This window comes from Ruditapes philippinarum, unplaced genomic scaffold (assembly GCF_026571515.1).
Source record: "Ruditapes philippinarum isolate M1 unplaced genomic scaffold, ASM2657151v2 ctg1106_1_1_1_1, whole genome shotgun sequence".
NCBI classification, from domain to species: domain Eukaryota; kingdom Metazoa; phylum Mollusca; class Bivalvia; order Venerida; family Veneridae; genus Ruditapes; species Ruditapes philippinarum.
In genome coordinates this window covers 121,068-246,980 of record NW_026855119.1, presented here as the reverse complement: position 1 = coordinate 246,980, position 125,913 = coordinate 121,068, and the positions used below count along the sequence as shown (strand labels likewise).

Below are 125,913 nucleotides of genomic sequence, written 5' to 3'. Positions count from 1 at the left end.
ATAATGGGGAAATTTTTGACATTTTTAGAAATTAAACAAAGGATATTAGATAATTATTATCAAGCTTGGTATGCAAACATAAACAATTCACAAACGTTTACTTACTTACTGTAGGTTTAAACAATCTTTTAACTTTGAAACATATTTAAATTCAATATAAGTGAAAGGAAATTTCGGATTGCCTTAAGTAGATTTAGATTATCTTCGCATAATTTAGAAATAGAAAAGAGGTAGATATCTTAATATGGAACGAACTAATAGAATTGTGTAAATTTTGCAACCAAGATAATATAATTGAAGATGAGTATCATTTTCTTCTTGTCTGCCCAATATATCGAGAAATAAGGAAAAAATACTTCAAACCATATTTTTGTAGGTGGCCAACTCTTAATAAATTCGATAGACTGATGTCCACAGATAATGAAAGACAATTGTTAAACTTATCAAAATATTTTTTTTTTCAAATAAATTAAGGAATAGTTTAGAAATTTGATAATTATTATATTGGAATCGATTTAAATTTACCTATGTCAAACTAGTTTATTTATTGTGTAAGCTTCTCTATGCAGAAAATATTTGATTGCTAATGATTTCTCGTGTCATTTGTCACCTTATGTCAAATGTATATTATGGCTAAAAGCATTGTAATGCTTAATTGCTAAATAAATGTTGTTGTTGTTGTTTTTGTTGTAATTCATTTAAGTTGTATTTTTTCAAAAATCGATCAATGTAGTTTCGTGTAGGATTGATTTAGGCTTCCAATGATCTAAGCTGTTACAAACACAAAATTATATTAAGCCCGGGAGAACTTTTTTCCCTGACGAAGCGAACGACGATTTGTTAAATATCAAACTTCCAACCATGGAAACGCTCTACACTTCGGATTTCTTGAAAAGGTGTTTTAGAAAAATGTCAACCCGTAACAAGAGCTAGTCCTTCGTGCAAAATAAACTACTCTTGGTGGATTTCTTAAATTTGTATATAGATTTTTTTCGAAAGTAGTGGAGCCAAAGGCCAAAAGATGGAGCGAAAGGTCTGTTGTTGGGCGCAAGACGATATTAAGTTGGCACAAAGAGCGTAGTCTACGAATTTCTATAAATAAAATCTTTCAAAGCTAAAATAGACGTACTAAAATGTGAAGCCGGTGAATTATGATAATATATTAGTCTATTTCTACTATAACTAGGTCTATCAATTATTGATAATTTTAGTCCCTACACCGACTGAGCACTGCCTTTTTTACGTTCGTTTTGTTCATATTCTCTGTGAATAAAGAATCAACATTTTACATATATTTTTTAACTTAATTATTTCTTAAACCAAGATTTGTACTGCACTTTGAGAGGAAAATAATAAACTATATAAAATAATAAACTCTATTATAAAATAATAAACAATGCTAAATAAGGGAGGACATAACTGAAACACGTGTTATATCCATAGAACGACTGACACTTTGTCAACCATTTTTATAGAGATTCCCCACCTTACAAATTCATAAAAACGTGGCTTATTTGTGTTTGCTCTGAACATGTACGTCAGAGCTATTAATTACAGAAAGTCATTGTAATATGAACTCGATAGTGGTGATCCATTTAATTTGCCCCGTGCATTGCATAATTTTGTCTCTGTTCTGCACATTGAATATCTAACTTTTCGAAAAACATAACATTTTGGCAGGAACAATAGCGTAACACGTACCTGCTCGTAAACATTTGTTGGCAATAGAACTGAAAATATTCGATTTTGTCGAATTTGCACGGACACCCGTTTTTAAATGTACATAACCGTGTCAAAAATCAGTATTGACCTCGAATGAGTGGCACCCTGTATTACGCCATGCATATGATTCAATGATCGTGTCTACCTAAATACATGTAATGGAATCTATACGGCAGCAACAGGTGACACCTTCGCGATTACATTTATTACGCTATAGTCGTTGAAAGGATATCACGCTTTTAAAAGATATATATATATATATATATATATATATATATATATATATATATATATATATATATATATATATATATATATATAATATATATATATATATATATATATATATATCGGTCTCAACACTTGATTATGTCTTTATGTCTATTTTAACTCCCATAGCTTTTAATGCATAACAATTCATAGACTACGCTCCTCATAATACGTCAAATCAATATTGGCTTGCGCTCAACATCGAAACCTTTTGCTCCATCTCTTGTCCTTTTGGCTCCACTACTTTCGAAAAATATCGATTACAATTTAAGAAATCCTTCAGGAGTAATCTATATTGCACGAAGGACAAGTTCTTATTACGGGTTGATATTTTTCTAATACACCTTTTCAAGAAATCCCAAGGGTACGGCATTTCAATGGTTGAGAAGTTCAATATTCTACAAATCGTAGTTCGCTTCGTCAGGGAGAAAAGTTCTCCCGGGCTTAATATAATTTTGTTTTTGTAGCAGTTTAAATCATTGGAAGCCTAAATCAATCCTACACGGAACTACATTTTCCGTTTTTTTTTTTCGAAACTTAAAAGAATAACAAGACAAAAACATAAACAATACTTACAATGAGCCGTTTAAGACGGCATTCCGCTCTATCTCGGAAATGCCTTTCGCTCGTTTTACCGTAAACCGCAATTTTGAAGTGGAGCGACAGTTTGCCGGGCGTGCAAATGTAATCCGATTTTTTTGTGTGCAAAAATCACTTTTTAAATAAAATACTTGAATTTTTTAACTTAATATTTCAAACACGTAGAAACGTAGCAAATATATGTCAACATTAATCATTAAGCTATATTTATATAGGTATATATCTAAGGTTTTGAGTAGAAAAATATTGACTCCATTTAAAATTTCAAACTAAAGCATTTATAGTTTAAACATTTTCTTTTAAATTTGAAACGAATACACCCTCTCTATATATAACCCCTTCGTGGAAAAAGTACTTCCTGGTCTAGTCACATGTTACGTTCAAAAACTATTTTGGCTATTGTGTCATCGGTCGACCACAAACCCTCCTTTTTATATATATTTTCTATTACTTTAAAAACAGTTTCGATTTCTTTAGGAAAAAACGGACCTTTAAGAAAATGTGGAATTATATCTTTTATTCAAATATTTTTTTGTTGAAATATTTCATAAAAAAGATAAAAGGAATTTTATATCATATGAAATCGAGGTTAATTAGCATTCTGATAATAGTCAGAACAGGCCCGGTAATAATGCATTTTTAGTGTTCAGTTTACCTGATTTTATCCTTGATTTGACTGTGATGCAAAACAGATAATTTTTTATTCACATAAATATATTTTAAATAGTTATTTTTTCAAAATCTTTAATGAAAGTGAAATAACACTCACTTTATCCGGTTCCTCGTAACAAATGTTAATATTTTTTAATGCAAGTCACACTTATTGTCACTTCACAAATCAATAAACATTGATGAGAACGGAATATATAAAAGTTACTTAAATTACGATTTTCATAATTGTACGTGATTAAATATGTCATGGTTCTAAAACGTCCCGGTTGAATGATATTTATACAATATCTACACACCGTATTACCGGCGACAGTGATGGCAGATCACTGCAGTGATGGCAGATATCTGAAAATTACCGATCGATACAGGTATGTTATAAATTTGGTTGGTTTAATTATATTACACAAATACGGCTCATTTCATTGCTATAAAACTATTGTCCATTGAATGGAGATACTGTAAGGTAATTTTGGACTCGTTTTTTTCCTGTTTTCAGACTATTTTGAGCAGGTTAAAAAGTGAAAGCCTTAGAAAAATCCGTGAAAATGTCTGTTTTCTGTTAAAAATATCTCAAGTTTAAGTAAATGGCAGGATTTCCTGTTATCAATATAGACGTTCATATCCATTGGGGGTCACGCAAGCCAAATATCTACCCCGTGAGTCTTTTCTTGAAAGTTTTACAGACGCTCAATCTTGTCCGGTCGAAGAAAAAATGCTGCCGTTGTAGGCAGATACATATTATAAATGCTGCCGTCGATGGCAAGAAATACCATGAAAGTGGCTAACATTCTGACAGAAAATCAAGTTCAATCTTTTTATCAATTCCTCTTTTCTCTTTGCGTCCTTTTAGTCAGAATTGAGACGTTAAAACTATCATTTCTAATATTTCTCAAGATAGAAAAGTTATTAACCCATTACCCCCATGAGCATCTTGTGAAAAAATGGCTGTTTTCATTGAAAGGTCTCCCGTTACAAGTTCAAGTTGCTATAAAACTATAAAAACTGCTTCAATACTAATCAAACTTGGCACAAATGTTGACTGGACCTTTGTAACAACATGTTCAGTCTGAAATTTCCTGTTACCATAGCAACTAGGGGACATCTCAAAATTGCCAAAAATCACTATTTTGCGTTGATTTTTTCAATCAAAATTGATTTCAAAGTGCTGCCACTCCTCAATGGATTGAGATAAAGTCAAAGGCTTTTCAAGCATTGGTTACACGTTACCTTATGATCGACCTGGGGCCATTTTTAGCCTCCCACAAGTCCAAAGTTTTCTTGGCGATGAAGGGGGAACTCAGCCCCCTTCAAACCCCCCAAACAGAAGGGGGCACATCCCCCTTCTGGCAACCCCCTGATGTATCTTTTGGATGGGGGTGGGGGGCCGCGCCGAAAAAGTGGTCAATTTTTAAAACAATATTTATCAAACAAAAACAAGTGTTTGGGGGCCTAAATAAGGCATTTTTTTCACCATTTGAGAAAGCAAAAAAGGAGGGGGGGTGAAAAAGGCGTAGAAAGGCGTATATATCTGGTAATGGGTTAACAGAAAAATGATGAAAAAAAAAAACGAAATTACCCAAAAACGCGTTTTTTTCCCATGTTAAAAATGGCCTCACATATAATTTTGAAGAAAAATTGCTGTTTTGTAGATTTTTTGGATTTTTTTCATTAATGCGGTATGTGCATCGAAAAAAAAAGCTTATTAGCAACATGCAGTTACAATACAAAAAGTTATGATTTAGTACACACAAAATTTCACCTATAAATAGAGAAAATGAACATGAAAAAACTTCATTTTTCTATATTTCATGGCATGTGTGCTTGATCTGTTGTGTCTGTCAGTTACATGCATACAATACTATATGTATCTAAGTTTAGCAGGGCACTCCCTTTTAAGAACATAACGCCAATTGCATATTACAGCAAGTAACTTCTGTAAGTGGATATTCATTTGCTAGCATATGACATTATTTTCTCGAGGTAATAATGTTCATCGCTTTATGACAAATAAAGGCTGAAATTTACTTAATCGGCGCAGATTATAAATTATTAAATATTGATGTAATAAAGGGGAGACTATTAACCTCGCAACTGGCATCAGTGTATCATAAAACAATGTATGTTAATGTAAAAATGGAAAGATAATATTATTGACAGTTCAAATATTTTCCTATATTATCAAGTTCTTGAAAAAACACGACAACGTGGATTCATTTCTTTAAATTTTCATGTTTGTAAAGCGTTTGTAGTTTGCCTTTGAATTACATTTACTATGCTAAATTATTAACAACAGTTCTAACATCACGTGCTCCCATTTAACTATATATTTTTTCATTCATTTTAGTTGTAACCATGACAACTTATAAATGGATGAACCTTTCGATGATTCATATCACAAGATGAAAAAAAATCCTGTATTTATAGGAAAAAACTAGAATTTTTTTTATTTGTTATATTCTTTTTCTCTTTTTGACCTTTCAAATTCATATGAAACAGATCAAGCACACATGCGTGAATATAGAATAAATGAAGTTTTTCATGTTCATTTCTCTATTTATAGTGAAATTTTGTCGTACTAAATCATCACTTTTTGTATTGTAACTGCATGTTGATAAAAAGCTTTTTTCGATGCAAACACACCGCATTAATAAACTTTTCTATCTTGGAGAAAATATTAGAAATGATAGTTTAACGTCTCAATTCCGACTAAAGGACGCAAAGAAAAAGAGGAATTGATAAAGATTGAACTTGATTTTCTGTCAGAAAATGTTAGCCACTTTCGTGGTATTTCTGCCATCGACGGCAGCATTTTTTATAATATGTATCTGCCTACAACGGCAGCATTTTTTTTTCTTCGACCGGACAAGATTGAGCGTCTGTAAACTTTCAAGAAAAGACTCACGGGGTAAATATTTGGCTTGGTGACCCTAATGGATGAACGTCTATATTGATAACAGGAAATCCTGCCATTTACTTAAACTTGAGAATATTTTTTTAACAGAAAACAGACATTTTCACGGATTTTTTCCAAGGCTTTCACTTTTAACCTGCTCAAAATAGTCTGAAAACAGGAAAAAAACGAGTCCAAAATTACCTTACAGTATCTCCATTCAATGGACAATAGTTTTATAGCAATGATATGGGCCGTATTTGTGTAATATAATTAAACCAACCAAATTTATAACCTACCTGTACCGATCGGTAATTTTCAGATATCTGCCATCACTGCAGTGATCTGCCATCACTGCCGCCGGTAATACGGTGTGATCTAGCTGGAAACAAACAACCACGGTCGCGTGTCAATCTGTTTGACACTTACCGCCTGGCCACTCCAAAGGAAGTGTACAATCCACATTGTGTAATATTATGTATTACAGGGGTTATAAAATTTAATCTTTAACACCCTGCTGTTTAAATTTAAATTACGGATGAAAAGTCGTCTAATGATACCTTAAAGAGACGTCTTTTGTATGCGCCTTTTGACCATTGGATTATTAGTCCTGCATATTTATTATATCCGTTATAAATATCAATTGACGTTTTAAATACTTACCGCTTTAAGTCATCCCAAAATTACTGTTTTTTGGTTAATATAACATGGAATCACGACAATTAAAGCCTTAAAGTATCAAACACTGTTGTCAATTTTATTGCGTTTTTGCCCTACGCAGAATGCGCATGCGCGAAATGCAACATTGGTTGCTATGGAAGAATCGTATTGTAAGAAGGTCTATAAGGAATTATCGCTTATAAGGAACTCATTTCTTATTCCCAATTTAGTTAAAAGTACAAAAATAACACTTTTATAACGAACTCCAAAATATCGGCTATCCGTAAATAGATCCTGCAGTTTCAACTTTCGTTGTAATTGACACGCCAAATGTACCGTTTATTTTTTATGTACTTCAATACATCTATGAAAATGAATAAAATAATTATGATAATTTATGATCGGTTTTCAACAAAATCACGCATGCTTGCAAGCATAATCCATTGAAAACTACAAAGTTCTCTTGATTAAAATGAAAACAAATCTATATCTTTCATAAGTAAAAGTCACCCTTAAAATATAATAGAAGACATTCAATATAAAAGGAAGGAAAAATCGAAAATCGTATTTATTCTTAAATATGGAAAAAAAACGAAAAAGACTGAGTTTAGAAACAAAATATGATATTTTATGAGAAATTGAGAAAGGGAATAAAACTAAAACTGAAATAGCAAAGGATTTTCAAATTCCAAAAAGTACACTCTCGGATGTTATGTCTAAAAAAGAAATAAATGACTATTTTTTTTAAACAAATGCTCTTAAAAATGGCGGACGATGGTAAACAATTAGTTCGTTATATGTAAATCTGTTCGCTATAAAAACTCCTGATACAAGGAACTAATTCGCTATATGCTTACAAGGAACTCCGGATATAAGGAACAGATTTTGAATGTCCCAATGAGTTCGTTATAAGCGGAGTTTACTGTAAGTGTATATACACATGTATATTAACTTTACTATATTACTATACTATATGATCCTAATTTCAAAGCTTTACTTAAAAGCAAGAATGATATCAAAGTTCAATTTTCATCTAAAACTGTGTACAAGGTCTAAATTTCATAGCTGTAAATCAAAGGACAAAAACGTAAGTCACTTGGTCTAAATCTAGGTCAGTTGATATCAAAATTCAATTTTACATCTAACTGTGCGCATTGTCCAAATGTCATGGCTGTTCATCAAACTTGTCACAAGTTCATTTATTGTTTTCATTGTCACATAATTTCAAATATCCCACCAGATTAAGTTATATCCATTAAAACTGTCAGGCATCCGTAGCTATACAGTGTGGTAATATGGCAAAAGGCATGTATATCTACATATCGTTTTAGATATCTGCTTGTGACTTTTAATCACTGTAATAATTTGCGCATATGAAGAAGGGCTGGCGTTGAAGTTTTCTCACTAAAACATTATGAAGCATGTCACAACTAGAAATGTATATTATATTTCTCCTGTTCTCCTTGTTCAAGCTTTGTAACAAATAATTCGATTAAACGTCATTTGTATCATAGTTTGGGGACCTTTCTGTTGAAAATGTGTCAGAGTTAAATCGTATACATATACATGCACAGTGCGTTATTTGGAGTGCATGTATTAGTTACCCGCACTCCAGAGCATGCCTATTGATAGGCTCATTTTTGCTTGGGTTTATGTATTGTGACGGCAGAGAAAGGGAAAGCGACAGAAATATCATATTCAGATGCTGGTTCATTGGTTACTTTTTCCCGGGGTTTCATATTGTTACCCCTCGTACAAATCAGATAGCCTCGTGTTTCGATGCTCTTTCTAAATATTACTTAAGTTTCCCTTTTTAATACTTTATTTACCTTTTATTCATTGCACTAACTTTTCGTCGGAATAAAATCTACTTTTGGTTTCATATATATTTGAAAACAAAATCGCCAGCGCTCCAAACATTTATCAGATCTATTCGCATATATCGTGTTTTATTCAATTCTAAACTGCTTAGTTTTTAAGTTAATATAACACCTCAGAATTATTATTATTCAAATTTGGGTTTGATATAAAAATTCATTTACTTACCAAAGAGACAACTGTAACACTATCACCTGTTTTACCTGAATTTCCTGTTCAATAGGCACATTCGTGTTAAACAAATCGGTACCAGACGAAATTCTATTTATTTTGGTGCATAATCACATGTTAAATAAAGTACATTGCATTTGAATTTTTTAACTTAAATATTCAAAGACCTATGTAATGGCGTGCTTACATTTGTAGACAAGGTATGTATGTAATTATATAGTTCTTTATTGTAACAGTGTCGACTCCATTTAAGACTTCAAACTTTAAATGTTTAAGTTGAAACGAATATACCCTCTCTCTTTACATCTATGTGGAAAAATTACTTCCTGACAAAGTTTGCGAAATTTTCAGGTGCTGATCCTGCACTTTAATTGGCAACAACTTTCACAATTCTAGAAGAAACATCACAGATTTTAATTAAAAATACTTGAAGATTGTCGAGATGTAAAGATCTAATATAAATTACGTTTGTAAACTCTTGTGGCTATTTTTCTTTGATCGGTCACAAAACACTCCTTTTTATCAATTTTTTATTTATACTTTTACTTTTTCTTTGGACAAAAAAAATGTTGGGTCTTAATTTGATTTATGGAAGAGGAATTTATTTGCGAATTATTGCCTTTTGGCTTTGGGAATAGATGTTTTATGATTTTTGCGAAAGAAAAACACACCGTGAAGTACATGTAGGCCCGGTCCTAAAACTTACGGTTCTGTTTTATAGAGAATACCATGCTAGTATCTGATATATCTAAATCTCTCAGACAAGGCTTGCCGAGCCTGATAAATCTATAATATCAGACACTTGTTCACACTGGCCATAGTTTTCGCAGAAGCGGTGGTTTCATCGCAGCGGCGGTGGAGTATTCGTCGCAGAAGAGGTGGATAAAACATGCCCGTTTGCTGTTGTCGGAAAGTATATGACCGATTTTTGTTTTATGTTTTAATGTTTTACTGGAAGCACTCAGTGAGACTGGAGCCCACATATGTATTCTTTCAACCCATTACACAGACACGGTGCAATTCATTGCCGTTTATGCAAAAAACTTCTGTACAGTTTGATGAGGGGACGCCACTTTTGCCTAATTTTGGTTAAAACACATACAAATGTGTGCAAAACCCCATAATACAACGGCATAACATCGAATGAATGATACTTTCACAAATTAACCATAATTTGGAAAATTGGGAAATTATTATTGCCTGTTTATAAAATAAATGACAAAAAATGTTTTCGTATTAGAAGGCGGTGGATTCGATTGCAACGCAGCGCAGTGCATGCCCGAGGTCAGCTTTCATTTTCCTACCGTTGAAAATTACTTCAGCCATAATTATCATAGAATAATCCACGTTCAACCTTGGACTTAAAAAGACCGTAAGTTCCAGGTTCAACATTTTTTTGTCATACAGACATATAAGAGATACTCGTGATATTTTTCGGGAAAAAATGGTTTCAAATATGGTATATGTTTAAAGAATTTTAAAGTATGAAATGAAATAAAAAAAATGTAATAGAAATATTTTATGGAATTAAGTCTTTCTTTGAAAATGTACACAAATATAGTGAAGAACATAACAAGCGGGGAAAAAGATTTTTCAGACTTACATTTAAGTTATATGACCTTGAAATAACCACAATTAAGGAAAAAATCAAATTCACATACAGGAAATGAGATCGGTGACCCCTAAGTTTGTTTTCGCTCTAAAGGTTTATTTTATCATATTCTAGCATCATGTTAATTTAAAAAATATAATTGTATTGAACCTCCTTAATTTTGCGCGTATGTGTTTATAATTGTGTACGTTTGTTAAGTCACTTTTCATTGGATAATCGTGACGTTTATATACGAGTACATACATGGCTGCCGTCGAGTTATGAAATTATCTTGATGTATTATGAGTTCGTTATAAATAAATCCAACAGGTTATATGGTCGTATATAAACGTTTTTCGCAATATTAATAGCTATCAAAATTCTTTATAATACTTGTACATGTGTGTAATAATTTGCACTGTGTGCGTGTAATAGGTTTAAAGAGTACATATGTGGGCTCCAGTCTCACTGAGTGTTTCAAGTAAAACATTAAAACATAAAGCAAAATTCAGTCATATACTTACCGACAACAGCAAACGGCGATATTTCATCCACCGCTTCTGCGACGAATACTCCACCGCCGCTGCGATGGATCCATCGCTTCTGCGAAAGCTATGGCCAGTGTGTTGTTTGGTATTTTATTTATTATGTTTTCAATTTCGGTGTGCGTTTTTTTTTTCTTAGTCAAGATGACAAAAACCTCTCGAGTTCGTGTAAGAGAGACTTATTCGCAAAACATATTCCTTTCAAAGTTTATCAGTTTCATATTTTCAAACTAGTGAAAGGTAAAAAATATTCCATTCTCTTCATTTTATTTTAATATGTAATGATAAAGCTGAGGGTGACTGATAAAGCTGCATTTATCAAGTATGCACTTTTTCAACGGAAATGAATGTAATGGCAACAACTTATATGACAACAACCCTTATTTTTCACATTTAGCCACTGTTTCTTAAACAAACAAAAACAAACAAAAGAAACAGACACTTGCACAAACGGAATGATGTCGTTATTTAATGTATTTGGGATAATACTACAATATAAGTTTCACTACAAGATGGTAAACCGTATTTTACATTAGATATTTATTCATTCTTTGCGCGTGCAAAATGTATCAGTATTTTTAAAATGAACTTGGGAAAGATGATGCGTATAAAGTATGTATTGTGTATGGAAGTCAAATAATCTCGTTGTTTTCAATTTGCATCAATTATTTCAAATTCAACGTTTTATTCGTCAGGTTTTAAGCATATCACACATTCTTAATCTTTAAATATAACATTATAAATTACATGTTTGCACATTTTATAGAAAAGAAAAATATACATATCATAGGTATGATACTAATGTCATCACACTTTTTGTTGAGTTTTCCTTTATAAAATAATATATGATGTTTGTTTGTTTGTTTGTTTTGGGTTTTACGTCACATCGACATATTATAGGTCATATCGCGACGTTCCAGCTTTACTGGTGGAGGAAGACCTCAGGTGCCCTTCCGTGCATTATTTCAGGCACGAACGGGCACCTGAGTAGAACCACCGACGTTCCGTAAGCTAACTGGATAGCTTCCTCACATGAAAGAATCCAAAGTCCCTGTCGGGATTCGAACCCACAGCGGTGAGGGGTTAGTGGTTTGAAGTCAACGACCTTAACCACTCGGCCACGGACGCCCCTAATATATGATGTACACAATTACAAACGCTAAGAGACTTGGATAAGCAATTATATGTTGGGCAATTTGATAATCCTTCAATTAAATTGATTTACATAATTGATTACTAAATTCAGCCAAAGCACATAATATAAAGGGGAAATTTTTCAAATTGTAATATCATCTTTATTTTTTATATTTACCGCTGCACTTTATTTGTAAATAGTTATTAAATAATACTATGACAATTCTACACGTTTGTCTGCAAACAAATTGTAGTTAATTGATATTGTTTGAAAAAGAAGGTATGACTTCATACCACATAGTTAATTATAGACTCAGATATGTACATGTCTGATCAGGGTTTTTCAAATAGACCTAGAATTCTATGTCTAGCTGATACAATTTTGCATAGTTACCAAGTCTCTCAAACACTTAACCATGCATACATGTATTTCTTCCATCTTTATTTTTCCCCTAAAATCATTTCAAGATTTCAAGACTTTCGATTTTATTCAATACTGGCATGGTTTATAAGGACATGACTTGTGACATAAAATACAAAATTGTAAACATGTAAAAAACGGAACACAGAAAAATATACATAAAACAGGAGAATGGGTGACTGTAAAATAAAATAAAGATATGACTATATAGATTCTTAATAATAACCGAAATTTATGCTTCATTAACAAAATTTTCTAGGAGACTAATGATACAATATTATAATATACTTATTATTTGCATGTTGTAATTTTATTTCTTAACAAAACGGAGCCAGGGTTTTTTAACATGTGATTTGTTTTTACTATTCATAAGATCTTCGAATTTAAATGCATTAGGATACCTATAGGATATGGTTTAATAAATTTACGTCTACTATCAACAAAATATGAACAATAAAAAAGAGTCAGTGAAATTCGTCACAGAGTTGGTTTGACTCACATGAAGTATATACGTAAATTTCTCTCTATATTTATAGGAATCTACCTTTCTCAATTGGCATTTTATGATTCATACATCTAAATTTTAACAAAGCTGAAGACAGTTGCCAAGGAAGTATGGTAACATAATCTTCGAATACAAACTCTGATCTATATAAACGGTATTTTAAACATTTTCTTAAAGATTGGACATCACTGTTCCAAATTTGGATGAACTGATTTCGAAGTTAGGACTTAACAAGATTTTTGAAGTTAAGCGGACTTGGAGGTATAAAATGACTTAACTAATAATTTGATAAACCAAGTTCGTCTGTCGTATTCTTGACACGGTAATTTAGTTCCATAGCTAACATATTTATATAAAACATTACTTCTTGATATTAAAATTTCTTTATGGTATTTAAATATCCTTTTGGTTGCTCAAATTGAATAGGTCAACCAGTCTAGTCGTACGGTTTATTCGGAATGTGTCAGTGTTTTCCGTTCAGAATGACCTCCACAGAACTTTTATGAAAAACACATTTTATCCGACACTTTCCACATCTATTTGTACATATGAAACATTTTGACGTAGAAGAAACTTTATCGCCATGTTGAAAATTTTGTCTGGATGTTTCGGGTAAACAGCGTGATAAATTTCGTCATCTTTCACATAATTTGAGGGGACCCAGCACAGTGTTGGGATATTGTAAAAGAAGTTATTCTAGAAAAAAATATATGCTGTAGACTCGGCAAATCGGCCGCTTGCCACTAGTCCAGTATAAGTCAAAACTGCAAAGTCATTTTTACGTGAATCATATAAAGCTATACATGTACAACAAATTGCAGCTAAATGACATCACTAGACATTGTCAATAACATTAATTTCCCCACTTTAACCGTTTTTGATAAACAAATCGATATTTCGGATAGAATATCGTATTTTTGCTAGGTCGGACACGACCATGTAACCTGTTCCCACGGGATTTTCTTCATGTAACAACGAAATTCCAAACCCGCGATAAATCGATAAAACAAATTCAAAGAAACAACTTCCCACCATAAATGGATTTTTAAAATGTTTCATTACATCTGTAAACAACTAATTTCTGAATGTGAAAATGAAAGTTGAAATCAGCATCCATTGGCTATCAGGTGACTGATTTGAAACGGATTATTTCATTTGTTGATTAAAATACGAAGCTGACTTGTTAATCAAACGGCGTCTTACAACCGGAGCCGAGAATGTATCATGGCTTCAAAGAAATATTTTATTTTTTGCTATAATTGATTGGTTTTTGAACAATCTCCAGCAGTAAGTTGTTTCTTTGGTTTTGTTTTATCAATTTATTGTGGGTTGGTACAATGACATGGTTTGAAATTGCATTTTTACACATGTAATGATGTATAGAAAATTGAGTGGGTACAGGTAACACGGTCGTGTCCAACCTAGCAAAAATATGACATTCTATCAGAATTTCAGTTTGTTGTTCAAAAATGGTTTAAGTGGGGACAATAGATGAATAATGTTATTGTCAGTGTCTAGTGATGTCATTTAGCTGCAATTTGATGTATAGCTTTATATGAGAGGTAAAAATGACTTTCCAATTTTGACTTATACTGAACTAGTAGCATTCAGCCAATTGGGCGAGTTCAACCCCTTGTCTATATATTGTATATACAGTATATTTTTTTTTTTTCTAGAATTATTGTATTACACTATCTGTGCTGGGTCCCTGTGGTTAAATCCATATAATTATATATATTTGTCAATGCCAACACATACAGTACACTTATATAAATCAATAATACTTAATATACGCTGTATTGAAGGAAAATCATATTATTTGCAGAAATGAGTAAAATGTTGCTCTGTTTTACATAAAAATCTACATATTAATTAAATATATTTTGCACGAAAACGTTGTTTTGGTGTATGACTAAAATATGTCAATTTTGACCAATGTTAACACGGGTCAAATGGAAATATGCCATTACAGTGAAATAAATGATGAAGCAAAATAAGCTATGTTGTCTGTGTACACCCTCTAAATAATTTTTCCATTCCCAACATTTTCACTTTTTCTTATCTTTTTTATTTATTGATACTGTAAAGGTTCTAACTTCTTAAATCAGGATCACTGTCTATCATCTTTAAACAACAAAATATGAAAACAAACATCCAAATTATGATACTTTTACTCTAAGAACCAAGTTCCAACTAATTATGCAAAGCGCCACACATATTTGAATGATACAAAGCAGAGAGCCACTAGTAAATTTGATGAAAGATTTTGTGAATGGAGTAAAAACGTCAATATTTTTAGCTCGACTTTTCTATGAAAAGGGGAGCTATCCTACTCGCCCCGGCGTCGGCGTTAGCGTCGGCGTTGGCGTCACACCTTGGTTAAGTTTTTCGTACCACCCCACTTTATTTCAGAAGTATTACAAGTATGGCTTTGAAACTTACCATACTTGTTCACCATCATAACCTCCATCTACAGACAAGAGTACATAACTCTGTCAAGGTTTTTGACAGAATTATGGCCCTTTTTTGACTTAGAAAGTGTATTGAGCTTGGTTAAGTTTTTTGTACCACCTCACTTTATTTCAAAACCATTGGAGGTATTGCTTTGAAACTGACCATACTTGTTTACCATCACGACCTTCATCAACAGACAAGAGGACATAACTCTGTCAAGGTTTTTGACAGAATTATGCCCCTTTTTGACTTAGAAAATACATTGAATATGGGTAAAATCCACTTATTGCCTTAACCCTTTGAGATATTGCTTTGAAACTTTTAATGCTATTTCACATCATTACCCCCATCTGTACGCAAGAGAAGGTAACTCTGTCAAGGATTTGTTTTAAAAATTAAGGCCTTTTATCGACTTAGAATCTTGGTTAAGTTTTTAGTACCAGTCCACTTTTTGACTGAACTGTTTGAGATATTAATTGAAAGTTGGAATACTTGTTTACAATCATGATTCCCAAACATGTCCAGGAGAAGGTAATTCTGTCAAAGATTTTATTTGAATTATGGCCCTTAACTGTCAATGTTTTGTATTATAGGCAAGCACTAAAAAACTTAAAAAATCTAAAAAAATTCATTCCTATCCACTTGTTCACTTTACCATAAATTATGTCATATAAACATTGCTGTAATATTCAAGGGTATCAAACAACTAGTTCACTTTAAAAATACAGAGATTCTTGTATTGCCTTTTACTGCAAAAACTTTTTTTATTGGCAAGCAATAAAAAAGTCGAGCGCGCTGTCTTACGGACAGCTCTTGTTATGTTTATTCTGAATATTGGCATATTGTGTTGTTTGTATGCAAGAATTAGATGAAACATAAAACTGAGAATGGTCATAAAAAAAATATGTACAGAGTTAATTAATAAAAGGATTGAGTGAAAATGTTGGGAATGGAATGGAATACAATATTATTATGAGTATTGTCATTTCAGGTTTAGTGTGGAATGTTTTCCAGGGATTATTTCTATCCTGTGATTATTTTAGACGTTGAAATATGAATTGTTTTGAAAACAGCTTATACTTTGCTTATTGATTATGATATGTTAGATAAGAACTGACAAATTATATGCAATTTATTTGGATTTTAATTCACCGCCTCCGTGGTCGAGGGGTTAGAGTCGATGACTTCTAATCCAGTTACTTCTCTAGCGTGGGTTCGATCCCCGGGAGATGCTTTGGTAGTTTAGCGCGGAGGAAGGTAGTCTAGTACTGGTGTAACTCTCCAGGAATGATGGTTAGGAAACTACCCACCTAAATGACTGAAATACTGTTTGAAAAAGGCTTAAAATGAAACAAACAAAATTGGATTTTAAAGGGTTTACCATTTGGAAATTGGAGCTCCATACCTCAAGTGTCTGTGGTGAAAACTGCCCATGGCATGAACAGATAAATAAACATATCATAATGTTCACATTCTCAATTATTAAATAACAGTGTTTTTATTCAGTATTAATTTGAAACAATGAAAGGAAGAAGTATTTGCATACTAATAAATTTCAATACTTCATTACAGGAATATCTCTGTTATTTGATGAATAATTAACAGAAAGTATACTAGAAAACATTCCATGATCTTATCATATTTAACTGCTATTTACCTTTATTGGTTAAATCTGGGACACTATGTAATGGGACAAGCATCTGAAGATAAGCCCCATGTATATTTTTTATACCCCCACAAACGAAGTTTAGGGGGGGTATATAGGAGTCAGCTTGTCGGTCGGTCGGTCCGTCCGTCGGTCGGTCCACCTTCATGGTTTCCGGACGATAACTTGAGCTAGGAATGAGATATTCCAATCAAACTTGGTGTACAGCAAGCTTGTATGAATACCTGGGTTGGTATTGCATATGGACCCCCTGGGGTCAAAGACTAGGTCACCGTTACTAAAAATAGAAAAATGGTTTCCGGACGATAACTTGAGCTAGGAATGAGATATTCCAATCAAACTTGGTGTACAGCAAGCTTGTATGAATACCTGGGTTTGTATTGCATATGGACCCCCTGGGGTCAAAGACTAGGTCACCGTTACTAAAAATAGAAAAATGGTTTCCGGACGATAACTTTAGCTAGGAATGAGATATTCCAATCAAACTTGGTGTACAGCAAGCTTGTATGAATACCTGGGTTGGTATTGCATATGGACCCCCTGGGGTCAAAGACTAGGTCACCGTTACTAAAAATAGAAAAATGGTTTCCGGACAATAACTTTAGCTAGGAATGAGATATTCCAATCAAACTTGGTGTACAGCAAGCTTGTATGAATACCTGGGTTGGTATTGCATATGGACCCCCTGGGGTCAAAGACTAGGTCACCGTTACTAAAAATAGAAAAATTGTTTCCGGACGATAATTGAGCTAGGAATGAGATAAAACAAGCTTTCTTGAAGACCTGGTTGATGTTGCAATTCTTTTTACTCATTTTAATCTTCATAAATTATAGTTCAACTTCAAACTATTGTTCACACCACTTATTTTTCAAACGTAATGGTTGCTTGTGGGGGTATTTATCACCTTCAGTGATAGCTCTAGTTTTGTCTAGTCAGGCACACCCACTACTATTTTGTCTTGTTGATTGTTCCATAATAAATGGTGAAAATTAGAGAAACATGAGCAAACTGGCATAAGGATATATCAGTCCTTTAATATGTTAACCATGATGTTAAGAAAAATTATAAATGCAACTTTCTGTTATCTGTGAAAAAATCCAGGCAGGCAAACAGCCATTTTGTCTTGTGAATCATTGTGATGCTAAAGTTTGAATGTGCGATGTTCATGTGCATGATTTCCTTTTACATTTCAGACCAAATTGCCAGTATTGCGTTAGAAGATTAGGAAATGCTGTACAACAAGGAGAGGGTGCAAAAACAATTACACTATGTAGAAGGAATTTAACTAACTCATCTAATGCCAAAGGTGGCAAGAAAAATATTTTAGTATTGCAACATACTATTAGAGCGCAAGGATGTTTGAAAAATCTTCATGTCGGCACTCAAAAAGTAGAACGACCACTGTTGAGGGTAATCCTCGGTCCACAGATTGTCTTGTGTACCCAACAAGTTCGGCACATGGGCGGCTTTTCGAGATTCATGGGAAGCCTTGGTCGATTCCTGCGTGTCAGATATTTAATCTTTACGGGTGCAATAGGTGGTGGATTGGCAGTCAATCAGGTTAGTGAAAATAGAATAGGGAATATTTTCAGTTTTGATAAAATTCTGTTTGAATATACAATGTACCTTTACCATCATAACCATGTGTGACCTTTTGCTCTATTCAGTGTTTGTATTTACATTGTTTATTGTGCACTTAACCTCACCAAAATTAATAATGAAACAAAAAAAGATGTTAAGAAGCAAATATGTGAGCAAACATGAGGTTTAATAATGTATCATAAGGCTAGATTCATACATTAAGAGTTTACTTTCAGCTGCTGAATTTATTTTTGAAACAGATAGTAATCATTTATGAACATCAAAATGATAATCTTGAAATAATTGATGTGATTGGATGATAGAAATGTACATCCTAGCCAAGCTTTATAAACTCAGCTGAAGATAAGGGTGGCTAAGGCTTTGCAATATCAGTTTTCAACATTTATAGAGTTAAATAAATATTTGTCTATTTTTAGACATATGAGTCGTGGAAAGAACGTATACCAGATATAAAGTGGTTGAAGGATTATCTTCCTGAAGCTGATACTTTGGATAAAATGGCTGTGCCATTCACACAAGTGAGAGCTTTCGTCAACAGAATGCACCTGCCTGAAAAGGTATGTTATTCTTGTAGCGTAATTTCTGGGTGATTATCGATCTCGAACATTTAGTCTAATGCTCATTTGTGTCTAACTGCTGATTGAAAAATATGGGTGATTACTAATTAGTAGTCAGTCACCTGGGTAGAAGTTCCTAATTATTGGTCATTTATCCAGGAATGCTGGTTAAGGTGGAAGAACCACTGAGATGACCAAAAATGTTAAAATTGACATTAAAACGGAACAAACAAAGGAATATTCTTGTATATAGATGGTATATGAGGACCGAGGTTGTTTTTATCATATGTATAATGATCAGAAAAGCTGGAAATGTGTTTTCAGGTTTGTTAAATGTTCTCAATTTTCATATGGTCAACACATTAGAATTTCCAATATAAGAGGCATGGGTTGTTGCTAAAAATAACTTTTAAGTTATAATGTCACTGGTAAGTTTTGTATATTTTTATTTGTCTGGGAGAAAAAGTGTAGCTACATAAATCTCTGCTTCATCTTCAAGCAAAAGCTTGAATGAAGCCCATTATTAAAACATTTCAAAAGGCATCAAGATGAAATTTCGATTACTTGCGTAACATGACAAAGTGCAGTTTTTAGACAAGGGGCATAATTCTGAAAGCAATATTTTTTGAGTTATGCCCTGTTTTATCTTAGAATTTTTAACGGACCAGCTTAACACTGAATGCGGTGCTCTTGCTCTTGTAGGGATGGCTGAAAGAGAGGTTTCCAAAGATGAGAGGCATGTCTGATTGGGTGTCACAGAACTCTGATGGTATGATTCTTGTTTTACTGAGATATTAGAAATAACTGTCTTTTACACAACAAATTATTTCACTATCATTTTGAGAGGTTTAATTCCTCCTTTTTTATGAATCAAAATAGTACATATTTTACATATCACATTTTTGAAAAATGTATGTTTTAGTTATTTATAATACTGGAAATGACCTCATTTCTTTTCTATCAGTAATTTGATGTATGTTTATTGATAAATATTTGATTTATAAGCAATAGAAATAGTAAAACTTGACCTCAGAAATAGGAAGACTCAAATTTGATGTCACAATAGAAGTGCATTTATTACAATGTAGTAAAATTTGACACATTAATAGAATGGAATAAAATATTGAGCGTTTAATTTTGGTACTGTTTTGTATTTTGAACAATTGAATGTTTGCCATAGGTTTTTCATTAATTGTCATGTAAAAGCAGTATGCTAAATGAATCACTGAATTTGAAATTTCTTAAAAACAAAAACTAGCAGTTTTTTTAATGACAATATATATTAATATTGTGACCACCTATAAAGTGTGTAGAATTTAAAAGGTGAGATATAGATCTACTTTGTGTAAAGTCATAACATGTTCATTTTATGTCTGCAAAGAGACTGTGTAGCAATCAATATTTTCTTATATCAAATTTGAGCTTAGTGTATCTTTAATATTTTGTCTTTTTGAGAAATACACAAACATTGCCAATTCATAAAGTCAAGATTCACTTGAGGTCATGAAAAAATTTAAAATTCTATCTTTAATTCAGATTTCTTGTTACTTAAGCAGTGAAATTTAAGGCTTCTTTTTAGGTACTTCCTGCAGATTACAAGTGCCTTATGTTAGTTTAAATTACTTCTTATGTATACCTGAAAGTATTTTATCAATTTTGAAAATTTTGTAAATGTGGTATTCATATTAATATAAATTTAAGGACGTGTTGCTTTAATGTTTAGTGGTTTCATTATTGTCATCATATTGTGTATCTTTCTTTCTCTTATCTTTTATCATCGTGATTTAGTTATGGTCTCGAGTGTCAATGGTGCAAGGGTCCTTTCAAACCTAACATGTTTTTAGCATATAATGTGCACACATCAATATAATTTTATATATTTATATTAGTTTATACTAATGTATTTTAGTTTAATCATGTAGAAAGCGCTAAAAACTTACTGAAACACTTGTGAATCTGGGGTTAGTATCTCGAAGCTATCGTTATATTTGCGTTTACGAACGTGCTAACGATTGACGGAGGGTTGGTTAACGAGAGACTAGCGCGGGTATCTCGAAAGCAATAGTTAAGCAATCGTTCGTTGCTTACTCGTTAGTTATTAACGATTGAGTTATTTAATCATTTGAATACATGTACCGCGAAAATTGTGTACAGCTCTTGTTTATATTCACCGAATCATTATTTTGCGTAGACAAGGTGAATTGGAGCATAATTGTACCCGTATTTTACAAACATAAATTTTGTTTACAAATTTACGTGTAAATAAGTTTTATTCCAAACGATAACATAAAGAAGACACACGTATAACCAAAGAGAAAAACGTACAGCAGATTTATTCAGGACAGGAGAAATACAAATCGACCTTAATATCTACAACACAATGTTCATACCTCAGACTCTGCTGATGTCAGTTCAGTATTCCACATTCTTTCCACCTCCAAGTGGTCTATTGCATGATCGTTATTGTGTCTTCCGTACGTTCCTCTGCGTTTTCTCTTTCTATTTTCCGACATTTTTAAAAGGAACTGAACATTGGTCACGTGACTGAACATGCAGGCTCTGTATTGGTAACTTTTAAATTCTGACCAATCGCATGTTAGATGAAACCCTTTGTTTGCCTTTTCTGATAAGCCCAAGCCACGCTATCCCAGAACTCTGATTTTTTTCAGGAGAAGGTCTTTGTTACGTTTAAAGTGAACACAAATATTTAAATTTAATTAAAATGTATGTGTGCGTTTATTGCCCGGACGACCAAACCCTTTCTGTTCTCGGTCGGAACAGTAAGAGACTAGAACTCAAGGGTGAGCTGAAGGAGAAAGAAGAAGTGAAAATGACATGGGGAAAGAACGAATACGGAGGATTCATTGTTAAATATGGCGGTATGTTCTCAGCTTCTGTGTTCTCAATTTTAAAATATTGTATACAAGTTTCAAATACAAAATATCTTTTATCAAAGCTTTGTTTTAAATACTGCTCATTTTCTTTTGAATATTAATACGATATGCTAAACCACACACAATCACACGACACATGCAGGATCCGGTCTGTCGTCTAGCAATATAGACTTGTCTTGCGATGAACATCCCGATTGCCTTGATAATGTCAATTGTGATAGTGGTAAACCTACGAAAACGGTTCCTTTAAAAAAGAGAACAGTCATTGGAACTGCCCCTGTTGAAAGATCCAATGAAACAGGGGTGATTCAATTGAGGGGGGGGGGGGTCGGGAACTTAAAATAGAAACTGCAATACTAGAAACAGAGGGAAAACGTCTGTATATAGATTAGCAGAGACTGCAGATTTAGCAGCAACGGCTGCAAGTGTAGTCAGACATTTTAAACATTTTACATACTTAAAGCCAATATTTTGGCGGAGCTTCTTCTCAATACCAGTCAAAAAATCTGGGGACAGATAACCATCCCTCATTCTTCAGGCTATATCAACATGTTGTTTTAGGGTGTAAGCATACTGTCAATATTCAAATTTGAAAATGTTGCTTTCATTGTTGCTTTCCGTTTCAGTGAAATATGGACTATATTTTCACGAAACATAATAAAATTTTACCCTTTAGACAATCATAATTATGTACAGCAACTCTTTCTAAAATTCCACTTGCTACACAGCAGCAAAGACGTCATGCGCCTAACAATGACGCCATGAGCAGAACAATGACTTCATAATCATAAATATATATTAAATATGTAAAGTCGAGTTTCATTGGATAATCATGACGTTTATATTATTAGTTAAGGTAATATTGCCCTATATAAACGACTGTTTGGAAATATATACCAGAGCCGCTAGGCGATGGTAATATTGCCTACAACCGTTTGTATATGATCATTTAACATGTCATTTATAACGAATTATAAAACCACAAACTTCCCTTTTTTGAGAAAAAAAGTGAGATTTCTTAGAAAATTACCAGAAACAGTGTATATAAAACTATAAAACTGTCACGATTATCCAATGAAAAGTGACGTGACAAACGTGCAGTATTATAAAATCTTTTATAATACTGCACGTTTGTTACTGCAAGTTTGTAACGTCAATTTTCATTGGATAATTGTGGTGTTTATATAGTTTATATACACTGCTGCTGTCAATTTATCAAGAAATCTCTCTTTTTCTGCAGTATTGTAAATTCGTTATAAAGATTTTTAACAGGATATATGGCCGATATAATTTTGTTTGCAATATAACTCTCACCTGGCGGCTCGGGTTATCGTTTATATACGGCCATATAACCTGTCAAAAATCTGTATAACTAAATAATATTATATACGTACATGACTGCTGTTAATTAATATGGATAAATTTTCATTTTGTCTTAAACAAAAGATGTTTGCTGAATTATTAATTAAAAGATAACGAGTTAAATTATAACAGCTGGTGTTCGCGAGTGAAATACATGATAATCTGAAAAGATAAACAAACAACATTTCTATATATTACATGACTTTTTGTGGTACCGATTTTGCAGCTGACGTAATGCACTTTTCTTCATGATGCCATTAATTTTACAATTTACTTTTCGAAATATAATTCTGTAACAAGTTAGAATTTTGTTGAATTTTCAGCATGATGTATGCATAATATTTATTTATATTTTCTTGTGCAAAATTACTCATTACAGAGTTTATTCCTTTCGCTGTTTAAGTTATGATATGCTTTTTTTTCATCCGCATTCAAATATAAGTCTTTAATTAAACTGTAAATAAGCTTTACATATGTTTGATATGTGAGAAAAAGTTTGTTTGTTTGGATTCTTACGGCACGTCAACACATAACTGGCCATATCGTGCCGAATGCTGTAATAGGCTTAAAATGTTATGTAAAACTTTGTAAATGACAATAAAAATGAGTCAATTAGATCCAAGAATACAAGTTTATCTCTTTCAAATAATAAATGATGTTTTTTTTATGGAATTGTATTAAAGAGTTCTTTGAGTGAATTTACACAATAAAATTTATTACGGGCCTGTGAAAATTCATGAGAAAAAGAAATACAATACTATATTGATGTCGGTTCATCATTTTTTATCAATAAAATGATATAATTCTCATTTTTATGTACTTTAAAATCGCACCTTTCTTAATTTTGTGTCAAAGTGATAGTAACGAGAGCCTTAAGACACCCTCTAGGCATCCGTTAATAATTGGGCATGTTAACGATTATTCGTTAATTACGAGAACGTCGAGATAGCGGTGAAAACCTTAACGAGAGGTATACGATAGTCGTTATGCTAACGATAGCTTCGAGATACTAACCCCTGTTCTTGGAACCAGTCAGTTCAAAGCAATGAGTGTAAATTTTCTTGCTCACAGAAACAATGGCTTGCCCCTGACAGGGTTTGAACTCATGCAGTCAGCAATCCTTAGTTTACTAGTCTGACTCCTCAGCCACACTGTCATTCTTATAATTATGTAGATTAGCGAGGGCATGTTATTGTTTTATTGAGTGTGACTATTTGAGGACAACTTGATTTGTTTGTGGTGTTTTTTTTTTGTGTTTTTTTTTTTTTTTTTTTCACTCTATGAGATAAAGCCTTCACACTTCAGTGATTTTCCTGCTTATATAACAGACTCCGATAAAGGGTCTCTTCCCAATTGAAATTTTCTTTAAAATCATGCAGTTTTCCCAAAAATCTGAACTTAAACCTGCTTTTATACTTCCCAAATTAGCAATTTTAGCGACAATTTTTCCCAAAATCAAGTGGCTAAGGCTTCTTCCCAACTGAGTGAGAAAAATCACTGCACTTGGTTACAATATACTTCTTGACAAGAACTGTTATTTTAGTTAATTCAGTTTTGATGTTTAGGGTATCTTTTGTGAACAAAAGTCTTAGTTTAGTAGCAATGCTTCATTATATACATGTATATCATACTAATAAAAAATCTCTCATTTTTTAGAGTAATGTTTTTAATGGTATTTGAAGTACACTCTGTTCCAGGAGTATCAATTGGCTCTTTTATACTTGCATGTTTAAAGCAATTGACAAAGACCATTTCAGTTTAAAAGTATACTTGGATAAAATATTTCAAGGATGATATTATTCAGTTTATACCATATTTATTTTAGTTTGATTGTGTTGGAAACTATAATCTTATTGCAAGTCCTATGAAAGTCCTAAATTCATTCCTTGAACCAACTAGTACTAAGCAATTAATATAAGTTTCTTGCTCGTCAAAACAACCGTTTGATTATGACAAGGTTTCAACTCACATGGGCAGCATTGCCGCAGCCATCTTTTAGATTACTAGTCCGAGGCATTTAAGCGAATGAGTATGACATGTCCCGTACAAATGCTAATGCAGCTAAAATGCATTTAAGCTCATTGATTTAATTATTAATTGATTGTGATGATCTCATGTTTTGGACTGAGGGATCATGAGAGACCTAACTTGGTTTACAGCCATGTATTCTATTATGACACCACACCAGAAATTTTTTGTCCAAATAGTTGAAGCCAGTGTTATTAAAATAATCTCACTGCTTCATACCAATGGGCACTATAGATTGATCAAGTTTGAATAAAAACTGTTCACCAGTATGTTAAGATTCGTTCATCACAATTTATTCTGACATGTTGCTATGCTTGTATTCCCAGGTAGAGAGTCAATTCCTCATGTGTTAGGCTATCATATACCAGGTTTGTACTTCACAACTTCTCCTCTTTACCAATTTTGATAGCAACAGGACAACTTCTTTCAAACAGTTTGTCTAAGTGTAACATTTTCTGCTCCTGTTAGATAGTACAAATGTAAAGTGTTTTTGATAAGAAAAAGAAATGTACCTGGCACATAGATCATTAAAGAGTTTTTATTAAGCAACTTCAGGCTTTTCCATGATTTATGAGATTTTGATACCTGGATATATTTATTCCCATGTCAGAATTGCTCAAATTTACCACTTTGTTGTTCTTTTTGAATAATTCTTATTTATAAGTTGCAAAGAAAGTTCTGTTATATATGAAGTGGTATATTGTATTGACTGAAATTGCACTCATGGAATTATGCCTATGAATTAAAACACAAGAGTTATTGCCCTTTGAATTATACATGAACCATCAAAAGATTTAGTACCTGAACACCAAGGTCTGTTTCATTTTAAGTTCACTGATATTAAAGTGTTCTGTTTTATCTTATTATTGTTAACAGACTTATACATTGCTGATTATGACTAAAAGTAACATTAATTTTGATGGTTTAAGTGATGCTCGGGACCAAAACCATTTTTTCTTCTGCTATATTTTATCATAATCTTAACCTCATATCATGCTTTGAATTAAAAAGAAAAGAAAAAAAAGTTAATACATGGATTTGATTTTTATCTTATATAAGTAAGAAACATATAGTTAAGGTATCATACAGTAAATTGGAAGAACATTGATTTTGTATGAAAATATCATTTTTATTTACCGCAAATAAGTTTTAATTACATGTAAAGGATAAGAGATAATGTAAGAAAAAAATTATATTTATTTAATGTACAAAAAACAAGTATGTTCATTTTACAGTATTTTCTCTTTAAAGGCACATGATGTCTCAGAAACAAAAAAATATGTAATTCTTTCGAAAGGGAAAATGTGAAATTTATAATGTTTAAATAATCATTTCAGAGCATGTTAGATGCTTTTCACCTGAAAAAAGTAACGCTGAATTTGTAATTATTTGTCATTAAACTTGCGAAGTGTAAAAAAAGTAGTATTTTGACTCTCATACACAATACTTAATCACTATAACTGTGCTTATTGCCAAAAGGCAACAGAAGCCAAAGGTGATTTAGGTAACTTGCCAATTAGTAACTTTTTGGAAACTATAACATAGGACCAAAAATAAAAAAGCTTTTGGGAAAATAAAATGATAACATTTCTGTTGCCTAATGGACCTTTGAAAATATTTTAGTAGAAGAGTTGCCTCTACGGAGTAGTGGCGACATATAGGAATCACTTCTCCGTCATCTGTCCGTCCATATGTCTGTCCAAAATTTGTCCGGACTACTCCTCATAAAGTACTGGTGCAATTTCATCCAAACTTGACAGGAATGATCAGTACCAAGTGTAGTTGTGCATATTGTCAGCATTTTCCGGTTCAATGATTTTTATGCTCCCCGAAAAATTTCGGGGGAGCATATAGTCGGCGCCTTGTCCGTCCGTCCATCTGTCTGTCCGTTTACTTGTCTGGAGCATAACTTGAAAACCCTTGGAGATAATTTGTTTAAACTTCATACAGTGGTAGAGGGCATTGAGGGGGAGTGCAGTGTCAAAGAACCATTACTCTATTTTGCCCAATTTTTGAATTATCTCCCCTTATAGAAAAATCTTGTCCGGGCATAACTCGAAAACTATAATAGATATCAACATGAAACTTTGTAGGTGAAAAGATCTCAATGGGTAGATGTGCAGTGCATAAGACCAATAACTCTTTTTGTCCTAATTTTGGAGTTATTGCCCTTTGTTAATTTCAACACTTTGAACTCTGTCCGGAACATAACTCTAAAACTATAAGAGATATCAAGATGAAACATTGTAGATAGATCTGATAGATCTCATTGAGTAGAAGTGCAGTGCAAAAGAACCATAGCTCTGTAAAGCCTCATGTTTGAATTATCTCCCCTTATAGAAAAATCTTGTCCCGGGCATAACTCTAAAACTATAAGAGATATCAACATGAAACTTTGTAGGTGAATAGATCTCAATGGGTAGATGTGCAGTGCATAAGATCAATAACTCTTTTTGTCCTAATTTTGGAGTTATTGCCCTTTGTTAATTTTAACACTGAACTTTGTCAGGAACATAACTCTAAAATTATAAGAGATATCAAGATGAAACATTGTAGGTAGATAGATCTCATTGAGTAGAAGTGCAGTGCAAAAAAAACATAACTCTGTTAAGCCTCATTTTTGAATTATCTCCCCTTTTAGAAAAATCTTGTACTGGACATAGCTGTAAAACTATAAGAGATATCAACATGAAACTTTGTAGGTAGATGTATCTCAATGGGTAGATGTGCAGTGCATGAGAATCATAACTCTGCCTTGCCATTTGTGTATTTTTCCTTTTTGAATTTGTCCGGAACATAACTTAGAAACCATAAGAGATATCAACAAGAAACTTTGTAAGTTGATAGATAACAGTGATTAGAAGTGCAGTGGAAAGAACAGTTACTCTGCCTTTCCTAATTTTGGAATTATTGCACTTTGAACTTTTTCCAAGGACATAACTCTGAAACTACAAGAGGTGTACTTTCCTGTGTCCAAAACCGATTCGGGGAGCATCACCCGGCTCAAACCGGGCTCTTGTTGTCAGAGTTATGGCCCTTTAATAGTTTTTATTTTTAAAGTTTGTCCGGACTACTTCTCGTATACCACTAATGCAATTTCAATGAAACTTTACAGGATTGATATATAGCTCAAGTCCTTGCGCATATTGCAGGGGTTTTCTGGTTGAATGATTTTTGGCCGAGTTATGGCCCTTTGATTAAAAGGTGTTTTTTTCTGTTTGTTGCAAGATACATAAAAGCTTGTCCGGACTACTCCTCATAAACTACTGGTGCAATTTTATCCAAACTTTACAGAAATGATCAGTACCAAGTCTAGTTGTGCACTGTCCGTCTGTCTATTCGTCTGTCACAAAACTTGTCCCAACATGAAATTGGCCATCATGAGGCAACACATGTGATCACTGATTGCTCTTGTTTGGATTAAGAAACATGTTTATAATAATGTTCTTTTTTAAAGTAATATACGGTTTTATTATAAAACATTTTAAAATTTCTTGTAAATAAACTAAATTTTATAACAAATAACAGTTAGGTTCTCTGTCTTATTAAAAATTGCATAGGACTTGTAAAATTGGTAATTTGAAACTGTTAAATAACTTCATTTACACTATAACATAATTTTATAAATTTCAGATTCTGAAATGACCAAGTCTGCATTGCCGAAAATTGGTATCAGTCCATTTTCAAAGGGTGAAGGAAGGACTGGTTCACCAGTAAGTTGAATTGTAATTCTACATTTACTTTGTTAGAGCCTCTTGCAAAAAGTACATTGCATTTCTATCTTTTGGAAGGATTTCTCGTGCTAAGTAAGTATTTCCGTTCATAAAAGGTGTCTGTGGCCGAGAAATTTTAGCGTTAAAGAGTCTGTATGCCTGAGTACTTTCATTACTGAAGGACGTGATTGGCCAAGTACAGTGTATTTTGTATCATCGAAAGGTCTGTTAGGCCAAATATTGTCCAAATTGAAGGATCTCTATGGTGAAATAATTCATGGAAGAACTTTGAGATAACTTACCTACAAAATGAAAGTCGTAGTCAATCATTGTCAGACATATTGTCAGAATTTCAAAAAAAAAAAGACTTTTACTTTTAATAACTAAAGGTATGATAATTTTATGATTATTTAGATACTTATAAATACTTTGTGTTTTCCAAGACTTTGGTTTCAGGTTGCTGGGTTAAGGTCATTAATACTTAAGAAACCCTTGTTGAATGGGTATTCTATTACATTTGTCAACTCAACATGCAGGAGTAACTGTAAATATTATGAATAGTTTTGTCTCTGAATAATGTATCTTGATAAACTAAGAATAGGGGGTCATTGTTATAAATGTAAGAATGTTTTATGTATAAGGATTGAGTGTGATAAAATACACTTGGTTTACTTTCAGGTGGAAGATAGGGCTAGACAAGACACCATGAATGATGAAATTTTGAAAATGCAGGTACGAACGATTTAAGATTTTCATAAATATATTATATAACTCATAATGACCTTGGTGACCCATAACTTATTTTCTCTTAAAAAATTTCTGTTATTATACTTTAATATCAAGCAAAGTTTAAAGAAATTTTTATTATATAGTTTCCTTTTCGCCAATATGTCTATATATGTAACTTAAGCAACGCCTTTAAACTTTTTTTTAATTTTACATAGTAATTATTATATTAAGGACATGATTTAAGCACAGATAATGAAATTTGTTTAGCATATTTCCGCACTTAAAACCTTGACACCTCTAAATGACATTTTGATTGTTTAAACATTGGGTTTGTTTTTGAAAAGCTGTATAGCTTAGATTTTAAAGTGAAGAAAGTTGTATATCTACTGCAAAAATTACAATTCTGATTTTGAAAAATAATACTTCCAAAATGCTTAATGAAATAAATATGGTAGTAAATGGACTTAAAACTGAATGGTGCCTGGTATCAGTCATTGCTAAAGAACCCAACAATTTCTTTTATGCACAACTCATCTTGCATTTCTAAATGGATTTCAACCAAAATTTATCTGAACTAATGCTCTGGCACATATTTCACGATTTTGTTATTTCATCATATGTGGCAGAATTATGGTCCTTTGTTCATTCATGTATGTAAAATTGGCAGAAAAATCTGGTTACATGACATTCCCCAGTCATTTGTTTTATTTTTAGGCCATTTTTTTTTATATTTTGGTTTACTGATTTTTTCCAAAAATAGGTAGGGTCGGAGGAGGGGAAAAAAAAAAAAAAAAAAAGGAAAAGAGAAAAGTTTTCATAATTATCTTCATGTCTGGAAGGTGACATACTTTGTAAGAATCCCTTCTCTTATGATTAGTCCATCCCGATTCTGATAAATGTGATGCGTACATAGTACTTACTAGAGAAATTAAATGACCGACTGTCTAAATTCCACAGTGCTTATAAATACACAAAACATCGTTCACATACAGGTGTGAAAACAAAATAGCATCCACAAATTGATAAAATATCATGTTGCTATTATTTAATCTACACACGAGATGACCTCGCCTACCCATCAAAAGAGTCGGTGTAAATCTTTGATGTTCACACACATGTAGTACCAGTCATTTAATCGGAATCATCAAAGGTGCCGAAACTCAACTGACTCGCACTCATTTATTTATATAACAGAAGTTTAAAAACCTGTCAAGAAAAGATTACACTTGTTAAATTATTGCCCAAGTTGAAAAAATATTTCTATCGAAATATTAGCGGGTCAATTACCGACATGTAAATTATTAATCGTAAGTGCATTTTTTTATTTTGTTTGAAAGGAAAATATCTAGTCTCTTTTTAAAGACTAATGTTTTTGTTAAATCTGTAAATAGTGATATTGTCACTGTAATTATTTCTTTTTAGATTTAATTTAATCTGATTCTCATTGAATAAGATTTCTCTCGCTGTATCCATATCAAAGTGATAACATGCGTATTTTGGCTTTTTTTTTTTCTTCTTTTTTTTGGTAGTTGTTTTCTTTGACATTTCTACACAATTGGACCTTCAAAACATATGATTTTGTATATACATACATGAAATATATTTTAAATATATAGATATTAGCCTAATTAATTTGGCGAGAATGGTTTAACCCATTTTGCAGACATTTTTTTTCATGCAAAATACATCGCCGTCAAAAATAATCTCGACATTTCTTTGACAAGTCTAATAAGTAATAAATCTCCCATAGAACATTTAGATCTAAATTTAATTAGCGCATATTTCGAGTACTTTTTTTTAGGGGCAGATTTTTTTTTTTTTTTTTCATTTTCCCAAAAAAAGGATGCGGCAGGTCAGTAAACCGAAATATCAAAAAATAATGGCCTTAATGAAGAATGTTTTTATCACAGACAAAATACCAGAAAGAAGTTGATAGATTAGAAAAGGAAAACCGAGACTTGAGAAAGCAGCTGAACCTGATGGAGCAAAAGACCGGCAAGAAACGTAAAATGAATGTTAGTAATAGTTTTTAAGATAATAACAATTTGAAATAAAATCAAGATTTCTATTTCCTTGGATTGTTTGTAACATATTTCTAAACCTTTAACTTTGGTAAATTTGTATAATGGATTTGCCCTGCTTGGAATTTGGATCTGCCCATTGTTAATGTGCAGGGGCGTAACTGAGCGATTTTGATATGTACTCCTTAACTAGGGGGGTTCGGGGGCATGCACCCCCGAGAAAATTTTTGAAAAAGGAAGCGATATCTTGGCATTTCGTGACTATCTAGAGGCTATATTTACAACATATTGGTGATGATTTCAAGCTCTTTTTATTAGCTCGACTATTCGATAAGAATAAGTAGAGCTATTGCAGTCACCCGAGCGTCGGCGTCGGCGTAACCACTTATGTTAAAGTTTTTGTAATAGTTCAAATATTTTCAAAGTCCATTGACATATGGCTTTGAAACTTTGCACACTTGTTCACCATCATGACCCCAACCTGTAGACAGGAGGAGGTAACTCTATCAAGCATTTTGACAGAATTATGCCCCTTTTTCGACTTTGAATTTACATTAAAGTTTTTGTAATAGTTCAAATATTTTCAAAGTCCATTGACAAATGGCTTTGAAACTTTGCACACTTGTTCACCATCATGACCCCAACCTGTAGACAGGAGGAGGTAACTCTATCAAGCATTTTGACAGAATTATGCCCCTTTTTCGACTTAGAATTTACGTTAAAGTTTTTGTAATAGTTCAAATATTTTCAAAGTCCATTGACATATGGCTTTGAAACTTTGCACACTTGTTCAACATCATGACCCCAACCTGTAGACAGCAGGAGGTAACTCTATTAAGCATTTTGACAGAATTATGCCCCTTTTTCGACTTAGAATTTACGTTAAAGTTTTTGTAATAGTTCAAATATTTTCAAAGTCCATTGACATATGGCTTTGAAACTTTGCACACTTGTTCAACATCATGACCCCAACCTGTAAACAGGAGGAGGTAACTCTATCAAGCATTTTGACAGAATTATGCCCCTTTTTCGACTTAGAATTTACGTTAAAGTTTTTGTAATAATTCAAATATTTTCAAAGTCCATTGACATATGGCTTTGAAACTTTGCACACTTGTTCACCATCATGACCCCAACCTGTAAACAGGAGGAGGTAACTGTATCAGGCATTTTTTTTACTATCAAGCACTAAGAATAGTCGAGCATGCTGTCCTACCGACAGCTCTTGTTAATTTTACGTACGTTATATATCTCCTTTTTTTTATTTATATTTGATTTTTTTTGCATAACATACTTGTTATTTTGCGTCCTTCAAACTGATGTTTAGCAACAAATCTCCCGTATTCAGTAAATTATTTAAATTTACAAAAAAAACACAAAAAAACAACGCCAGACGTCTGTTTCGTTGGTATGCAAACTTGTCTACTCGGCATTTACTACCCTATCTTTATAAATGTTTATGAGACTTAGACCAGACATACGCTCTGTCTCCAACGTACAAACGTTTTAGTTCAGTAGTTGTCGAGAACTGGCATGACCACTTAAAAGGGTCAAACAGTGCTTCACGTTTGGGTACAGAGCCTTGCATCCTTTAGAAAAGCCGGGGCCGTTGGACGGCAATTGTCAAGTTTATACGTTAGTCCACCACATACGCAACAGTTTACACTGATATTCTCGGACAAAATGGGTTTATTCACATTTAAGCTTGTGTTTAAAATGCGAGATACAATGCCCCCTATGCTCTCTCAGGAAAGACCGCCATTTTGCACCTTCATAAATAGCAACTGTTGTAACAATATATTACTTACGACTGATAATAGTGCGAAAATTGTGACTAAATTCAGTGAATGTTTTGGCCTGTTAAATAATTCATTACATTATAATATATAAAAAAATACCGCGTTAAATTACATGCAAAGATATTTTAAAATCTCCTTTCAGAAACGTTAGTAAATTAATTAAAAATCTTTGCATATAACATAGATTATGTGGAGTTACATTTAGAACTCACGTGAATACTTTAAAGGATTCGTTTAAGATATTTTGTGAAAATAAAATAAATTCATTAACAGATATACGACTGAAATAATTACGCATGGAGTGTGTTTGATGACTCAATGATTAATTTTGCTGACCACAAGGAATACTTATTTCAATAACTTATACAAGACTCTGGCGATTCTTTTAAATAAATGCATACAGTTGAGATGGAATTGCACACTCTGTCTTTTTCTGCCTTTTCAGCACGGCCAAGTACTTCTCTGCAGCAATCCATAATTTTAAAAGATATTAATTAGATCTAATACATGTGTAGATCTACTGTAAATGTTTTTGAATTTTTATATAATGATAAAAAATATAGTAGATCTAGGCCTATATGAATATTTGTTGCCCCGACCACACTACCATCCCTCTGTTTTTATTACTTTTTCAGAACTTTTAGTGCATGTGATTTTTCAGAATACAGAATTGATTTGTACGCACGGGCGTACAGGAGTACGCCTAGTTACGCCCCTGATGTGGGGTGGTTTTGATATAACTATGAAAAATAAAACAGTCTATATCATACTCTGGTAAGACTGCATGAATGTGAATGCTTTTGGTTTAAACATATTTATTTAAGCTTGATTCCAAAACAAGTTCTTGCAACTTATATAAATCACTTTTGAGTCCGCTTCCTAAAACCGACCAGTACTGATGTCATATGAAGAAACATGGTCGTGACCCAAATGGGGCTCAAACCCATGATCCCAGGGTTGAGAGGCAGACACCTTAACCATTAAGCCACCACTCCCGTTGAATGCTTTTGTAACTTTATTTTGGGAGCCAAGGCAAATTATTATTGTCACCAGCAAAATTTAGAGTTGAATAAAGCCTTTATACCCATATCATGCTAAAGTTCTTAAATAGACTCATCCATCTTTCAATATTTACTAAATCATTCATCGCTTTAAGGGGAAATTTCAATTTATGTCTGAATGGCTAACAGTGCAGAGCATGATCAGATGGTACAGATATGCTGGCTGATCTTGGTCTCCACTGGTCACATGGGTAGATTCAGCTGCCGCTAGCAGGATAAGAGTTCATACACATGATTGTAGATGAAAAGTATGAAATTCTAATTCTGTGCTTTTGCACTATTAAATCTTCATGATTACAAAAAGTAAAAAATCTTGCATATTTTGTCATGAAGCCTCATAATTAGTGGCACTTAATACTTTAATGAAAGATTTTAAAGTTGATCATTGTGATAGAAATTAAAAGGTTATATTCAAGTTTAAGTATGAGTTTTTATATTGTATATAATTTTTGCTTTCTTTTTGCTATAGAAATCCTTGATTGACATGTACTCGGAGATACTAGATGTTCTCACAGATTTTGACTCCAGTTACAACACGCAGGATCATTTACCAAGGGTAAATATATTATTATACATGTATGTTATGTTCAAATCGGTTATTCTGCATTTGGTTATGTATATTTTGTATAAAGAAACCATTGCTTCTTTAGTGCTATCCAGTGTTAGTGCCAAGTTGTAAAATAACTTTATTTGAGAAAAAAATCAAACCCAACAAAATCAAAAATTAAATCTGAATTTTGAATATTGATTGACCCGAGTTTGGGGAAAATAAGGTTTAACAAATAGGAATGGATCTAGTTACCAGACCATTCATAAGGAGAAAAAACTACATACTGATATGGTTAAACGCAACCTATTTTAAGCAATTTGTCAACCAAAACTAGATCAAGAAATTCAGAAGATGCTGTCAATTCCTTGAAGATATAAAATAAATACTTGCTATATATATAAGCTATAAATAAATTGTGTGACTGATGGAATACATGGAAGAAGCACAAATAAACATATACTTTTATGCAAAAATAGGGCTAATGCACCTTTTTTGTGCATTAACATTTGCAGAAGCCCTTGAACCTATTAAATCCCTCACCCTTCGGGCTTAAGCTTTAAATACATCCTCATACTTCTGCAGATGTTAATGGACAAAAAAAGTTGCTTTAACCCTATAATGTTTAAATAATAATTTTCCTTTTTTTTCTAAAAGATATATAATAATTTTCTTTTTTTCTAAAAGATATACAACATTTATTTATTTTCACCAGGTAGTTGTAGTTGGTGACCAGAGTGCTGGTAAAACAAGTGTTTTGGAAATGATTGCCAGGGCTAGGATATTCCCAAGGTATGTGATAAATTAATGTTAATAATGCTATATCTTGGTATTCATCTCATTAATTGAATTTTTTCCCCTAACAATTGCAGGTTGTAATTCCTTTAAAAAAGCCAATCTGTCAGATTATAGCTTTAATTTCCATCCATTTAAATCATTATATATTTAAGTACAATTTCCATTGGCAGTTTGTGCCAACAGTACCTGTTATATACCATTGATTTGAGAGGCATTTTTCTGTCAGTGATTTGTAAATACCATCAATTTAAAAGCTGTTTGATCTTGTATTTAAACAAAGGCACAATTTCTCTGTGACAATTGATCTCAGACATTGAGAGTCATGGTCATTTGTCTCACACTACTGATTCAGCTGGTCAGGTGGATCAGCCCCAGAGATATTAACAAAAAATGTGTTAAAAATCGATTTAGAAACCAACAGCTTAAAAGATCTATAGAAATTTGTATAATGAGACCACAATTATACCAAGACTTTGTGTCTTTTTGTTTTGTTTCTTTAAATTCTTACACTCAATATATTGTATTGGTTCAATTATGACAGGGGTTCTGGTGAGATGATGACAAGGTCACCAGTCAAGGTCACGCTGAGTGAAGGTCCATATCATGTGGCACAGTTTAAGGACAGTACCAGAGAATTTGACCTGACAAAGGAAGAAGATGTAAGATAATAGTCGCATAAATTGATCTTAGAGTTATGTTTCTCACTACTAATTAATCAGTTATAAAACTCTAGTTTTCCTGGAATGAGTAAATCTGAAGAAACAGTTTTTCATGATGTTTTGAATATTTATTGAAATTGTTTGCTACAAAAGAAAATGTTTACACTCCATTGTTATATTAATTTCCATTTAAACAAAAAAATATTTTAACAATGAAAATTTTGTCACACTTTACAGACAGAAGCATTAAGGAAGGAAGTCGAGCATAGGATGAAAAAGAGTGTTAAAGGTGGACAGACTGTCAGTACTGAGGTATGTGATTTGTTTAAAATTTACTGAATAATATCTTAAGTGTATAAAATTTTAGAACAACTATTATAGTGTCGCCTTCTTCAGAGTAACAGATTGGTACTTCAAGTGCTTGTGCATATTTAACAGGTTTTCCAGTAAAATGATTGTTGGCTTAGTTATGATCTTTGAATATAAATCGTGTTTTGGGCATGTTAATGATTTTTGTGTCTCCTGCTACACAGTAGCTGCAACATGCAATTGCCTATTATCAGACAACACATGTGATGGTACAAAATATTTCAGGATTGGATTAAGACATTTCATCTGTAGTTTCTTATTTAAATTCATCTCTTCTTTCAATGACCTCTTCTGAAAGTTGACAAGGCTGTCAGTTTGTTCTGTTGATCTTACACATTTTAAGTTTTTTAGCTCACCTGTCACAAAGTGACAGGGTGAGCTTTTGTGATCGCTTTTCGTCCGGCGTCCGTAAACTTTTACTTTAAATGACATCTCCTCATAAACCACTAAGACAATTTCATCCAAACTTCACAGGAATGTTCCTTTGGTGGTCACCTTTGAAAATTGTTCAAAGAATTTAATTCCATGCAGAACTCTGGTTGCCATGGCAACCAAAAGAAAAAACTTTAAATATCTTCTAGAAAACCCAAAGAGCTTAGATATTTGGCATGAAACATCTTCTAGTGAGTGTCTACCAAGTTTGTTCAAATAAACGCCATGGGGTCAAAATTGCCCCCCCCCCCCTGGGGGTCATTGATTTTCCCTATATGCATATAGTAAAAACTTTAAAAAATCTTCTTTTAAAGAACCCAAAGAGCTAGAGCTAAGATATTTAGCATGAAACATGTTCTAATGGGTGTCTACCAAGTTTGTTCAAATAAAAGCCCTGGGGTCAAAATTGGCCCCGCCCCAGGGGGACATTGATTTTCCCTATATGCATATAGTAAAAACTTAAAAATCTTCTTTTAAAGAACCCAAAGAGCTAGAGCTAAGATATTCAGCATGAAACATGTTCTAATGGATTTCTTCCAAGTTTGTTCAAAATTGGCCCCGCCCCGGGGGTCATTTATTTTCCTTATATGTGTATAGCAAAAACTTTAAAAAATCTTTTTTGAAAAAAACCAAATAGCTAGAGTTTAGATACTAAGCATGAAACATCTTCTAGTGAGTGTCTTCCAAGTTTGTTCAAATAAAAGCCCTGGGTCAAAATTGGCCCCGCCCCGGGGGTCATTCATTTTCCTTATATGTGTATATCAAAAACTTAAAAAATCTTCTTTGAAAAAAAACTCAAATAGCTGGAGTTTAGATATTAAGCACGAAGCATCTTCTAGTGAGTGTCTACAAAGTTTTTTCAAATAAAAGCCCTGGGGTCAAAATTTGCCGGCCCCGGGGGACATTGATTTTCCTTATATGTGTATAGCAAAAACTTAAAAATCTTCTTTGATAAAACCCGAATAGCTAGAGTTTGGATATTAAGCATGAGACAATTTATAGTAAGTGTCTACAGAGATTGTTCAAATAAAAGCCCTGGGGTCAAAACTGGTCCTGCCCCAGGTGTGTCATTGTTTTAAACTATATGTGTAAAGAAAAAACTTGAAAAAATCTTCTTTTAAAAAACCCAAGGAGCTAGACCTTAGATGTTTAGCATGAAACATCTTCTAATGGGTGTCTACCAAGTTTGTTCAAATAAAAGCCCTGGGGTTTAAAATTGCCCAGTTCCGGGGGCCTACATACAGGTGAGCGACTTCAGGGCCATCATGGCCCTCTTGTTTCTTTTTTCAGTAAATACCTTCTTTTCCCCGTTAAGCATTGCAAGTGATGGTATTATTATATCACTTTATATAGCACAATTTAGTTGCATCTTGATTTAAACTCCCATTAAAAAAATAACCTTTATTTATTCCAATGGATGTTTCAGTGTATATCAATGTCTGTGAAAGGGCCTGGTATTCAAAGAATGGTACTGGTTGATTTACCTGGAATTATTTCAGTAAGTTTATCATTTATTGTTTATATTTGTAACAGAATATCTTACATAATAATTTTAGAGTCAGGATGTCTAATTCCTCGTTAAAATATATCATCAGTGAGATATAACTTAAATAAAAATATATCAGTGAGATATATGATATTAAAATATATCAGTGAGATATAACTTATATTAGAATAGATTAGGAGTTGTAACTAATATTAAACTAATTATATCAGTGAGATGTATTATATTGAAATATAATAATGAGATATAACTAATATTCAAATATATTAACCGCCTACGTGGTTGAGGAGTTAGAGTCATTGACTTCTAATCCAGTTACCTTTCTGGCGTGGGTCCGATCCCCGGGAGATGCTTTGGTAGTTTAGCACGGAGGAAGGTAGTCTAGTACTGGTGTAACTCTCCAGGAACGATGGTTATGAAATTACCCGCCAATATGACAAAAATACTGTTGGGAAAAGGCGTAAAATGAAACAAACAAACAAATATATCGGTGGGATATAACTAATATTAAAATATATCAGTGAGAAATAACTTATGTTAAAATAAATCAATTAGATATAACTAATATCACACTATTTGAAACTACATTAGTTATCTTTGTAATTTTTTGGACCCATTCTGTATTTTCAAAGTTATAACACAGTGCGCAAAAATTGATATTTATTATCATCTTATTTTATTATTTCAGACTGAAACAACAGTTATGGCCCCTGATACGAAAGAAGGTATCAAAAGGCTTGTGAAAAGTTACATGGAAAATCCGAATGCAATTATACTGTGTATACAAGGTAGGTAGTTTGTTCAATTCTGCTTCTTTTAAACAGTAAAATTATTGTCAAACTGTTGAGTTTTTGTTTGAAAGGGTGCATAATGTAAGAGATGAAAAACTACCTAAAAGACGAGACAAGTAAGTTATGTTAGACACAAATGTGGTGCATTACAGGTCTTAGTTACCAGTTATAAAAGAACAAGTTATGGCTATGTTGCTTTGAGAGAGAGGCATCATATATTGAATTGCCCAAGCAATTGGTAAAATGTGGGGTTGTAACTTGTGGAAATTAGGTAAAATGAAAATAAACATTTGCTTTTATTCTGCTAATAGTAAACTTAAAAGAGTTGGTTCCCTGTATACAATGTCATAAGTAAAGTTTATATTGTATTGTTTTATATAACAGATGGTTCCCTGGATGCAGAGAGAAGCAATGTAACAGATGTAGTTAGTCAGATAGACCCGAGTGGTAAACGAACAATCTTTGTCCTCACCAAGGTGGATCTAGCCGAGAGTAATCTGTATAATCCTAACAGAGTATGTATATATCTTTCATTAAAGTTAAAGCAGACATCGAAAAATATTTTCAGAGTCACTTGTCCTACAGGACAAGTAGCTTCTAAATCGAATGTGCAGGCAACATGTTTCTACTCTTCCTACATCAATTTCACTTAAATTTTACTTGTAATCACTAGCGGACAAGTGAAATTATCAATCTCTGACTAAAATGTTTTCTGAGTTTTAGCTTGACTATTTGAAGAATAGGGAGATCTTTTGTACTCACCTGTGCTTAGGGTGTCACACTTTGGTCAAGTTTTTTGTGTGCTGGTTGGTATTTCCAAAACTACTGAATCGAAGGGGTTGAAACTTCATACATTTATTTGAGAGCATGATAGGTGGTCATCTTTCAAAGCCCATAACTCTAACATGGATTTTGACTGAATTATGGCACTTGAACGCAGAATATTCTACATTTTCCAGGCTCAAATTTCTGGGGACACCATTCTTCAAAAATCTTTAATATGTGCTTGTTTTTAGCCTTCCTAGCAAAGTGGCTACATTGCTGAAGAGGTTATTGGTTATTTAATTTACTTCAAGAAAGTGGTCTTTTGCTGTTATAAGTTGCGAGGGAGCTGAATTTTTCAAAAACAGAAACCTAACAATTTAATTAACTGATGGAGATATTTCTGCTCATTGTTTTCTTGTGTGTGACATAAATCTTGGAGTCTTAAGAGCATGTGGTAGATCATTTAACCAGTAATGCTAAGAAAATTACCTTATAACCTTTGTCAATGAAAGCATACTATAGTTTGTGAAATATTACTGAAGAAAAGATTATCATATTATTGTGTGATTGTAATTTGAATAATCTGTATTCATGTTTAAGTTATGACATTAAAGCAAATTGTAATTTGTTTCAGATAAAATCAATATTAGATGGCGAATTGTTTCCAATGAAAGCACTAGGCTATTTTGCTGTTGTGACTGGCAAAGGTATGTAAGTCTAATCTCAGATCACACTAATCTAACTTACTGCCAATGCCTGTACTTTGGTTGTAGAAGAATTTAGACAATATTTAAAGATATGGTAAGATTCTGTTTTTAATTTAAAAACAAAAACAAAAAACAGTTCACACAATTTCTTTGCAATTTAAGAAATGTTATTTGTAATAATAACACAGATTTGCTTCTTGAATGCATTGTGAACTTTAAGAAATATTAAAATGACTCTACTGAGTTTGTTTTTAAAAAATGTTGAAATGATTATGATGTGTCAAAAATAAGGTGATAGGGGTTGCGGCACTGTGGCTTTAGATGGTACTAATTCCATGATTATAACCATTTGCAACAAAATTGTTAGAGGTTATAATGGTTTGAGACTGTCAGTACATCTGTACACACAATGGTTTCTGTTTTTCTTCACCTAAACTACTCTGCCAGTTAAAAAAATAAAACAACAAAAAAAACAACATGTCGAGTTATTGTCTTGACAATAGAAATTTATGCATGAAAAAAAAAACAACTTGACATGTGTTATTGTTATGACATGTGTATGAAGATAGAATTTTATGTATGATAGAAGTAAATTACAGATAAACGTCAGTTATGTTTTAATTATTTCAGGTAACTCTAATGACAGTATTGACACAATCAGAAAATATGAGAGTGAATTTTTCCAGAAATCAAGGCTACTGCAGTAAGTTAACACCTTGCTTTTCTTTTGCATATTACATGAGTAAATATTTTAATAAACATAGATGGACATACATTGAATGGAAATTTCTAATTTCTTATTTAATATGGCATTATAAACATGAAAAGTCAGTGTTAGTGTTTTTATACACACATGAACTTTAGATCGGCATTGTTGCTATATCTATGCAAATGACTGAATTAATAAAAATGTTGATTATTTATCGTGTTTTGACCAGCTTTAAAGGGATATTGAGGCAAAATAATGACTAAAATATTAAAATGATCTGATGTACTTAAATCACGCTAAAATGACATTTCTTGAAGTTTCAGCATGAATTTTTGTTTAAATTCTAAATATTTTGGGTTTGAAGCGTAATTATATCTTTATATGTTTAACAAAATCTAGACCCGAATAGAATCGCCAAATAGTTTTAAAACAAGTCACATGACTTGAACAAACCCTTGAAGTTACAATAACAGATATTATGGATATTGTATGATTGAAACAAGTCTAAGTCATTCATTTGATATGTTCTTTAACGTTTCCAGAGTTCACTTTGACAAATATTGTGAAATCCTAGTGCTCTAACCTGACCCACGCGGGTCAAGTTAGGAAACTACCATTTTATTCTTTATACGGAGAAAAGTTTTGTTCCTTTGCCTGTCTAATATATTCATTTTCAGGGCATTTACAGAATGATGATGACTGAAACAATCAAAACTAAGAAATGAAAATTTTGCCTGTGTCTCCCTTTAAAGTAAAGCCAAAAGTAGCAATATTTTCTGTAAATATAATTACATACATGAAATAATTCTGGATGAGTCCTGAATTCAGGGTTTTCAAACTAACAAAGCTCATTATCTACTAAAATTTCTATATACAGAATTTCCGGGTGATTCTTTTTTCAGATTTCTTAATTTCTAACCATGAATGTTATTTTTACATTACAGGGATGGGGCGTTGAAAGTGACACAGACAAATACCAATAATCTTAGTATGGCTGTGTCAGAACTGTTCTGGAAAATGGTGAAAGACAACATAGAACAACAAGCAGATGCATTTAAAGGTACGTTATATAAGAAGTGTCGTCATTTTGACCTCCATGGTCGAATGATTTTAATCATTGTTTTCTAATCATCTGCCTCTGACTGTGCTGTAGGTTTGAATCCTGCAATGAACTTTACTTTTGTCATGTAAGGAAGTTTTACAGATAGTTTATGGAAGGTGGTGGTTTCTAGTGTGGTGCTAACTCATGGCTGAAATATTGCTCAGATGGGCACCTGAGGTCTTCCTTCATCTGTCAAGCTGGAAAGTTGCTACATGACCTTTATTGTTTTGTTCAACAAAAGACAGAAAAAAAGTAAATGTGCTTTAAAAAAAGATGCATTATGTCAAAAGTTGTAGAGGGATTTTGGTCATCCGTGTTATCAGCACAAACAGGCTTTAACTTCAGAAATGTTCTAATGGGGTTTTCTTACCTACCTTTAATATTGAACCTAATGTTAAAAGTGCAAGGATTCAAATGTAAAAAATTCAAAATTAAACAGCCACCAGTTGTACAGATTATGGCCAGACTGCTAGGATACCTTTATGCTGGTAGCATAAGCCTGTTTTATATGCACTGGAAATAAAAAGGTGAACACTTTTAACCTGCTGAATTTGTGATATAAATTTGTCACGTTTTCCATTTCTTGGACCTGTTCCATTATCAGTTTAAGAGACATGAAAAGGAAACTAGTCAGCCAACAGTTTAAAGCCTAGTTCAGACAGGTTAATAATATGGAAAGGAAAATCATCGATGTGATATTTATTTAAAATGTTTTCTGTGAAACATGTAGCCCATGTAGGTATAAATATGAAGTAAACTACTTTGAAATAAAATGAAATCTTTTTGAAAGGAAGATTTGTCCTGATTTTTAGTACAGAAAAAGTATTCATAAATTATTTGACAGATATATTTCTTTTTAACTGAAATTGTTTTTGTTTTTCAGCTACAAGATATAACCTGGAAACAGAATGGAAAAACAATTTTCCAAGATTGAGAGAGTTGGACAGAGTAAGTGTACCAATTAGCCTTATTAGAAAATTATATTGATCTATTAGTATTGCATGCTTTTAAATAAATGTTATAAATTTTTTAAGAACATGTTTTCTGCTGTGTCCTTATTAAATGTTTATTTAGAAGAAAAAAACACTATTGAAGGTATGTTTAAGTACATACAGCTATTTACATGTCATTTCAGGATGAGTTATTTGAGAAGGCTAAAGGAGAGATATTGGATGAAGTTATTAGTTTAGGGGCTGTAGCTCCCAAGGCATGGTTAGTGATTTTGTTTCTAGTTTATAAATCATTTAGGGGGCATATGTGGCAAAGTGGTTAAGGTCGTTTACTTCAATTGACTTGCACCTCACCGCTGTGGTTTCAGATCCCCAAAAGGACTTTAGATTTGTTTCATGTAAGGAAGCTATTCAGCTAGCTTAGGAAATATTGGTGGTTCTACTCCTTTTTGTGCCTGAAATAATGCAGGAAAGGGCTCATAAGGTCTTTCTCTGCCAGTAAAAAAGCTGGAAAGGCGCTTCATGACCTATACTGAATTGGTGCAACATTAAAACCAACCAAAATAATATATACCACTATGATTATTTTTAACCAGGTTTTCAATTTTGAAAATCCTGGTTATTAGATTGGGGTATGGCGGGCGGATGGGCGGGCGGGCGTCAAACGAAATTGTGTCCGCTCTGTAACTCTTCAACCCTTTGAAGAATTTTGATGAAACTTCAGACAAATGTTTACCACATCAAGATGACGTGCAGAACGCATGTTCCGCATGGCTGGCTCCAAGGTCAAGGTCACAGTGACATTAACATTGAAAATCCTGTCCGCTCTGTAACTCTTCAACCCTTTGAAGAATTTTGATGAAACTTCAGACAAATGTTTACCACATCAAGATGACGTGCAGAACGCATGTTCCGCATGGCTGGCTCCAAGGTCAAGGTCACAGTGACATTAACATTGAAAATCCTGTTTACATGATTTTAACTTGATTTGGCAGTCAAAGGTCATATCATCTTTAGAGGTAATTTAAAAAAGATATGATATATTATTTCATGTCTACTTTGTAACTTGTTTTTCATTATACAGAATTATCAATATAATTATAGTGAACAAATTCTTCTGTGCTGAACTCGTCCTACATTTCTCAACGGATTTTGTTCAAACTTTCACAGAAGCTTTGTCATCAAGCACCCTGGCACATATTGTCGGGGTTTTGTGATTGGATAGTTTTTGACCTAATTATGGCCCTTTGTTTTTTTCCTTATACATAATATTATAGTGAACACTTCTTCAGTGGCAATTCCTCCTACATTATTCATGTTTTACATTGCACATAGTTACATTGTTTGTTGCTTGTATTTGTATTTCAAATACAACATATTTATCTACAATGGTGATAATTGAAAACCTGGTTTCATGGCATTGCCATGTTTCTTGTTAAGGTGTTTGAAGTGATGGTTGTTATAGTCTTACTGCTTACTGTTTTATTGCTAAATAAGAAACTTCTTTATAGTGAGTGTTTCCAGCCGACTTGTGTTGGAACACAAATAAAAGCAAAGATGCAAACTTTTAAACAAGCAGGAAATTTAATAAATGGGTAAAAAGCAGTAAAAGAGTTTTAGAAACATTCTGCTATTTTAGACCAAAGCATAGAAAAACTGAAGTTCCAAATCTTCACTCACCTTGCGACATTTCTCCTTGTGCATCTCATAATATAGCAATGTTTTTTTTCTTCAGGGAGATGATGTTTCGTAAGAAATTATGGGAGAGAACGGCCACACATGTGTTTGAAAATATTTATTTACCAGCTGCACAAGCTGGAACTGTAGGGTAAGATAATCTATATACAGATTTATTGATAACATTGATACTTTGTCATAAATTTGTTATTATACTTTTAAGAGCATAATTCTGTATCTTTCACTTCATTGCAAATGTATTGCCTTTTACATACTTGGTTTGTTGCATACATGTATATGTAGCTTAGAAAGTGAATTTGAAACTCGTCAAAGCATTATATTATATCTTTAACACAAAAAAACATGTAGTAGAGATAACCAGAGATTAAAGATGTTATTGATTATATCCAGCTTGCTTCTGTTTGGGTAAATTTGACTTCAAGATATGATTTCTATGCTTTGATTTGTACAAGAAACATCACCTTGTGTTACATTTAAAATCAGGAATTGAAGTTTGGATTATCCCCTACATTTGATAAGTTGCTAGTGTGAAGTTTCTGTAGATGAAAAAAGCTCCCATATTTCTCACTGCCCCCTTGGCTTATATGTTCCAGTAAGGAATTAGGAGCTTAACATTACTTACATGTACTTAAACGGTGACTTATAGATGCTATTATATGACTTGATGACTTAAAGGTTTATGATTTATACTATTTTCAGAGAATTTAATACAATGGTAGATATAAAACTGTCAGAATGGGCTTATCATGCTTTACCTAAAAGAAGTGTAGAGGTTAGTTTTTATCTCTTACCACACTTATTTATCTTACATCCACTTGTCCATCTTTCAATATGGCAAAACCATTCGTTTGATTATGTGTTGGAAATATGATACCTTAGAATTTTGTGTGAAAAAAATGATTTGTCAATCAAGGTATGCAGGCCATTTCTTCCTCACTTCAACTTTTTGGGAATGATGTATAATGTTTCAAGGAAACAATATGGACCATGATCAAGCGGCACTGGGCGCCTTGGTAAAACATGTTTCTGCCAGCAGTCTGAAGAGTTGTTTTCTGTTACATTATAAATCCATTTGACAAAAATAAAAGATAAATTTTAAAATATGCTTAGTTTATAAATGATGAATGTTCAAGTTTGTTGAAAATTGATTCATTACACACACATAGTGTATCTTCAGTTCCAATTTATCCATTACCAACCTGTCAAATGGTATGTTATATTATAATGGATGAATTGTTCACAATAACGAATTGTTATTAGGTTGGCTGGGATGTGTTACATCAAGAGTTTGCACTTCTGGCAGAGAAGGACAAGAAGAAGAACCCTACTGAGCATGATGAAGTGTTTAACCGACTTAAACTTGCTGTGATAGAAGCTAGTAAATCTACGCATAACTGGGAGAACAAGGCTGAAGAAAGTCTGGTAGATGGATACTTTGATATATAAACCTTGACTTGCCGGAATTGAATGTGTTTCACTTTTGCCACATTCAGTATAGAGCCAGGCCATTATGTGCAGTCTGGCCAGGTTCTATACTGTTGGTAGCTGGCTTTTATGCATTTAAGTCAATTGGTCTAAAATGGAAGGTCTGAAATACACTTAATAAATGCATTGATATTTTTATTTAATATCAAACTTAGCAACAAAACAGAAAATGTTGACATATGGATGTTGTTGGTAAGTGTGAGAGACATATATTTATACAGTAGATGATCAAATGCTCTAGAACAAAAAATCATCATATAAATGTTCATACTAAATACCTTATTTATTTTTAGCTCGACTTTTTTTTTTTTTTGAAAAAAAAAGTAGAGGTATTGTTATAGTCAGGTCGGCGTTGCCGTCCGCAAACTTGTACCTGGATCATAACTTTTTTATTTCTTGGTGTATTGTCTTCATACTTGGCCACAACAACCCTTGGGACAAGACCTTTCAGTAGACCACACTAACCTTGACCTTCATCCATAAATGACCTTGACCTTCAAGGTTAAAAGTCCAATTTTTGCTTGTTCATTCTGTTATTGGCTGTAACTTTGTTATTTTTGAATGGATTGTCTTCAAACTTGAACATAATAATCTTCAAGGATATCCCTTAAAAATAACCTGCCAGACCTTGACCTTCACTCATAAATGACCTTGACTTTGAAGGTCAAATTATTAAAATTTTCATTTTTTTGGCTATTATTGGCTGTCACTTTGTTATTTTTGAATGGATTGTCATCAAACTTGAACATAATTATCTTCAGGGATATCCCTTAAAAATAACTAGACAGACCTTGACCTTCACTCATAAATGACCTTGACTTTGAAGGTCAAATTATTGAAATTTTCATTTTTTTGGCTATTATTGGCTGTAACTTTGTTATTTTTGAATGGATTGTCTTGAAACTTGAACATAATAATCTTCAAAGATAACTGTTAAAAATATACCGAAAGACCTTGACCTTCACTCATTAATGACATTGTCTTTGAAGGTCAAATTATTGAAATTTTCATTGTTTTGGCGGTAACTGACTGTAACTTTGCTATTATTGAAGGGATCAACTTCATATTATAACAGAACATTCTTAAGGACCAGACTTCGTTGTTTATCAAACCTAAATTTGTTTGGGCTCTTTAATGACCTTGACCTTGAAGGTTAAATTACTGAATTTTCTCAGATTTGTGCATTAAATGACCATAATTATATATTTATTGGTGTGTGTGTGTGTGTGTGTGTGTGTATATATATTTACAACAACAACAACAAGAATTGCATCATTGTTTCTATTTATAGAATTGCGTCATTGTTTCTATTTTTAGAAATTGCGTCATTGTTTCTATTTTTAGAAATTGCGTCATAGTTGCTATTTTTAGAAATTGCGTCATTGTTGCTATTTTTAGAAATTGCGTCATTGTTTCTATTTTTAGAAATTGCGTCATAGTTTCTATTTTTAGTAATTGCGTCATTGTTGCTTTTTTTTTAGAAATTGCGTCATAGTTTCTATTTTTAGAAATTGCGTCATTGTTTCTATTTTTAGAAATTACGTCATAGTTGCTATTTTTAGAAATTGCGTCATTGTTGCTATTTTTAAAAATTGCGTCATTGTTTCTATTTTTAGAAATTTACGTCATAGTTACTATTTTTAGAAATTGCGTCATTGTTGCTATTTTTAAAAATTGCGTCATTGTTTCTATTTTTAGAAATTGCGTCATTGTTGCTATTTTTAAAAATGCGTCATTGTTTCTATTTTTTAGAAATTTCATGTCATTGTTGCTATTTTTAGAAATTGCGTCATTGTTTCCATTTTTTAGAAATTGCGTCATTGTTGCTATTTTTAGAAATTGCGTCATTGTTTCTATTTTTAGAAATTCCGTCATTGTTGCTATTTTTAGAAATTCCGTCATAGTTGCTATTTTTAGAAATTGCGTCATAGTTGCTATTTTTAGAAATTGCGTCATAGTTTCTATTTTTAGAAATTGCGTCATTGTTTCTATTTTTAGAAATTGCGTCATTGTTGCTATTTTTAGAAATTGCGTCATTGTTTCTATTTTTAGAAATTGCGTCATTGTTGCTATTTATAGAAATTGCGTCATTGTTGCTATTTTTAGAAATTGCGTCATTGTTTCTATTTTTAGAAATTGCGTCATTGTTGCTATTTTTAGAAATTGCGTCATTGTTTCTATTTTTAGAAATTGCGTCATTGTTGCTATTTTTAGAAATTGCGTCATTGTTGCTATTTTTAGAAATTGCGTCATTGTTTCTATTTTTAGAAATTGCGTCATTGTGTTGCTATTTTTAGAAATTGCGTCATTGTTTCTATTTTTAGAAATTGCGTAATGTTTCTATTCATATATATATACAAAATATATAAACAAAACTAATGTGACAAGACAGACCAACTAAATTTATAAAAAGGAAACGTTAAGATATGTTCAAACCTTTCTATGTTTGCGTTTAGAAAAAGTAAAAAGTCGAGCGTTGCCCCCGCCCGGCGGTGGCTCTTGTTATGCATTTAGCATATCAACAGCTTTGTGCGAAAGGGTTGTAACTCCTTCTTTATCTTATATGAGTTAAAACCCTTTCGCACCAATCCCTCGATATAGTGTTACCCTGTTCCGTCATTCTGTCATTCCGTCATCATCAGTTTCTGTTCATTATCTTAGTAACGGTTGCACACATTCGACTCAAATTTGACATATGGATATGTCATGAGAAAATACAGGTCAAGTTCGAATTTGGTCATGGTTCGACGACTTTTGGCAGAGTTATGCCCCTTTTACTTTGAAAATAAAATAATTAAAATAATATGAAATTTCAGTTTCCGCTCATTGTCTCCCCAACGGTATTACACATTCAACTCCAACTGGACATATGGATATGTTATGAGAAAATACAGATTATGTTTGAATTTGGTCATGGTTCAATGATTTTTGGCAGAGTTATGCCCCTTTTACTTTGAAAATAATATGAAATTTTCAGTTTTGCTCATTATCTCCCCAACGGTATTACACATTCAACTCAAACTTGACATATGGATACATCAAAGGAATGCGCATGTCAAGATCGAATTTGGTCATGGTTTAATGATTTTTGGCAGAGTTATGCCCCTTTCACTTTTAAAATAATATGAAATTTTCAGTTACTGTTCATTGTCTCCCCAACAGTATTAGAAATTCAACTCAAATTTGACATATGGATACGTCAAAGGAATGCGCAGGTCAAGTTCGAATTTGGTCATGGTTCGATAATTTTTGGCAGAGTTATGTCCCTTTCACTTAGAAAATAAATATGAAATTTTTAATTTCTGTTCATTATCTCCTCTAGGATATTACACATTCAACTCAAATTTGACATATAGATACATCTTAGGAATAAGCAGTTTGAATTTGGTCATGTTTCAATGATTTTAGACAAAGTTATCTTTCTTGAATGTTGAAAAAATTTTGTATTCTCAGTTTCAGCACTCATACTTTTGTGGAAATGTATGCAGCCATTATTTTGGTTAACACTGAATAGTTTCAGTTAACATTGAATAGTTTTAAGGGCTTTGAACTTAAAATGAAAAAAATAATTTGTGCAAACAAATTTGGAACTATATATTATAACATCTGAAATTTTAGCTGCATGTGGGGGCATCTGTGGCATGACGACACATTTCTAGTTCAAGAAATATTTGACAAGAATATACAAATGATAAAAAAACTGTTTGTATCAAATTGTGTAATACTTATGGAATATGTGTAAATTTTTAGACCAATCCACTTCAGGAATTGTTATGTCTACACCATAATAAGAACTTTATTGCAAGAGTGAGGCAAAAGTCCTTCTCAAGGTGCCTAAATTATCATTGAATATAACCAATTACTTTAATTCACCTTGTCTGAGAAGGTTTTGAATAAGTTTCTAGTATTTTACAGAATTTAATGTTTGAAAAAAAAACGTTGTTTGGCCCTTCAATTTTCTACACACTTTGATTGTAAAACCCTGTACTATATTGCAGAGAGTGATGCAGCGTAACACACTAGAAGACAGGTCAGTACAGGATAAACAACAGTGGGATGCATCTGTTAACTTCATGGAGGAGGCTCTCAAAGAACAACTAGAAAAAAGTTAGTCTGGTATCTTTCAGAATGTAAAAAATTGCTTTGTAACCCTGTTAAAGGGTGTTCATGGTCGGGTGGTTAAGGTTGGTGACTTCAAGCCACTAACCCTCACCAATGTGGGTTTGAATCCTGCCAGGAATTTAGCATTCTTTCATGAAGGAAAGCTTATCCAGCTTGTTTATAAAATGATGGTGGTTCTACTCAGGTGCTCGTGTTTGCCTGAAATAATGCACATAGGGGCACCAGTTGTGTTATAAGTTTCTGTTTTAACATATCTTGTGTTAATATTGATATCCATAAAGATAACAATAGACTGTTCCTTCAAGCCTGTTTCATGCAATAGACTGTTCCTGCAAGCCTGTTTCATGCAATAGACTGTTCCTGCAAGCCTGTTTCATGCAATAGACTGTTCCTGCAAGCCTGTTTCATGCAATAGACTGTTCCTGCAAGCCTGTTTCATGCAATAGACTGTTCCTGCAAGCCTGTTTCATGCAATAGACTGTTCCTGCAAGCCTGTTTCATGCAATAAACTGTTCCTGCAAGCCTGTTTCATGCAATAGACTGTTCCTGCAAGCCTGTTTCACGCAGGTCTAGTCAATTATTAAAATGAAGCTTTGCAAAGTGTTATGATGAAACATGACAATGTCTAACATAATTATAATGTTTGCTGTACAGATGAGAGAAAGTTGCGTGAACTCACGGGGCCAGGATCCTGGGAGCAGTGGAGACACTGGACATACAGAACATCAGAACATAAACATAGAATAGCAGCAAAAAATGAGTTAGAGAGAATACTTAAACCTCAACGGGTAAGTATTTCTATATACAAAATGTTTGATAGAATCGGAGGGATTTTTTCCCTAGTAAATAACTTTGCATATAACTCATCATAAGTGTTATTAATTTTTAGCAATAAAGGCAAATCTTTAATACAATTTGTAGATGGTCAGCTGTTCAAAAGTAAAGGCATCATAGCTGTTATAGTTAAACCAATTTATCTGCAAGATTTTTAGTGAAAAAAGAAATGGAAACTAGAAAGAAAAGATTATTATTATACAAAGTGAATATAAGACAGGGCATCTTTTCAATTTTGTATAGTTTAGTATATTTATAAGAAACATGATTTTAATAACAGAGACATAGGAGTTTGCTATGTTATAGTATGCTACACATATATATTTTATAGAGATATAGCAATTTTAGGGTATTTAACAGTAATTTTAACGGTATGATTGTACATGTGTATTATAGAGACATAGGCCAACATTATCACAAGATGAACTAACTACAGTAAAACAAACATTACAGTCACAGGGTATAGAAGTAGATGCTGAATTTGTAAGTAAAATATTTATTTTTACAATGTTAACCAACAAAATGTATGCATATGTATTGTCTGTGAGTATACCCACCATTACATTTACAATCATGAGGGGCGTCAGTGGCCAATGGTTAAGGTCGTTGACTTCAAACCACTTGCCCCTCACCGCTTTGGGTTCGAATCCCGACAGGGTCTTTGGCTTCTTCCATGTGAGGAAGCTATCCAGCTAGCTTACGGAACGTAGGTGGTTCTACTCAGGTGCCCGTTCGTGCCTGAAATAATGCACGGAAGGGCACCTGAGGTCTTCCTCCACCAGTAAAGCTGGAACGTCGCAATATGACCTATACTGTGTCAATGTGACGTAAAACCCAAAACAAACAAACAAAAACATTTACAATCACTTGCTTCGCATGGGCCACGGCTGTAGGTTCGAGCCACGCCATTGTCTACGGATTCCTTTATGGAGAAAAAGTTATCCAGATAGATTGCGGATCAAAGGCGGTTCTACTAAGTTGCTTTTTGTGTCTGAAATAATGCTTAGAGGGGCATATGAGGTCTTTCTATACCTTTCTAAAAAGCTTGATAGTCGACATAAGCGGCCATATGATCTATACAGTGTTGGTGCAACGTAAAACCCAACAAACAGAAAAACACACACACACACAGATCTCTGTCCATACCTGACAAAAAACAGGGATAAATTATTTTTCTCTACTATTAGTGCTTGAAAAATACCATGTGAGGGAACAGACATGTGATATATCTAAGTGGTGTTGTTTTACAGATAAAACAGACCTGGTACCATGTGTTTAGAGAAAAGTTTATAAAGAGAGCCCTTCAGCAGTGTAATGATTGTAAAAAAGGTTTCTACTACTACCAGCATAATGTCCCAAATTCAGAGGTAAATATTTTTAATATGTTTAAGATAGTTAAAATGCTATTTAGCTCAGCATTGCTCTTTGATCACCTTATATAAAAGATGAAATACATTTGGCCTACCTTTTTATAAAGCTTGAAATTTACTCTGTCTGATGTAAAGTTAGAATTTGTGCTTGTTATTGCCATGACCATTTGTAAAGGTCTTGGATTTAACTCTCTACAGCGTTGGAACAGTACGTCTTGGCACTTGCAGAAGTCATGATCACACAGTAAAAAAAAAACGCTTTTCTCGCAGATTCTGACATTTTTCATTCAGGATTGTATATAAATCGGTGTAAAGAGATGAATCAGACGTCTTAAAGTGTTTTTCGGAGAAAAGGCGAGATTTTAGCATTTAATAATTCAGTGCCTTGTCTGGTATATACCAGAATACAGTATTTAGTGTGGTGCTCCAACACAGTTTCACTATAAGGTCTTTGTATGGTTGTCTGTGATTTATTTTGGTGTCTTTAGTTTTGAAAGCGTTAGTGAATGTATTACTTAACCCTTTCGCTGCCAGAGGGTTATTTATTTATTGATCACCTATTTGCCAGAAGATTTTCTAAGAAATTACTATATTATTAATTATTATTATTATTTGTTATTAGTATTATAATAATTATATATGTTTCCAAATCTGCTAGTATAATAATAATTATTGTCCACGGTATAATTATCTATATATTTATAATGATTATTATTATAACTATTTTTATGCCACCGCAGCATCTGCGATGCGGTGGCAAATAGCGATTTATGCCACCGCAGCATCTGCGATGCGGTGGCATATAGCGATTCACCTGTGTGTGTGTGTGTTTGTTTGTGTGTGTGTGTGTGTGTGTGTGTGTGTGTTATATAGATTATATAGTGAACTTAAAAAATCTTCTTGTGAAAAACCAGTAGTCCAATTTCAACCAAACTTGGCAGGATTGATCCTTGGGTGAAGGGCTTCCAAAGTTGTTCAAAGAATTTCATTCCATGCAGAAATCTGGTTGCCATGGCAACCAAAAGGAATTATAAGAACAAATTTAAAAAATCTTCTTGTAAAGACCCAAAAGGCCTAGAGCTTAGATATTTTGCATAAGGCATTGTCTGGTAGACCTCTACCAAGATTGTTGAAATTATAGCCCTGGGGTCAAAATCGGCCCCGCCCGGGGTCATTGATTTTCACTATATGTACATATAGTAAAAACTTAAAAATACCTTATTGTAAAGACCCAAATAGCCTAGAGCTTAGATATTTTGCATAAGGCATTGTCTGGTAGACCTCTACCAACATTGTTCAAATTATAGCCCTGGGGTCAAAATAGGCCCCGCCCCGGGTCATTGTTATATAGATTATATAGTGAACGTAAAAAATCTTCTTGTGAAAAACCAATAGTCCAATTTCAACCAAACTTGGCAGGATTGATCCTTGGGTGAAGAGCTTCCAAAGTTGTTCAAAGAATTTCATTCCATGCAGAAATCTGGTTGCCATGGCAACCAAAAGGAATTATAAGAATAAATTTAAAAAATCTTCTTGTAAAGACCCAAAAGGCCTAGAGCTTAGATATTTTGCATAAGGCATTGTCTGGTAGACCTCTACCAAGATTGTTCAAATTATAGCCCTGGGGTCAAAATCGGCCCTGCCCCGGGGTCATTGATTTTCACTATATGTACATATAGTAAAAACTTAAAATACCTTATTGTAAAGACCCAAAAAGCCTAGAGCTTAGATATTTTGCATAAGGCATTGCCTGGTAGACCTCTACCAAGATTGTTCAAATTATAGCCCTAGGGTCAAAATCGGCCCGCCCCGGGGGTCATTGATTTTCACTATATGTACATATAGTAAAAACTTTAAATACCTACTTGTAAAGACCCAAAAGGCCTAGAGCATTAGGCATTGTGTTGTAGACCTCTACCCAGATTGTTCAAATTATAGCCCTGGGGTCAAAATCGGCCCTGCCCCGGGGGTCATTGGTTTTCGTTATATGTATATAGTAAAAACTTTAAAAAAATTTCTTCTAGCAATTGACAAATGCTAGAGGTTAGATATTTTGCATGAAACATTGTGTAGTGAACCTCTAGCAAGATTGTTCAAATTATAGCCCTGGGGTCAAAATTGCCCCCGCCCCGGGGGTCATTGATTTTCAATATATACATATAGTAAAAAATAAAAAAATCTTATTGTCTGTAGGTACAAGGTACAAGGCTTCAAAAACTTAAAATACCTTCTTGTAAATGCCCAAAAGGCCTAGAGCTTAGGTATTAATGCGGTGGCATAGCATTTCTTCAAATGCAATCTTGTTATTATAATTTTTATTATTATTATTATTATTATAAAAACGGCAAAAGCCGTCCATATGGCAAATAAGCCGAAAATTATAGGGACGGCATATGCCGTCCCTATGGCAGTGAAAGGGTTAAGAAAGCTATGTATTTTGAATGTTGTCTACCCTCTGATATTATGATGACAATGGTATGGGATATTTATGGTATATATGGTATATATTATAGATGGATTGTCATGAGGTGGTTTTATTCTGGAGGATTCATAGAATGTTAGAAATGACAAGTAATGCCCTACGACAACAAGTTGTGAATAATGAAGGTAAGTACACATGATACTATTCTATTAAATTGAATATATTTCAAGAAATTGACCAGTCTTCATAGCTTTATAAGAAGAGATGAGGTCTGCAGGCCTTGAATTTGTGAGTAAGACACTTGTATTTTCCTGTATACAAAATATGTTTAATATTTTTTGCGGTCTATCGCTCTTTTAAATGATTTATTTGAAGGAGTATGCTAAAACTTGCATGAATGAAATGAGTAGAGAATCCATAATCCTGCATTAAATTTGTGAGTAATGACTGAAATATTGTTGACCTGGCAGAGGTTCAGATTGACCTGAAAACTCTGGTTGCATAAGCAAGTCCTTACTGCACCAAGTATATAAAATGTTAATCAAAGACACTATGCATATCTCGTCAACTTAAGTGCAATAACTGATTAACTCCTATTAAATCTAGAAGAACTTATTCCTTTACTGCACTAACAATGCATATCTATATAAATTACAGCAAGAAGATTAGAAAGAATCATAAAAGATGTATTAGATGATTTCTCTGAAGACACTGACAGATTGAAAAAATTATTAACTGGAAGAACTGTCGACTTAGCAGAGGAACTAAGTAAGTTTTATTACTTTACATAAATATTTCCTTCATACTGAGGTATTTAATAGAATGTTTTTGTTCCATAGTTTGTTTAATAGGTGATTGTTTGCTACTCACCTCTTTTGAAAGCTGGGAAAATAGTCTAATAACCATAAAGCGGCATGCCTCCAGGTGAGTTAAAATATTTCAAGAAAATGAAAACTGAGAAATATGTACTAAGATTTTAAGAAAAGTAAAAAAGATTCAATATATAAGTAATAATTTACATGTTATGTGCGATTAATGACTGATCTTGCAGTATTCGTCACCAAATTTCTACTTCATTACAAAAGCAGTATAGGCTACTTTAGCTTATTTTGACCTCCTTTTTGGTAATTTAATGGATTTAAACTGCCATTTGCAATGTGTAAATTACTTTTCTTTGCTCACTTCACAGTATTTTCCTTGTAAATACATTTTCAAAAAATTTATGAAAATTAGCAAGAATCTAGAGGCATGCTGCTTTAACAGTGTTTCTTTGACTTGAAACACATCCAAAATATAATCGGTTTTTAGCTCAACTATACGAAGTATATGGAGACTCCGAAAGCTGTCCTATTCGCCCCAGCGTCTGCGTCCAGATTTCAGGGTAAAGTTTTGGTGCAGTAAATATTTTTGACTGTAACTTCGTCATTTCTTAAGGTATCAACTTCAAACTTCAAATATATGTTCCTTATCATCAACCACATCTTATGTGCCAAGGTTCATAACTCTAGAACAAATATTTTCAGATTTATCTCCCATTGAACTTAGAATTTTCCTTAAAAAATACTATTTTTTACTGTTACATCTTTATTTCTTAAGGGATCAACTTCATACTTCAAATATATGTACCTTATCATCATCCCCATCTTATGTGACAAGGTTCAGATTTATCTCCCCTTGAACTTAGATTTTTTTTACTAGAAAATTAATTTTTTTACTGTAACTTTTTTAGTTTTAAAGGTATCTACCTCAAACTTCAAATACTTATTCCTTATCATCAATTACGTTTCATGCGACAATGTTCATAACTCTTGAAGCAATATTTACAGATTTATCTGAGACTCTTTGAACTTAGGATTTTCTTTAAGAAATATTATAACTTCTTTACTTTTTAAGGTATCTACCTCAAACTTAAAATATATATTTCTTATCATTACACACATTTTATATGACAAGGTTCATAACTCTAGCATGACTATTTTTAGAATTATTCCCCTTGATCTAGGAATTTATGTTAACAATGTAATTTTTTTACCATTACTAAGTACATAATTATACATAATTGATTTTTTTTAGTCCCCTACCGGTCGAACCGGAGGGGACTTTAGGTTTACCCTCCGTCCGTCGGTCTGTCTGTCTGTCTGTCTGTCAGTCCATCAGTCTGTCCGTCCACAAAACTTGATCCCGCGATAACGCACAAAGTACTGAAAATATTTTTATGAAACTTGATATATGGATAGATGGCAGTATGGACATTATGCACGTCTTTTTGTTTTCTTCCTGTGTTGAAAATTCTGGTTGCTATGGCAACAAATAGTCTGAAAATATGGCAAATTTAACACATAAACTGGATCCAGTGATAACTCAAAAAGTACTGAAAATATTTTTATGAAACTTGAAATATGGGTAAATGGTAGTCTGGAGATTATGCACATCTTTTTCTTTTCTTCCTATGTTGAAAATTCTGGTTGCTATGGCAACAAATAGCCTGAATTTCAAGATTTCTGATTTAAATTTTTCAGCTTTTTAGCTCGACTATTCGATAAGAATAAGTAGAGCTATTGCAGTCACCCGAGCGTCGGCGTCGGCGTAACCACTTATGTTAAAGTTTTTGTAATAGTTCAAATATTTTCAAAGTCCATAGACATATGGCTTTGAAACTTTGCACACTTGTTCACCATCATGACCCCAACCTGTAGACAGGAGGAGGTAACTCTATCAAGCATTTTGACAGAATTATGCCCCTTTTTCGACTTAGAATTTACGTTAAAGTTTTTGTAATAGTTCAAATATTTTCAAAGTCCATTGACATATGGCTTTGAAACTTTGCACACTTGTTCAACATCATGACCCCAACCTGTAAACAGGAGGAGGTAACTCTATCAAGCATTTTGACAGAATTATGCCCCTTTTTAGCTCGACTATTCGATAAGAATAAGTAGAGCTATTGTAGTCACCCGAGCGTCGGCGTCGGCGTAACCACTTATGTTAAAGTTTTTGTAATAGTTCAAATATTTTCAAAGTCCATTGACATATGGCTTTGAAACTTTGCACACTTGTTCACCATCATGACCCCAACCTGTAGACAGGAGGAGGTAACTCTATCAAGCATTTTGACAGAATTATGCCCCTTTTTCGACTTAGAATTTATGTTAAAGTTTTTGTAATAGTTCAAATATTTTCAAAGTCCATTGACATATGGCTTTGAAACTTTGCACACTTGTTCACCATCATGACCCCAACCTGTACACAGGAGGAGGTAACTCTATCAAGCATTTTGACAGAATTATGCCCCTTTTTCAACTTAGAATTTATGTTAAAGTTTTTGTAATACCTCTAATATTTTCAAAGTCCATTGACATATGGCTTTGAAACTTTGCACACTTGTTCACCATCATGACCCCCACCAGTAGACAGGAGGAGGTAACTGTATTAAGCATTTTGACAGAATTATGCTCCTTTTTCGACTTAGAATTTACGTTAAAGTTTTTGTAATAGTTCAAATATTTTCAAAGTCCATTGACATATGGCTTTGAAACTTTGCACACTTGTTCACCATCATGACCCCCACCTGTAGACAGGAGGAAGTAACTGTATCAAGCATTTTGACAGAATTATGCCCCTTTTTCGACTTAGAATTTACGTTAAAAATTTTGTAATAGTTCAAATATTTTCAAAGTCCATTGACATATGGCTTTGAAACTTTGCACACTTGTTCACCATCATGACACCAACCTGTAGACTGGAGGAGGTAACTGTATCAAGCATTTTCACAGAATTATGCCCCTTTTTCGACTTAGAATTTACGTTAAAGTTTTTTGTAATACCTCAAATATTTTCAAAGTCCATTGACATATGGCTTTGAAACTTTGCATACTTGTTCACCGTCATGTCACCAACCTGTAAACAGGAGTAGGTAACTCTATCAAGCATTATTTTTTACTATCAAGCACTTGAATAGTCGAGCGTTGCTGTCCTACCGACAGCTCTTGTTCGACTTAGAATTTACGTTAAAGTTTTTGTAATAGTTCAAATATTTTCAAAGTCCATTGACATATGGCTTTGAAACTTTGCACACTTGTTCAACATCATGACCCCAACCTGTAATCAGGAGGAGGTAACTCTATCAAGCATTTTGACAGAATTATGCCCCTTTTTCGACTTAAAATTTACGTTAAAGTTTTTGTAATAGTTCAAATATTTTCAAAGTCCATTGACATATGGCTTTGAAACTTTGCACACTTGTTCACCATCATGACCCCAACCTGGAAACAGGTGGAGGTAACTCTATCAAGCATTTTGACAGAATTATGCCCCTTTTTCGACTTAGAATTTACGTTAAAGTTTTTGTAATAGTTCATATATTTTCAAAGTCCATTGACATATGGCTTTGAAACTTTGCACACTTGTTCACCATCATGACTCCAACCTGGAAACAGGTGGAGGTAACTCTATTAAGCATTTTGACAGAATTATGCCCCTTTTTCGACTTAGAATTTACGTTAAAGTTTTTGTAATAGTTCATATATTTTCAAAGTCCATTGACATATGGCTTTGAAACTTTGCACACTTGTTCACCATCATGACCCCAACCTGTAAACAGGAGGAGGTAACTCTATTAAGCATTTTGACAGAATTATGCCCCTTTTTCGACTTAGAATTTACGTTAAAGTTTTTGTAATAGTTCAAATATTTTCAAAGTCCATTGACATATGGCTTTGAAACTTTGCACACTTGTTCACCATCATGACCCCAACCTGTAAACAGGAGGAGGTAACTCTATCAAGCATTTTTTTTACTATCAAGACCTAAGAATAGTCGAGCGTTGCTGTCCTACCGACAGCTCTTGTTCACTATAAGTTCTTTATTTCTTAAGATGTTTGCTTCAAACTTTAAATATAAGTTTCTGGCCATCAACCACATCATATGTGACAAGGTTTACAACTCTAGCACAAAAATTATCACTATTACCTTCCTTGAACTTAGAATTTTTATGGAAAAAAATGTTTTCTTTTTTAAATAACTTTCCTAATGTATCTACTTCAAACTTCATATATATGTTTCTTATTATCACTCAACATTTTTGAGAAGGTTAAATACTCTAGCAAGACTATTTCCAGAATTATCCCCCCTTGAACTTAGATTTTTTTCGAGAAATTGGTATTTTTCACTCCAACTTCTTCATCTTATAGGATTTACTTTAAAATCCCACATCGTAATATTATGACAAGGTTGTCTAAACATAATTTCCTTACTAGGTAGGGAAACTTAACACATTACTGTGATATAGACAAACTTAGAACTCAAAAGATTTAAGTTCATTCATGTCATTTATCCATTGGTAAAATTGAATGGCCAATGACCCATCAAAATGTTGCTGGGGTTCTAACCGGTAGGGGACTTATGGATTGCTTGCAATACTATGATAGTTGCTTGTTTTTCAAGTTTTGTCTTCCTTACTGCATCCAGTATTTTATCAGTCGAGCTTCGCTGTCTCCTGTGACAGCTCTTGTTATGGTATGTATCATTTCAGGTTAATGTGACAGTGTAAATTAGCTTAACATAGTACTGGATATATGCCTTTATATTTCTGTTTTCTTTTTCAGAGAAAGTAAGACAAATACAAGAAAAGCTAGAAGAATTTATTGAAGCTTTGAACAGAGAAAAGTAACAAGATGTTCTACAATGATCATAGACCAAAACTGACTGACCTGGGAACGTTATTTCAGGTGTATATTTGAAATATTTCACCTGTGAGACCGTGAACTATCTTGATATTAACCAGCATCAGTTCCAAGCCGTGTGTTACTAGTATTAATCACAAAAGAGATGAAATTTCCGTCAACCATTTAGATTCTGAACATTTTGTATTTAGTAATTGTTATCATTTTTTTAGAACACTCTGAACATAATGTGTGACAGTGACTGTACTTGTAGTCAGGACTGTCTACAATTTTATGTAGACGAACGGGATGCCATAATACTGATGTTGTTTTTTTTGGCATTTGAGTATCAGAGTCTTTTAAAAAGCATGACAGTGGAAAAATGCCAAGGTCAAGTAATGACAAATTCATATTTCAATATTGAAATCCCTCAAAATTACAAAGGTTAGCTCCAGTTTTAAAGTAGATTAAGTCCATTTCAATAATTTAGGAGGGCGAAGGTTAAGAATTCTTTAGCTATACAGCTATGAAAGGGAGTTAGGGAAATAATTATGAAAGTTTTGATGTCTGAATTTCTTTCTGAATGTCTTTCATTGTATGGAAGGTGGAGTCATATTTTTGTTTGAAGTAATCACCAGTTACAGAAGTTTACTTAGATATAACACAATGTTGTACGTTTCTAATTTTCACTGTTGTGTCTTTCTGCAAGATTAAATTGTCATGGAAGTGGAAAATTTGCTACATTAATCGTTAAGTTTTCATTACTAAAAACAAAATGCTATTACTTGTTGTTCACCAGACACTGCTTTTGATTACATGCTCACTCAACTTATTTTCATAACATTTGGAAAATATTTTAAGTGTTATTTGTCCTAAGTGGTCAGGACTGTAAGAATTTTTTTTTCAAAGACATTCATGATTTTAGAATGTTACTGAATGTTGTTTTGTAAGGCTGTAAACAGATAAGCATAGAATTTTTTTTATATTTTTTTTTTCATATTGAAACTTTAAAAGTAAGTGTAGTTTTTGGTTTGAGTGTAATTCTATGCTTTAAATGTCCAGAGAAACACATCTTGTATCCTATCCATAAAAGAATATATGGTTTTAATCACTGATGAATTGTTTATCTGAAAATATTTAGATGATAAAATCAATGAATTATGTTTATGTGATATTTTTCTAATTGTGAATCCCAACATATACATGGATATCAAATGAATGTTTTAAATATGTGTTAAATTTTGTTGAATTTTCTGCAACAGTCTTAAAAAGAATGAATCTGAGACATAATATTAATATATTTTATTGAATATGAATGAATTTAGCACCAATAATAATATTATGTTTGTTATATACATTTTATTAATTACATGCATTGACTAACAAATGAAATCTCTATTTTTCTGTTGAGATTTAGTTCGTTTCTTTTCACATGCAATTAAATGTCAAATTTATTCTGTTTTTACCTGCAATGAAATTTATATTTTCTGACTTCAAGAATTTATTTATTATTTATGCTTTACATTTTTTGTCTTTAATCTCTAATAACTTATAACTATTGGATATTGTGTTTAAAGTCATGAAGGCAAATAATTGATTAAAAAAGTGGCTTCATTAGTAGAAGTGATCATACTTATTCTACCATATCATATATTGTCTGGAAAGTATGATTATTATTATTTAGATAGGATTGCAACCCTACAGTTCCTTTTCACTTTATACCCAGATGAGTAATTCATATTTTTGGACATTTAGACTAAGTATAAAATAGTAACCTATGCTTTGAATGTCCGAAAATGAATTTGTTTTAAATACACAAATACCTGATAATGAATTATTGTTGAATTAATTAAATACACATTTTTTTGTCTTAATGAATTTTATTTTACTTCACAGTCTCCTTTTTATTATGTTATCTATGTACAGAAATGCTGAAAATTTATTTAATAGTTTCTTTTGAAATAAAAAACAGCAATATGTATTATTATATAAAAACTTTGGATGGGTTATATAGTCGTGTATTAACATTGTATTGCCATATAACATGTATGACAATCTTAAAGGAACTGTTGTTCATATAAGGTGTGAGAACAATTGAAATAGTGATGAATTTATATGATTAATTGTAAAACATTTATGTTGTCTTTAAACAAAAATACTGATTGAATATTGTGGAAATGGAATATTATTCTTGATTTATTTATTATACAATTTGTTTGTTAAATTTTAGTTTAAGAGCGATTTTTTGGTGCATCAATAGTACTTCATTGTTTGTATTTTGTTTGTTAAATTTTAGTTTAAGAGCGATTATTTGGTGCATCAGTAGTAGTACTACATTGTAAATGCTATATTGTTTGTGTATAAGGCATTAAGAGATGCCAAATGTTGTATTTGTCATAAAAGATGCCAAGTTGCGAAGTGAACTATGATAATTATAATAAACTTGTAAAACATTATTTGTTGTTGTTGTTTATGCCCATCTAGGTGACTTACAAGTGAGTCTGTGTAATGTGGAGGAACAGACAGATTCTGTCAAATTGTGTTTTATAACGGTATAGTATGTGTCTTTTACGAAAATGTATACACTTTAAATTATATAAAGAAAGGACCAAACGCCGGTTTTAAGAATGACCATGCCACAATGAAAAATCCTGGTCAAATTGCTTAGGTTAGGCTTTGGGCTTTATATTGTGCAAAGAAGGCCCTCCAAACTTGTAGAAAAACGAATCTACAACGGACTCAGTTAAATGGTGTTGAAACGTTTGGCTCTAGAAAACCCTATCATAACCCTAAGCCTTAGGGAATACAGTACAGTCGAAACAAACCACTATGATAGGCTTATTCTAAGTTTGCCCACGGCGATAGCCTCAGGGAATACAGTAAAGCTGACACAACTCGCAGTGTAAGGCCAGTCTATTTGTTCTTATCTCTAATTTATCCAAGGTGATAGCCTCAGGGATTACAGTAAAGCTCATACAGACCACGGTGATATATCAATCTAATGGTTATCATCTCTAGTTAATCACGGAATTAGCCTTAGGGAATACAATAAGCTCATACAACCCACAGTGACAGGCCTATAAAAACGGTTCTTATCTCCAGTAAACCCAAGGTAACAGCCTCATGGAATACAGTAGAGATCACACAACTCACAGTGAAAGGGCAATCTAATGGTTCTTATCTCAGGGAATATTGTTCACATAACCTACGGTGATAAGCCTATCTAATGATTCTTTCTCAAGTTAACCCACGGTGATAGCCGCAGGGGATACAGTAAAGCTCACTCAACCCACGGATTTATATATTTAAGTTATTTTTAATTGTGACATGCATATACTTTTCGAAAACAGATAATGTTGCTTTAATCTGATTAGATTTGCTCATGCAACACCGTGTCATATCCAGAAACCGGAGACCGAGACCGGCGAATAGTACAACCCAGTACGTACTGCACAGAATTTAGTGTTACTCACAAGGGAGGTGACTCTAGAATATCAAAATTCACACAACGAAACTGATTTTTTTTCCAGTAATTAAACAACAACATTACAATGACAGAAGATGATGACAAGGGCTATCGTTGGGAAACAGAATATGAAAAAACATGGTACTTGCATATTTCATATCAGCTTGTAATTGTCTATAATCAAAACGGTTATTTAAAGTTTTTGATTTGTTTCATTTTTTTTTTTTTTGCTACCTACATTCATTTTAATTTTGCATCATATTTATGATGAATGTTTGAATTAATTCAACCAATTTGACAGTTTTGCTGATATTATGATGTTAATATGAAATTAGGCAAAGCCTATGAACGGGGAAGTCGGTAAAAAAATCCTTTAATTTTTCCGTTTTAAAGGTGTCATTCGGTATTATATGTACCCACTTCTGCTTTCACTCGGAACACTCGACGATTATTATTAATCCGAAAAGTTGAGATTTGTTCCGTTATCGGAATACACCGCCTTTTATCATTGAGTTACATTGTAAATGGCGGCGCCTAACTAGAACTGACACTGAAAATTTCATTGATAGGTATAGAATTCTATATATTTTGTAATTGTTTTTTATTTGAATTTTCTTTTAAATATACACGTGTAGTCTATAGCCGGGCAAGCCAAAGCCCGGGCCCGCAAAGTGGGCCCAGACTTTTACTTCCCCGTATTATGTCATACTGAAGTAAGTCATTTATTTATGGTGGCGTGATAGCTCAGTTGTTAGACCACTGACTGTCGCTCCTAGAGTGATCGTAAACGATTTTAAAGCAGTATGATGTAGAACTAGTAGAACTAGATCCTGGGAAACACACCCTTGGGATTTTTCTGAAATAATTTCAGCGTATCTAACCTACCTAGAGGTATACTGGAAAGAAACCCAGGTAATCCTCGGAATCATCAGTACTATACACCGGGCATGTAAAAGAACCATGGGGTCTATAATTTAAAACACTGTTAAAAAAGAGCTACATGTAGGGACTGGTTCCTGGATTCCCTTGTCTCTCATATTTGTCTCTGGAGTCTCCTGAGACAAAGACTGTACTGTAAATAAGTGCATGCAATTTCGTAGGTTATCCTTGACTGCCCTGTCTAAAGGAGATCAATTCAAATTAAATTGTGTTGCCCATTTTTTTTCTCCCCTGGCTTCATGCACAGTTTTTGTACATGATTTAAGTATTAAGTGTAAAGGTAAAATAAAGATTTGCCCCATTCTAATGACATTTCCAATTTAGATAAAATGTGAACTTAATCAGTTACTTATCTTTATACATATCAGCCTATTTTATATCATACATCATACATGTGTTAAAATATTTGATTAGAAAAATGTTTATGTTAATATATGTAATTCCATATATTTCCAACAATGCCTCAACCATATATGTAAATTTGCAGCTATACAACTAAAACTGTAGGTCTGATCAGGTTGGTAGTTAGTCATGAATAAAACAGTTCCTTTCAGTTGTGTGTTATTGCATTGCTACATGTATACACTTATATGTGAATACAGGGAAGCGTTGCAGGAGGATGCAGAAGGTTCGTTACAACCTAGCATTGACAGCATGCTGCATAAAGCTAAGAGAAGAAAATTACTGGAAAAAATCTCAAATGTTAGGCTTGGCATGGTAAGACTGCATGAAATATTTGCAATAATGAGTAACCTCTGAGTTGTGATAGAAAGTTTGAGCTATGAAGGATGTTGATGCGTAGTCAAAAAAAAAATTCATAGAGTTATAAAGATTGTACTTAGTCTGTGCATACCTGTCACAAAGAATTATCTCATTCTTTTTTGAAATAAAGAGTAAATTTATATAAGTTAATTGCAAGAGCAGAATTTATTTTTAAATACATATAATTTATTTTAACTGCATAATATTCCTCATTCTAAAACTGTTTTAAAACAACATTTAACCCTGTAATATAATTATTTGAATATAGAGATTTGACAGCTACATTGAGTTCCTATCATAACACTTTGTGGCCGAGTTGTTTAAGTTGTTGAATTCAAACTTTTTGCCTCTCATCGCTGGCTTTTCTAATCCCAACAAAGACCAGGGTTATTGATACACCTCGAAAGCTAGGGAAGTGACCCTATGAGATTTACATTGCTGGAATGACTAAAAACCCAATGGCAACAAAAAAATGAATAAAAATGATGTAGATTTAATGCCATTATTTTCATTTTTCTATAATTTATACTGTACAAACCTATTGTCTTATTTTCGTATAAACTTCGTTATTTTCAGATGAGACATATGTTTATCATTATTGATATGTCTGTTTCTATGGATGACCAGGACCTTAAACCTACAAGACTTATAGCTTCTTTAAAGGTTGGTAGAGTTACCTCCCTTGTGATATATTTTATTCGAATTTATCAGCATTCTATCCAAAATAACTTAAAGTAACATACATGCAACAGTGTCTCATGACAAGAAATTTGATATTTGTAAGAAATATAATTATGTAAAAAAATTAGTATGAAACAAAGGCTCTGTATATGTTTATTTTCTGTAATTTTAAAATTACTGAGATCATTTTTTGTAAGTACACTGCTTTTAAAGACACATTATGCCTCGGAAATCAATATTTTTAAATTCCTTAGAAATTTCAAACATGTGTTTAAAAAATGTTTCATTAATTGATTTTTGATTCACTAAGATTATACCCATTGCCAACAGAGCAATAAAAGTATAATATAGTTCATCTACATACCAAAACTGTTACAAGATACCAAAAATAGAGTATTTGAGAAATAAAAATAAGGCATAATGGGCCTTTAATCCCAAATTGATGAACAGCGTCTATCTGAACATGATTAAATTTAGCACTCCAATATGAAACAAAATAGATATTTAAATGGTTAATTAAATAAACATTGAAAATTTTCTCTCTTTTTTTTTATTAATTTAAAACATTAATTTCATAAAACGTTTTCTATTTGCTTGCTCTATTACAGTTACTAGAACGTTTTATAGAAGAATATTTTGATCAGAATCCAATCAGTCAACTGGGTATTATAGTTACAAAGAATAAAAGAGCTGAAAAGGTGACAGAACTTGGAGGTAAAGTTCATAAGGTGCTTAACATAAACAGTGTAAATTCTTCCCAGAAAAAAAATACATGTGCTTCACAAGAAATTAACCCTCACTAAGGGAATACCTCAAACAACTGAAATCCTTTGTCTCTTAAAGTGTGTTGATCTGCCCAGGTTGTACTGTAAATTATTCGGAAAATATCTTTATATTTACATAGGATAATTGTTACAAACTAGCTTTCTGGGTGACTGCCTCAGATGCTCATGGAAAAACATTGTACAGTGCAATCTCTGTAAAGTGGCCTACTGTTTATAATTATCTCCTTAACAGAAACAGTGTAAATTCTTCCCAGGAAAAAAGATTTCACAAGAAATTAACCCTCTCTCGGACAAGACTCATTGAAATAAGATTATGGTCTTTAAAATCAGAGATTCTCTTTTTAACAAATTTGTGCCTATATTGTAATGTAGAGCTGTTTTCTTATGTGGATTGTGTGTGTTTAAGGTAATCCCAGACGACATATAGCAGCTATACAGAAATTGAAAGAGAGGGTGTGTCAGGGTGAACCTTCGCTACAGAATTCCCTAGAGTTGGCCATACAGACTCTCAGGTTTGTTGTCTGGTTTAGTTTAATCATATTTATCTTGGCTTGATTATGTTGAAAACTACAAGCTTAATTGTGCCCATTCTCTAGCAGCAAGTATTGGTGACATATTAGGAAACATGGTTGTAGCCCCAATAGGGCTTGCATCTATGATCCCTGGGGGTGAGAGGCAAACTCTACATCTCCTCTGATTTCCTTATGCATAACTGTGGCATAATATATGATTTGATATGATTATCATAACATGTAAGGAAAAAAAGGGATGATAATTATTTTAAGCTTTTTATTGTAGCTAGATATATACATTGATTTTACATGTGTATTTTGTCCTTCAGTAGAAATATGGTGATAAATACTGCACAAAACTTGTATTTATGATTACTTTCCTAAAATTTTAGTACATTTTTCTTATATTTGATTTTCATGAAATATTTTGACTCATCTGGAGGCATGCAGCTACAATCATGTTTTGCCATGCCTTAAATTTTGAATAAGCCATTTGAATTTTAAAGGATTTCAATATCCAAATACAGAAATTGAGCTACCAACTAAAAATTTTCTGGTCAGACTACATGGATGTGCAGGCTAGCCTGGTTCTATACTGGTAGCGATGGCCACTCACTTTTGTTACTAGTAGGTTCAGGGTTTAAAAAATGCACCTATGTTTTGTTTGCAGACATATGCCGAGCCATGCCAGTAGAGAAGTTTTGGTACTATTTGCTAGTTTAACAACATGTGATCCTGGAGATATCCTAGAAACATTACGGGTTAGTTAAGTAGATTTTCATGCTTTTTTTCATAAACTGTTTGGTGCCTGGTTTAAATCAAATTAATGGTACTGTCTAGCGTCAATACCATTTAAGCATATTGAGTGATAAAAATGTTACACCCACCACTTTATAGGCACTGAAATGTTAAAAATTTGGTGTTACAGGTATTTTGAATAAAAGTAAAAAAAGAGTTAAAAGCTCTTTGTGAAATGTTATTGTTAAATTCGGCATTATAAAGGAAGCTTTCTTGCTTTGTTTACTGAATTGATTTATTATTTTGTCATAAAATCATAACTTTTTTAATGTTCATGTTAAGGGTTTTTTTTTGTATTTTTAGTTGTGAAAATGAATTTAAGTTTACAAAATGATACATTAAAATGTGAAATGTTTATTATATTTAGTTATATTTACATATATTTACAGTTGTTAAAGGAGACAAATGTGAGATGTTCCATGATAGGTCTGGCAGCAGAGGTTAGAATCTGTAAAAAGCTTTGTACAGACACAAATGGTAGGAAATTTGTTTAGTGGATTGATCTTTATATGTTTAATATTCTATAGTCTTAAGTGCAGTTGGAATTCATTTCTGTTCTCATTTACTATTGGAAACTTTACATGTCTTAAGATAATTATTGTAGGTCATTGTCAAAGACCTAATACTCTAGCATGGTATTTCATTGAAATATATCCCTTAGTTTGACTATTCCTTCCTAAGTGTTTAAGGATTCACAATTATTTTCATTATTCTAAGTGAACTTTTACCACTTCTTAGTATATATAACTGTTACATTATATTTGTTTTGTTTATATGTAGGTAAATACACTGTTATTCTAGATGAAAGTCATTTCAAAGATTTACTTAACCAGCATACCAGTCCACCACCTGCAATGGTTAGTACATATTATAGTTTATATATGCTTCAAGTATGATTTAAATTACATTATACTAGAAGGTAATAATGAAATTAACAAGAATATCTACACACATTTCAATGAACCAAACATATAAACATTTTGGCCAGTATCCCAAAATATTTATGTAAAAACTTGTATGACATTATGTTATTATTATAAAGGTTTGCGCTTATTCCTTTATTAAAGTGACATTATGTCCAACCAAGAGTATATATTGTGTGAACAGGTAAAAGCCAAAATAGGTAAACATTTTTCCATGATTCCTTTCAATTTTATAATTTATTTTGCCTGCAGTAAGTTACACACATGGCTAATAGAAAATTTCTGTAGATTTCAATTTACCTGTAACATTCAATTCATTAAAAGAGTGGGGGAGTCTTTTTATATTAAGGCACTTTTATACTTATATAATATCCGAAACATTTTCCAATATGACCTGTTGCTCAATCACCATTATAGCAGTCAATCTTTTTAAAATTAATATATAGTCAATGCAGCTCAATTTGACAATGAAATAATAAGCATAAAAATGAGAATAGTCAGTCACTCTGTATTGTTTAACAGTACATGTTCAGTACTAGCTTATCGATGGTGTGTATGTAAGAATAGTGTTGCAATATAATGAAGATTATATTATATTTTGTAGATGAACACGGAGTCATCACTAATCAGGATGGGGTTTCCACATCATCACCTCGGTGGAGAGAGGTCTGGCGATAAACCCTCCATGTGCATGTGGTAAGTTTCTTCCATTATAATTCATGCAGAATTTATTTTAGTTCTACAAACATCTCAGCCAATTATATTTTGCGAAGTTTCTGATTAACTTTGTACATGTTGTATGGGAGTCATCCCATCTTATTCTTGTCCCATTATACATACCTAAAGATGATCTTTTGACGGGAATTATGGCATGCACATAGGACACATGTACAGATATAACTGTAGAAAAACAGACAGTTATCTCCCTTATAAAAAAGTCAGTTTTAAATGAAGTTTATGCTTGTCCATATGGTTCATTCCAGTGGCAAGGATAAATAAACCAAACAAACACAAGCACATACAGGTCCAGAAATGACTTTGATTGCAAGTGTTTTAACTAGCAAGAGATAATTTATACAAACATTATTTAAGTGTTGACTGGTTATTTTTTTATGAATATATTATGTATATATTTCAGTCATTTAGACAGTAAATCTGTTGAGGGGTTCAGTACCACTGGATATTTCTGCCCTCAGTGTAAGAGTAAATATTGTGAACTACCAGTAGAATGTAAGGCGTGTGGTACGTATATGTTGTTTATATATTTCAAACAGAAAATATTTATTTAAAACTGATGCCAAGAAACAAAGAATTTTGTCTGTTGTTGTAAAAAAAAACAGAAAAATAAAAAAATTTGGTGCTAATTTTCATAAAAATTTTGAAAATTTATTGGAAAGTGAAGAAAGTAATTTACATATTGCAAACGGCACTTACCGTTAATGTAAATTACCAAAGAAAGAAATAAAAATATGCAAAAATACCATAACTGCAATAGTCATGCAGTATAAATATTGTATTAAATACTGCAAAACCAGTCATATGGTAATAAATACTGCAAAACCAGTCATCTCACAAAATATGTAAATTATTAATTGAATCTTGAATATTTTTACTTTTCTTGAAATCTAAGTACACTTTTCTCAATTTTAATTTTCTTGAAATATTTTGGGTTATTTGGAGGCATGCAGCTTCAAAGCTCAATACATGTATATGTTCGATGAATTTTGTATAAATTGTTAACATAATTCATTGTATACATTTATATTACAGGTCTTACACTTGTGTCAGCACCTCATCTAGCAAGATCCTACCATCATCTCTTTCCACTTGACCAGTCATTAGAAATTCCAGTCACAGATTTTGATCCTGGGCAAAACATGTAAGCAATTAGTTTTTAGTCTTTTTAGCTTGACTATTTGAGTCACGCCATGACAAAACCAACATAATGCGTTTGCGACCAGCATGGATCCAGGCCAGCCTGTGCAAACGCGCAGTCTGATCAGGATCCATGCTGTTTGCTTACAAACCGTATTACAAGTAGAGAAACTGATAGCGTACAGCATGGATCCTGATCAGACAGCACGGATGCGCAGGATGGTCTGGATCCATGCTGGTCGCAAATGCATTATGTTGGTTTTGTCATGGCGCGGCTCATTTAAACAATAGTGGTGGTTTCTGCTTAGCTGCATTTAGCACAACACTTGGGTTATGGTTTTACGTGTTACTTGCTCAATAGTAAGTGTACCGAGATATGAACAAAAATGTGTTGAAATGGACTAAAAAAAAACAATCAATTTGCTTGTAACTTCCTAACTCTGTAACCACTTATGATATTTAACTTGAAATTTGAACTGTACAATGCTAGTGTGAAGGATTTTAATATTAAAATTCTAAATTTTTGCAGCCAATTTATTAAGAAGTCCAGTCAGGCAGCAAAGATGTGCAGGTTGGATTTACTTGTTACTGCAGGCATAGGTCTTTTATCATTGACACAAGCATTCAAAGTGATAACTTTATGCATATAAGTTAATTTAGTGTAATATATGTTCTTATAATTTATTTCAGATACTGCTATGCATGTCAGATTCAGATACAGGACCAAACTGTAAGTAGCATTGCAATAATTTCAGGTACATAAACAGGGCCCTCAATCTACCAAATATTGGCCACAGTCCCCCACCAAAGTAGTTTTTTTTTTCCCTTTCAGAGGTAAAATTTCCCCCTCAAGACATAAAATCCAACAGAAAAAATATTGAAAAGTTATGCTGTTTCTGACAAGTAAAATTGATCTGTTAGCGAAATATTGTATTTCTGCACTGTTTTCCATTTCACATGGTTTGATATTTGTATGAATGAACAGGGAGACTTTCCTATAAAAAGAAAACCACTGATATTTAAGTGATAGTTTGTTATTATTTGACCGAAAAGAAAATGAAAAAATAAAAATTCTCCCATTTACTTAAATTCCTGTTGCTGAGGGTATCAACCCACTTCCTTCAAATTAGATTGATGGCCCTGAATTATATATCAAGAGATTTTACTAGAGATTTTTTACATTTAGTTGTAATCTTCTTAATTTCATTTGATCCATAATTTACTGCTGAATGTTGCTTGTAACAGATTTTCTGTTAAGGCTACATATGGCTTTAATTACAAAGTCCGTGGGCTACATGAAAAAGAAAAAAAGGCAAAATTAAAAGAAATGATTGCTTGCTATCTGATTGTTCTAAGTCAAATTTAGTATACTTATGTATTGTGGGGTTAATTTTGTTGGGGTTTAAAATTGCACCGACTTCATAAAGTACAATGTTATACTCTTTGGGCTTCCTTTGTTATATTCAACTTTACCATTCTAAATATCTTAAATGGGCTTTTCTGTCTTTCACATCCAGCCAGCATACAGAATGTCGGTGGTTCTTCTCAGATGCTCCTCTGCCTAAAATTACGCACAAAGTGGCATCTGAGGCGTTCTTCCCTTAGTAGGAAACTGGAAAGTCACAATATAACCTTAAAATTGTCAGTGTGACTTTTTTTTTTTTTTTAAAAACAAAAACTACAAAAGAAGAAACAATCTGGATAAAACCATTCATCTCTTTTAGGGTTTATTTAGAATTATTTACTAACTATATAGTGAAAAGTGTAACCATGATTAAACAAAACATATGTGTTGGCTGATCTTTATCATGAATTATGAAAATATTCGTGGCTGCTTGTAAATGATGTGACATATTTCTTACAATGATGTTTATTCCAGGTGTACCAGTGTAGAAAGTGCAAGCGTATATTCTGTATTGACTGTGATATATTTGTGCACGAGACTCTTCACTCCTGCCCGGGATGTGCAAGCTCTCGTAAAACCCAGACTGCAGAAGCTGTCTTTGTTTGAACATTATACCGTTACCAAATTTGTGACACTGAGGTTCAGAAAATGAAGATTACGTTGTGAACTTAAAAGTACAGGAAAAAGCTGACAACACTAAACAAGAAGAAAAGTGTAGCAAGAGAAAGAAAAGTATGGAAGTAAAAGCAAAGAAATTAAAGGGAAATTATACATGTTAAGTATTGACAGAATGTAATGCAGAGAAAATGGTGCACATAAAACAGTGACCATATAACAGTGAACTAGGTTTAATGTATAGGAAACAGTGAACAAGAAATGGCTTAATTGTAGTGTTGCATAGTAAACAGTGAACTTGGTATTTTCTCACAAATAAACAGAAAACATATAGTAGAAACACCTCACTGAAAACCGTGCATTAAACAGGGAACTGAGAATAGTGTACAGTACTGTAAACAGTGAACTAAGAATAGTGTACAGTAAACAGTGAACTGGAAATAGACAAGATAAGAGGTCAGGCAAATGATTCAATTTCAATAGTAAGTTGTGGTGTTAACGCGTCATACTAGTAAACTAAGGATTGCAGGCCATTTGGGTTCAAACCCTGCCAAGGGACAAGTTGTAGTTTCTGTGAGCAAGAAACTTTACACTCATTGCTTAGAACCGGTTGGTTCCAGAGTGTTTCAATAAACATAAAGCTTCCAACACAATCAAACTAAAAATAAATTGTACATTTAATCCCAAAGGGGTTGTGTATTTTCTGTACCTTATAAATGTAAAAACTAATATTACAAGATGATGATGAGATAAAATTTATATTAATATTGAATTTGTTGATTCATGATAATTGAAATCTCAAGAATCAATTTACAACTAATATTTTCAAATTGATACATATCTGTGTTGGTAGTCCATACATGATGAATTAAAGCAGCACCCCTTCAGATTCCTGCTAATGTTCATAAAGTTTTTGGAAATGTATTTAAAAGTAAAGTAAAGTTAGGTAAACAAATAATTTACATATTGCAGTCGGCACTTAGAATCCACGAAAATTACCAAAAAGTGGTCAACATATGCAAAAACAGCCCTTACTGAGTTAGTAACCCAGTAGAAATATGGTAATGAAATACTGCAAAATCAGTGTTAAACAGCACATAACATGAAAAATATAACTTGGATCTTGATTGATTTTACCTTTCTTAAAAGTTTAGTGCATTTTTCTTAATATTGATTTTCTTGAAATATTTTAGATCATCTTGAGCCATGCAGCTTTTATAATGAAAGTAACAAAAAGCAGATTCAACATAAAATTGATTCACATAGTACATGTAGTTGTTTTTTGATATGCCATCGAGTGATGGATTTAAATCGTTCAGTTGAAATATTGATTGAAACTGTTTTATCATGAATTTGTTATGTTATATGCTTAGGAATTGCTTGGTATAGAATAAAGCAAGTCAATTTTCTACACATTTATATTCAAGAATCACTAGGGTAAAAAGTTAATGATGTAGGTCTCATAGGGCATTTGTTTCTTTTTGAATATTAAATTGAATAATAAATTTTCCATGTTTTCTTATTGATCAATTTAATATCAATGATGAAAACTTTTCTCGTTATAGGAATCACTTTGCACTGTCCCGTATCAGTAATAGGTATCAAATTGGAGCTTGAAATATAAATGCAATAGCACAATGCAACTTTCTGTCAAGTTTCATAACTCTGATAGTGAGTTTGACATAATTATTCCCCTTTTTAACTTTGAAAATTTTCAAAAATGAAACAAAGTCTTCATACTTGGACACAACACTCAGGACTTTGAAATGTTCCTTCTAGTTGACTAAACTGACTTTGACTTGAGTCATAAATGACCATGTTATTCAAGGTCAAATTACTGAATTTTGCTAATTTTTCAAAGTAACTGGTTATAAATTTGTTATTTATGAATGATAGATTATCTTCTCAGTTAGACACAACATCCTTTAGGGCAAGACCTTTATGAAGAGCAAACTAACTTTAATCTTGACTCTTAAATGACCTTGACATTGAAGATGTAATTATTGAATATTCACTGTTTTTGCTATGATTGGCAATAACTTTGTTATTAGTATATGGAAATTGTTCATACTTTAATAAACATGACATATCAAACATCTGTGTGTGTGTGTCACGTCTCATAACTCTGGTTGTTTAAGTTTGACATAATTGTGCATCTTTTTTAACTTAGAAAAAATTCCAAAATTATGTATACCAAAGTCATACTTGGCCACAACAACCCTTTTGACAAGACCTTTAAGTAGACCAGACTAAGCTTGATCTTCATTCATAAACGACCTTGACCTTCAAGGTCAAATGTCTACATTTTGCTTGATTTTTGTTACTAGTGGCTATAACTTTGTTAATTTGAAACTTGAACACAACAATATTTTAGGTTAGAAATATTAAATAATATAATTTGGTGACAAACAAAAGAAATAAAAATGGAAAGAACCAGGGACTCACGGATAAAAAATGGGGAAAAAATCAATAACATATATACACTCAAACACATATTGCCATTATACGCTCGGTAAAATGACAAGATTTTTATGACAAGATTTTTATATCCGCCACTAGTTGGTCAAAATCATTATCATTGTTTTCCTATGTACTTGTAGTGGACTTTTCAGATATAAAAGCCAATCAATGTCCACAAGGCAATGAAGTCCATTAGTAATTAAGCAATAACATTTTATCTAGACATCGCAATGTCATGAAAATCATTAAATGTTTGATATCTAAAAGTAGCTGATCAAATAACACGAACAATGCCAGTGACTTTTATATGATATCATCTGGTCAGGTTATTGTAAAAAAACAATTCAGATTTGTTTTGTTTCCAGTTCAATCTATTTTAAATATTAATTTGTCATTTGCTTTACAATTTGATTGAAAATATTGGTAATGTTTAGGACAAATATCTAACTATAATTTTGTGGTCTTTTGAAGAATAAATTGTGAGGGTCAATTCCAAAAAGTGCTACTGGTGCATGAAAACAGACTATAAAGAAATCAATGAAATAGTTATTAATATAAAACCATAGTTTTTTTCCATCACAATGTTGTATAAAGTCACAATTGTGGTTTAAACTGACCTTGATAAAAAGCGTCGAAGTAATCTTGAGGAAAGTCAAATGTTGACTCGAACCTAGAACTCAATCATCCACTGCGGTTTTGCTGCACGGGGTCTGTACAAGGGGAGGGGTCTGAACGGGGGGTCAGTACGTGGGAGCGGCAGCAATGACATGCCACTTTTTCCCTGTATGTTAAGATGTACATGTATTGTCGGTTGCATAGTTGGATAACAACAACAACAAAGTCAGTGTCGTCTGCAAAAACATTTCCTTTTTTAGATATTTATCAAGCATTGTAAAATGATAAACGGAAATCTCGTGTTTCGTATCATTTATATCATTTTGTCTTCTCAATTACAAGTTATAAAAAATAATTATAAAAATAATGTCCTTTTTTCCTCACGTAAATTTCTAATTTACCAGAAAACGCCCCCGCTGATTACTCCAGTCGTTTGCAAATAAATACTAATATTACTAAACATTGATTTTGGAATAACGAATCGAGCCGACAACTTGGCTTCCTGCCGTTTGTCTCAAGCTTAATGGATATATATATTAGCCGCGTCATGACAAAACCAACGTAATGCGTTTGCGACCAGCATGGATCCAGACCAGCCTGCGCATCCGCGCAGTCTGATCAGGATCCATGCTGTTCGCTTACAAACCCTATAACAAGTAGAGAAACTGATAGCGAACAGCATGGATCCTGATCAGACTGCGCGGATGCGCAGGCTGGTCTGGATCCATGCTGATTGCAAACCCATTATGTTGGTTTTGTCGTGACGCGGCTCATATATCGTTCAAGTAAAACACGCGCGCTGATTAAAACATATTAGTAACAAATTACGAAATTAGCTTCTGTAGTATAGCATCCGTTTTTATTACTCGAGTTTCCGATGTTACGTTGCTATGATAGATCTAAAACTTCTGTCGATAAACATTCGCCCGTTGTATAGACAAGAATGAATGCTTATAATATATCTGATTTTATATATATTGAAGAAAATAAATAATTCAAGCGTTCGATAAAATACGCGTGCATCTGCCTTAAATTAACTTTTATGTTGTCTGCTGCAAAGTAATTTTCAACTCTGCGTCCGCTTGCTTGGACTAAACATTTTTAAATTAGTGTAGAAGGAAAGATGTTCGTGACCATTATATTATATAGGATTCGATCCCGTGGCCCTTGGGTTTAGGAGCAGATCCCTTAACCAAGAGGTCCGGATTGCTAAAAACATCGGCTGAAAGATAAAATGAATCAAATGTCGGTTTATCAACTTGTAAAGTTTGATAAACGTTTTAAAAGCAACCTGGGCATTTTTCACCTATGGACTGAACGGAGATCCCGGTATCTGGTATTTATTAAAAGAGAAGTCACACTATCAGTCTGCCATCGGCCGAAGGTTATGTGTGCGCCCATTTTCCGCAATTATACAATTTTCTCGAGTTACAGATTTTTTACTCAGTTATTTATAAACATTGAACGTGCGTGTGGCGAAGTTGTGCAGGTGGGGTGGAGAACGCACAGTTAATTAAATTTTACAAAATATACATTAAAATTACGAAATATGTTATAGATATGTTTGATACAATGAAAAATCAGGCTTTGACCTAAAGTCACAGGACATTTTTCATTGTGCCGATCATCTCGTTTGCATATGTATTTTTGTGCATCACAACATAAATCAAGGCGTCATGTGCCTTTAAAACAAAGCTAAAGCTATTAAATGTCATACTTATGTTAATTTATTATTGAATACTGCTGCAGCATCTGGCTTTAGTTAATGTGCATGGTAAACACGAACAAGGCAACGGATATTTCAATATTTTCATCTCGCTCCGGGGGAAAATATTTTTTTTTTGTATGCATAAATGCATAAATGCTTTCGTTACTGTGTCAATGAAAAACTACATGTATCTGGATCAATAACATTTAATAACTCTAGTGTTTTTAAATCAGATCTATACATAAATTATTCCTGTTAAAACAAAGTGTAAAAGCGCAAATAAGCTATGGTAGATCGAGTTATAAATTCTTTGACTTTTATTGGCCTTTGAGTTATTAAGTTAACGAGATATCCATGGAATTTTTTTCATGTAATTTTCGGAATATATTTCAAGGTACTGTTACAGTTAGATAGCAGAGTTTTCATTCAGTAAAGCTATTTCATTATTCGTTGAAAAATAATTTAACGATACCTTTGTTTTTCTCATCTGATCTAATGAGAAAAACCTATTTCCACACATGCGCGCGAGGAGGATATTTTTCTAATAACATACAGCCTATGTAATGAAATCAGTGTTGTAGTTAGAATGCTGTCTATCTTTTACATTTATTTATTATAGTAGAACTATTATTGTGTATGATATATGCACAGCGGTATGCCAGAATTCGTTCTTTCTAATAACGAGCAAACCCTGGTTGATTACTGTACAGGAACGCGGGGTCTATTATTATCTAAACCGCTATATATACATGATATAGGTGCTAATTAGAACCAGAAGGTATCATCGAATTGAGATCTGCCGATACCGTAGTCTTTACTCGGGAGCATAGTGCTTGAATGTATGATATATAGATTTTCTTCAGTAATAAGTCGGTCTTTTCACCGGGCTTATTGACTCTCTATATTCGTGTATAATATTTATTTATATATAGCAACAATGGATTTTTACAGTTAATCTTGAATGTATATAAATCTATGCCAAGTGTAAATAAAAATGTAAGCATTGCGCGTATTTTGTAAAGAAAGAGAAATCTATTTTTATTTTCTTGATTTAGATTGACTGGATTAATTTACAAAGTTAATATTTGATTACCAATATTCTTGGAAGAGGATTGTTTTCGTTGTTACCAGTGCTTGGAATTTTAAAGTGTAGTTTTGTGAAGTGATTGTTAATATTTAATCGGCGGGTTTAAGTTACAGCAGCAGACGATAAAAATGAGTGATACGGAGAAGATGGCACCCACCGCTTCCATAGAAGCAGTGATGGTTGTACGTCCATACAAGGTAAGAAATCCTTTAGCATTATTGCATTTTGTTGTAATTATAAACATAAACGTTTTAATGAAACTGTAACAGAAGATACGAAGAGACCTTTATTATTGATCACTAAGTTCAGAATGTGCACGAGATAATACTGGTCACGTGCTATTTGTGTAACCGGTTATGATGGAATCATCTACCGGACTGTGCATTCCGGCTAGCATGGCACGATCTTTACAAGACAGCAGATGATTCACGTGCGCTTAAAGATTCATGTATAAGCATGTAAAGAATAAACTCTGGAGATTTGTGTGGAAGTTCGAAATCTTAGAGCGTTCATTACGAAGATCTGCGGTGACAATGTAAATAATGATGTTAAACTGGTGAACATTTTACGTGAATATTGAACATACGTGAATATTGAACATAGCAAAAGTATTGAGGGCTAGAACCAACATAATGGTCCAAATATAGCTGAAATAAATCAAACGTGACTAGAAATTTCACCAGTGGTTAAAAAACTAAATTTTAATGTGGCAAAAAGACAAACGTGGCTTGGAGAAAGACAAATAAAACGGCGTCAAATTGGCTAAACTAAATTTTCATGCCCAAATGTTTTTTTTAAAAATTACTAAAATGGGCCGAAAATTATTTTAAAAAAACCAAACCATGCATGACCAAAATACGTAAATGATCATTCATGGTCGACATACATATGTGATGGAACAAAAATACCTGGAGAAAATAGGGCTAATATATTATATAATATAATTTTTATATATTATAATAATAATATTATATTATAAAAAAATTTAAAAATATATAATATTAATTTAAAAATATATTATATATATGTAGAACGTGAAAAAGCGAGTGCCTGCGCATAAAACCTCTTTTTAGTTTTGCATTGCTATAGAAACATGAAGGATTGGGTTATTAGTACCATACTAATCCGATTAAGACACCCACGGTACAAAAACAACAACAACAAAACATGCGTCCATATAATGAAACATCAAAGGTTCGAAAAAAAATGGAATCAATCTGTGATAGGAACACACTAAGAGTTTTAGAAATTTTTAAAACATGTGTCCATATAAAACGTCAAAGTTTCGAGACAAAAACAGTCGTTATGAGAATACACTTAAGAGTTTGAGATTTTGAAAAATTCATAATGAAATCTAAAAGTTTGAGAAATTTATAATTATCTAAAAGCTCCATAGGCTATGTTTGAAGTTACTATTTTTGTCTTTAAACTACATATCCCTCACGTTCCGAATTCCGCCAGTGACTCGTGCCTGAAATAAATCGACGGAGTGGCACGTGAAGTCTTCCTCCACCAGTATATCTGGAAAAGACGCCATTTTTTGACATTACAGTGCATGGTCAATATCACATAAAACCTAGGGGGAAAACAACATATATTTTTTTAATTATGGACACAGTTTGACACAAATACAAAAGGTGTAAGTCTATTTTTGTATAGTTTGGCACATAATATGATTATTTTAGCGCCATTTTGTCACCCGGTGTGTAAATAATAAATATTGGCTTATTGTGACATGTGGCGACCGCGTTGTTTCTTATGGAATTAATATTGTCGTAGAAAGATTTTAATGTTTTATATATTTATGTACATTCACCATTACTTTAAAAACACGACTAGGGCCTTTAATGTACAAACACTATAATAACTATGCTAAGAATTATCCGTTATTACAGTGTGTCTACTTAAGTAGAGCTGTTGATGAGTTGTCTTTAATACGATAATATACTCAAGCTGCTTTGAACTAGGTTAATAATTCACATATACCTCTCTTAGAAATGTCTTCACCTGTACAATATGTACTGTAAACTCCTTAATTTCGTGGGAACAAAATTTCGTGTTTTTTTCACAAAGGACATTTTCGTGAATTATTCTATTCGTGAATTGTTTATAAATGCAATAAAAGAAAAATTCAAATAATGTAACGCAAAATGATTGGAGTGAAATTTCTTTGGATCTTGCACTCGTGGATCAAAAAAAAAAAAAAAAAAAAAAAAAAAAAAAAAACGTTTTTAAGCAAGAATAGATTTCATCATCAACTGCACATGCATAAAACTTATGAACAAAAATCCTTGTGCTAAAATGATCACGATATGAAAACAAAAACCAAAAGCTCTGTATAAATCTATAAGATTTGTACATTTTCATACGTTCATATCTACATGCAAAACATGTTACCTATTACATACGTTACATACAAAAGATCTGACCTTTGAAATATGTTACTTTTATCATGCACTAATCAATGAGAATTGCTGCTGTTTACATATCAAGCTTTCGATTCCCAGTGTCAATTAAACCCAACTTAAACTAAATGTTGGTCAGTTACAGAACAGAATAGAACATGAAATATATTTTATTTTCATATTGTACAAGTATGTGCAGAGGTATACATCGTCATACAAATGGGAACGATTTTACAATAAATAGATCTATATACAAATATCACAATGATCTTATATGAGACGCGTCACGACAAAACCAACGTAATGCGTTTGCGACCAGCATGGATCCAGACCAGACTGCGCAGCCGCGCAGTCTGATCAGTATCCATGCTGTTCGCTTACAAACCCTATTACAAGTAGAGAAACTGATAGCGAACAGCATGGATCCTGATCAGACTGCGCGGATGCGCAGGCTGGTCTGGATCCATGCTGGTCGCAAAGCCATTATGTAGGTTTTGTCGTGACGCGGCTCAATTATATGTAATTTTAGATCAATATAAAGAATAGAATACCACAGCAACTTTATGTTGAATTATTGAATAATTTGATACAAGAGTTAAGATGCATCTATGATATCGTATAAGGTTCTATGTTACAAAGCCGATTGAATATAGACAACGTATTTTAGTATAAATTTTACAGTACAATTGTTTTCATGTTCTTAGATATGGAAATTAAGTACGGATAATTAAAGTAATGAATATGTATTCGTAAAAAGCACGTGTTCAAACATTCCTGAGAACTAACTCACGTGTCCATCGCGTCTGCAAAGATCAGTTATTAGTCATTGAGGTTTAGTTATCTATGCAATATGATAAGAAATTGGCTTCAGCTGTGGCATTTTGTTAATCAATTATATAATTAACCACATGCATGTCATGCGGTGATTATATGTCATACGGTTATATGTCATATGGTTATATGTCATATTATGTCTTGAAAGAAGGGTTTTCTTCATCTCTTTCTTTAACCAAACGTCTTGAACAGATGCCCGAGTCGCTTAACAAAAACAGTCCTTCACTTATTTAAAACTGTCATGTTACTTTTAATTTCGCACTTTTCTTTGGAAATGCTTTATAGATAGAAATATAAGAAAAAAACATTTATCGAAACTTGGCCGGTGTTTTCCGACGTGCATAAATTGTAATCTCGGGTCATTTTCGTCGAAACCACACGACGTACTTAAACAAGACTGGAGTCTTTGCATATTAAGTATTAAAGTATAATTCATGACTCTCCCCCCGCATTGAATTGAATCCCTACCATGAATTAAACCTCTATCCCCGAAATTTGTTATCTCGTTTCCTGTACGATGACCAATAGCTCAATCGGAAAAGCCCGCCAATTTTACCATACTCATAATCCGAAGTTTTACTGAAAATGCCAAAAAAAGGCGTCTTTCCAATAGGTTTATGGGGCTTGCTATTGTGTGGACCGCTTTCCGTGTGTGTTACTCACCATCGTTGGTCTCCACTCGCGTTCTTTATGAGCAGAATATATGGAACGCCTGGACTGTCTTATGTTAAGAATGAATGATATACATGGTTAAATGTCTTTCTGTTGAGTCCGAGATACAAAATGCTGGGTGGAAATCCTATTGTGTTCAGTTATTGAAGTGCTATGTTGTGTGCTGACTGTATTTTATTCAGTCAAGTCAATGTATTATCGGGTGCATAAGTCAATATGTTCAGTTCTTAAAACAAACAGGCATGTGGTAACACAATAATGTTAAGTTAAAAAGATATGTTGTAGGGTGTTACAGTTATTATGTTCGGTTATAATAATATGCTGTTTGGTGCTCTTCTCATCATGCTCAACCATGGAAATAAACAGTTGAGTGGTACTATCATTTTGTTTGGTTGAGGCAGTGTATTATTGGGTGATACTCTTATTATTTTCAGTTGAAATGACATGCTGTTGGGTGCTTTATTCCTTCTGTTCAGTCGTGAAATAGAACTGTTAAATGGTACTATCATTATCTTGTGTGCTGATTATATCTTCTTCAGTCAAGTCATTGTGTTGTTCGGTGCAAAGGTCGTTATGTTCAGTGGTTTTTGGTACTATCATTATGTTCAGTTCAGATGATAAACTGTTCGGTGCTGAGGTCATTATGTTCAATAGTGAACACAAACTGTTGTGTGATACCACAATTATGTTGGGTTCATTCGGATATTTTCGGACAACAAGATGGGAGCGACTAATTTCCATAGGTCACGTCGAGGCTAATGACCACTAAATTGCCAAAACAATTTTCTTCCCCGTAAATATCATCGGGGGCTTAAGAACGTTATTTTCATAAATTGGACTTTTAAATACCCAATGGGTATTTTATTTAGTTAATTCGTGACTAAACTATACTGTTACAGTCATAATGGGTAACGTATATAAAACTTAAAATATGGGTAAGGGTAGCCTGTTAAAGTCACACATGACCACCGTAAATAAAACTTAAAATTGATCTGTTTGGTAACCTATAAGAGTCACAAATGGACACAGCAAACGGAATTTAAAATATAAAACATCATATACAAGTAAGGGAACCCTATTTGAGTCACACATCACACATCATGTCTAAAAAGTTACCAACACATATATTTTAAGTTTTATTTACGGTGGTCAGGTGTGACTTGAACACGCTACCCTTGCCCATATTTTAAGTTTTATATACTGTGCCCATTATGAATGTAACAGTATAGTATAGTCATAAATTAACTTGATAAAATACCCATTGGGTCTGTTATTGGGTATTAAATATGTCATACGATCTGTCCAATTGATGGAAATAACGTTTTAAGCTGCCGATGGTATTTAAGGGGAAAAAAAATGTTTTGGCAATTTAGTGGTCATTAGCCTCGACATGACCTATGGAAATTAGTTGCTCCCGCCCGCCATCTTGTTTGACGCGAAGATATCCGAATGAACCCAACATAATTGTATGACCACTCAGCGCATTGTCAAATGACTTGTGCACCGAACAGTATATTATCTGAACTGAACATAATGACGGTATCACACCAAAGTTTGTCTTCACAACTGAACGTAATGACCTTTGCACCAAACAGGATATCATCTAAACTGAACATAATGATAGTATCACACAACAGTTTGTGTTCACTACTGAACATAATGACTTCTGCACCGAACAGTATATCATCTGAACTGAACATAATGACGGTATCACACAACAGTTTGTGTTCACTTCTGAACATAATGACCTCTGCACCGAACAGTACATCATCTGAACTGAACATAATGACCTCTGCACCGAACAGTATATCATCTGAACTGAACATAATGACGGTATCACACAACAGTTTGTGTTCACTACTGAATATAATGACCTCTGCACCGAACAGTACATCATCTGAACTGAACATAATGACCTCTGCACCGAACAGTATATCATCTAAACTGAACATAATGACGGTATCACACAACAGTTTGTGTTCACTACTGAATATAATGACCTCTGCACCGAACAGTATATCATCTGAACTGAACATAATAACGGTATCACACAACATTTTGTGTTCACTACTGAACATAATGAACTCTTCACCGAATAGTATATCATCTGAACTGAACATAATGACGGTATCATACAACAGTTTGTGTTCACTACTGAACAGAATGACCTCTGCACCGAACAGTATATCATCTGAACTGAACATAATGATAGTATCACACAACAGTTTGTGTTCACTACTGAACATAATGACCTCTGCACCGAACAGTATATCATCTGAACTGAACATAATGATAGTATCACACAACAGTTTGTGTTCACTACTGAACATAATGACCTCTGCACCGAACAGTATATCATCTGAACTGAACATAATGATAGTACTATTCAACAGTTCTATTTCACGACTGAACAGTCTGAATAAAGCACCCAACAGCATGTCATTGCAACTGAAAATAATAAAAGTATCACCCAATAATACACTGCCTCAGCCAAACGAAATGATAGCACCTCTCAACTGTTGATTTTCATGGTTGAACATGATGAGAAGAGCTATTTTAACCGAACATAACAACTGTCACACCCTACAACATATCTTTTTAACTCAACATAATTGTGTTACCACATGCCTGTTTGTTTTAAGAACTGAACAGAACGACTAATGCACCCGACAATACATTGACTTGACTGAATAAAATGTAATCAGCACACAACATTACACTTCAATAACTGAGCGCATTTGGATTTTCACCCAGTATATTGGGATTTTGACCCAGCATATTGTATCTCGGACTCAACAGAATGACATTTAACCATGTATATCAGTTATTCTACACATAAGACAGTCCAGGCGTTCCATAAGAATAGATTATTTGAAGGGCACGGCTTAATTCAGACACGTCTCTTATTTTCGTTAAGAAATTAGACTATTTCATGAGAAAGTATAATAACTTAAAACTCTCTGACGGCTTGTTCCTTGTTATACATATATATGTGAGTGTAAAAATGCATGCTTGCACTTTTTTACGTAAAATCGCGAGACTTCGCGTAATTAACAAACATCAAAAGCGTCTATTGATCAAATGTTTCTACAACATGAGTCTGAACAATTGATGAAGAGTTTCTTAAGAATTCTTTCTAATTACAGTTCTATGTTTTTTACTTGGCGAATACATCTTCTTTTTATTGTTAGGTCTTAGAGCTTTTCTCTTTTCATTAAAAATATATTATAAAATGCAATCACATCTTTCTCTGAACATGAATTAGCTTTTAAGAAACTAGTATAAGTACGTTGACATTTTCAATGTATAATTAAGATATTGTCCCTAAGACGTTTTCGTATTAAAGGCATTGTTATAATGCAGGGACTTCAATCAATGTATTTGCCCTACATCTTATTGTCTTGATGTTTCTAAATGGACATAAAAAGTTTTCTTAATGAGTGTTTTTAACAATAAGTGATGGCCTCTTTTACTGATTATCAGTATGGCATTTTCCAATAGAATGCCTGCAGAAACATAAAGATAAAGTGTCAGCGGTAACATAGAGTGTCAGCGGAAAACACCGAGTGTTAGCGGAAAAACACAGTGTCAGCGACAACATAGAGTGTCAGTGGCAACATAGAAAGTCAGCAGCAACATACAGTGTCAGCGACAACATACAGTGTCAGCGGCAACATAGATTTCAGCGACATCATAGACTGTCAGCGGCAACATACAGTGTCAGCGGATGCATAGAGTGTTAGAGGCAACATAAAGTGTCAGCGGTATTATAGAACGTAAGCGGCAATATAGAATGTCAGCAGCAACATACAGTGTCAGCGGCAACATAGATTTCAGCGACATCATAGACTGTCAGCGGCAACATACAGTGTCAGCGGCAACATAGATTTCAGCGACATCATAGACTGTCAGCGGCAACATACAGTGTCAGCGGATGCATAGAGTGTCAGCAGCAACATAAAGTGTCAGCGGTATTATAGAACGTAAGCGACAATATAGAATGTCAGCAGCAACATAGAGTGTCAGAGGCAACGTTAAGTGTCAGCGGAAATAATGAGTGTCTGTAGCAACATAAAATGTCAGCGGCAACATAAACTGTCAACGACAACATAGAATGTCAGCAGCAACATAGTGCCAAAGGCAACATAGTGTCAGCGGGAATATATAGAACGTAAGCGTCAATATAGAAAGTCAGCAGAGACATTTAGTGATAGCGACAGCATGGAACGTCAGCGGCAACATAGAGTGTCTGTGGCAAGATAGAGTTTCATTTGCAACAGCAACATTGTGTCCGCGGTAACGTAGAGTGTCAACGGAAACATAGAGTGTAAGCAGCAACTTAGAATGCTAGCAGTAGACTGATTACCCATTTGAGAGCTACTTTCTGCACAAAAATTCCCAAAGAAATTAAAGAAAGAAAAAACTTCCTTTGTATGTTACGTAATTTTCAAGCCCAAATAATATAACATGACATGTTTTGCTCACAAAGTACTCTATTTATGATATCAATATACAACATGATGTACGTTTCTCTTATCAATTAATTATGCTGACACCGAGAACACACGCGTCGGGTTTAATACAAACAAGTAGTAACATCTGTTGAGAGAAATTGTAAACGAGATAATGATAAGCGTTTTCTTTATATAAATACGATGATTTGATTGATTAATATCACCTGGAACAGGAAATATGACACCGCCATTTTGTTTTCAATTGTATCACGTGACTTCTATTGTTGGCTTGCAGCCACGGCTGCAAGCCATTTCATATGGAAAACTTGTTCCGGTTAGGTGGTTTCCTGCTTACATCTGTTGGTGCATGATTGAACGGGAAACCAACTGCAATCGTGCCAATCGCAACTTTTCGGCCTTTTCCGTCACTCTTTGGATTAATGATAATAGCCGATGTAGTTCCGATTGCAATCGTGACAATTCGGGCGATTCCGTCATACTGCGGAATCAGACGAAGTAATATTACGGAAATCTAAGCTATATTAGTTACTTCGGTAATCCCAGTTTGTTTATATAAATAGGATTTCTATTTTTACTTGATTTATCGGTTTAAACCGTAATAAATTATAAACGAAATTGTTCCGTTTCAATTGTTTTTCAAGACGCAAAAGTTTATTTTATAATTGTTTTTTGTCTGTATTAGTTTATACAATAGAGAATGGTGACTGCAGTCTGTAGTAGTATTCCGTCTTCAAAGATCGAGTTATATTTAGATCCAACTTCTTGGTGAGGTAATCTAAAAATAGCCCATGCATATCATTAACCTTGCCACCTAGCGCATCGTCTATTTGTGATCGTGTAACATAGTTGATACATGCCTATTAATTGGTACCACGTAACGAAGTATTTTAGTGCAATTACTTGTCTATGAAGCAAAGGAATGATTTCGCTGTGAAAAAGGGGAAATGAAATGTGCACACTTGTTTTCCTTCAGTATCACGTTAGTATTTTTACGATTGATCATTTTCTTTATTAGTTTTATACAATGGAGAATAGATTTCAAATCGTTTTGACAGAAATATTCGGTTTTCAAAAAAAATAAAAAAAATAAAATAAAATAAATAAACCCTTTATGATATACAAATACCGTAATTCAAAAAAAAATTGTGATAATAAATTGAAACCAAAAAAAAAAATAAAAAATAAAAACAATTGTAAAGGGTTTGGATGAAGGCACAACTGTGCAAGCCTTTCCTTTTAAAAGGAAACTTTATTTTTTTTAATCAGATATCAATAACGTTATGATGATGATTTTAGTTTTATTTATACTGGGCGCCGGCTATGCAATATGTCCAAGACTATCGGCCTCTGTTACGTCGCTGGTCGTAGAGCCTGCCACGGAGGACTTAGTTTAATCGCCTTCAACGTCGCTGATCATAGAGCCGCAACGGAGGTCTTCTCAAGCCGTCTTTCGTCGTAGAGATCTTCCCTAGGACCAAGTTCTTCGCATCTTGAACGCAGATGACAATAGAAGGAAAGGCACCTCTTCCTGGAGACAGCAGCACTTTGTAGAGCCACACCCTTCGCCTTTGGTTAGGTCACACCAGCTAAGTGACCTAACTATGTCACCCATCTTGTGTGACCTATGCACCCCGAGCGACGTGCACGACACGAAGGGAAGTCGGAGTCATTAACGTTATATGTTTTATATGCTTTGCAACATTTTAAAACATAGGAAAGTGCACTAACTGTACGTAACATACGTACTGAATGTGTATTCTCAGTCAATATAGAAAAATATAGATAAAACTCAATATATACATATTTACATGTACGATAATTAGGAAAAGCGAGTAATGAAACTAAAAGAAAAATAACGCCTTAATGTAAAAGTTACTTTAAAAAAATAAAATGTACAAAGTCAATTGAAGCAAAACAAAAATAAGTACATTAAAAACAATTAAAATTTAGAATCTAGATAAGTAAGGAAATATTTATACAAGTAAAATATATGTAAATAAATACAACGTTTCTGATGAATATGTATTAAAGTAGAAACTTCGAAAATAGTGGAATGTGTTGTTCTGATTTTTGAGTGAGTGTCGTTTTGAGTTTCTAATGGTCACTGGGTATTTGTTCGTTGTTACTACGGAAACTGGTCAGTCTTTTATATCAGCTGCTCATGTTCGAATTTCATACACAAAAGCTTTTTTTACCAGTTTTAGTATCTTTAAAGAACATCATCATCATCATCATCATCATCATCACCACCAGCATCATCATCAACAACAACAGGAATAAAAATAAAAACAACAGCATCGTCATCAACAGTAACACTAACAACAACAACAACAACAACATTATCATCATCAACGACAACAGCAGGAATTAATTTTAAAAAAAGCAACAACAAAACCAACAATAAAAACAAGAATAATAATGATAACACTAATGTTGCTACTCCTAATAACAACAACAACAAAAGCAATAACAAAGACCGCAACATTTTTTTCAGTCTTTTATCCTAGATTCCATAAACGTAACATAACTATACATGTATATAGTTATTTATATACAGTTCAAAGAAATAATCACTATAGCTGACCTAATATTAAACTCCACAGCTGTATTATTATTTCTTTAATTGAGAAAAAAATATATAAAAAAGATAAATAAAGATATATCTACTTACGTCTAGAAAACTGAGTGAGCTACTTATATATCTATTTGTGGGTTATCACGCTATATTTAGGACAATATATATAAATTATACGTCAGAAAATTATGTTTATTAAAGCAAAGTAAAAATGGAATTAAAGAGCTCAAAATATCTTCATAGATATGGGCAATGAACTTACCAAAATTTGAAATAAGGAAATAAGATCTTTCATTACTATAATGTTGATATGCTTGGTTTCTAGTAAGGCACTTTTATAGTGAAACGAGATTTTTTAAGACTTGTGCATTTTGATTGATAAACATGTACGGAAAATATCAACACGTTTGGACAATAAAAATAAATATGCTTGGTATATAAACAAGTTAGGAATAATACTGTCAACATCTAGCAAAGCATTAGAAACGAGTAAACGCCAAATCTTTTACCAGACCACAAGAATATCAAGTACATGTACAATGTACATGTCATGAATCAGCTATATTATGATTTTTTTCCGACAGTTTCCCGGTGATTGGTTTCCGACAGACGGTGATAAATATCTACATTTTGTCGTCTGTAGCACATTTACGATGATTAATTACAACAGACATACAACCAGAATGCTGGAATTATTATCGTTTGCTACTAATTGACTGTTCTGAAAAATAAGACACCGTGTGTTGCAAGAAACTTTTTCTTTTTAGTATAATTTATTATTTTTTCTACTAGGAGGCCTTCTTTCTTCTTCTTCTTCTTCTTTTTCATCTTTATTTTTTTCTTCAAATCGTCAAGTATATCATGGTTAATGAACCAAAAGAAGAAAGATTTCCAATAGAGACGTTTACTTTATCGTAAATCAAAGGCCCATTATGCCACAGAAGTGCAAGCTAAATTTTATTTCTCAAAAGCTTTTCATTTTTGATATTATGTAATAGTTTTCAAACAGTTAGTAATTGGCCAATTATCTTAACCATCTTTTGCTTCTAATACCTTTTCGCAATAAGTATATTTATACTGTGTTAGTATTTTGTATGGAAGTCAAAATACTACTTCTTTTATAATTATTTGGCTACTTTTATGACAAATAATTTGACATTCAGCGTTACTTTCTTTTGGAAAATGCATCTAACATGCTCTTAACCGATTATTTAAACGTTTTAAATTTCATATTTTCCGTTTCTAAAGAACGATATATGTTTCTGATTCTGAGGCCTTTAAACAAAGTGCTAGAGAAGCTAGCAAGACAAAACAAAACAACAACAAAAACGCACTGGCTTGTGGTTACGAAATTTGGGGATGGAATATTTGCATCAAGTGCATTGCACAGACACTTGGGGTGTGGAGCTCAAAACGCCTTTAAAATCCAAATAAAATGCATATTTGTCAATCCCAGGACATGTACTGTTCATATATATAAAACACTTAATATATAAAGCCGTTTTGAAAAAAAAACATATTTCAACACAATTATGATTTTTTTTTCAAAACGGCTTATATTGAGTTTTTTGATATATATGATCATGTGCTGGGATTGACAGATATGCATTTTATTTGGATTTTAAAGGCGTTTTGAGCTCCACACCCCAAGTGTCTGTGGTGCATTGTATACAATTTCTTTCACAAAGGTCATACATCCTACCTCCCAGACACTATATTAGCTAATTTGCTTGCATTATTATCCACATGTAGACGTTGATATCATATGGTATAGCAAACTAAAATCTTGTTTGTTTTGTTTCGAAGATATACAAGAACACAGTCTGTTGAAGGGAACAAGCCGACTAGTGCCTTGTATTTATATGGTTAATGGTTATTCCATTTCCCCTAAACTTAAACTATAAACATTTTCATACCCTATTTGATTTGCCTGTCGACTTAACTCTTATGGATGGAATGCTTCTGAATCGTTTACTTAATTTGATATTAATGTTGTTTTAATATTTTATTTTGAACAGGTTGTCGCCCTTTTACTTGGATTCATTAACCTTATTGTAATGACAATGTTCATTGGAGCCTCGACATGGGTACACTTAGGAGATGTCAGAATGGGCTTATGGGAAGAATGTGTAATCGTAACACCCGGTAGGATAGACTGTTTTCCAAATGAAGAACCGCCAGGTAAATACTTAGACTCTTGATTGCACATTTGCTTAGGGGCGTCCGTGGTCGAGTTGTAAAAGTCGCTTGCCCATCACTGCTCTGGGTTCGCATATGAGGAAACTATCCAGCTAGCTTACGGAACGTCGGTGGTTCTACTCAAGTGCTCGTTCGTGCTTGAAATAATGCACAGAAGGGCGCCTGAGGTCTTCCTCCACCAGTAAAGCTTGATCTATACTGTGTCGGTGTGACGCAAAACCCAATCAAACAGACAAAGCACATTTGTTTTATAATTGACACACCAACCTTTTGATGTTTTTCTTTGTTTTTTTGCATCAATGATAAGCTATAGCAGCGCAAAATGAATATATTATACCAGTAATAATACTAGTTCCAACACCGGTTTTTGTGGAAAACCTGTTTCTGTTGATATTCATAATTATATGAGCACGCATGAATAACTAGTATAGCTTTTACTTTGGAATAGTGCTTCTCGATCCGGCATTAAAACGTTCCTTATTGCGAAACGTTCTCCTTATTTCTAATGTTCCCGAGTATTGTCACTTTAAGTTCAACATTAAAATAAATTTTAAAAAAGTATTGGCACGAATAAAAAAATGAAATATTTCTTTATCAGATATGTTTATCAAAAATTGAAATGTTTACATGATCTCAAGTTGAAAAGCTCAAATAGATAGATAAAGAAACCAATAAATGAAAAGAATTCTAACAATTATCGTGTGGCAAACAGATGAGACCACCAAGGTTAGTTAAGTTATAGATAAGTTGAAACTTTGGATTAAAACAAAAAAGAGAACGCAATAAATTTCATTTTAAGTTTAGTAAATTTAATTTAGTAAATAAAAGATGTGGTAGCAGAAACTACAAAAAAACTTATTTCCTTAATATCCAACAGTACAGTTAGTGAATGGCAAACTCGATATTCAAGAAATTTTTGGAAAGCAGATGCCAAATCCTGCAAAACACGCGTTCTTTCCCAAGAAAGCCATTCCAAAAATGTTCTGCAATTTATGTCCGACTTCCACGGATCATTAGTATTTCAAACGTGTCAAAATTATCAGTTTTATGTTAATATTACACTCCATTAGTCAACCGGATATTAAACCAGGAATGTTTTGTCTCACTAAACATACTCCGGATATATCCCGTATGATCGGGACGTTCTTGTACGGAAATTAAAACGTTCATTTCCCGCAAAACACGTTTGGTACTCAACTTGTATTGATTCAGTTGAAGGGTTATCAATTTCATAAATATATGTCATAATTAGATTTTGCAACGAGAACATAAATGCAAGAAGAAATAATATTTAGAAATAAAGATTGGGAGTTGTTAGTACTGTACGTTCAGTATAAAATGATATTACTTAAATTATTTGCGGGTCGTCCGTGGCAGAGTTGTTTAGATCACTGACCTCAAACCACTTGTCCCTTACCACTGCAGGTTCGAATCCCTCCAGGGTCTTTTGGATGAAGGTATCTACCTGGCTTACTCAATGTGGTGGTTCTACTCTAGGGAGAGGCAACGGAGATTCTTCTCCACCAGTTAAACTACAAAGTCGCAATATGGCCGTTACTGTTATGGTGCGACTAAAACCTAACCAATATCTATATGTTTTCAAAGAAAAAAATCAAGCAGAATGTTATGAAAATTACATTAAACTCTAGTCCATTAGACTTCATCAACAATTCAATTATTGTTAATTATTATTATTTTTAATAAGTTACAATGCATGATGATCTTTCCATTATTCCATTATTCATTTTCATTATTTATTTCAAGTGTCAGCCTTTCAACCCAGAGATCGTGCGTTCGTGCTCTACTCGGGTCACGACAATGTTTCTTCATATGACACCAGTACTGGATAGTTCCAGGAAGCGGACTCGAAAGTGATTAATATAAGTTGCAAGAACTTGTTTCGCAATCGAGCTAAAATAAATATGTTTAAACCAATAAAATATAATACGTTAAAATATAATTCATATATTTTTGTTTATTTGTGTATTATTTTAATGAAAACTCATCGATTACATTGATTTACATGTAAGACTGAAAATGTATATTAAATATAATTCTTTTCATTTTTAGTTATAAACAGTAATTATATTATAATTATTTTCTATATTTTCAGATTGGATGTTGGCATCACGAGGACTATGTTTATTAGGTTTAATTTTGTGTTTTTGTGCAAGTGTTGTTGTTTGTATAGGAATTAATGCTGGGAAATTCAGGACAAGATACCGGTGCTACTTCGTAGCTATGCTCATTTATTTCTTAGGAGGTGAGTGGATCTTTTATTTCTGTATTTATAAATTAAACCAGCCGCCATTAATATTTGTGTTATTTTGTGCTTGTATGTCGAAATGTTGTCATATTCATTTGTCTTCTTTTGTGCTTGTATGTCTAAATGCTCATATATTCATTTATGTTCTTTTGTGCTATGTATATTGTACCCATTTATTGTAGGTCTAAATGTTGTTTTTTTCTAATTCCATTTAATATGTTCTTTTGTAATTGTATGTCTTAATGTTTTTCGTCCTTTTGTGTTTTTTTGTTTGTGTTTTGTAGGTCTAAATGTGTTTTTATTTATATGTGTGTTCTTTTTGTGCCTGTAGTTCTAAATGTTAATATATCCATTGGAGTTCTTTTGTCCATGTAGGTGTAAATAAAGTGAATTGTTTTCTATATTGAGTAGGTCACTAAATGAATATGACCAATTGTGTTCTGTTTTAAATGTATTAAAGAGGAATGTCTTGTTACGTAAAAAAACTTATTTATGGATTGCAAATTTTAAAATCTACGAAAATTACCAAAAACATAGGTCAGAATATGCGAAGATAGCCTTCTTTGGGTGAGAAATATGGTGATAAATACTGCAAAACCAGTAAATTATTTCATATAACGTAAATCATTTCTTGAATTTTGAATAGTTTTACTTCTCTTAAAATCTTAGTACATTTTTCCTGAAGGTTGATTTTCTTGAAATATTTTGCTCATCTGGGGCCTGGAGGCATGCAGCTTTAAACGTTAGCTTGAACATATACCTCATATTATAAATGAGCCGCGTCACGACAAAACCAACATAATGGGTTTGCGACCAGCATGTATCCAGATCAGCCTGCGCATCCGCGCAGTCTGATCAGGATCCATGCTGTTTGCTATCAGTTTCTCTACTTGTAATAGGGTTGGTAAGCTGGTCTGGATCCATGCTGGTCGCAAACGCATTACGTTGGTTTTGTCGTGGCGCGGCTCATATTATAAATGATATATATTATGATGCGAGACTGAAAATACATCTAACAAATCAGGCCAGCAGGTTATCTACTTGTTGTAACCAGGTAACTGACAAAATACACATAGAGAACATATTGTCAGCATGTATTTCTGGCTTACAATCAAAAGCTGAGAACAGATTTAACTGTAACATCATCACCCTATCAGCAACAGAATGTACTCATTTAATCTTGTAAAAAGATGTATCCGTGATTGCTTTGATCTCGTAAGAAGTTTATGCGAAAACCATTAAAACATTTGATTTACCTCTTCAATTTAAATTTTGAAAATTCAGCGATAGAAAGTAAAGAATTCTGGAAGGGTAGACCGAATAAACTAAAATTAAAAAGTGTTATAGTCGTAGACTGATTTGTAATTTTTAAAATTAAGTGACAGAAAGTAAATAATTTTGGAAAGGCATACCAAAGAACCTAAAGGACAAAGTGTAAGTCAGAGACTAGTATGAGAGGTAATAAAAAGTGCAACATCATTCAAGCACCCAAGCACCGGCTTAAGTAATAAAAGAAATTATTGTCCAGGATAAAGATCATAATCGGGGAAAATAGATAAAAAGTAAATTTGCTGATTCAGCATCTTTAAAGAAGCATTCTCTTCTAATGTCATGTGTCAGTAATGACTATCCTGATAGATTTATCTTTTTTATAGAAGAGACACTTGTAAGTTACCAAATTGTTTGAATAAAAATTTGCACTCCATGAAATACGTTCATTACATAATCAGAAGCATAAAATTATCATATTTGACTGATAAGACTATATATGTCAATTTTATATGTCAACTCGTGAACATTCCTAAATTCTGTGTCCTTCGTGTCTTGTAAAGGAACAAAGCAGACACTCGTACCTTTATCAGACTCGGTTAGCGTTTCATCCAATATAGACTTGATAGCTGTGTTCTCGTACAATAGATTTCAGTATTGTACTCAAAAATGTATAATAACGACATAATATTAAGGATTACAGACCCTTATCGCCACTGGTATGGGAGCCGCTATATTGATTTTTTTTAAATATTATTTCAATAATGACTTCACAATGGAAAATGCCATTTTATGTGGCAATAAAGATAGGCAATGTGAACAATATTGAGAGAAAGCGATAACGGCTAGAAGTTAATTACAATAATAACCGAAATATGTCAATATTTACGGATTCATTACGGTTCGTAATCCTTAAATATGACCGACAGATTAATGTTTTATTTCATATTTTAATGTATGGCGTCATTTGATTAGTATTTATTAATCTAGATAACTATTACAAAGTAGAATAAAGTAAATAATTGTTATCCTACACTAAGCAACCGAAATCAAGACTTTTATCATAGTTATTAATATGCTATGCTAATAAAACATCATATTGATATTTATTTAGCTTTTGTAGCCTTAACACCAGTCGATAATGTTTAGTGTCCAGCTTTATTCGTCATCCAATGAAAACGCTGGATTTTTCATAAAATTCTGTGCGTTGATTTTCATAGAAGAACAAAAGTTGATACTTGTTCACAGTAGACTTCTTTTCATAGAACCGCGTTCGTAAAAATAGACAGGAAGTGACGCAATAAAGTGAATATTATTGAAGCAAAATAAAGCTTGATACTAAGTATGTTAGTGGTCATCCGTAGCTGTTCTACAGAAATTAGAAACATTCCCCGGCCGGTCTCTACCGCTCCTGTCAAAGTTTCTACTTTCTGTAGAACAGCCCGGATGAACACTAATATATACTAAAAGCCGGTATATATACATGTAAATATCAACTATTATAGTAATCAAAGTAGCGTGCCAAACAATATCAAGTCCCCAGTTCGCTCTGTAGAATCTCATAACACAGTTTGTCAATTTTAACGATTGGTAAAATGCATGCCATTTTAAAAACATTTTTTTAAAAATACTATATGAATATGTTATAAAATTGTCATGTGATCTTAGGTCAAACACCACCAATTGATGGAGGTCTATTATTTTTTTTATTTAATTGTGACATTTTGATGTTTTAAGTAGTGAGTTTCATTAATGATTGCAATGATTCCTGGGATTTTGTTTCTCTTTGTTTAAAAAAAATCCTCTCAGTAAATGGAGGGTTTCATGTGTATAAACGGGGTTTCATGTTTCACTGGTCCTTTGAGCCTCGTCATTGTCACACTGCATTTAAATTAACGAAGTCTGCTTTTAATAGATTTTTTTTACTTGATACTTGAATTTGTCTTTAACTATGATGACAACGGCTTTCCATAGATTCTCAGAACTTTGCTGTATGGTTAGTAAACCAAAGTGATGCCTGTCGCCCTCATAGTATGGCGACTTTATTGAGAAATTTCGTGTGAAGTCACAATAAGCATACTAGGTCATACCAACAATTAAGGGAAACTTTTATTTCACTTTTATTTGCACAAATGGGAGATTGCTGCTTCGATAATGAAATGTCATACATGGCAATTAACTGATACTGATAGGGCTGTAATTTGACTGCTGAAAGTTTAATGCCAAGTTTCTGCTCTGTGATTAAGACGACGTATTGGGTAATTTGTTATTAGTGCTGTGATATTTTTGGTATGTGCATTTGATAACGAACATAGATTTGGAAAAGAAAATATGTAAAGAGCAGTTTTTTTCGTATCTAACTCACGACGTGCATATGTATGTACTATAGTATACTAGTATATATATAGAAATATACATACAATCAATTTACCTACTGTTTTATATAAATATTTAAAATAAAGCTTTTTAAAAAAACAATAACCAAAAAAAAACAAAAAAACAAAACAAAAAAAAAAAACAACAAAAAAACAAAAACAAACAAACAAAAACAAAGTCTCATTTAACTGTGTATAACTTATTTATAGAAATACTGTTCGCAAACCCATTATGTTGGTTTTGTTGTTACACGGCTCATTTACGATGAAACCATTCTGAAATTTAAAGTTACGTTATGTTATTTATACTATTCATTATATTAAAGCAATTTTGTTTTTTATTAAATGATCAGTGTAGGATATGTGGGGATTGTTTAAAGTGACATTTTGTTGTTGTTGTTAAGTTGAATTAGTATTATTCAAAAGATTGGCTATTATAAATTTGATTGACCAGTCATTGATAAAGGAAAATGTTTATCAATATAAAAAAGCTACCTAAATCATAAAAATACTGACTTGAGCGTTAACGACTCATTCTGAACGTTATTTATAAAAAATGCCGTTGGTCACGTGGTTTTAAGATTTTTTTTTATAGTAAACTATCAAATTTATAATGATTTTCATAGTAAACTATATAATGTAACAATATTTATATGGTAAAATATGAACTTTTTTTTATATTTTTACCTCTTCACTGACCATTTATTTACAATTGGATGGACATAATTACACTATCTTTCTTACGATGAAATTACATGTAATTGCAGTTGCCAGTTGCAATATGTTTAAATATTTATCGAATGGTTCAAGAAAGAGTCTAATTGTTTTTTATTGTTGTTGTTGTTTTTGTAGGTTTTTTTCCCAGTAAAATTGAAGCAACGATGCAAAAATGTATGTGCAGCAACACACGTATATTTAATTATAAACAATAGGCGTATGTATACAATACTTACATTATCTTGTCTTATGCACAAATTGTTACTATGTGCAGTAAAGATAGAGCAAGACATTAGAAAACTAGTACAAGTTATTTTGGCTTGCAAACAGTCTTTAAAACAGGTAAAAATGAAAGGAAATGTAAGCAGTTAATGCTTACACACATCATTTAAAAGTGATCAAGTCACCTGTAGACATAAGCTGGTCAGACTCTCACATTTCTCCGTAGTAAATTTTAACATTGTAACACGAATGCGGCATAATAAACTTCATTGCTCATGTAAAAAGGCTCTTCAACACGTACAAGAAAATACAAAGCGTTTTATTTATATTTGTTTAATTTAATAATGTAAACGTCAACAAATCGTCTATTTATCAAGCCAACAGGTTATCAGCGTGTTGTAAAGACCAGGTAAATGACATAATATACATAGAAAACATATTGTTAGCATATATTTCTGGCTTACAATCAAAGAACATATGAGCCGCGTCACGACAAAACCAACATTTTGGGTTTGCGACCAGCATGGATCCAGACCAGCCTGCGCATCCGCGCAGTCTGATCAGGATCCATGCTGTTCGCTATCAGTTTCTCTACTTGCTATAGGGTTTGTAAGCGAACAGCATGGATCCTGATCAGACTGCGCGGATGTTGGTTTTGTCGTGACACGGCTCATATTTAACTTATAGTATTTAACATCACAGCGTTTATGGGTGCTCATTATAGACATCGTCATATAATTCCGGTGTCCCATACAGGCTTCTGTAAATATCATGTTGTAAAAAAGTATGAATCGCTGATTGCTTACATGATTTATTCATTTTCACTGTAATCCCTTCTTTGAAGATGTACCCCATAAATTATTTATACGAGGCAACGGGTAGACAGTAGAGAGGTTCAATGAGAAAATAGCCCTTAAATCATTGAACATATTTTTTAAAAAGCCGAGTTCTTTTTCAGTTTTCATGTCTCAGAGAATAAATCACAGAGAAAATATATACGGTATTAACAAATCATATTCTATCAATTAAAAATGTCCTTTTTATATAGAAATAAACAGAGAATACGTACATCATAAATAAAATAGGTAATAATCAAGTTGCTTCTCTGCTACTGATAACACAAAGCCCATTTGCTAAGCAGATAGGCTACCATTGTCCAATACATCTCGTACTGTTAACATCTTAACATCTCTTTAATGGCATGGCCATCGTCAATGGAGATATCTTTTTTTCTAAACTACGTTTTTTTTTGCTTTCAAACAAAACTAAGAATCAAGATAATACGATTTCTGAATGATCGGATGGTATTGTTGTCATTCGATAAACTCGAATCGCTAGATTGTACTGGCTAATATTCTAGAATCAAAAATTTTTAAATTTTGTAATCATTTTAAAGATACTAAAAATTTGGGGCAAGCGGCAAAGTTTTATTTTTGGGGGGATTAAATGAATTTTTAGTCATCGTTTTCTATTGCTTTGCCCAAAAGTACAAAACAAGCCCCTACGCGCGTAACAATATTTCATGACAAATTCAGATTAAGAAAAATGTGTCCAAAGGAGTCATTCTCTAAAAAACCATCATTTTGGCGTGTCATAAGAATACTATTAATATTTCAAAAATATTTCTATATTCGTTATAATTGGTCGTAAGGCGCACTAATCTTCTGTCTAGTCAGAACATAATATATATATATATAATAATATGATGAGGAAAGTAGCATACGGAGACACAGTGACTGTGAGGGATGGGTCAAAATGTAGAAAAGAGTTGTTTTGCATGACTTCAAGCAAGACGTCCCCCTCCCCCTCTTAAGGGAAAAGTTCTCAAATTGAAAACTAAATAGTTTTGACTGGTGTTAATAATAGATAAGCTTACAAAATACTTTGTACAACATTGTCTTATATCAGTACATTAAGTACTTTGACTTCTTATTTAATTCTTCTTCTTCTGACTTAGTCATTGACCTATTTTCCGTTTGCGCGCGTGGTTCGCCTAATTTTAAAGAATAAATAGTGAAAAATAAACGCTATATAAACGTTATGTGAAACAGCAGTTAATCGGGGAATATAGTCAGTTTTTTTTTTCAATTTTGAAATTCTCAGTCAATTTATACAAAAAGTTTGAAGAAGGAAATTCGATCCTTTTAACTATTTGGATCGTGATTACATCATCTAATTGTAACATAAAGTTTTGTGCTGTATGGCACTAGAGATGTTTCATGACAAAATGCAATTGGCTTAAATTACTGTTTGGTGAGCATTACACTTGTTTCTCTTTAATTTTCAATAATGATCAGGAGATGTCAGTTAGGCATACTTATCTGTCAATTTCAAGGCTGAAATATCCAATTATTCTCTTCTTCATAAATAAGTTAATATAACGATGCCGTAATGAAAGGGAAATGATATTTCTGAACGTGTATTTGCATTGATAAATAAACAGTTTTAATTTACGTAAGAGCCATTCCAAGAAAATACAGGTCCAAGACCACCCAATAAAAAAGCAACAACAACAACAACAACAACAGCAACAGCAGCAGCAGCAGCAACAACATCCCCCACAAAAAACATATAGGTAATGATAAAATTGGCTTTAAATACAAGGTTGAAAGAAATAAATAAAATGCAATCATAACTTTTCGCTTATTCACGTAAAGAGGGGTTCCGGCGGAAAGAATAACAATACAGTTTCTTAAAATTTCTACAAAAAAAGTATAAAAGGGCTTTTAATACAGATTTTCGAAATTTCTTTTTATTAAATTAAAAAAACGTTTCACACTGCCGTGCTTTGATTCCCCTTTCAAGTTTAAGTACAATATTTTAAGTCTTACGTTTGATAATGTAACAAGTTTAATGCATCATGAAACCGATTTTGCGTTGAAAAAAGATCTTTTTATATATTATTTCACCTATTCAAATAGGTGAATTATTTATGTGATGAACTTTACAAAATAAATTATGTGCATAATGACAAGTATAATTAAAGTTTATGCTTTAATTTACCAGGTAATCGATATCTTATACTGAAACTATCACTTTGAATGTAATTTAATTATACAAGCTGAATTCAAAGAACTTTAAAAAAGTGTTCGAGTTTTTGAGTGCACAGTTGGACGTACATTTTTATGACCTGAAATCGATGTAAGTGAAACATTAAGACCTCGTAAAAAAGGATAGTCATTAAGTGCGTGTCAACAGACCCGTACAATAAAGGTAATGTACTATAGGCGTCTTGTCTTACATAGATTTAATTTTATAAAAGACGTTTGCTATTATTCTCGTACAGGCTTATAAGCAGAATTTTGCGGTACAGAATTTATTTTAATTGTCACGTTATTGAACATGTAGTACATTATAACAGAAACATTGGGGTCAACGAATTCGTTATATTGAGATAGATATAAATAATGTTGCTTTTATTTCTAAATGAGAACTCTAGCGATCAATCGACTTATAACAAATCAATCGTGATATGAACTGTGGCCATGTCACGTGTATGCTTTTGACACGTGACCTTTATTCTTATTCGGAACATTCTAACATATCGGTTGCAAACTCAGTTGCCAGTTAAATTTATTTTTAAAATAACTCATGGCATTCTTAAAAGGGATCCCCAGAGGTTTTTTTTACATGAGGGTGAACAATTTTCGGGGGAACAATGTTCATTGATGTAGGGCTAGACAATAATTGCTTGACAATAAAACATCCGCTTACCCCATTTTTCAGAACAATTATTATAATTGTGAAAAATGACTCAAAATTGAAAACTGTTGCAATTCTTTTCACAAAAAAATCAGAATAAGCCAAGCACAAATTAAAGTACAATTTTACATTAATGTCTTGGATTATTTCTTAATTATCTAGTGCATATTTTTTCTGTTTTAAGTGTCCCGGATGTTCTTTGTAAAAAAATCAAATTTTATGGTACCTCAGTGAGTTCCTAAATATAATCAATTCACAAGCACATGTATGTATGTGTTTTTCATGTTGATTTAGACAGAGAAATAAATCCATTATGACAGCATGTAAATATACCAACATGATAAACGATTATGTACAAATGGACAGTAAATATTTCTTGCTGCAAAACAGATATAACAAAAACAAAAGCCTGGCAATAATTATAACGAAATTACAAACATATGGTGAAAGCTGTAAATCTGTTTGAGACAGTTATTTTCCCAAAAATCATTCAATGTAGGTAACCTTTGGCTCTTAATTTATAAACGTATGTACTGACAAATTCTGAAGGGAGCAAATGGCTAGTGGTTAAAGCTGAAACCCTAATAAGTAAATGTCACAATGACTATAATAATTATTCAAAGTTTCAAAGTTTATTGGCAAATCAGTACACAAACCTTTGACCATATATATACATACAGACATGCACATAAAGATCAAGACAATATAATAACATTTTTGCAATACATAAAATATAAAATCATAAGAGGGACACCAAAGCACAAGTTGTAACAAATCTAATATGTATATAAGAACATTTCAGTTTAATAGAAGTGAATATAGCAGTGTTTATTATGAAATAAATTTATAGAGCTAAAATGTTCCCAAATACATTGTTCTTCGCTTGACTTTAAATTTGTTATAAATGTAATACCATTAGCAATTAGTGGATAAATCCATACTTCTTTTCAATATCATGACCTTCAGTGTAAAATATCAAGCATAAAATCCAGTCTACAAATATATACCCAGACATGATAAAAATTTTAAAGTGCGGTGTAAAATGTACAATTCATACTTCAAGTTTAATAAATACAACGATTAAAACATTTAAAGAATGATTTATCAATTTATATAAGTTTTCGAAATCAGTAAGCATACTAAAATTACAGGATTTGTAAGCAAAGGCTTCTGTTAAAATGTGGTGCCAATAATGAACATATTATAGATTTCAACAATACCCAGGTGCATGCACAGCGTGAACTTATGTCTTAAGACACTGCAATGCATATAACGCCGCCCGCATGGTGAAACAATTAAATAGATAATGTAATCACCGTGTTTCTGGTTCAAATCATTGTAAGTAGGTACCTGTAAATTCCCGGTAATATAAGTTTGTTTATTTAGCAATAAAATGAATTATTTCTCTTGATAAATATTCAATTATTCTTGTGAATGTTATCTTTTGTTTTTAGATGATTAGGCCGTTAAGTATTCGAAACGATTATCGCACAGTCAGCAGCAGCAGCAACGACAGCAACAACATCAACAACATATTATCTAAACAACACAGCAGCAAAGATAAGCCCCCCTAAAACAACAACAACAAACACCAAAAACAAAACAACAACAAAAAAAAAACAACAAAAAAAAAACCAACAAAAACCAAAATCATGCCACACACAATAACAAAACAAACAAAAAACACCAGAAAAAAACAACAAAAAACAACAACAAAAAACACAAACAAGACAGCAACAGCAACAACAAGCAAAGAAAACAGCATAAAAAACACCATACTATTTTTTTCATTTACTCCTTTGCCCAAAATTATCCGAAGATTTATTCTAGAAATTATGGTTCCGTTTGATTAATCTGTCAAACTATGAGGCAGAAAAAATCGACAGCTGTCATAAATGTGTTGATCTCATACGTTACCCAATCTGTAGCATTATTGCAATATAAACCTCCAGATTATGCAGATACGGAAGCGTATTCGGGTCATTTAATATGTTTCTAAAAATATGACATAAAATATAAAAAGTATAGTCATAATACTGTTCTTGAAGAGTGACATTTACAAATACCAGGGTCTGTTTTTTTAACTGTTTCATTTGAATTTATTTACATCACTTTCCATAACTTTGAAATGCTTATTTGACTTTCTATATCTCAGTGTTATTGTATTTTTTCTGGCCCTTTGGGTTCAATGGTTCCAATATCGTTTGGAACATCTCGGCTATTATTCATATCGGAAACTTGACAGAAAGGGCCGAGAAGTTTCGATTGATATTGTTTGTGTTCAAAACTGAATACCACTGAATGCGGTGCTAGGGGACGAGCGATATGTTTCACTTTCCAACGTCTGCCATATTTACCTATTTACGTTAAGTTTCCATTTGCTATCATGGAATCTACCATTTCCAGATTTTATTTCTTGACACAAAGATGTAGATAAATCTATACAAACCCTTCTTCTGAAACCAATATGCATAGTAAAATAGAAAAGGTAAACACAAGACTACTGTTAGAATGCACGAAAAACGAAAAGGTTGTATTTTTTTTAACAATAACCAGGTGTGTGCACACCATGAACTTGTTGTTAGGTTGTTTCTTACGTCATGTTAACATGAAGATGTATATCGTTGCCTGCATGGCGTAACAGTAATGTAGATAATTCAATCACCGTATTTCTAGTTCAAAACGTTTTTGAGTAGGTAACATACACATACCTGATAATAGACGTTTTAGCAATAAAGGCATGTACTTGTCTAGGTAAATAATTTCTCATTAATTATGTTGATATTAATCACTACAGTGAACTTTCTGTACTTGCCAACGATTCTCGTAAAGTCTGTGCAAGAAGAAGAAGAAGAAGAACAACAACAACAACAGCAGCAGCAGCAACAACAACAAAAATAGTATTAAAAGCAGCAACAACAATCCCCACCACGACAACATATACCACAAAAACAAAACAACAACAACAACCACAACAATCATCATCATCAACAACAACACCAGAAAAAAGCAATGATAAAACAACACAACAACAATACCAGCAACAACAAAAAACAACAACAAACAAACACACAGAACACGAACAACAACAAAACAACATCATCAACAACAACAATAACAGCAAAACAAGAATCATGCTTAGCCCAGAAATGATTTATTTAGAAATAAAGGTTTCGTTTGATTAATCTCTCAAACTATGAGAAAGAAAACTCTACAGCTGTCATAAAAGTGTTGATCTATTGTGTTTCTCATTCTGTGTGAAATTGATCTTTACACTTGTGTAAATACAATCTGTCTTTTTGATGCAATAATGGGAAAAAGTTTTCAGATATTTCTCAAAATATTACATTTAAATTGAAAACATATTGTCTGTATTAGATGTTATACCATTCCGCATGAGTGTTATTTTCAATTTTAAATTCAGTTTTTTTTTATAGTTTCAAACTGAATTTTAAAATGTTTTAAAACGGTAACCTTCGTCATTCGGAAAATACCTTTTAGTTTACTTCTTTGTAGTGTTATTTAATTACGTTATATACGGGTCCTTTGGGATCATTGCTAACATAACTTGCACTGTTGAGAATTAAACTTCGCCTTAGCCGGAGCTAGTTGATTACTGCACTTCTCGTAATATATCATGCTATACTAAATGAAATCTAATCTGTGAGTCTTATCTATAGATGTGTTTTGATTGCACTCGAGGGAAATGCCTGCTTCAGATATTAAGAAACACAAAATACTCGCACATTTATTCGATTCCTGTTCTATTTTATATTAAAACATAACAACATAACAACAACGAAAAAAACAGCCTCAACAGCAGCAGCAACATCAACAAATAACAACAAAAAACAGCAACAAAATAAAAAAAAAACAATGGGAAAAAAACCTAGCAAAAACAAAAACAACATAACATTAACATAAGCAACAAGTAAAATTATTGATAAATATCAATATGCATATAAAAATTACAGGAAAACTCTAGGTATCTGTTACAATGCAATGCTTATAATGAAAATGTAAGAGTTTTGAACAGTATTTTATAACATGTATGCAAAGCGCCAACTTGATGTTACAACGCAATCTCTTGTAAACCGCCGAAGCCTGCATGGTGAAGCAATTAGATAAATAATTTAATTGACTCAAGTCATGTCTGGTTTAAATCACTCGAGTAGTTAGCGGATAATTCTTGGAACAAGAAGTTTGTTTATCTAGCAATAAAATCATTTATCCCTGTTAATAAATATTCCATAATTATTAGGTAAATATTGGTCTTTTGTTTAAAATGATGTAAAATTTAGTGTTTTTATACTTGCAAACAATTCACGTTATATTCGCATAAATTATACAACACCAACAAGATATAAAACTTATGGCAGCATAATAACAACAAGAAACAAACAAACAAAAAATCCTTTCACATCATTTTGTTTTCCAATGATTTATTCTAGAAATTATGGTATCGTTTGATTATTCTGTCAAAATATGAGGAAGAAAAATAAAATCGCAAGCTGTCATAAATATGTTGATGTCTAACATTACCCAATCTGTACTAAAGTGATCTTTACACTCGTACAATATTATATTTCTTGGTACATCTACGGAAGCGTATCCGGGTCACATAATACTTTTCATAAAAAGGCTGGAAAAAAATGTTATTTCTAAATAAGTTCTCAAAGCATTGCGAATTTGGGTGCGACTTCCGTATCCGGGTCACTTAATACTTTTTATGAAAAAGACTTGAAAAGAAATGTTATTTTCTAAATACATTTTTGTTCTCAAAGCATTGCGGGTTTTGGTGCGAAATCTTAGCGTTTTTTTCCATTCGTTTTGGCCTCAGGTTCCGTTGTTTTGAATTTATTTATATAAAGTTTATTTAAACTATAAACAAATTTGACAGTATCCTTTAACAAGAACACAGGTCATACCAGCAAAGAGCATATAATACATGTGTTAAACAAATTTGACATTTTCCTTTTGTCATTGTTACTGATACTAACTAGTAATATATCATTACATTCATATAAATTTTGAGGATGACTGTTTTAAATGTAATCGAAATATACGATAAAGAAAGTTGCATTTACAATGGATAAAGTTTTCTCATTAACATTGTGTTGAACTTAAACAGTCTTTTCTCTAGATGATGAAAAAGAAACAAATCTAGAAAAAAAAAAAAACAGCGCAAAAAAAAAATATCCTGAAATTTTAATTGCTTCTGTTAATGCTTTGCGTATACAATATCTATCCAATACCACATTTACAAAATGAAAGTAGGTGTAATCTGGTTTATGTCTTTCTGGATCGTTACCAACCGCTCAATTATAATTTTACCTGGTGGTTTATTACATACAAACTTATAAACATAGTGAATAATGAGTTGGTACATGAATGTATATTGTTGAAAAAGTGTGTTTGCATTTAGGTAACACTGGTCATTAACTCGTTAAAATCCGGCAATTTCCGTCCCGTGCCGTAAAGAAGTCAACGTGACCAAGAGCAGCACATCTTGTCAAATAAACGCATAAATGAATTTATCAGATGCGAAAGTCAAATATTTTCGCATTTCTTGGGCATTGCATATGTTATGCTTGTTCTCGTAGTTTGTATATCGTATGTCACAAAATTAGATTTTTTTTTTCATATTTCGAACCGCATGAATTTTGAAAAAGAATACTCTCTATAGTGCCGGTATAATAACATAGTGTGCTAAGATAGGAGTTTGATCATTTATAGCAAAATAGTTTTCTCAATCTGAAAATGCATTAAGTTGGCATAATGACAAATCATGATATAACACAAGAAATCTTAAGTTTGGCTATTTCAAACCAATTACTTCCAAGGACAACTTGCATACCGTGTGAATCATAGTTCATTTGTGCGTATTTATGCTTTTGCATTAATTTACTGTTCAACGTGTCATATTTATACAAAAGTAATCAATTCATTCTCTTTATTTTACATGACCTGTAAACGAACTCTTTATTTGACATTTCTGAAAAAAACTCTGAATTCAACACGATATATTTATACAAAAAAATCAATTTGTTTTTATTAACAAACTTAGTTTATATGACTTCTGTGATTCTCTTGACGAAATATGAACTGAAATCAATTGTTTTAACTCATTTATCTCAAGGACATATGATCCATTATAATACTAAATTTACAATGCCGGCGAATGTGTATTGAAGTTTCATATATCTAGGTAACGTAGTGTTCACATTACAGACAATTATGGACAAGGACAAACCATTAATTATTCTCGAATTAACGCTGGTTGAAATATATACCTGCTGAATGAGATGGTTTATGTAGATATAAATAAACCTTCCAGAATGGACTTCATCACATACCTCGCAACAATAATTACTATTTTTGTCGTGAACTTTTTTCTACCTCAAAGATTATTAATGAACTTTGTTTTAAAGAAAGAGAAGTTTATTTGTGGAATCTAATTTAGAATCAAATAACTGTAATGCATAATTATAGAAAAGAAATAAATAAACTGGCTTACTAATGATATAAAATCATCTTTGAAAGACACACACATTTTTATTAACTGAATATGGATATTTAAAAATATGCAAACTGTATCTGCTACACACGTATAATGACGTAATTGCCCAACCAGTTTTGCATATATCATTGTAATTTTCTTATAATTATGTAATATTTACATGTATTTTATTTTATTTATTTTAAAACATTGCTTCTTGTTTAATATTTGTTAGAATGATGCCATAAATCCACACATTGCGCACCTACACAGCTTTATGGCGAAAACAAAATGTGCTTGTAAGATTTCAAAAGTAACATAAGATTTAGTTATGATAGACCAGGAAATGAAAATATCATTGCATTGATTTAATTCACAATCTGATTAGTTTTTCAAAAAGCCTGAATTATTTTCCAAACACTCTGAAAAGTACGAAAATCAACATCGCCATCAATGATCACAATTATAACTGGCATTACAACAACAACAACAGCATCAGTAGCAGCAGCAACAACAGCAACAGCAGCAGCAGCAGCAACAGCAGCAGCAGCAACAACAACAACAGCAGCAGCAGCAGCAGCAGCAACAACAACAACAAAAACAACAGCAGCAGCAACATCAACAGTAACAATATCAGTAGCAGTAGCAGATACAACTACAATAACACCAACAACATTAGTAGTAACAACAACAACAACAATGACAACAAAACCAAATATCACCACTACCATAACAAAAACATCATGAAATTGAAAACAGCGACTTAAAATGACTTTAGAATATCACATAATTGCATAAAGAAAACATAAATGTATAGAAACAGGACCGGGGCTTGCGTTTGATGTAATTCTGAGAAAAAATTAGATAAAATATTGTCTGAGAGAAAGGTTTCATTTGATTGTCGTAGCAGATCGTGACAAAGAAATGTAGACTAAAATTGTTGTTACAGTGATGGAAACCATAACCATGGCTTAATAAGACGGACTTATTGAACCCCAGACTATGCGTCTCTACTAATTTCTTTTTGTCGTGACCAGAAAAGGGCAAATTTATTAACGATTTTACAATGATATGAGCAAATTTGATATTAAAGGGACTCCGCTCAGGTTTTACGACATGACGGAACTGGAAATAATTTTTCGAGATTAATGTTTCATTTGGTCTATTTGGTCTATATATGTAACGTGTGTGAAATGTTTTAGATCAGTCGCTCACTCCGCTCTTCCAGATTAATAATTCCTACTGTGAAAAATGACCGTAAATTTAAACGCCTTTCACTCAAATTGGACCAAGAAAAGCTCAAAAATACGATTTTCAATATTTTTTTCAGTACATTTATTAATTATTTTCATATCTCTCTGTTTTAAGTGTCCCCATTGATCTATGTAAGAAATTCAAATTTTATACATGTGTATTTCAAGGCGTTTGAACCTCAGTGGAATTCGTTTAAAACAAGTGAACAAATCACAATTTTCAATAGTTAGCATTATGAATATATCAATAGTTCAAAACTGTCAATGTACTATGCAATAATAGCACAAGGCCTTGTTTGTTGTGAAGTTTGAAAAATTTACAAATTTAATTCAATCAAATCCAATCTACCGTATATATAGAAGCATACCAATAGTAGATGAGCCTGGATTTATTGATGAACTTACATGTTAATATTAGGCTTTGACTTTTATGTTTTACCTATTTGATAGTTTTTGTACGCCAGTTTAGTGACAGATTTTACGTTTGCCACTGAATGGATAAAATAGAAAAATAAATTTTACATGCCCGTAGCAAGGGAAAATACAATAACAGTCCTGCAAACTGGCGACCCGTCCGGTAAAACCCAACATATATTCATGTTTAATATTTGATACTAATATCTCTTAAGCTTCTAATGGACTGCCCGAAGTTCAAAGAAGGTCGAGTTCTTTACACATGGTTAGAGTTACTATATAAGAGTACAGGGAAATCAGCTGATAATCCGAGATATAGTAATTAGTGAAGTGATCCCAGGAGCTTCCAATAGATACCTCTTCGCGTGCATTACTAGATTAAATGTTGTTTTGAGTGCATCTTAATAATGGCCATTTGTCTGTATAAGTATCGAGATACAGCCAAACCTGTAGACATAAGCCACCCAAAGGAGTAACCAAACTTGACCTCTTTCTAGACAAGTGGTCTTTATTTCGAGGTTATTATGATTAATTGATTTCATGAAGTGTTGTCTAATAGTGGCCTTTATTTACAGGGCGGTTTTTATTCGCAACTGGTCGTTTAAAACAGGTTCGACTGTATTGACGTATTGAGTTGTGTTAATGTAAAGTGTGATATAATTTGTTTTGTCTTCGTTTATAAACTGATTTTTTTTTAATATTGTCTGAAGAGAAAATGTTTATATGTAATTTAAACCCGTTACCTAGCCTTTGTCACCAGTAAAGAACCAGGACAGCTTGCACATCCGTGTAGTCTGACCAGACTCATTGCTGTTGTTAGCTCAAATTTTGTGTCTTCATATTGAATTTCTTAAATATTCAAATAAATTGTTCGATATACACAGCAGAGCAAATCCATTAAAAAAATCAATCAGGTTATTGGTTAATATTGGAATTTATTTAATGCTTAAACTGTGTCTAAGCTTTGGTATAATTTCTATATTTTACCATATAAGTATCAAGCATTGTGTACATTACATATAATTCTTGTTTCAGACATTACAATCTATATGAAAACAAGAATAAAATAATACACGGCATTGGTATACATAATGTTATTTTTTCTTAGTGATTTCGCCAAGTGCATAGCACACGAATTACTTGTCCGGAAAATTCCGTGTAAAGGATGGCAAATAGCTTTGAAATATACCGGAAGTCAATGTAGAAACAAAGATACTACGATCCGTATTAACGTAAAATTATTGTGCCAGGAAGGTGCTAATTCATGTAGTTTTGCAGCGTTAGGGTTAGGCGGAATGAAATCTTTTGAACTATGGGATACTTTATACAACATCGTGGTACTTTATATGCTATTAATACTTAATTATTTTTAAATGTTTGTCTTTTTCAGTTATGTTTGATACAACTGCGCTTATCATCTATCCAGTGAAATACTCAGAACAGATTGGCATGCGGGCAGGTAACGAGTCCTGGTCATTCGGCTGGGCTTATGGTCTTGGATGGGGCTCAACTGCCCTTATGGCCTTTAGTGCAATTCTTTTGTGCCTAGACAAAGATGCCGACGAAGTTATAATGCGAGAAGTTACAGATTATGAAAATGGAATCGAAGAAGATGAGGTCATTATATGATTACAGATTTATTTATGTTTTGTTTTAATTGTAAGAAAGTGTGTACAGTTAAAGGGTGACAATTTGACGATTATTGATTATCTCGATTATATATAAGAAATTGTAACGTTCGTCATGCATGCACGTTACATCTATACTTGAAGAGTACGTTTCCATTTTTGCATGTATTGTCATTTCATATAACCTTAATAATATATTAAAATAAATTATTAAATTTTTATAAAGCCAGACTGTGGCGTGATTTTTAGTGGTGAGATTGTCAACATTTGCGTACTTCTTTTTCTAACACGTAAAAGCAAGAAAACGCTTTCAACAAGACGGTAAAATCACCGTTTGACGTTACGTTTTTATATCACACGTGTATAATATAAAAATACGTAAAACATTTTACTCTTGAAACAAGTGACGTCATATGAAAATTCAAACGTGTTTACTCTGTTAATGTTGTCAGCAAAAAGACACAAAAAGACGATAAAATCACTGTTTGACGCGTCATTTTTATCAAACGTGAAAAATAATTATAAAATAAAATACGTTATAAGTATTGCATGAGAAAAAGTGACGTCAGAATTACGTCAGTAATCAATTATCGTGAATATTATCACCCTTTACTAAAATCTTCACCCGGAAGTACTGCTCAACGCCAAAAATGTTATTTGATGGATGTATATGATTTGAGCCTTATATTTTAAAGAGTTTATATTTATTTATTTATAAATACATTACCGGTAAACAGGACACTGTTACAATTAGAAATACAATATAAGATTACTATGCAACAATGACCGCGACGGATGTACATTATGATGAAATATAAATAAATAAACTTTGTGTTAATGTTGATGAAATATGGGTAATATCTCACTGGGAATTATCATTTCAAAATCTAATAAACTAAATATGCGTGTAGTGAGAATGAAGTATAAATAATTACGAATTGATTTTTAACGGAAAACAATCATGTTTATAAGCTGTATGTTTTTATGCATATACATACATTACTTATAACGGTGTAAAGTGAGGAATTTAGTTTAATTTTTTTTTTTAAATGAATGTTTCATTTATATCCTACGGTGACACAAAGGTGGTATGTGTGTGTGTTTTTATTTATCTCGGGCGCACGACATAGTATCTCGTATGCACGACTTAATTATCTCGTGCGCACGACATAGTATCTCGTGTGCACGAATCTGTTAAATGGTGCACACGACTTAGTAACTCGTTCGCACGAGATAAATAAAACCATACACATGTCACCTCTGCGCCACCGTACTATCCTGATTAAAGTACGTAATTGAACGAATTAAATTTTAAATTATAATTATCTAAAATCAGACTGCCTGCATATATGTGCAATCATCTTTGCAGCCATTGTTACAGTCTGACTAGACAATAAGCTCACTTACTTTAAATTTTGATATTTTCACATTGCACGCAATACTCGTGCCATACTAGTATGTCTTTGGTGGTTATAATGGTAAATCATAATGGCGAAATATTGTTTTCTGTGTTAAAAGCGAAACTTTTAAGTCGATACTACAAAAATATCCTATATGAAACATTCATAATCTTAAAAAGTGTACGTTTAGAAATTTTTATGAATGTATATCTGATGACGTCATTATCAGTTCCATAATTTTTGAACTATTGATAAGCATAGAGTATATTGACCTACTTTAACAGAGTAGGCGTTTTTCTACGTATATAAATGTTTATTTTATATTCTTACGCAGCTACCTAGAATTGAAAAAAGACAATTATATTATTTTATCTTCGACACGCAATATCTCTGAATTTAACGTGAATGTCTATAAAATAAATCATTAGTTTGCACATGGGGTTTTACGTAAATAACATTTTTATTTAGTCAATAGTTATAATTATAGAGCAAGTGGTCCTTCAAAAAGTTATATTTGGAATAACATGAAGTCCGTTATTTTTTGTATAACGTGTTTAGGTCGAAGATCGCATTTATTATTATTTCCCCCACCCAACGCTTTTAGATTGCTTTTAGATTTTAATCTATATTATCAATACATATATTGAAATGGTTGTCATTGTTAACAATTTTGAATCTTGGTCTTTATGTCTTTATATATTATCTGGGCCATTGGGTGAGAAGTTTTCTTGACGCTCTTCTAGAACTTCAAGTAATTATAGTTAAAAGAGACGACTGTGTAAATATTTATAAAAAAAATATGCTAACACGTTATTTTGGTCTTTATAACGTTTTTTTTAATGTTAAAGCATAACATCTACTTCCTTTATACGTTTACGTCACGGATGTGTCGGTTCCTGGCTCAATTTACGTTTGGTTAACTGTAATTTATTTATAACATTTGGTGTAAAATATTTTTAAGCGTGCTCTCGAGGTTCAATTTTAACCTATGTTTCCTACAAACATTCCTCGACCAAAACATTTTTTTTCATGTTATCATAATTTTCATATTTATCTTCATTGGTTATCATTACGTTGCAAGGTGCTTGTGACGTCATAACTGTGATTTCATAGCAATCCTTTAAGTATACATTATTGCTCCCTTAGAAATACATTTTAAAGACGATGATTTGTATTAAATGTTCTTATTATTTGGCAACAAGTGTTCGGAGATTAAAATGTTTGTTTATATAAGAGTTTCAATCATTATCCAGTTATCGATCGCGATACAAAATTGTTTTAAGTCTTTTAAGTCTCAAAATGTAATAGGTGAGAAACAACAAAAAATCAATATGTTTAGTTAGATATAAAATCTAACTCCTACTTGCTTTTTGTAACTTTGTACTTGAACTAGTAAGGAAACATGAATTGGCATTTTGGTAAAGAGATGTTTTTTTTTTCAATTTGCATTTAGTAAATCAATGTGCTACGTCACAAACTATGGGATTGCCTCTTGACAATTTAAGGCAATTTTCTATCTTGCAGAAACGTTTTTTGTGAATGTGTAAACCTTTTAAAGCAGCATGCCTCCAGATTTATTCTAATTTTCATGAACATTTTGAAAATATCTTTAAATTTAAAATATTGAAGTATGAACAAAAGTAATAAACACATCGCAAAGGCATTTACAATCCATGTAAATTACCAAAAAAGTGGTCAAAATTTGCAAAAATAGACCTTATTACGTTAGTCACGCAGTATAAATATTATAATAAATGCTGCGAATTCGGTCATTAATCGCTCATTACATGTAAATTATAACTTGAATCTTTTATATTTTAACTTTGCTTAAATCTTGGTTCATTGTTCTCAAATTTGATTTTCTTGACATGTTTTGTCTCATCTGGAGACATGCGGCTTTAAAACGTGAATACTTCTATTAACAGTTTGGTGAATATTCCTTAAGCGTCATTTTATTTATAATGTGAGTCATCAATACCAAATTCATTTTAAAGATGCGAAATAACCTGCTTAAATTATCATATTGCAGTGGTCGCCCTCCGGTATTTAACACTACTTTGTTATTAATTTTTATGTCCATTTATACACCTGAAGAACTCACCACAAAAATTATGTTTCATTTATTGTATTATATTACATGTATAACCATTCTGCTCTCGTGTTAATGTAACAAAAACATCGAAACGATGTATATATAATATATATATGATAAGGAAAAAACCGAACCGTTTGGATATGGTATATTATTAAAGGGACCCCACTGAAGTCCAAAGGCATAAAAAACATGACATTTGAAAATCTTACAAATATCAAGTGAAGTACTTAGATTGAAAAGGCTGCAGGAATAACAAAGAAACATATTCAGAATTAAATAAAAAAAAATCGATTTTTGTATGATTTTTAGACGGATGTTTTGATTTTTACTGTAACAGTAAAAACGAATATTTTGGAAAAACGGGGTGAAGGAATAACCTGAAAATTTGCACACAAGTTATTGGTCCAGACTGCAGTCAATTGGTACATAGATCTCGGGAAAAAAATCCAGTTCCGTCATGTAAAAAAACCTCAGTCGAGTCCCTTTAATGATTTTAGCCTGTGACTTACAACAGTGTATTATGCCAGTATTGTCTTAAACAATCCTTCATGATGCTTTATTTTTTACTACCTCGACCATCATATTGATTTGCAGTGTTAAAATACATCTTTTGAAAGTTACTGAATCAATTTGTTGATTTATTTCTTTCCCGGCCATTATTATATATAATGAATGAAAGAATACGACCGGGGCTACGTCATAACTATAATAATTATGTTTATAAATATTAATAAAACACGATATAATTATGTCTGCAAAAGTTTTATTCGATTCTGTCTGTCACTTAAAGAGCATGTTATCAAAACGGCAATTTCCGTTTCATTACGTCATATGTGCATGTGTAAGAAAGTCGTAGCGAGTTTGCCAATGTGCATCGTGCCAAAGAATGCCAATGTGTTTCCAGAAAACACGTAAATGAACGGAAATTACCGATTGTTGTTAATGCCGTAAAGTCTAAAAATAGATTATGCATGTTTGCTACATGACTGCTCTCATGCATCTATTTATTCTTCTCTCTATCTTCAGAGATTAACAGAATCACTGACTGACAAATCTGAGACAGAGTCGGATATAGCTTATGCAGACGAAATTTTCAAATGAAAAAAGTGAGTTATCCTCCGATCCTATTGTCATAATTTCTACCATAAAGAGTTCAAAATAATCTTTTTTTACTATATAAAGGGACTTTATATAAAGAATTCTGCGATAATTTAGATCGTATTACATCCTCGTATAAAATATTGGCTTTCAAGACTTTCAAGAATGTCCAACATTGTTTTACAAAAATCGATATATTTTTCCCAACATAAGTCAAACTTGTGCTGAAGAACAAGCTTGATAAAGCCACATACAAAACAATTTGCAGTCATATGCATTGAGTACAAAATTGATCACACGTTTCACGTGCCCCTCCGTGCACACCGGTCGCCTATGAAATTAAACGCATTCAAATATTACTTTAAATCTCATTATAGAGAACAAAATAGTCTGTAAGAGAAAAGAAAATAAGCCACTTTTAAACAGTTTCCTGTGTTTATTAAAACAATGAAGATGTGCGTTCATGTATAATAAATTAAAATGTACATGACTTATATTCACAGATACGAACATAGTATAGGACCTGTGTCTGGCCGTGCTTGATTTTTGACGACTGTGCACTGGAGTTGATTTTGCCATCAAAATGCAGTGTTTGTTGAGATATATATAATATTTTGTGCCCGATATCTATTTTTGGAAATAATGCCAAAAAGTGATGCGTTTGTTTGCATAAGGACAAAGTTTAAGAAAAATACACCGGAAGTGACTGATATGATGTCTGGAATACAACAGTGAATATCCTAGAAGCCATAAGATGAGCAACGAATACCTAGAAAAAAAAACCAAAAATTTTCTAATGATATATTTATAGAGTTTGAAGTTGTCGTGTATTGTGCAAATCTTTTATGAAGGTAGCCCAACCTTAACAACGAAGAGAATGCCCTAAAATTTGATGAGATATTTCTATTCTTTTTAATAGATCTATATTTGTCTGAAATTTGATAAAATATTTTTATACATTTTTTAAAAAAATATTTGTAACGAAATAATAATGCAACGAAAAATTTAACGTAATATAGAATCTCTAAATATCCGAAAACTCGAAATTCTAGAAATGTTTTCATGTACAGTGTTTGTATTTAAATTACTATGTACAAGACAGCGGTGGAAATTCTTGAAAATATTTAAAACATCATGCGTGATCTTACAACATAGTCAGCAGAAGAATGTTATTATATCTTTATTGAAGTAATATCAAGGATACATGTAAAAACAACATGCGCGTGACAGGAAGATATTAAGAGCGCTCCCATGACGCAGACGTTCAATCAAATACAGCGCGTGAAGCTGCAAACATGCTACAATTCGATCACCGGTAATAAGCTTTTTCTATAAGTAGTGTAACAAAAAATACATAACCCCGACTACGGAAACGCATAAGTGACATCTCGACAATACTTTCAATGCAGGTGCGAATAAGCGTTATTTGTTTTGTATACATTTCCGGTAGCGTTGCCAATGCTAAATGTCGCAGAAAGAGGTGAAGTTTGCGAAAACGGACGTGACTTCGAACGCAGAAAGGTCATTTTGTATCAATACATTTTCAAGGATAAATCCAAGAACTAATATTTTTGTAATGAACAAATATTTTTTTATCCTTAATATATAACATGATTGCGCATGACGGTACTCCTTCTTTCTGTTGGTAATAAAGACAACAAGCTTTGAAATTAAAGTTATTTTATGCCTCTCTTTTCGGATGTTTTTTTTAAAGATATTTCTATATCAATGTCAATAAAAGGATTGTTTATACACGTTTAACCTATGAGTGTTGTGTTTTTAGATATCCTAAATTATCCCCCACAGAAAATAGTTCACGCCCCAATAGAGGAAACACTTTTGTCGCGGATAAATCCAAATGAGTCATCTGAAGTCATTTAGCCACCTGGAAACCAGGAGATCCATTTCTGTATCAGATAGTGGCCTTTATTTACAGGGCGGTTTTTATTCGCAATCGGTCTTTAAACACAGGTTTGTTTCTTGTAGGATCATTATTTTTCTTATTATAAATTGATAAGACCACGGATTTAATTACATTAATGCTGTGATAGCCCAGCGATGCGAAAATGATACTTATGATTGAAATTACATATGCAATAAATACAAAGTAATAAATCAAGGGAAACCACTCTCCTACAATTTCAAATAGCAAATCTGTTTAATTTACTGCCCTTTATAGAATGGCTGTTATTAACACTATAATGCTGAAATAATTAAATAAAATAACCAATGGAAAAAACAGAAATGAAACAAATTTAGTTAAAAGGTCCTACCAAAGACACAGTTTATGGAAGACGGTATGTATTTAGTTTAATAATGCTTTTAAATGTCACAGCTCCTTGCAACAATCATACTGGTAACATCAATAACAACGGCAACAAAGTTATCAAATTAATGCTACAGTTGACGTGCTTTTCTCTAAAAGATGAAGTTTACTTTAAAAAAATCCATAAACTACGTCATATGATTACTTAATTTTCAGCGAAAACAACAACAACAAAAACAAAAAAGACGGACAAAATTGCTCTGTAGAAATTTAATTCAATCAAATTATAGATAAAAAACAACAACAATAACAACAACATCACCACCACCACCAACAAGAACAAGGACATAAAAAACATATATATAAAAGAAATAAATAAATAAAAACATTTAAAAAAATCAAAAAGCTCGGTTTGTATTGGCATTCTTAAAGCTGCAGCGTTTCTAAATCCTTTACAATGAATATAACACACCGTATTACCGGCTCCAGTCATGACAGGTTGCTGCAGTGATGACAAAAATCTAAATTATACTGATTATTACAGGTAGGTTATATATTTACACTAATCAAAAAATGACAATTTCATTTTCATAAACTAACTGTACATTGACTTTGGATACTGTCAGGAATTTTGGACTCGTTTCCCCCATTTAATTAAAACTCAAATACACACATTGATGTGATAATGAGAAAATTTATACTTGTCAGATCTTTTAACTCATATTAAGGGGGTTTAATAACCCAATTTAGAGAAATAAGAATATAAGACTGTGTGTGTCCTACAGTTAATAAAACATCAGTCAACATAAGGCTTTTATAACGTCTTAGATCGATTTTTTTTCGTAATATAAATATACCAACCAAGTTTATAATAACCCATTTGTACTCAATGCAGCAATCTGTCATCCCTGGCACCGGTAACACCGTGTCTACAAATTAAACGTTCTTAAAGAAACAAGACTTCAATGAAGCGAAATAATTACGAGATATCAATACTTTTGCACAGCTGCCGTTTTATTGTCAAATAAACCTATATACTCGTATACAGAGAAATCATTACAGGAAACAAAACAAACGACATTTTAGCCGCGTCACGACAAAACCAAAATAGTGCGTTTGCGACCAGCATGGATCCAGACCAGCCTGCGCATCCGCGCAGTCTGATCAGGATCCATGCTGTTCGCTATCAGTTTCTCTACTTGTTATAGTGTTGGTTAGCGAACAGCATGGATCCTGATCAGACTGCGCGGATGCGCAGGCTGGTCTGGATCTATGCTGGTCGCAAACGCACTATGTTGGTTTTGTCGTGACACGGCTCATTTGTTTCGCAAAAATATCCGGGGAAAAACGTTGATCGTAAGGAAAAGTAAAACAATGATATTTACGTACAAACAAAACAAAAAGTGCAGAAACAGGGGAGCAAATATGCGACAGAAGATAAAACTATTTATATGGCCAACCGTACCATTTAAAGAAGCACATGTGTATATTTTATAATATTACACCAACTAAACATATTTCGTAATGGCACCGACTTTTCAAAGTTTCTGGTGGTAGACAAACCAAACCCATCGACAAAATCAAAAGGAAGTATAGACTTAAAATGTCTAATATCTAAATTTCTTCGTGTTTGAACAATCTGATTTGATCGTCTGAAAGTGTAACTAAATTTTCGGTTGCTTTGGACATTGGCTTTAAATAGAAGTTTTCAGACCCTAACACACTGTTTTTTTCCATCGTGTCACTAGCCATTATAAAAATGCGCAAGGGAAACGTATGGCAGCAACTTATAATTATATTCTGTCTTAAAGTAATATTTAAGCAATGTCTATGAGAAATGTGTGTTTGTGTATTTGAGTTTATTTATACTCACCACCGTTTGCCCAGTCCTCTAGAAGAGTGTTAGTCATTTTAGATTTTGGAGGATAGTGCACAACACAGATACAGCAAGATGTCCCATTTCCAGAAACTGACAAGTGTTTAAGCACTCATATTTAAAGTTTCATCCGAAAGACTGTTCAGTCATTTGAGTTGGTCAGCCCGGGAATCGAACCCACAACGTGAGATTACAAGACTAGCCTCGCGCTCTTATCAATTGAGCTATGTGGGTTAGCTCCAAAGAGAAATGTGTCCTACTGTATGAGATTTATTATAAAAAGACAGACAACTGGAATATGATAGCATTTAGTTGTAAGAAAGTAATCTCCCTTTATTTGGGATCGTATTGTTCTAAAATGTTAAAAACTTGTTTTTGTTAAACTTATACGCTTAATTTGCAATGTCGTCTGTTACTACTAAGAATTTGAAATGAATAACTTTCCCTTATAAATCAATGAATAACAAAATGCTTGAATTAAATAGCTAATATCAATCATGTAACAATAAATTAATTTTTTTTTATAATGCTACTACCTCTAAATATATTTTTTCTTATTATCCTGGTGTACAGTACGGCCACAAAGAATATAACATATTATTGTTACAATCTGTTAGTTTTAAAAGTGGTCTCATATGACGGTATTTCAATATAATACCGTAAAAATTGACCGATTTTAATAATAACAGATTTGGATAAATTGACTTTTTTTCTCACAAACCACACTAGCGGATAGTTGAATGTGTAGGGCTGGTACAGGATCGGAACGATCGCAATTTGCGGCCCCGTCCCCGAGCTCCTATGGATAGAAGCATGCCAATAACGTTCTAAATAGATCTAATACCCCGGTCACATATTCACGGAATACGCCCACGGAAGAGCCACGGATTAATTCCGGCATCGTCCGTAGCTACCCGTACTGGTCAGTAGCTCTCCGTATCGTAACCGTAATCAATCGTAGTAGTCCTGGTATATCCGTAGCGATCCTTGACAATTTTTGAACATGCACAAAAATTTGCTACGGAAAAATCAACCGTAGCGTATCCCTGCTAGTCCGTATTAAAACGTACCGATACTTACTGGTCCGTACGAAAAACCGTACTAGTCCGTACTGATTCGTAGCTCACCAACTTGTCAAGGATTTCCACGGTTTGGTACGGATAACCTACGTTTAAGCTACGGTTTTAATACGGATTAATACGGAAAGCCACGATCGTAATACGTTGTACTACGGAGAAGCAGGGATTAGCACGGTCTTATACGGTTATTTGCGTTGCAACACGGACTTGTACGGTCCACCACTGTTTAGAACGGATGAATTAAGTATCATGTACTTTCCAAGGGTACTACCTTCTTGTTAAAAACAGACATATTTGCGGGAACATTCAATAAATGATAATTGCCATTTACTGGCTGCAATTTTATATTGAAATGGCTCAGAATGCGCAGGCAGTGGTCGAGCTGCTAGATGACATGCATAGAGGTAAAATATATTAATATCGTACTACAATTCTTAAGTAATAGAGTAATAACATTTAATGTTAAACATTTTACAAACATTGAATCGTGAAATTTGAGTAAATATGTACATAAAACGAAGTGTCTCATAAGCCTTGGACACTGGCCCTTGAGTTATAAGAAGATTAATTAACAAGCTTTTTACATATTTTTAAAACATAAACATTCACGGTAATAAATATTATTGTAAAAAAACGGCACATTTTAAAATTAAAAGAGAAGCAGTTTTGATCAACACTTTTTTTAATGATTACTAGTCCATATCTAATCAGGTAAGAGAGGACAGGCAAGATGGTGGACTGGAGATGGGCTTTTACGAAGACCCCTTCATGTTTTTATGAGGCTCTCATGGCCGAACTTGTTATGGACCCAGCGTCCTTCAAGAAATTCTCTTTTATCGGACCTGATGTGTCTCGGGGGTCAGACGCGATCAGGCCGAATCCTCTCCGCCGAAATCATTCAACTCTGCAATTCGTTTTCCAGTTGTTCTTTTCTTATGGGGCATTTATGCAAGAGATTGTGGACGGATGTATTAGGTCCGTATAGATCCGTGGCAATTCGTTCTTCTCCGTATCAATTCGTTCTTCTCCGTATCAGACCGTACTTATTCGTACTAACCCGTGCTTATACCGTAGCAGACCGTAGTGTATCCGTAGTGCGTCCGTCCTAATTCGTGTTGCTCCGCATCAAACCGTGTCGGTCCGTAACAATCCGTGTCTCTCCGGGGGATTTTGGTGGTAAATCCGTCGGACTCCGTACTTATACCGTTGTGTGTCCGTACTGGAACCGTAGCGGACTACGGAATTTCACATTTCCGTAGTAATCCGTGAACGATTAGACCGTAGCTCTTCCGTGGCATTATCCGTGAATATGTGACCGGGGCTTAAGATAAAGATGAAACAAAAAATTCAAAGTATCCGACATTTTGCTGCTGGCTGATAATTAGACTACAGAATATTCTAGACAATTATATGTATTGATAAGCCAATTGTATCTTGTGTGAGAAATTCCTGAAAAATTGTTAAATTACACATCACACAACCGGTTATCGTTTTATCCAGTTTGATGACTGGATACGCTTATTAGCCTCAAGTATTGTAAATAGTCTTAATTACTTCCCCTTTATCTCCACATAATAAATAAAACATTAATTACTTCCATTTATTTCCACATAATAAATAAAACATTAATTATGGGGTTATTATAGTATAACTACATACATGTACATTATCACCGAAGTTGGCGATTATGGATATGAAGTTGATGATCATATTGAATCTAAAATGACAGTTATTTCAGCAACTTGAGTATGATTATATTACCGAATGTAATTAGTCTTGACAAACAATATTAATTCCAGGCCAGCCTGCGCTGGATGTAGCTAAGAGCCATGTCAGCTGTCAAAGTCCAAAATTTAATATAAAGTCTGTTGTGAAGTGCATATTTATGACAAATAGGAATGATCGTTTGAAAACATTTAAATATATCTATACGATTGACGTAACTAGACGTACACGTTAAAGGAACTGCATTGGGGTCGTAAAGTCTAAAAATATATAATTTGGGAAAAAAAATCATATAAATGATAAAAAAAACATTTATTATTTTAAAATGAAACAAAATCTGCAAAGGATATTGAAGAATTATACTGTAC

At 32.8% G+C, this 125,913-nt stretch overlaps 3 protein-coding genes across 5 annotated transcripts; all 3 read left to right on the top strand.

The window, feature by feature from the left end:
* The first annotated feature begins 13,518 nt into the window (after positions 1-13,518).
* LOC132742152 (dynamin-like 120 kDa protein, mitochondrial) lies at positions 13,519-62,625 on the top strand. Of its 2 annotated transcripts, XM_060730479.1 has the most exons (30): positions 13,519-13,671; positions 18,374-18,740; positions 19,199-19,339; positions 20,042-20,108; positions 25,950-25,991; positions 29,257-29,336; positions 30,015-30,068; positions 31,976-32,080; positions 35,416-35,502; positions 36,209-36,285; positions 36,833-36,950; positions 37,188-37,262; positions 39,178-39,249; positions 39,944-40,043; positions 40,431-40,561; positions 41,446-41,518; positions 42,149-42,221; positions 43,172-43,287; positions 44,213-44,277; positions 44,465-44,541; positions 46,015-46,107; positions 46,677-46,749; positions 47,238-47,399; positions 51,461-51,569; positions 52,239-52,372; positions 52,815-52,901; positions 53,669-53,785; positions 56,302-56,395; positions 56,868-56,978; positions 61,814-62,625. In XM_060730479.1, the coding sequence occupies exons 1-30, from the start codon at positions 13,643-13,645 to the stop codon at positions 61,876-61,878; spliced, it is 2,994 nt and encodes a 997-aa protein (XP_060586462.1). In that variant the 5' UTR covers positions 13,519-13,642; the 3' UTR covers positions 61,879-62,625. The 2 variants fall into 2 exon arrangements, with proteins under 2 accessions (XP_060586462.1, XP_060586463.1); XM_060730480.1 differs by lacking the exon at positions 25,950-25,991.
* Positions 62,626-65,354: 2,729 nt separating this feature from the next.
* Positions 65,355-76,140, top strand: LOC132742151 (general transcription factor IIH subunit 2-like). The gene is made up of 13 exons (XM_060730478.1): positions 65,355-65,477; positions 66,878-66,992; positions 67,614-67,700; positions 68,327-68,432; positions 68,910-69,015; positions 69,686-69,776; positions 70,203-70,290; positions 70,594-70,670; positions 71,341-71,432; positions 71,875-71,978; positions 72,507-72,615; positions 73,302-73,341; positions 74,491-76,140. Exons 1-13 carry the CDS (start codon positions 65,422-65,424, stop codon positions 74,620-74,622), a joined length of 1,203 nt encoding a protein of 400 aa, XP_060586461.1. The 5' UTR covers positions 65,355-65,421; the 3' UTR covers positions 74,623-76,140.
* A 3,943-nt stretch (positions 76,141-80,083) lies between these two features.
* Positions 80,084-120,353, top strand: LOC132742150 (transmembrane protein 47-like). Of its 2 annotated transcripts, XM_060730476.1 has the most exons (6): positions 80,086-80,698; positions 93,481-93,643; positions 95,775-95,924; positions 113,769-113,995; positions 118,528-118,607; positions 119,103-120,353. In XM_060730476.1, the coding sequence occupies exons 1-5, from the start codon at positions 80,630-80,632 to the stop codon at positions 118,600-118,602; spliced, it is 684 nt and encodes a 227-aa protein (XP_060586459.1). In that variant the 5' UTR covers positions 80,086-80,629; the 3' UTR covers positions 118,603-118,607; positions 119,103-120,353. The 2 variants fall into 2 exon arrangements, with proteins under 2 accessions (XP_060586460.1, XP_060586459.1); XM_060730477.1 differs by lacking the exon at positions 118,528-118,607 and having other exon boundaries at positions 80,084-80,698.
* The last annotated feature ends 5,560 nt before the right edge of the window (positions 120,354-125,913 follow it).

Excerpts from the sequence above, each read along its gene's own strand:
- LOC132742152 (XM_060730479.1), top strand. The coding sequence starts at position 13,643 with ATGTTGAAAATTTTGTCTGGATGTTTCGG. Across the intron at positions 20,109-25,949 it reads GGTGTCACAGAACTCTGATG|GTAGAGAGTCAATTCCTCAT; the intron begins GTATGATTCTTG and ends TTGTATTCCCAG. Across the intron at positions 44,542-46,014 it reads GCTGTAGCTCCCAAGGCATG|GGAGATGATGTTTCGTAAGA; the intron begins GTTAGTGATTTT and ends TTTTTTCTTCAG.
- LOC132742151 (XM_060730478.1), top strand. The coding sequence starts at position 65,422 with ATGACAGAAGATGATGACAAGGGCTATCGTTGGGAAACAGAATATGAA. Across the intron at positions 68,433-68,909 it reads AAAGGTGACAGAACTTGGAG|GTAATCCCAGACGACATATA; the intron begins GTAAAGTTCATA and ends TGTGTGTTTAAG. Across the intron at positions 70,291-70,593 it reads GCTTTGTACAGACACAAATG|GTAAATACACTGTTATTCTA; the intron begins GTAGGAAATTTG and ends GTTTATATGTAG.
- LOC132742150 (XM_060730476.1), top strand. The coding sequence starts at position 80,630 with ATGAGTGATACGGAGAAGATGGCACCCACCGCTTCCATAGAAGCAGTG. Across the intron at positions 80,699-93,480 it reads TGGTTGTACGTCCATACAAG|GTTGTCGCCCTTTTACTTGG; the intron begins GTAAGAAATCCT and ends TATTTTGAACAG. Across the intron at positions 95,925-113,768 it reads GCTCATTTATTTCTTAGGAG|TTATGTTTGATACAACTGCG; the intron begins GTGAGTGGATCT and ends TGTCTTTTTCAG.